Raw genomic sequence first — 144,179 nt, forward strand, 5'->3', positions numbered from 1 at the left:
TATCGTTGTTTGCGGATGATGTCCTGCTAACTCTGACCAGGCCCCATATTTCCCTCCCCAATCTTCATTCTTTTCTACAGGACTTTAGGAGGCTATTGGGATATAAAGTAAATAAACATAAGACAGAGACTGTCCCCCTTAATCTCCCTCAGGCAGGTTTCTGTTTATTACAGACTAATTACCTGTATAATTGGAAACCGGCTTCCCTCAGGTATTTGGGCATACCGGTCTAAATTTCCAGTTGCATATGGGGGGATCAGGGAGTTGCTTAACAAGTGGAATACGCTCCCTTTGTCACAAATGGGTAAAATGACAATCTTACCAAATTTGTACCTTTTTGAAACCTTCAGAGACCTTAAAATGATGCAGTCACACCTGCTTTGCATTATATGGTTGCATAAGCGGCATAGAATACCCCATATGGTGCTTCTAGCGGGTAAGTCCCAAGGTGGCTTCATTAAGTATTATCAGGGTTCTCAAATGCGTAGTGTGACGCAGTGGTCATCTCTAAATATTTATTCAATTTGAATGCAGATTGAGAGCACATATACATCCCAATTCCCTACTGTGGCTGAATAGTTATGAGCGGCAGTAGTCATATTCGAATTCACGATATTTCGCGAATATTTTGTAGAATATTCGTTATATTCTATGATTTTTTTTACTCGAAAAATCGACAAGGTAATGATTGTGTAATATGCGAATTTTCGTAATGCTAATTTTTTAATTGCCGAGCAAAAACATGATTCCTCCCTGCTTCTTGCTTGTGGGCCAATGATTCATAACACTATATCGAATATATTTGGTTTTTCAAATATTCGTAATATTCGAAAAGCCAATATTCGAAAAAAACAAATGTAGAGCATCTTAGCTAATATAGTGCTATAATCTTTTTTTTTATAGAATACAATCTGAACTTCGAAAAAAAACAAAAAACGAATATAGAGCAATTTAGCTAATATAGTGCTATAATCTTTTTTTCAATAGTTGTAATTTTTTTCCAATCTGAACTTCAGATGAGAAAAAAATTACAACTATTAGACAAAGAAGATTATAGCACTATATTAGCAAAATTGCTCTACATTCGTTTTTTTCGAATATTCGCTATATTGCTATATATTCTTGTTTTAGAATATTACGAATATTCGAAAAAAACAAATATATTCGATATAGTGCTATATATAAGTTTTTAGAACATTCATCATTTTTCCCATTTAAAGTCATGATTCCTTCTTGCTTGTGGGCCAATGAATCATTGGCCCACAAGCAAGAAGCAGGGAGGAATCATGTTTTTACTTGGCAATTGAAAAATTTGCGATAAAAATTCACATTACGAAAATTCGAGTACTCGAAATTACGAATATATATAACTATATTCAAAATATTCGCGAATTTTCGAATTACCTATATTCGCAATAAAAATTCTAAATTCGAATATTCGTGATCAACACTATGGCTGAACCCCTATACTCCATTGTCCCTGGGTGCTCTCCTTGGACCAATGGTACTTACTAGGTCTGTCTGGCGATCCTGCAGTAGTAAATATCCCCTCGCTTCACATCACTCTTCTGTGACGTCTATTCTATATCATCCACTGTTGCTAGACAGTCTTACTTCGCTGGCTACCAGGGTCTGGTTTCAAAAAGGGGTCTTACACTTTGCGGATGTAGTCGACCCGTTTTTCTTATGAGAGTTGCTATCTCTTACAGAGTTGCAAGCTAAATATGTTCTTCTCTCATCAATAACTTATTTCTATGTCCAATTCCGTAATTTTGCTCAATCAACTCTATCGGGCGAGGTTTGACTATATATGTAAGAGGGAAGCATCCACCAAGAGGCTTTTTTTGGATATTTATGTCATACTTTTAAACCATGACCAGAATCAGAGACCTGGACATTCATATATGGTAAAATGGGAGGAATATCTGGGAAGAATCCCTTCCGGACACTGTCTGGCAGCTCATATGGAGGAGTGAAGCAAACTCCTCATGGTCTGTTTTATTCAAAGAGAATCAGTTTAAGATACTTATATACTGGTATCATACTCCTGATCTTCTCTATGTGATGAATCCAGTTGTTTTGGGAGTCTGCTGAAGGTGTGGTACCACCTGAGGCATGCATCAGCATATATTTTTGGATTGCTCTCTTATTCATCCCTTTTGGATTAGTGTCAAGGTTCTTCTGTGTGATTTGTCAGGTTATGATATTCCCCTTAATCCTGTATCATATCTACTGAATGTGCTACCTACATCGATTAGGAAGCACTCACTTAAATTGGTGCTGCAAATATTGACTGCGTCCCGTTGCCTTATTGCCGGATTTTGAAAATTCCCTGTTCCCCCTGGGATCTCAGATTTGTATGCTAGAGTAGTGGAGGTATGAACTATGGAATACCTGACGGCTCGTTTACTAGATAAAGTAGACCTTTTCAGCATGATGTGGGATGCTTGGGATTATTATTGGCTCTCCCGACAAGTGTGATTTGGCAGGTAGGTGAGAAATAATAACATTCCTTCTTTCCCTAAAAACTATCCGTATTGTCTCTGTTATGTCCATTGCATTGTCTTGTTTATCCCATGTCTTTTTTACTACAAAGGGTATCTTTATTTTATGTTTTGCTGTTACATGGTGGTTAATTACTTTTTGTAGCAGTTTTCGCCTTATCACCAACACAGATTATTTCTGGATGCCTTTGATGCTTATTTACAAATGTTCGTCCATTTGTGGGAACTCCTACCATAGTTCTTGACTGCTTGCATTCTTTTTACTATGTTAAAAACTTTAATAAAAATACAATTATAAAAAGAAATAAGATTGGCACATTCTGTACAAGAACCCAAAATGTATGCTTTAACAGGAATGCCTGCCAGTATTTATACACACACACAAGTGTTAAAGGGTTTTCCAAGTGTTTTTTTTTTACTGATGACCTATCCTATGGGGCTAAGCTGCTCTTTGGTCATGTAACCTCGTGATGTCATGCGGCTTAGGAAAAACTGGAGAAAGCAGTGGTGGTCCTGGGAGCTCCATTGCCTTCTCAAACAGCTGATTGGTGGTGTTCCCGGGCTTTGGACCCTCACCGATTAGATCGGTGAGCTCATCATAAATTCTGCTAAATTCTACATTGTCAGTTCTCTCTTAAACTCGTTGAAATTTTTATTTAATTCTTTTTTTTTTATATTTAACAATTTTTATTGTTTTTGAGAACAATCACTAAAGAGATAAAATGCACATATCATCAGGTGTGTAGACATTGTGTATGCAAAATGAGACAACAATGTTAGATCAACATTGGTGATGTCTGGGTTACAAAAAAGGCAGCATAGAGAAAATATGCATATTGCGGGGCACAAAGGAGAAAAATAAATAAAACAAAACAAAACAATACAAAACAAAAGGGCATGATTAAGGAGAAGCGAGCTACGTTGCCACAGATAGGACATATTAAATTATTCAGTCAGTTTGAGACATGATGGTAAGCAAAGATACAGGAATGGGTCAGTTGAACCCTCTATATTGTTTCCAAGAGGACCAAATGGCCAGAAAAGAGGACCGGGAACGGAGCTCCCAGTGAGAGAGTTCTTCTAACCTATAGATCTGGTCCACTTTTTGGACCCACTTTGCCACATCTGGGACTTCAGGGGAGAGCCAAGAAGATGCTACCAGAAGTCTGGCTGCAGCTAAAAGAATAAGAAAGAGAGATCTTCACCATTTGTTCAAACCTCTAAGTCCCAGGCTGAGGAGAGTTAGGTCTGGGGTGCAAGTAAGGGTCGTCTGGCATATGTGGTTGCAAGTTTTTACTATTGTGCGCGACCAGTCATTAATGGATTGACACTTCCACCAAATATGGAAAAAGGAGCCTTTAGAAGTCTGACATCTCCAGCATAAGTTAGAGCTATTTGTAAAGTAGAGCGAGATTGACTCAGGAGTCTTGTACCATCTCTTCAAAATTTTGTAGCCATTCTCTTGGATACGTACACATCTAGATATTTTGTGTGGGTTCGAAAAGGCCATAGAAATCTCTGTGGGAGTCAAAGGACTCACTCCCAAATTCCAATTATTGCTGGTTTGATGGGAGATACAGGAGTTTTCAAGCGGCTATATAAAGCTGAGATGACTCTTTTGGGAGGGTGTTTTGCACCAAGTGTTATGTTAAACCAGGAGGACAGGGGCTGAAAAGGGGATGACAGAGGACCTTTCATCTGGCAAAAAATTGTGAACTAAGTGTCATGATCTGCCCAGGGATCTCACTACACTTACTATTATCCCTGGGCGCCGCTCCGTTCTCCTGCTATGCCCTCCGGTATGTTCGGTCACTTGGTTATAGTAGGAGGAGACTGTCCTTGTTCTCCTGGGTGTCTCCTTCTCCTAGGCTGTAGCGCTGGCCAATCACAGCACAGAGCTCACAGCCTGGGAGAAAAAATCCTTGGCCAGCGGTACAGCCTGGGAGAATGAGATGTCCAGGAGAACAAGGGTAGTCTCCGCCTACTATAACCAAGTGACCAAACATACCGGAGGGCATACCGGGAGAACGGAGCGGCGGCCAGGGATAATAGTAAGTGCAGTGAGATCCCTGGGTGCCGCTCTACAGATCATGACACTTAGTTCACAATTTTTTGCCAGATGAAAGGTCCTCTTTAAGGAGGGAGAGAATTTCTGAGTTAAGGAAACCCTGTAGAAAAGTGAGAGTTATGGGGTTTCCTGAACCGTCACTGAAATCTGACAGAGATCTAACACATCCTTCGTTATCTAATAACTCTTATAAGGGTGTAGATGAGAGTCTAATTGAGAGAGGGCAACTCTCCTTTAGAGCACTAGGGGCTAAATCAATAATATCTCTAAGAGTAAGAAGGGGTGTGGGCGTTGTGAACTGCTTATTGCGTGAGGAGAACCAATCCCAGACTGATAGCGTGCTCTGTATCAAAGGGTTCGGGATCTTCTGTGATAATGGGAGGGTCTTACCAGATAGAAGGAGAGCACGAGAGGAGGAAGGGAGAAAAGTATTCTCCATGTGGATCCATGCCTTGTGAGGGGGGAATCTGATCCAATCCACCACTCTGGCTAGATGTATGTGTCTTATGTACATTTCTGGGTCGGGTAAGCCAATTCCCCCCATTCATTTAGGCTTGGTCAAAGTGTCAAAAGAGGCCCTAGAATGTCTTCCCCTCCAAATAAATTTACAGATAATTCTATTAAAAGAAATGAAAAAGGATTTCGGAATATTAATTGGCAGAGATTGCATTAGGTAGGTCAGTCTGGGAAGTACCAGCGCAGATACCATATTTTTTTGCCGAACCAGGAGAGGTACGGGAGGTCCAACGAGTCCATCTGGGCAACAATAGAGTGTAAGAGTGGCAAGTAGTTAAGTTTATATAAGTCTGCAGTGTTAGGGGAGAGCTTCACGCCTAAGTATGTTAGCTGTTGGGTGGTCCAGTTGAACGGAGATTGAGATTGGAGGGACCTAAGGGCAGCCAGAGTAAAACCCCTATGAAGGAGTTGGGATTTAGCAGGATTGACTTTAAAATTAGAGAGTGAACCAAAGAGGTCCAAAAGGGAAAGGATAGCGGGCAGGGACTTTTTCGGGTTTGTCGTGAGGATCAGGAGGTCGTCGGCAAAGGCCGCCAGTTTAATCTCTCGATCCCCAACACAAAGAACTACAATTTATTTTTGTTGTCTTAAGGCTTGCAACAGCGTCTCCATGACCAATACGAAAATAAGGGGAGAGAGGGGACAGCCCAGTCTAGTGCCGTTCTTAATACGGAAGCAGGGAGATAAAATGCCATTCACTGACACAGACGCCGAGGAAGAATGATACATAGCCGAAACCGCATTTGAGAACTGCACTGGGTTATTAAACTTGGCTAAAGTAATATACGTCCAGTCAATTCTGTCAAAAGCTTTCTCTGCGTCTGTGCCAAGCATGACCAATGAAATCGCCTTGTGGGATGAAAAATGAAGGGCACCTGGTCCAGATGGATTAAAGAAGGGAGTAGTGGTTGCAGCCTATTAGCCAGCATTTTGGCCAACAGCTTGAGGTCGGTGTTTAGTAAAGAACAGGATGTTGGGTCTTTCCCGGGTTTAGGAATGATCGTTATGGTGGCTCTAGTCATGTCAGCTGAAGCAGGATTGTTTCGCAAAGCAAGGTTACAGACGGGGAGAAAATGAGGTAGGAGTATATCTGAAAAGGAGCGGTAATAAGGCAGTGGTAGACCATCCTGTCCTGGAGATTTCCCTGTAGGGGAGGATTTGAGTGAAGCTGCCAAGTCTGACAAGCTTGTTGAACTGGCGAAAGAGACGGGAGGTTTAATGTTTTGAGAAAGGAAGAAATGTTATGTTCTTTATCATAACGAGGGTCAGATAGGGGGGGAGGAGGAAGATTGTAGAGGTATTCATAATAGAGCTTAAATTGCTCTGCAACATCTTCTGATCTAAATAATGAGGAGCCCGAAGGAGCCGTGATGCTTTGGACATAGTTCACAAGTCTTCTACGCTTGATTCTCTGCATTTAAAATTTAGTGGCTTTGTCTCCGTGCGCGAAAAACTTTTGTTGGGAGAATAGATAGAACCTAGCAGAACGTTCATTAAGAAGGTTCTTCAGTTCCGATTTAAGGGATGTCAGTTCAGACAGATGGAGCTGAAGCAGAGAAACTTTGTGGGCTTTTTCTAAAGAGTTAATATGTGAGAGAAGGGAGGTTAGCTTTTTTTGGGATTCTCTCTTTAGAAAGGAGCAGAGACTGATAATTTGACCCCTGATATAAACTTTATGAGCATCCCAAAGTACATTGGGGGAAACAGAGGGGGACTGGTTAAGGGTGAAATATTATTTCAAGAGGGAAGATAATCGATTTTTGTGATGTTCATTACCCAGAATGGACTCGTTGAGCCTCCAGCAAGATGATTCCAGAGGGAGGACAAAGGGAGCAAAAGATAGGTGCATGGTTGGAAAGCAACATAACACCGATTCTGGCAGAGGAACAGAGTTGCAGATGCTCCTTCGACATCAGTATATAGTCAATTCTGCTGTAAGAGTTGTTAGCTGCGGAGTAAAAGGAATAGTCAATGACATTTGGATTCAAACATCTCCATACATCAATTAACCCAAGATTGAACAATTTAGCCAGAGTAGCTCGGATCGCCCTAGAAGATATGTCAGACTTCTTCGAGGAGGTGTCAATCAGAGGATTAAAAGCTAAATTCACCTGCTAAAATAAGGATACCTTCCTTATGTACCTCCACCAAGGAAAGAAGGTCAGCAATCCACCGGGGTTGATCAGTATTGGGTGCATAGACATTGACAAAGGTGCAAAGCGTCTGGCCTACACGGCCTTTTAGGATAATATAATGACCATCCGGGTCTTGAATATGGTTCAGATATGTGAAGGGAATGCCTCTACGAAACCCAATACTGACTTCCCGCGAAGCAGCGCCATTTGAACCGCAATGGTACCATGTCGGAAATTTAGAAAGGGAGAGGTTGAGGTAGTTGTTATGTTTTTAGTGGGTCTCTTGGAGGAACACCACCGAGATTTTTCCCTTCCACAGTAGGGAGAATATTTGGCATCGTTTAGAGGGAGACCTCAGACCTTTTACATCGTAAGAAACCACATTTAAATCAGCCATATCTCATCTGATCAAAGGCAATAATCAATGCTGAGTACATGTATCATGGCAAATATAGAAAGCCCAACACTCTAACTAAGAAAAAATCAACCCGAACTAATAACCATGATGAAAGGTTCAGTATCATGATAAGTAGTTGTACAAGAAGTAATGGAAGATTAGGGGGGGGGGGGTAAAAGGTAGTTCACATGAAACCTGCAGTAAGGTGGGGGATTATAAGCACAAGGGACAACAGATCACAGAGTGGGGGTTAGAAGAGGAAAGGTGGGTAATAAGAAACAAAAAGTGGACATAAGTGGAAAGAAGTGTTGAGGGGACAGAAAGAAGGAGAGGAGGAAAGGGACCATGGTGGACAGAGTATGTAGGGTAAGACAGATACACAGCCAGATGGTTACCCGGCACAAATAGTGAAAGGAGGCGAGCTGAGGTAGAATCGAATCAGAAACCCCTGAGGGGTTCAAACAGTGGTTTGGATGAAGTAATCACAGCTAAGACGATATCCCGTCAGAGGGAATGATAACCACAGGTGGTTTTTATCTCTAGTAAATGTAATCACAGGGAACAACCTGTTTAAAACGTAGCCTTTAATCTAATTTAAATATAAAATAACATACTCCCACAGACACACATAGAAAAGAACAAAAAAAGAAAAAGATATATTCTTGATGACATGGAATATAATACTGTAATCGTCCAATGACACGGGTCAGTGATAGACGGAGTGGACAGTAATGGAATCTAATCTGTCCCTATTCCTAGCCCTAGGCTAGGTTGCCTGCCTGAGAACGGAATAGCCGCCCTGATAAGGACGATCCCGAGTTCTGGAACCTCCTTTTGAAACCTAAATTGACCCTATAATCCCGGTGGATCCCTACTTCGGGGCCTGCTCTAGGTACACAAAACAAAACAACCAAGTATAGATATACAGTATAAGTAGCAATAGACCACCCGCACTCATGGATGCTGAGTATTGCGGGTCGAAAGTTGCTAACAAAAAATTATGTCATAGAGAATACACAAACAACCACAGATCTGGTTATCTATGAATATGTATCATCAAAATAAATGATATCAGTGTGCAGACATCACACACCAGAATTAATGCGCGACGTCAACACACCGAGAATCGCCGTACACATTTGTACATGCAAGTGTATAAAATGAGATGTATATACACACTAGGCACCAGAAGCACTGCATATATTAGTATGCAATCAGGTGCCAGTGTCAGGAGTCATCATGTGAATTAGGTGGCTTCTTAGGGGTCACAGAGTCCTTGCTTTTCTTGGTCCTTTGTTTCTTTGGGGTAACGGAGAGTTCCCAGGGTTAAAGAACTGGAAGAGATGGCAATGTGGTGATGTCTTGCACTTTGTCCCAGTCTATTAGATCCAGTGGAGCGACTTCCAGCGCGTTGTAGGCTTCTGGGAGATCCGAAAATGAAGAGATGTTAATCCTCTTACCGGAGACATTAAACAAAAGGCCGAATGGAAAGGTCCATCTATAAGGAATATGTCTCTCCGTGAGGAGGGAAGTAAGGGGTCGCAGGGCTCTTCTCTTTTGAAGAGTGGACTGAGATAGGTCCTGGTAGATCTGGATAGGGGTTTCGTCCAAGAGGATGGATGGCGCTGATCTAGCCACTTTGAGTATTGCCTCCTTGTCCTGGAAGTTCAGGAAGCGACAGATAATATCCCTTGGTGGATCAGTGTCCTTAGGGCGTGGGCGTAATGCTCGTTGACCCCTTTCTATGATTAGCATGGAGGGATCAAAATCCCCTAGTGAAGAGGCGACTATCTTCATGATCACTGACGGGATGTCTGCGGCTGAGACCAATTCGGGGACGCCTCTGAACCGGAGGTTGTTCCGCCTGGGATGTGTAAAACTGGTTAATATGCTCTTGGCACAGTGAAAGGGATTGCTTGACCGCTGCACTGTGGTCTATGGTAGCGGCTTATGCAGTTTCCAGCGAGTCTACCCTGTGGCCTATCTGCTGGATGTCGTGGGCCACCTCCTGTAGCTTGGAGTATATAGGGTTTAGAGCCTCTTCCAGGGCTTGTTTAACCACCTGAATTTTACCTCCTTTTCTTCTCACTAATAGAGCTTTCATTTGGTGGTATTTCATTGCTGCTGACATTTTTACTTTTTATGTTATTAATCGAAATTTAACGATTTTTTTGCAAAAAAATGACATTTTTCACTTTCAGTTGTAAAATTTTGCAAAAAAAACGAGATCCATATATAAATTTTGCTCTAAATTTATTGTTCTACATGTCTTTGATAAAAAAAAAATGTTTGGGTAAAAAAAAAATGGTTTGGGTAAAAGTTATAGCGTTTACAAACTATGGTAGAAAAATGTGAATTTCCGCTTTTTGAAGCAGCTCTGACTTTCTGAGCACCTGTCATGATTCCTGAGGTTCTACAATGGCCAGACAGTACAAACACCCCACAAATGACCCCATTTCGGAAAGTACACACCCTAAGGTATTCGCTGATGGGCATAGTGAGTTCATAGAACTTTTTATTTTTTGTCACAAGTTAGCGGAAAATAATGATTTTTTTTTTTTTCTTACAAAGTCTCATATTCCACTAACTTGTGACAAAAAACAAAAAGTTCTATGAACTCACTATGCCCATCACGAAATACCTTGGGGTCTCTTCTTTCCAAAATGGGGTCACTTGTGGGGTAGTTATACTGCCCTGGCATTCTAGGGGCCCAAATGTGTGGTAAGGAGTTTGAAATCAAATTCTGTAAAAAATGACCTGTGAAATCCGAAAGGTGCTCTTTGGAATATGGGCCCCTTTGCCCACCTAGGCTGCAAAAAAGTGTCACACATCTGGTATCTCTGTATTCAGGAGAAGTTGAGGAGTGTGTTTTGGGGTGTCTTTTTACATATACCCATGCTGGGTGAGATAAATATCTTGGTCAAATGCCAACTTTGTATAAAAAAATGGGAAAAGTTGTCTTTTGCCAAGATATTTCTCTCACCCAGCATGGGTATATGTAAAATGACACCCCAAAACACATTCCCCAACGTCTCCTGAGTACGGAGATACCAGATGTGTGACACTTTTTTGCAGCCTAGGTGGGCAAAGGGGCCCATATTCCAAAGAGCACCTTTTGGATTTCACAGGTCATTTACCTACTTACCACACATTAGGGCCCCTGGAAAATGCCAGGGCAGTAAAACTACCCCACAAGTGACCCCATTTTGGAAAGAAGACACCCCAAGGTATTCCGTGAGGGGCATGGCGAGTTCCTAGAATTTTTTATTTTTTGTCACAAGTTAGTGGAAAATTATGATTTTTTTTTTTTTTTTTTTCATACAAAGTCTCATATTCCACTAACTTGTGACAAAAAATAAAAACTTCTCTGAACTCACTATGCCCATCAGCAAATACCTTGGGGTCTCTTCTTTCCAAAATGGGGTCACTTGTGGGGTAGTTATACTGCCCTGGCATTCTAGGGGCCCAAATGTGTGGTAAGGAGTTTGAAATCAAATTCTGTAAAAAATGCCCTGTGAAATCCGAAAGGTGCTCTTTGGAATATGGGCCCCTTTGCCCACCTAGGCTGCAAAAAAGTGTCACACATCTGGTATCTCCGTACTCAGGAGAAGTTGGGCAATGTGTTTTGGGGTGTCATTTTACATATACCCATGCTGGGTGAGAGAAATATCTTGGCAAAAGACAACTTTTCCCATTTTTTTATACAAAGTTGGCATTTGACCAAGATATTTATCTCACCCAGCATGGGTATATGTAAAAAGACACCCCAAAACACATTGCTAAACTTCTACTGAATACGGAGATACCAGATGTGTGACACTTTTTTGCAGCCTAGGTGGGCAAAGGGGCCCATATTCCAAAGAGCACCTTTCGGATTTCACAGGTCATTTTTTACAGAATTTGATTTCAAACTCCTTACCACACATTTGGGCCCCTAGAATGCCAGGGCAGTATAACTACCCCACAAGTGACCCCATTTTGGAAAGAAGAGACCCCAAGGTATTCGCTGATGGGCATGGCGAGTTCATGGAAGTTTTTATTTTTTGTCACAAGTTAGTGGAATATGAGACTTTGTATGAAAAAAAAAATCAAAAAAAAAAATCATCATTTTCCACTAACTTGTGACAAAAAATAAAAAATTCTAGGAACTCGCCATGTCCCTCACGGAATACCTTGGGGTGTCTTCTTTCCAAAATGGGGTCACTTGTGGGGTAGTTATACTGCCCTGGCATTTTCCAGGGGCCCTAATGTGTGGTAAGTAGGTAAATGACCTGTGAAATCCGAAAGGTGCTCTTTGGAATGTGGGCCCCTTTGCCCACCTAGGCTGCAAAAAAGTGCCACACATGTGGTATCGCCGTACTCGGGAGAAGTTGGGGAATGTGTTTTGGGGTGTCATTTTACATATACCCATGCTGGGTGAGATAAATATCTTGGTCAAATGCCAACTTTATATAAAAAAATGGGAAAAGTTGTCTTTTGCCAAGATATTTCTCTCACCCAGCATGGGTATATGTAAAATGACACCCCAAAACACATTCCCCAACTTCTCCTGAGTACGGCGATACCACATGTGTGACACTTTTTTGCAGCCTAAATGCGCAAAGGGGCCCACATTCCTTTTATGAGGGCATTTTTAGACATTTGGATCCCAGACTTCTTCTCACGCTTTAGGACCCCTAGAATGCCAGGGCAGTATAAATACCCCACAAGTGACCCCATTTTGGAAAGAAGACACCCCAAGGTATTCAATGAGGGGCATGGCGAGTTCATAGAATTTTTTTTTTTTTGGCACAAGTTAGCGGAAATTGATTTTATTTATTTTTTTCTCACAAAGTCTCCCTTTCCGCTAACTTGGGACAAAAATTTCAATCTTTCATGGACTCAATATGCCCCTCACGGAATACCTGGGGTGTCTTCTTTCCGAAATGGGGTCACATGTGGGGTATTTATACTGCCCTGGCATTCTAGGGGCCCTAAAGCGTGAGAAGAAGTCTGGAATATAAATGTCTAAAAAATTTTACGCATTTGGATTCCGTGAGGGGTATGGTGAGTTCATGTGAGATTTTATTTTTTGACACAAGTTAGTGGAATATGAGACTTTGTAAGAAAAAAAAAAAATAATTCCGCTAACTTGGGCCAAAAAAATGTCTGAATGGAGCCTTACAGAGGGTGATCAATGACAGGGGGGTGATCAATGACAGGGGGGGTGATCAATGACAGGGGTGGTGATCAATGACAGGGGGGTGATCAGGGAGTCTATATGGGGTGATCACCCCCCTGTCATTGATCACCCCCCTGTAAGGCTCCATTCAGATGTCCGTATGTGTTTTGCGGATCCGATCCATGTATCTGTGGATCCGTAAAAATCATACGGACATCTGAATGCAGCATGACAGGGGGGGGGGGTGATCAATGACAGGGGGGGGGTGATCAATGACAGGGGGGTGATCAGGGAGTCTATATGGGGTGATCACCCCCCCTGGAAGGCTCCAGGGAGACGCCTGTATGTGTTTTGCGGATCCGATCCATCTATCAGTGGATCCGTAAAAATCATGCGGACATCTGAATGGAGCTTTACAGGGGTTGATCAATGACAGGGGTGTAATCAATGACAGGGGGGTGATCAGGGAGTCTATATGGGGTGATCACCACAGTCATTGATCACGCCCCTGTAAGGCTTCATTCAGACGTCCGTATGCGTTTTGCGGATCCGATCCATCTATCAATGGATCCGTAAAAATCATGCGGACATCTGAATGGAGCTTTACAGGGGGTTGATCAAGGACAGGGGTGTAATCAATGACAGGGGGGTGATCAGGGAGTCTATATGGGGTGATCACCACAGTCATTGATCACGCCCCTGTAAGGCTTCATTCAGATGTCCGTATGCGTTTTGCGGATCCGATCCATCTATCAGTGGATCCGTAAAAATCATGCGGACATCTGAATGGAGCTTTACAGGGGGGTGATCAATGACAGGGGGGTAATCAATGACAGGGGGGTGATCAGGGAGTCTATATGGGGTGATCACCACAGTCATTGATCACGCCCCTGTAAGGCTTCATTCAGACGTCCGTATGCGTTTTGCGGATCCGATCCATCTATCAGTGGATCCGTAAAAATCATGCGGACATCTGAATGGAGCTTTACAGGGGGGTAATCAATGACAGGGGGGTAATCAATGACAGGGGGGTGATCAGGGAGTCTATATGGGGTGATCACCACAGTCATTGATCACGCCCCTGTAAGGCTTCATTCAGACGTCCGTATGCGTTTTGCGGATCCGATCCATCTATCAGTGGATCCGTAAAAATCATGCGGACATCTGAATGGAGCTTTACAGGGGGTTGATCAATGACAGGGGTGTAATCAATGACAGGGGGGTGATCAGGGAGTCTATATGGGGTGATCAGGGGTGATCAAGGGTGAATAAGGGGTTAATAAGTGACGGGGGGGGTGTAGTGTAGTGTAGTGGTGCTTGGTGGGACTTTACTGAGCTATCTGTGTCCTCTGGTGGTCGATCCAAACAAAGGGGACCACCAGAGGACCAGGTAGCAGGTATATTAGATGCTGTTATCAAAACAGCGTCTAATATACCTGTTAGGGGTTAAAAAAAACACATCTCCAGCCTGCCAGCGAACGATCGCCGCTGGCAGGCTGGAGATCAACTCTCTTACCTTCCGTTCCTGTGAGCGCGCGCGCCTGTGTGCGCGCGTTCACAGGAAATCCCGGCTCACGCGAGATGACGCGTATATGCGTCGCTGAGCGCAGGGCTGCCACCTCCGGAACGCGAATCTGCGTACAGCGGTCCGGAGGTGGTTAATAAAGCGGCGGGAGATCGGGAGGTTTGTGACTCACCGGCCTCTCCGCAGTCGTCCTCGCAGTAAGATTGTCCCAAATCGTGGGAGCCCGCGATGCTGTTGAGAGTGGCGGCCATCTTGGGATCTTTAGTTGATCCGGCTGCATGTAGTTGTTTTTTTATATTTGGTCATGTCCGCCACAGCAGGGGTCACTTTGGCTTGAGGGGCAGGTTCCCCATGCTTGGGTCCACCGTACTTGACCATTCTGTGAACCGTCAGCTCATAAATGCCGTCCCCACAGCAGGTTGAAAGCAGGAGCTTCAGCCAGACGCAGCCATTCAGCACAGGCGCTAGCTCTGCCCCCCTCAATTTTTATTTAATTCTTATTCATGTTATGTCATCTTTCACATAAAATTTTGTTTTATTTATTTTTATATATTATGGTGTATTTTTTAAGTGTATTACTATTACTATTATACAAATTATTATTGTTGATTATTTTACCTGCTTCAATGGTACCAGGTCCGCCTCTTCCCTGTCGTTCATGTGTATATATACATCCATATTTAGACTTGGCTTTGTTAGCACCTGACGAAGCCAACAGTCAGTTTTTTTAATTAATATATTATTTTATAGTGGATTGACAGTGCCCCCCCCCCCCCAAATTATTTTTTTTGCTTTGTTGCACTTTTGCTGTGACCGCCACTCTTGCAAGGTTACTCAGAGGGAGCAGCAGCCATCCTCTACACTACACATGAGACTCCAACTACGGGAAAGATCTCTGTGAGTATTCTTATTGCCTGTTCATTCTTAAATTTGGTTAGCGCATACTGGTTCTCCTACGAGAGATCTAGCTAGTTACAGGAATAGCTTTCAGAGTTCCTCCTTGTGAGGGAAGGCTAATTGGTAAGTAAGCACTAACGCTTTCAATGGAATGAAAATCACTTTGTTGCCACACAGTTCATTAAATGGGTTTTCTGAGATTCTGATATTGATGACCTGTTCTCAGGATATGTCATCAATATCATATAGGTGGGGCTCCAACAATCCGGACCCCCTTATAAGCTGTTTGAGGAGGCTGTGGCGCACCAGTGAATGCCGCGGCCTTCTCACAGTTTAACAAGCACAGTACTCAATATTGAAAAGTAATTGTGCTTTGTATTGCAGCTCAGCCCCCTTCACTTGAATGGGACAGAGCTGCACCTAGGCCATGCGACCGATGAATGTGATGTCACTGACCTAGGAAGAAACTGCAGGGTTCACCAGATTTAAACAGCTGATCATTGGAGTTGTCTGGAGTCTGACCCCTGCCGATCTGTGAGTAAAGAGTCTGACATTCCATTATGTTTCCCTGAGTTAAGAGGGAAATGTAAAAGTATTGTTTCCTCATTTAGCCATTGGATACAAAACAAGTTACAACCCAAGGGTGGCCTAATCTAAGCGACCTAAAAAAGGTATTGATTGGTCATTCAAGAGTATGATTAGTTAATAAGGCTATGATTTGTGAATTAAACATGAGATGCAAGAAAAGGATCATCTGTATTAGCTATCATGAGAGGGACCAACCAGGAAATAATTTCTCCAGTGCTTACAACACTGGAAAAGGAAAAGATGTTAATGTAAGTTTGCATGCATATTTTGCCAAATTTATTAGAGTTCTGCTTGTGGCATAATATATTTGGCACAACTTGCTAAGCATGTAGAACATACTGTATCTATAGATTTCCATGTGACTGATAATTTTGGTGTCACTAGACCTTTCATTTGAGGTGGTTTTGTGAATGAGAAACCTGAAATTGTACAGAATAGAACCCTATTGTCTTTATCGATGAATCTAGGTTCTGTTTGGGATCCAATGGCGATCGAGTTTGAGTATGGGGGGTGAGTACTTTATTCCTGCCCCAACTGTTGTTGTGATGATCTAGGGAGACATTGCATTCGACAGTTCTTTACTCCTAGTAGTCATGCGAGGGACCCTAACAGATTACCAATATGTGCAGGACATCCTGCAGCCACATGTGTTACCTCTCATGGCAGGGCTTCCAACTAGCATTTTTAAGCAAGATAATGCTCACCCCCACAATCAAGGTCTTCCCAGAAATGTCTTCTCCAGATTGCAACACATCACTTGCCTGCCCGGTCGCTAGATTTATCGCTGGTTGAGTACTTATGGGACCAGCTGGGACACCAGGTTAGGCAACCTACAAATGTGTAGGATCTACAGGACCAGCTGCAACATCTGTGGGCAAATGTGCTGGAGGATACCATAAAGAACCTACATGCCTCCATGCAGCACAACAGAGTACTACAGTCTCCTTTCAATTATACAATTTCCCCAATAAATGTATCCTTTGTCTCTAATATTGTAATCACTTACATATATCATCATTGCATTCACACATAGAAAGTTTCAGTCAATTCTAAATACTCCTTCTTGGTGCATTATTTTTTAATCAATGAGTATAGTACATATACAACTAGCCTACATATAAACAGAATGTGACTACAACAAATCATAAGACAACTATATACAGTAGATCAAAACATTATGGATGTTTTCTTCATTGATTGAATAAAAAAAAAAATATATCTACTCTTTGGCTTAGGATGGAAAGACATCCTTGTCACCAACTTTCCTTTCTTCGTTTTTACTTTGCTTCTTTCTTTGCCTCTATTTTTCTCTATTTCTCTTTCCTTATTCTCGCTATACATTTTTGTTATATCAGTTTCAAAGCATCTCTTCGTAATGATCCATGAAACACAGTGTTCCATCTGTGATATTCACTGACCTATAGACTATAATGGGTGTGCTGGATCCATGAACACAGACAAAATAGAGCATGCAACCATGCTAAAAACATCGACCCACGGACCGTGGTAAAAACTGATGTGTAAATACATGCATTAAAATGAATCTGTACATGTGCTCTCTGTGGAGAACCCGTACAGCGCATTACATGGAACACTGACGTATAAGTGAGGCTTTATGAAAGCTCTCCAGAGAATATAATTTATTTCAGCACTTCTTCCTAATTGTGCATTTTAGGAAATTCAGGGTTACCAAAAAGGAACATTGATTGCTATTTCTTATTTTTTATAAGTTGTATTTTTGGTGTACAATGAAGAATTTTAATGTACCGTATTTTTCGCCCCATAAGACGGGTCTTATGGGGCGAATGCAGAATTTTTTACACCGCTAACACTGATACATAACCGGCAGCGATTTTTCAGCGGGGTGGGATGAGGGGCTGGAGGCGGGCAACTTGCGGCGAGGCACGATGCAGTCACTGTACTCTAATACACCGGACCCCGCACACACCAGTATTCATATGTAAACTGTAGGCAATCGATATGTAAACTGTAGGCAATCCATATGTAAACTGCAAGGTAGCGCAATCCACATAGTACTCACTATGAAACGCCCGTACTAGCAGGCAGGCTGGCCAGTCACTCAATTCCTCACGCACATGCTCCTCCCACTTTGGTAATGAAGCAGGCGGAGCAGGCGCGTGAGGAAGTGAGTGGCCGTCCAGCCTCCAGAGCCTATTAGTACGGGAGTTTCATAGCGAGTACTATGTGGATTGCACTACCTTGCAGTTTACATATGAATACTGGTGTGTGCGGGGCCCGAGGTAATAGAGTACAGTGACTGTACCGGGCCCCGCCGAGATTTCAACACCAGTTGCCAGCCTCCACCCCCTGTATTGGGGTCACTATTTACCGTACACAGGGACACTGTTATGGGGGATATCTATGGATGACACATATATAGAATAATATGCTATATATGGTATTTGTCATCTGCAGATTCCCCCATAACAGTGTCATCCACAGATGCCCTCATAACAGTGCCATCCACAGATGCCCTCATAACAGTGCCATCCACAGATCCCCCATCAAGGTGCCTTCCACAGATCCCCCCAACAGTGCCATCCACAGATCCCCCCCATAACAGTGCCATCCACAGATTCCCCCTATAACAGTGCCATCCAAAGATCCTCCCCCATAACAGTGCCATCCAAAGATCCCCATAACAGTGCGTCATCCACAGATCCCCATAACAGTGCATCATCCACAGATCCCCTATAATAGTGTCATCCACAGACCACCATTAGTTCAAAACCCACCAAAAGCACACCTTTTGGTGTAAAATATTGTTTTTCTTATTTTCCTCCTGAAAGGGATTCTGTTAGCTGGATTTTAGTGACAGAGCTTTTAACATCATCACATCAGTCTGCTCGTTTTGTATTAAAATATACTAGTATTACTACCCTAAGTGTTGTCCTTTGTCTAGAAAATCGCTTTTATTAATATGGTAATTACCTGAGTAAGGTGCCCAAGGAGCTGTCCCTCTGGCCGTTGGTGCCCAGCCACGCCCCTTCTCCTGGAGCCCAGCACCGCCCCACTGCTAATTTATTCACTCCTCATTGCCATCTGGCGCATGTGCAGTGCGTGATGTGAGGCCGATTCCAGGCACTGACATGTGTATCCATAAGCTCGTGCATGCGCCGTGGATACACGTCAGCGCCTGGAATCTGTCTCACCTGACGCACTGCACATGCGCCAGACGGCAATGAGGAGTGAATAAATTATTAGTGCGGCGGTGCTGGGCTACAGGAGAAGGGGCACCAACGGCCGGAGGGACAGCCCCTTGGCACCTTACTCAGGTAATTACCATATTAATAAAAGAGATTTTCTAGATAAAGGACAACACTTAGGGCAGTAACACTAGTATATTTTAATACAAAACGGGCAGACTGATGAGATGATGTTAAAAGCTCTGTCACTAAAATCCAGGTGACAGAATCCCTTTAAATACCTAAGTGCGTCTTATGGGGAGGTGCGTCTTAAAGGGCAAAAAATACGGTATTTTATACAAAATCTGTTAAGCTTTGGTAAAAAAAAAAAAAGATTAAACATGAAAACCTGTGTTTACAAGCTTAAAATTGCAAATACTTTAATTACTTAGTTTGCTCTAGTTGCCTGCCACTAGAACCAATAGAAGATGATGTTACTATGGACAGACCATCATCTCAACTGTAACTGGAGCACCAAGGGACTGGAATAAGGTAGACAAATGTAGTGAACAAGTCTAGTTTGCAATTTTGAGTCCATATGTACAGAAACTCTTCTACTATAATTAAAGAAATTATCAGAATAAAAAATAAATTTTGCATTATAACAAAAACACTATGCATTGCCATCTGTTGAAAAAAGTACACAAAATGCCATAACGAACAGTCCTTGAATTCATAGGGTTCATTGTTGATGAATTTTCCCATATCACAGAATAGTTTCCTCTATTATCTCGCTTCCAATCTCTTTTTTATCTAAAGTTTCTTTAACCAGGGATACCAACGTTGAGACTGCTGTTTTGGGATCAAGTAGTCTTAGCAGGGGTATCCTCATGTTCTTCTCTTTGAGGATTCGACTCTGTAATGTCATAGCTGACATTGAGTCAATCCCTAGAGAACTGAGAAGAGTACTCATAGTGATGTCACTTGGGCTGACTCCTGTGAGTTCAGTAACTACTAACAAAATATAATCTTCACATGTTTCATTGTTACTATTGGAAGAATGGTTTTCTTTTGTTGTTTGCTCCCAACTACTCATGTCTCCTATTATCACACTGTAGAATCGTTTTTTTAATGCTGGAATTTCAGACATCTGGTTTTCATACATGGTTTTAAAGTTAAATTTGGCTATTGCTTGACTTGAATTATTTAGTTGAAGACAATTCTTCAGATTCTCATGAATTTCCACAATGCTAAAAAGAAGTGCTCCCTTTGCTTCTAAGATTTTATGCACATGAAGCTGATTGGTTAGTACTCCAAGATTGAGGCCACCCCAACTGATCGATTGTCCACAAAGGCCCATATTCCTTCTATATTGGCAGAAGATATCTAGGAAGGAGTTGGCAGCAGCATAATTTGCTTGACCTGCATTTCCAACAAATGAAGCAGTAGACGAATAGCAAACAAAATAGTCAAGTTTCATGTTTAATGTGGCAAGGTGAAGATTCACAACTCCATTGACTTTTGGGCTAAGAACTTTCTCAAACAGGGACAAGTTTAGATTTTGCAAAATCCTATCATTATAAACAACAGCACTGTGAAAGATGCCTCTCACTGGGACATTTGGAAATATTGATTTTATGAAATCAATGGCTTTTTTTTACTTCTGAGTAATGGGAAATGTCACATTGTATATTGATTATCTTGGTACTTTCTGTTTGATTCTGAATTTCTGCTATCTGCTGTTCTGTTTCAGAGGGTGGTTTTCTTCTGGACAGGATCACTATGTGGCCCCCACCATTATTCCCAATAAATTTCACTGTTTCAAATCCAAGACCAGTCAGACCACCCGTGACAATGTAAACAGCTTCATCTTTGAAGAGCATTGGATTGGGTGCTGACATTGGTATCAATGAGACAGTACTATTGTCTAGCTCAATTATAGGTAAGGACTGGGTGGTAAAGTAGCTGGTTTCTCCACTAAAACAGCCAGATTCTTTCCTTGATGGTTGGATCAAATGTTTTGGAATGATAATGGTGTTTTTTGAAGTAATGGAATAAAGCCACTTATGCAGATTTTTTGCATGCTTTTGTAAATATGCCTTCTGGAAAATAGCAGAAATATCAAGCAAGTGGACATAAAAATCTTGACTGCTAAAGTTCTTAAAATTCTTATGATCAGTTATAAAAACCACATCTTTGAGGAGTGGTAGTGCATTAAGAACTTCTCTAGAGACATCTCCTACTGTCGGAAGAATAACCATTGAAGTGCACTGCTTATCAACCTCCCTACTTCCAACAGATATTACAGTTTCCCATCCACTCTGTTTTGCTGTCTTGGACAAAACTCTGCATAAGACTGACTTTACATCAGGCGTTAAAATAGCAAGTTTAGACTTATTCTTTGCACGTGGTAGTTGATTGTGCAAAATTTCCCAGGCTAAGACATAGAATGAGATGCAAGGAGCACTTTTTATCACTGGAGCTTTTTTGACTAAGTAGCAAACATTTTCTGAAAGAGTGACTTTAGAGGTTGCTGTTATTGGATAGCATGCGGCAACTCGATCACCAACTTGAATTTTTTTAACACATTTGCCAACGGCAGTCACAATACCAGCAAAATCCAGAGCAACAAGCTCATGCTTATCACTAGTCAAAGAGTTCCAGTACAAAGCATTCCCATATTTCCAACTTGAAAGGCTAATAGGAAAATAATCATCTGTGTGGATGCAAATTTCATCAACACAAATCTCCAAGTCTTTGCTTTTAAGGTCAGATAATTTGTGATTGGACTGTTCAGCAGAAATGTTAGTTACTGTATAAGGCTCTGAAGTGTAAAGGGTGAAATTATCAGATTTCTCTAAAGAATCTATCTTTCGTGTTCTCCTTTCAGTGTCAGTGAAAATTATTTCATTGTCATAAACAGAGCCTTCATTAATCCAGATCTCTGGATGGTCCTTTGGGTTATAATTATGAAGAACCTGGGCTAGTGCCTTAACATCTTGGGGACTTGTGGAGCTAATGTCAATCAGCTGAAATGTTATGTCAGGTATTTCAAAGAGACAAGCTCTTGTCATTCCGACAAATGCAAATCCAGGGTTAATATTATCTACTGTACTGTCTACTGTTCTGAATGTCACTGTCCGGATAGAAGGCATAGAGGACTTTTTTCTCACTGCTAAAATCAGCTGTCTATAGATGTCACAGCATTTTGCTAGATATTGTGTAAGGTTACTTGAAATATCATCAGATACCCTTTGGATTCCCCACATAAACACAACATCAGTGCAGTCACTATTGAGAAGCTTTTGTGCCTGAAAATCTGAATCCCAGCTGTTGAATATAATGTAGCTAGGTTCATTTGGCATGTACTTTGATAATTTTTCACCTATTCCAAGAGTGTCAGAAAAAATCAACATTTTTGGCTCATTTTCTGGTATATGACTGGGTTGTGAACATTGTGTCCATTTAACTTGGTAAAAAGTTTTCACTTGTTTGTTCTCTGTTTGTTTTAGAAATGACAACTTAGCACTTTTTATTTCTACTAAAATTGAACCAGTGTTGTCTGCAAAACATCCACATAACTCAATGTACTTCTCTGTTGTTTTTATTGTTTTCATGTAGATGATCATTTCTTCTTGAAGAGGCTGTAGAATCGTTAAACTTCCAATGGATGATGGGAAGATTGCTGAGTCTATTGTTCTCGATCCCGCACAAACTCCCATTTGAAGAAAGCAGTCTAAAATGAGTGGATGGATGTGGTACTCATACATTGTTTCTCTGACTTCTTCACTCACTTTCACTCTGGCTATCCCTTCTTTGAGATCATTTCCATAATGAACATCACCCAGATGCTTGTAACTTTTCCCATATTCAAATCCAAGTGTAGAGAGCTGCTCATAAATCCTTTCAGTTTTAAAAATAGAGGTACATCTACTGAATATCTGTTCAACTGAGATTCTTTTTACTGTGTTTGCTATAGAGTTATGCTTTAGGAGTTGCCCACTTGCAAAAATGTGTGATGTTAGAACTTCAAAATGAGTTACTTTGCCTTCTTGGTGTAGCTTGATTTTCAGGTCAACAGAGTCTTGGAGAAGAACACAAGGGTTGGAAAATGTTACACTGATTTCTAAAGAACTTAAAGGTGGTTTAGGTTTGAAGCTCATAGATGCAGCTGCTAATCCAAGTTCTACATAGAATGCACCTGGAATGAGGGCAGATCCCCAGTTTGTATGTTCATAGACATAGGAAGTAATGGTTTTAGATACTGTACATTGGAAGTCGGTGAAATCCTCACTCAAGCTACGAATTAATGGGTGGTTAGGACTGAATGCTGTTTGGTTCCCTTGTCTAATTTTTTCATATCTGATATCTTGTTTGATGTGATCAAATTGATATCTTGGAATTATAGATGGAGATGATTTATATGCGTCAAAAACATTACACCACTCAGGATTGTATCCTTGTGTAAAAAGGGCAATCAGCATGGAAAAGATGGTCTCATACTCTTTATTGGGCTGTAAGGCAGGTAATACTGTTGTGTTGGGGCCTAACGTTTCAATTATGTTCCTTTGTAGTGCTCTCCGAGGGCCTATTTCAATAAAAAGAGTGTTTTCTTTATCTCTTGCTGAAGCTTCTATAGCTTGTTGAAAGGCAACTGATTCACGAATATTTTTAGCCCAGTAATCACCAGTGGTGAAATCTCCTTTGGATGCAGGCTTTCCGGTCACTGTTGATATAATATCAACATGAAAATCTTTTCCCTGTAAATCTCTCAACATCTCTTTTATCTCATTCAATATAGGATCCATCATGTGGCTGTGGTATGCAGCAGGGACATCAAGTATATGCAGAAATATATTATTTTCATTGTATTTCTTGGTCAGTTCCCCTTGGAGGTGTTTTATTGAAAAAGTGTCACCTGACAATGTGCATGAAGTAGGACTGTTATAAGCAGCAATACATACTTTTCCCTTGTATAACTGAATTATTTTTGATATTTCCATCACGAGTATATTTCCAACTACCAGCATAAGTCCCCCAACAGCTTTGCATTGCAGTGTGCTCCTATAATATATAATTTTTACAGCATCTTCAAGTGAAATAAGTCCAGAACAATGTGCTGCCGCAACTTCTCCAACTGAATGGCCCACAGTGCAGTTTGGCCTTACCCCCCAGTGTTTTAGGAGAGCTACTAATGACACCTGAATTGTAAAGAGCAACAACTGTGCCACATCTGGTCTTGAGAAATCATCAAACTCTTCCTGCAACAACTGCAAAACAGAAATGGAGGTGTAAGACTGAATCAACCTATCAACTGCCATACATTTCGTCCTGAACACTGGCTCATGTTCAAGTAACATCTTACACATCCCTTTATAAAGGACTCCATTACCACAGAATACAAACACAATATGAGGGCTGGATGTAGCTATAAGGGGGTATTTGCTCACAGTTTGTAACTGTTGATGCAAATGAGTTAATGAAGAGGCCATAAATCCTATTCGGTGTTTGTAATTTAAATGACTTCTCCTGCAAGCTGCTGTGTAGACCAGGTTCTCCAGAGTTAAGGATGTTGTGCTGCCTAATGCTATTTTTGTGTCTTCGATACACAGTTGAAGGGATTTGCTTGAGGCTGCAGATAATATAAATATGTCAACTGATCGTTTTGAGTGATATTTGGGATATTCTTGCTTATTTTGTTTGATAACAACATGAACATTAGTTCCTCCAAACCCAAAACAATTTATTCCTGCCATTCTTCCAAATTTGATGTCCTCCTGCCACTTTTCAGTTCTGGTTGGAATTTCTAGTTTTGATTCACCAATCATTTTGATGCCATTTTCTTTAGAATAATGTAGAGATGGAGGGATTATTTCATGATGCATCATGAGAAGAACCTTTATTAAGCCAGCAACTCCAGCAGCAGATTCCGTATGACCTATGTTTCCTTTAACGGATCCAATCTTTAGGGGTTTCATTCCATTCCTTTTTTTCCCAATGATATTTCCTAAGCTGGCAGCTTCTGTTGGGTCACCAATTGTTGTCCCAGTACCATGAGCCTCAATGTATTGAACAGAACATGGATCTATCTTGCTATAGATGTGTTGCAATACATATTCCTGCTGATCTTGAGATGGCCTTGTGATGGGTGATACTGAGTGTCCATCTTGGTTTATTGCACTTGCACTTATAAGTCCCCAGACTTTACAGTATTCTTCTTTAGCCTATGAAATGTTAAAATGAAGGAGATGTTACCAAGTGTTAAACAAAATATTCACAGCCAAATAGAAATGCGGACACGGATAATAGAATGTGCACCAAATGTCCAGTGAACATGATGAAAACAGGTGTCAAACCAAAACATTGGTTACTGTAGGGAAAGCAGTCATGATAAAGCATTATTTCAAGTGTAACTGCCATTTCAGGTAGTTTTTCAGATATTTTTAGCATGATTTTCCTCTGGAATCTTCCTGTAATTGTCATCTTTTTCAGGGGTTGTGGGCCGAGACTAGCTGTTTTAATGTATGTCCAGACATAGGAGGTGCTGAAACAGGAAAATCTTTTCCCTTACACTCTGCAGCGCAACCTCAAAATCCGCAGCAGTAATGAAGGACAATACATACCAGAACTAGCAGTATAAATGTGAATGCAGCAGTTAAGACAGTAAATCACTTACAAACCAGCAATACTCTGCAGCATCCCCTCCCTTCTCTTCCCCCTCCTCCCTCCTTTCTCCATAGACGTCTATTTAATCTGATCTTCCAGTGAGCAGGCAGCCTTTCTTCACTGAAGATAGGTCTGAACAGTGAATTATAGAATTAGGAAAAGAGGAGGGAAGCAGGATAAGAGCCTGATAAGAGAAGGAAGTAACTTTTCTATGAAAAAATAAATTAATTAAAATTACTTAATTTAAAGTGACGCGTAGGTGAAACATTAAAGTCAGGAGTCAAGTGTTGGAGCTCAATAAAAGTGATGTTGCTGAAGACTTGTAGAAAATATTGAGTCAGCCAACAATCCATACCTTTTTGAAAGGTTTTATTAGAATAATGCCGCATCCTTCTCCTCTTCCGTATCCATCTGCTCTATTAGAGAAAGGTTTACTGGTTCCATCAGCGGATAGCATCTTTGCCTTACAAAGAGAAACGAAGATGCGAGGTTCGATGATACAGCTGACACCACCACATATCGCCATCTCACAATCACCTTTTAAATGTACAGAAAGAAATACATGTATGAATTAAATCCTGTTGAAAAATAAATATACATATGAACAATACTGTCCTTATTTGTCACACGGAAGTGTTTCTGATCTTTAAAGTAAACGACCACTGACTTTAGGTGGGGCTAGAAAGAATGTTTTATGAAATCCTGAATGAGTTGCTAAATGGTCATGTGAGGTAGTTAGGTACGTCACTAATGCAGCTATGATGTGCAGTAGCCTCTGCAAGAGCTAAGGAATCCCCTTGGTGCTTGAACTGCCTAATTTGCATAACTATAAATGTCCACATATTTCCACAGCAATTCAAGCTAAAATGAAAAGAAAGTTCTAATTCTAATCATGCTGCATCACATTGTGGCCCTATTGACTTCAGTGGGTCTGTGGTCTCCGCATGTTGCAGGGAAGTACAGGGTGGGCCATTTATATGGATACACCTTAATAGAATGGGAATGGTTGGTGATATTAACTTCCTGTTTGTGGCACATTAGTATATGTGAGGAGGGAAACTTTTCAAGATGGGTGGGGACCATGGCGGCCATTTTGAAGTCGGCCATTTTGAATCCAACTTTTGTTTTTTCAATAGGAAGAGGGTCATGTGACACATCAAACTTATTGGGAATTTCACAAGAAAAACCATGGTGTGCTTAGTTTTAATGTAACTTTATTCTTTCATGAGTTATTTACAAGTTTCTGACCACTTATAAAATTTGTTCAATGTGCTGCTAATTGTGTTGGATTGTCAATGCAACCCTCTTCTCCCACTCTTTACACACTGATAGCAACACCGCAGGATAAATGCTAGCACAGACTTCCAGTATCCGTAGTTTCAGGTGCTGCACATCTCGTATCTTCACAGCATAGACAATTGCCTTCAGATGACCCCAAAGATAAAAGTCTAAGGGGGTCAGATCGGGAGACCTTGGGGGCCATTCAACTGGCCCACGACGACCAATCCACTTTCCAGGAAACTGTTCATCTAGGAATGCTCGGACCTGACACCCATAATGTGGTGGTGGTGGGTGCACCATCTTGCTGGAAAAACTCAGGGAACGTGCCAGCTTCAGTGCATAAAGAGGGAAACACATCATCATGTAGCAATTTCGCATATCCAGTGACCCCCTTAGACTTTTATCTTTGGGGTCATCTGAAGGCAATTGTCTATGCTGTGAAGATACGAGATGTGCAGCACCTGAAACTACGGATACTGGAAGCCTGTGCTAGCATTTCTCCTGCGGTGTTGCTATCAGTGTGTGAAGAGTGGGAGAAGAGGGTTGCATTGACAATCCAACACAATGGGCAGCACATTGAACACATTTTATAAGTGGTCAGAAACTTGTAAATAACTCATGAAAGAATAAAGTTATGTTAAAACCAAGCACACCATTGTTTTTCTTGTGAAATTTCCAATAAGTTTGATGTGTCACATGACCCTCTTCCTATTGAAAAAACAAAAGTTGGATTCAAAATGTCCGACTTCAAAATGGCCGCCATGGTCACCACCCATCTTGAAAAGTTTCCCCCCTCACATATACTAATGTGCCACAAACAGGAAGTTAATATCACCAACCATTCCCATTTTATTAAGGTGTATCCATATAAATGGCCCACCCTGTATAATAAGTTCTATAACTTGAATCATGGCCATGTGGTTTGCCAACTGTGAAATATTAACAATTGTGAGAATGCCCCCGAATTGCCTCTTGCATTCTCTAAGTGCAAAAGTACGGTCCATACAAGGTGGAATTTTTACCTTACCCTAGCAATATTCATAGCCATGGAAAAATCTGCTTTTAACACACAGTCATCGTACACTGTGCTGTAGATCTGACATTGATTCCACCCTGACAACCCGCACTCCCACGATCATCTGTGTCAGTGTAGCTTCGACCAGGGGCAGACTGGCCATAAACCTTACAGGAAAATTTCCCTTTGGGCCAGTGCTTAGTGGGCCACCCGAGCCCTCCTCGTGGCTACAGCTGGTTACCTAACGATCTGATGCTCTCAGTAGTAATTAATGCTTGGGGCATCCGGTACTGTACTTATGAGCCTTGCTGGTAACTGCAGATACCCTCTTGAATTGAACTGTACTGCACTGAGACAGCATTATTTTGTGCTGCACTGTGGTATTTGATTCTGCTGGGGTGGCATTGTGTTCTGCACTACGGTATTGCTGGCCTCAACTACTTCTGTTGTCCCTGCCTACTTCTGTGGAATCTCTGTCAATTTGGTCATGCCTACAACAAAGATCCTCTTTTAGTGTTTTTTCTGTGGCCACTTTAAGCTTCCAATCCCCCATTGGCTCAAGTACAGGAAGTCAGTGCTGGAACTATAGTTCTGTCCACACTCCTCTGCATGGTGCTTGTAACTTCAGCTCTGCTCCTATTCACTTCAATGGGAGCAGGGCTACAGTAACCAGCTCTGCCCACTTTACAAAGGATGGAGCTGTGTAGTTCAGACTCCGGTGCTACTCTGAAATAGCTGATTGTCTTGGGTGTGTGGTGTTGGACCCCTGGTGATCTGATATTAAGGACCTATGCTGAGGATAGGCAATTAATAGTAAAGGAGTGGGCAAACCCCTTTAGACTTTGCAAAATATTCAGTGGCTCACCTCTGCTGGATAAATGGGGGGATGCACTGCTAACAGATCAACCAAATGTCTGGTATAAGTGGAAATTACATACAAAATAATAGCAGGCACTGCCCCACCTGAAATAACCCGGTGCAGTACAGGCAGTAAAAATCTCAATGATTTATTAGTAAAAAAATAAATGCAATATATAATGTCAGCAGGGCCCTTTCTGTTATTAATTAATAAAAATACATGAAACAATTAATCATTTGTTCATAAAACACTCATTGTGAGATATATCATATCAGAGGAACATTCAGTCCACTGTTCCCTAGGTAGTCAATGCTGGGTGAACTGATAGTTCACAGCTATTTAGACCAGCAGGCTGCTTTCATATAAATCACACAATGTTTCCACTTGATGAAGTAGTATATAATAAGTCATATAAGAGCAATTAACTTTTACCACTTTCCATACAGAAGACCGCTTTGAAGTAGATAAAGAATATCTTCTTTTATGACCGGCTGTTAGTCAATGGATACAAACTTGTGGCTGATACGTGTCTCCCCCCTCCAGGCACTCCACGTGTTTTCCTCACTTAGCTCAGCGACCTCCAAGGCCAGTTCACAGATGGAAGCACAGAGATATGCAAGTGCTGCTAACAGTTGGAAATGCACAGATATTTACGTGCAAGCCATGCTGATCAGATGCGGGTCACACTCAGTATTCAGTGGGTGCATTTGCACGGGTATATTTAATCTATTTCATTTAATGCTTGTGTGTGTTGTTAAAAGATATCGACAGTTTCCACTATAACAGTGACATCTACAGCACCCCACCCCTTAACACTGAGCCCCCCACAGTGCCCTTTCCCTTATAATGGGACCTCCACAGCAGCCCACCCCCTTAACAGTGACATCCACAGCCCCCCACCCCTTAACACTGAGGCCCCCACAGTGCCCTTTCCCTTAAAATGGGACCTCCACAGCAGCCCACCCTCTTAACTTTGACCTTTACAGCAGCCTGCCCCTTTAACAGGGAGTTACACAGCACCCCATCCCCTTGACAGTGATGTCCACAGGGGCCTGCCCCCATAACAGTGACCTCTACAGCACCCTCCCCTTAACACTGACCACAGACTTAGGCTACAGTCCCCTTAACTGACCACCATTCCCGGCCCCCTTAACAGAGACCTCCACAGCGACTGCCCCTTTAACAGTGACTGCCACAGTACCCCTTCCCCTTAACAGTGACCTACACTGTACCCTGCCCCTTTAACAGTGACCTCCACAGAGCTCTGTTCCCTTAAAATGTGACTTCCAAAACACCCCACCCCTTTAACTGTGACCTCTACAGCACCCCACCCCTTAATATACTGACGTCCATAGTGGACCGTCCCCTTAGCTGTGACCTCCACCATTCCCTGCCCCCTTAACAGAGATCCCCACAGTGCCTGCCCCTTTAACAGTGAACTCCACAGCATTCCGCCCCTTAACACTGACCTGCACAGTGGCCGCCCCTTTATTAGTGACCTCCACAGTACCCCATCTCCTTAACAGTGATTTCCACAACACCCCGCTCCCTTAACAGTGGCCTCTACAGCAATCTGCCCCTTAACACTGACCTCCATAGCGGACCGTCCCCTTAACTGTGACCTCCACAGCAGCCTGCCCCTAGGGTAGCAGTCCGGTTTTAGGCTGGACAGTCCGGCTTTCAGACTCTCTATCCTCCGTCCAGCGCAGGGCCTGGACAGACACAGGGATGTCCTTTTGAACAGCTCACTCTGAGACAGCAGCACTGTGCTGTCTGAGCGAGAGCTGCAGGGAGAAAGTCACCCTCCCTCCCACCCCTCCAGCTGACAGAAGTTGATTTTTACCTTCATTTTTTCAATCTGCATGGGCTGCTGAGTGGGAGGGGTGTGGTCTAACCGAATCAGAGGCGTGGCGTAGCAGGACCTGGGGGCGGGGTTTTTAAGTCCGTCTTTTGAGGGTGGCCTGATTTGCCACCTTACCTGCCCCCTGAACTGTGACCTCCAGAGCACGCCGCTTCCTTAACAGTGTCATCCACAGTGCCCTGCACCTTCAAAGCTGAACTACAGCAGTGGAGAAAAATGGCTGGGTTGTTATGGAAACCTGGTGTAAAACTGTGTGTATGTGGAGACTAAGGACCTGCGAGCTTCTATTGGCTGATAAGGCTCATGTGACTGTGTGTATGGCAGTTGGGATATGAGTGAAAGGCCTTCAGGCTTCTATTGGCTAATGTAGGTCATGTGATGTACCATATTTGCATTTTTTGGGAATATCTCAGGAACGGTACGTGCTAGAGAGCTGAGACCTGGTCTAAAACCTTCCTGGGCAACCTGATGTAAAATGTATCTTAACCACCTCCGGACCGCCTAACGCACGGATGCGTCCGGAAGGTGGTTGATTTATTCCTCCTGGACGCATCCGTGCGTCATCTCGCGAGACGCGAGATTTCGGTCAGAGCCAGCCCGCGCATGCGCATCGCGGGCCGGCAAAAGTTAAAGGAGTATTTCGTCAGCAACCTGCCAGCCAATGATCGTGGCTGGCAGGTTGCTGATTTTTTAAAAAATCGAATCACAAGCCATATAACAGATCATATTAGTAAATATGATCTGTTATATGGCTTCTCTGCTCCTCTGCTGGTCCTTTTCGTCGGTTGGATCCAGCAGAGGAGCAGGCTTCACAGTGAGTAGCACCAACACTACACTTTAGCCCCAGATCACCCCCTGCACCCCAATTAACCCTTTGATCACCCCTTTGATCGCCCCTGTCAATCACTAGTAAAAGGAAAAAAGTGATCAGTGTAAACTGTCATTTTTTTTTTTTTCACTAGTATTGGCTGTTAGGTTTTAGGATAGTTTAGGCCCCTTGGTTAGGTAGTTAGCGATCGGTTAGCGCCCAGCCCACCACACCGCAGTCCCTTATTCGCTGTTTAGCGTATCGCTAATCAGCATTTGTACTTTTATAGTATCTGTAAGTGATCAAAACTGATCACGGTCAGATCTATAATAGTATTAGTGTCACTTTAGTTCGCCCTCCACCCAAAACGCAGTGTTTGCCCGATCAGGCCTGATCAGTCGCCCACACGTGCGTTCACCCACACCCGCCCCACCGCAGTGAAAAAATTTTTTTTTGATCACTGCACATTCACTTTACACGCGCTGCGGCGATAAAAAAAATCTGTTTTGATATTTTTTATCAACCACAGCGGCCTCCGGTACTTCGCTAGCCTCCCATTTGTAAGACAGGCTTGCTTTTTTTCTTGGGTAGTCTCAGGGAATACCCCTAAATTTAGTTGCCCAAATGTCAAACAGGGGGTATTCTTCTGAAGAGGCCTACAGGATTCTGACCCAGTCGGATGAGGAATGGGAACCCTCATCTGACGAATCTAGCGGGTCAGAATATGAACCTGTAGAAAGCAGTGGCTCTCTGACCCAAAGTTCGGACGAGGAGGTGGAGGTCCCTGATAGAACCAGGCGTACCCGGCCCCATGTCGCTAGACCACAGGTTGTGCAGGATCCGTTTCAAGAGCAGCAGAGTGGGGCTGGCGCTGCCGGATCACGTGGTGAGGCATACACCAGCAGCGCAGCCCTTCCTGGACCAAGTACCAGCACTGCCGTACAACATGGTGAAGTAGCGAGCACCAGAAGGGCAGTTGAAGCTGGTACGGTGGCAGTAGTTACCCCGTCGCAGCCACCGCACAGACAGGCCCGTAGAGCCCCTAGAATCCCTGAGGTGCTGGCAAACCCTGATTGGCAGTCACCAACTTCAGCCGCACCTGTAGTTCCCCCTTTCACCGCCCAGTCTGGAGTTCGGGTTGAGACAGCTCAGATCGGTTCGGCCCTGGGATTTTTTGAGCTGTTCTTGACTGCGGAGCTCTTAGTTGTGGCAGAAACAAATCGGTATGCCACACAATTTATAACCGCCAACCCGGGAAGCTTTTATGCCCAGCCTTTCCGGTGGAAACCAGTCCAAGTTTCCGAATTTAAATTTTTTCTGGGCCTTCTCCTCAACATGGGTCTAACTAAAAAGCATGAATTGCGGTCATATTGGTCCACGAACCCGATTCATCACATGCCCATGTTCTCTGCTGCTATGTCCAGGACACGATTTGAGACCATCCTGCGTTTCCTGCACTTTAGCGACAACACCACCTCCCGTCCCAGAGGCCACCCAGCTTTTGACCGGCTCCACAAAATTCGGCCTCTCATAGACCATTTCAACCAGAAATTTGCAGATTTGTATACCCCAGAGCAAAACATCTGCATAGACGAGTCCCTAATACATTTTACCGGGCGCCTTGGCTTCAAACAATACATCCCAAGCAAGCGTGCCCGGTATGGGGTCAAATTGTATAAGCTCTGTGAAAGGGCCACAGGCTATACCCACAAATTTCGTGTCTATGAGGGAAAAGATCAGACCCTGGAGCCGGTCGGTTGCCCTGACTACCTGGGAAGCAGTGGGAAGACAGATTTGCGCCTGTGGCACCGTGCGACCTAGTCACCGGGGCTTCCCCCAACGGCTCGATACCACCCGTCTTGCAAAGGGGGAGAGGGCTGCCTTGTGTAACGAAGAACTGCTCGCGGTGAAATGGAGAGACAAGCGAGACGTTTACATGCTCTCCTCCATTCACGCAGACACGACAATCCAAATTGAGCGAGCAACCCGTGTCATTGAAAAGCCCCTCTCAGTCCACGACTATAATGCGCTCATGGGAGGGGTGGACTTCAATGACCAGATGTTGTCTCCGTATTTAGTTTCCCGGCGCACCAGACGCTGGTATAAGAAGGTGTCTGTATATTTGATTCAATTGGCTCTGTATAATAGTTTTGTTCTCTACAGTAAGGCTGGGAGAACACAATCCTTCCTCAAATTTCAGGAAGAGATCATCGAGAATCTCCTGTATCCAGAAGGTTCCGTGGCCCCATCCACCAGTGTAGTTAGCCGTCTACACGAGCGACATTTCCCCAATGTCGTTGCTGGTACCTCAACCCAACTGTCACCCCGAAAAAGATGTCGTGTCTGTAGCAGGAGTGGAATAAGGCGTGACACCCGCTATTTCTGTCATGACTGTCCTGACCACCCTGCCCTATGCTTAGGGGAGTGTTTCCGGAAGTACCACACACAGGTACACCTAGCATAGGGATCACATCTCACCAGGACAGGCACACAGGGCTATTAGGGCCCATTCACTCACAGCTGCTGCAAACATCTCCTTTCACCTGGGACAAAGTGCATAACGTACTTCGCCACATCTTTGGGCGATTTGCGCTTTGCACATTGACCCATGGGGAAGGAGAGGTTTGTTCTATAAAGGTAAAAAAAAAACAGGTAAGCAAAAAGGTTAATGTTCAGTTCAAAAAGTTAAAGTTTATATGTTCTGTTCCAAAGTTAATAAAATTATTGCTTTGCGGCCTGGTTTTTTCTTTTTTTTTTTTTTTTTTACCTTCCAGGTGGACCAACCGATCGACTAGCTGCAGCACTGATGTGCATTCTGACAGAAGCATTGCGCTGCTGTCAGATTACACGCAAGTCGGTGTATGCGGCGCTGCAAGACGATATTTCTCCTCTGCAGTAAAAGATACGTTTGCCAAGGCATATGAGCTGAGAAGGTGGCGGTGTTCATATACTCTGGCAAACACTTTGTATATAAAAATAAATAATTAAATCCCGGCAATGATTTATTCATCCACATCGATTGATGTGAATGGAGAAATCTGGTTTGCCAGGGCATACGAGCTAAGTGGGTATGGATGTTGGGCGGAGCTCCTATGTCCTGGCAGACGCCTTTCCCCTCCTTTTTTTTTGGGCAGAGATTTTTTTATCTACATTGATCGATGCGAATGAAGAAATCTGTGCCGTTCATTTTTTTCTTTCAGCCCAGAGGCTGAACGGAAAAAAAAAAATCTCATTACCTGTATGCTCAATATAAGGAGAATAGCAGAAACTCCTAATGCTGGCCATACATGTAATGATTGCGGAGACCCTCAAATGCCAGGGCAGTACAAGCACCCCACAACTGACCCCATTTTGGAAAGAAGACAACCCAAGGTATTCGCTGAGGGACATATTGAGTCCATGAAAGATTGAAATTTTTGTCCCAAGTTAGCGGAAAGTGAGACTTTGTGAGAAAAAAAAATAAAAATTTCCGCTAACTTATGCCAAAAAAAAATAATTCTATGAACTCGCCAGGCCCCTCATTGAATACCTTGGGGTGTCTTCTTTCCAAAATGGGGTCACATGTGGGGTATTTATACTGCCCTGGCTTTTTAGGGGCCCTAAAGCGTGAGAAGAAGTCTGGGATCCAAATGTCTAAAAATGCCCTCATAAAAGGAATTTGGGCACCTTTGCGCATCTAGGCTGCAAAAAAGTGTCACACAAATCATCATTTTCCGCTAACTTGTGACAAAAAATAAAAAGTTCTATGAACTCACTATGCCCATCTGCGAATACCTTAGGGTGTCTACTTTCCGAAATGGGGTCATTTGTGTGGTGTTTGTACTGTCTGGGCATTGTAGAACCTCAGGAAACATGACAGGTGCTCAGAAAGTCAGAGCTGCTTCAAAAAGCGGAAATTCACATTTTTGTACCATAGTTTGTAAACGTTATAACTTTTACCCAAACCATTTTTTTTTACCCAAACTTTTTTTTTTTATCAAAGACATGTAGAACAATAAATTTAGAGAAAAATTTATATATGGATTTCGTTTTTTTTGCTAAATTTTACAACTGAAAGTGAAAAATGTCATTTTTTTGCAAAAAAATCGTTAAATTTTGATTAATAACAAAAAAAGTAAAAATGTCAGCAGCAATGAAATACCACCAAATGAAAGCTCTATTAGTGAGAAGAAAAGGAGGTAAAATTAATTTGGGTGGTAAGTTGCATGACCGAGCAATAAACGGTCAAAATAGTGTAGGTCAGAAGTGTAAAAAGTGGCCTGGTCATTAAGGGTGTTTAAGCTATAGGGGCTGAGGTGGTTAAATGCGACAGTGTGGATTCCTTTAGCGGACATACACACACACACACACACACACACACACACACACTCAGCCTATATTAGATTCCAGCCAGATGTGTTTCGAATTGTAACTAGCTTCTTCCTTAGTGGCCATAGTATGGTTGTAATTTCCTAGTTGTCATTTATTTTATAGTATTTGTCCTCAGAATGTGGACTGGGTCCTTTTTGCAGAAAACTCAAAGATATGGGCTGGATTGCAGATTCAGCCAACAAAAAAGTATGATAGAAAACATTGTGATCAGAAAACGTAAATTGTATGGCAATACTAATCATAATAAATAATTTATGAACAAACTTCCATATATTAGCATGCTTTTTCATATGCATTTTCTATGTGTTATCTATGCTTTTTTTGTGCACAATGCGTAATTTCCTCTTATTGCATTTATTATGTATATGGGTTATTCTTGTAACCTTTACATTGTCTAACACTATTTTAAATTAATTATGTAAAATAAACTGAAATATATATATATATACACTGAAATAATAATAGAAATATAAGCTTTTTTTATCACCTACCACATATAAATTTATCCATGTAGAACTCCCTATTGCCTTATGGACCATCATATAATAATACTACAAACTAGTGAATTGTAGATATATTATTGTGCAATCATTGTACTTAATTCATTGTACACAATTATTGAGCATGGACAGGGAACAGCGGCAGTACAATAATGGGAGAAAATAGACAAATATTGAAAAAAAACAATACTTTTAATGGAGGGTATTATGTTTACCATATTTTTCGCCCTATAAGATGCACCGGCCCATAAGACGCACCTAGGTTTTTGAGGAGGAAAATCAGAAAAAAAATATGGGGATCTGTGTATGACAGTTATGGGGGGGATCTGTGGATGACACATATATAGCATCTTATGCTATGTGTCATCCACAGAACCCCTCCATAAGTGTCCCTGTAGTGAATGACCCTCAATACAGGGGGTGGGGGTCGCATCTGCTTTTATAATGACAGCGGGGCCCGTGCAGTGACTGTATTCTACTACACGGGCCCCGCTCACTGTATAATCATATCTCTAATAGTTAATTGTTATGTATATACCGTAATCGCATAATCAGTGCCTGTATACTTACAAGCGCTCGGTAGGTAGCAGAGAGGAGGGAGGAGGCAAGAGGCAGGCCGGGAGGACGGTCGCTGGCAGCGTGAGTCATACGTCATGCGCCCACGCCGCCTGCTTCATTCATAAAGTGGGCTGTGCAGGCGCGTGACCTAGTGACTCACGCTGCCAGCGCCCGTCCTCCCGGCCTGCCTCCTCCCTCCTCTCTGCTACCTACCGAGCGCTTGTAAGTATACAGGCGCTGATTATGCGATTACGGTATATACATAACAATTAACTATTAGAGATATGATTATACAGTGAGCGGGGCCCGTATAATCATGCACTGCACTGCCACCCACAGTCACTGCACGGGCCCCGCTGTCATTATAAAAGCAGATGCGACCCCCACCCCCTCCTCCCTCACAGATGATACCCCCGCCATGCGGCATCGCGGCGGGTGTATCATTAAAAATTCGGCAAAATCAGCAGCATTCGCCCCATAAGACGCACTGCTATTTTCCCCCACTTTGGGGGGGGGGGGAGTGCGTCTTATAGGGCGAAAAATACAGTATATAGACACATCATTTTAATTTACAAAAGAGGGGCACTGCCATATATACCAGGTTCTCCCTCAGTTATGCCAACTTATTTATGGTACAGTGAGAACAGAACAAGCAGTCATCACCTGGTACTCTGGTGACCTTATATAGACAATATATTTTTTATTTGGCATAAATCTGGAATATTTTTCCTGAAGGATTAAATGATAACGCCACGCAACAAAAAAAAAAAAAAAATGTATCTGCTACTGGCCAAAAACCATTTGTTCTATACTAAATCGAGTGTGCAAATTATAAATTCGAAGTCACAATTGTTGTAACACGTCATGAAATTTTGCTATGCATAAGTATACCTAAATGAATTAAGCACTTGGAAAGCATTGAATAATTTTGAACAGAACGAGTTTTACTCCAACAATTACCTGATCTACATCAAAGTTTGCGTAGTAAATAGTGTATGAAAATCTAATGGAATAACAAAATTACAAAAAGTCTTGTTTTTCTGTTTAAAAGTCTTACTTGAGCAAGGCCCAGTACTGTTAAAAGTGCTTCAGGCATCTGCTTTTGCATTTGTGAACGGTCATATTTTCCCGTTGCAAAAACCAGCAGTATTTCCCCATCATGTTGGGATTCCAGCGGCCTTGATATCTGTTCTCCATTGTAGAAATATCTTTATGGAACTGCTCTCCATGTTTGTCCCTTATGTGTCCCAAATTGGGTGGGAAAAAGTCAAGATCGGAATGTAAGAAATCCACTTTCAATGGCGTTCGGCAGCCAAGTTGTTCATATGCTGTAAGCATGTTGTCTACTAATTCAGCATAGTTTGCAGCTCGTCTGTTTCCAAGGAAGTTCTGCACTACTAGCACAAATGCATCCCAAGCTGCAAGATGCACTCACAGTGTCAGATTCTTGCGCTGATCACAAGTAGTGTATTTGCCACATATGTAGCAGAAATTGTCTGGATCGTTAACACATTTGCGTTTATCCATCTTAAGTTTCAAAACTGATAGCACTATAACACATCACTTTATCAAAATCTGTCCAGCTTGCCTTATATACTTACTGCTGACATCAGCCTGAGAGCGTCCGAACAGGTCTGGTCATGTCCATTGAAATATGTCCAATATAATGCATTAATATTATAACTGAATAGGCTTTGCATGTATAACTTAAAATCTAGACGTGTCAGGCAAATTCTGAGTTCATATTTGGAATCAGCGCGCTCATTTTAGTATAAATCACATGTTTTTCTCTCAGTAGCAAAATCATTGTTGCGCGGTGTAATGGACAAAATTTTAAGTTTACTCCACATATCAGTAGAACTCAAGTGGAATTCCTAGATCTCCTCATTTCAGTAAAAGAATCAAAAATCATCTGTAGTACGTATACAAAAACCTGTAGCTAGGAACAGCTGTATTCTTTACTCAAGCTGCCACCTTCCGAGGTGGTTAGTGAATATACCAACTAGCCAGTTCCAACAGTTAAAACGTAACTGTACAGTCAATTCTCAATTTAAGGAGGAAGTGAAAAAACGAACTAATCCATTTATTGATAAAAACTACCCTGTAGAGGTCATGAATTCAGTAATGGAGAAAGTACACTCAATGGATAGATCAACCTTCTTTGATAGTAAAAAGTTATGTGGGACCAATACAGCAAAATTGGGTACCAATAATTCTACCCTTCGACCCTAAACTTATAGAAAAGAATATAAAAAAATATTGGCATCATTTATGTAGGGATAAGATTATAGGACCTCTGTTACAGAAAATACTACGACTTACATAGACAAAAGCCTCCAGTTTAGGTCTGAAGGTTGCACCCTCTGTTAAAACTCTAGAAAAGTACAATAACACAATATCAACATGGTTAGGTCTTAAAGTTTATTTTCATTGTGGCAGTTGCAACAATTGTAAAATCACGAAGTTCCAAAAAAAAATATTTCTGGGAGGTTTAAATGCAAATATTGAATTATTTGGTTTCCTGTAGGTTGACTGGATGTGGGTGGATTCCCCTCACTGATGGAGAATGCTTACTCTCTTATTGGGTGGCTATCCCAGTGGGCTATCTCTAAGGGTTCATTGGTGATGGGTGAGCGCCTCACTCCGACGGAGCACCGAAGTCAGGCTATTACCCAGGACTCTGTTGCTCCCTTGGGGGATGGCCCCTACTCATCCGAAAATATTCATAATATAATCTATATTATCTAAAATTCACTAGTTTGTAGTATTATCATATGATCGACCATAAGGCAGTAATAATGAGGGAGTTCTAAATTGATAGATTGATATGGGGTGGGTTATAAAATAAGCTTAGATTTCTACAGTAGTATTATTTCAGTGTATTGTTTATTTTATATTAGTGTTAGGCAATGTGAAGGTTACAAGTATTGCTGAGCGAATCTAAGTATCCGAAGTGGACTTCGATCCAAATTTCGGGGAAGATTCGAATCACCATGAAGCAGAATTTCCTTGTGCTTGAGGAAATTCGGCTTTGAAGTAAATAGAATTTTTCCTGAAATTCGGATCAAAGTTCACTAAGGTAAGTAACATTTTTTTTAATGATTAACCCCTGAAAGACCTTAATATAAATCTCAGATGCAGTGATCAGAGATGAACGCGGCATCTGAGAGGTTGAATTATGAAGGGCGGCACAATCGCCGTTCCCCGTCATTGCGCCCGATACTTAGAAAGAAATGCGCTTAGTGACGAAGAAAATCATAACGAAGCAAATTTTTTTGTAAAATTCGGCTAATGGAATTTTAAGAACTTCGCTCATCTCTAGTTACAAGAATAACCTATAAGAAATATATGAGGAAATTATATAAAGAAAAAAATGCATAGAAAACAATCATGCTAATATATGCAAGTTTGTCCATAAATGATTTATTATGATGATTAGTATTGCCATTAAATTTATGTTTTTCTGATCACAATGTTTTCTGTAACGAGGCGCCGAAGGCGCACTCGGTCTCCCATCAGCCGCAGACCTGCTGCTTAGCTTCGGGAGCGAAGATCTGTGTTCGGCCTCGTTCCTAGGGCGACTTTGCTAGCTGGGAGGCTCCCTGCTCCTAGGTCTGCCTTGAGCGCCGAGCTGATCACTCGGTGCTCGTCTTGTAAGTCTGTCGGTCATGTGACGCTGGCCACGTCACATGACCCTCACTCCCCACTATAAATACAGGCAGGTTGCCTGTGATTTTGGTCCCTTAGGATGTGTATTATTATTGTTATTTAGCTTACCTTTGGATTTGACCCCGGATCTGCTTCCTGACACCTCTTCTGCCTGCTCCCTGAACCTTGACGCTACCTCTCGGATTTTGACCTTGGCTTGCTTTTGGATTTTGTCTTTGCCTCTTCTCTTGTACTGACGTAACCTCCTGGACTGACCCCGGCTAGTTGACCCGCCTCGCCCTTCTGTTTTTGGTGGTACCTTGCTTGTTCCACCTCTCTGTCCGCTCGAGTGCTACCTCTCATTGGCTGTCCGCTTCCCTGCTGTCTCTATCTCTCTGCTTGCACTTACTCAGGTCAGGGACTGTTGCCCAGTTGCGCCCCGTCACCTAGGGCGGGTGGTGCAAGTAGGCAGGGACAGGGGACCGCGTGGCAGCTCAGGGGGTGCACCTCCATTTTTATACCCGTGACGCTACCCCGTGACAGTTTTATATTATACTTTTTTGTTGGCTGAATCTGCAATCCAGCCCATATCTTTGAGTTTAAGGACAAACAGTCCAGAGTTTGAGGGCAAGTACTATACTACCTTAGATCTGGTAGCATTAGAGGCAGAGCTTGTTAAGAGCTCATTTGCATAACTACTTTCCAGAATTCCAAAGGAGCATGTATGGCCTATAAGTTTCCACACGCCGATTAAGGTGATCTCCCCTAGGAGAGACAGTTCCCCCGAAAATCCTGACTTTCACCCAGTTAAGACAGTACTCTTTGCTCTGTACTGATGAGGGGCAATCACCCCGAAACAGCCGTCTGTAGATGAGGTGCTGGCTTATTTAATATCTGAGTCATGTCTCAAGGCCTATTTAAAGGGCTGAACATTGACTTATAGGATAGCTGCCTTACATCTGGTGTCATTAGAGGCATAGCTTGTTAACAGATAATTTGCATCTGTTTCTGATATATCGCACAATCAGTGTTTTATGATCTAATTATGAATTGTTTTATGTATTTCTATTATTAATAACAGCAAGGGCCCTGCTGACATTATATATTGTATATATTTTTAGTAATAAATCATTGAGATTTTTACTACCCTGTACTGCACTAGGTTATTTCAGGGGGGAAAGTGACTCATATTGGAGTAAGGTTATATCCTGTTTACTGGCATTACTGTACAGAATGCCCATAGGTCAAGATTCAGTGGCTTCTCATGTCTCAGATCATTACTAGAGATGAGCGAATTTCTAAAAAATTCATTTCGGCCGGTTCGCCGAATGTTTCAAAAAAATTTGGTTCGATCAGAATTTATTTGTGGCGAATTGCATTAAAAAACTGGTATTTCCTGGCTGAGGAGAGCCTTTACAGTGGTGTAGAACACTGCCTTGCAGGGACTCTGCTGTGGTAGTGAAACAATACTGTGAGTCAGTATAACATGCAGATGACAGGCGTCACTCATAGAATCACTGCATACTTCACTTATTTGGGCAGTTACAGGCCAAAAAACTCACCAAATAACTCAAGTATGAACTCAACCTTGCAGGTCAATGTTAGCGTCAAGAAGAAGTGCACTCCTTTTACACCGTCGGCAGCTGTTTTCACATAGATGTCTATAGAACCTGTTCTATTAAACGTTTATACAAGTAGAACCCCCCGACAGAGTGGAGAGGGTGTCAGCACTAAGTTTGTGTTGACTTCGCTGATTATTTTGACCTTCCGCAGTTCCGTCAGAACAATAACCCCCCAAAAACGGATCCTGTCTGTGGAGCATCCGCCTTCATTTGGTCAGCATTTGGTCAGTAATCCATCAGTATTGCTAAAGCCCCAAAAAAAACAGGAGTGGATCCAAAACAGAGATGACACGTGAATGGAATATTTGCATGTCGTCTGTGTTTTGTACCCACTCCTGCTTTTGGCTACCATATTCATAAGCCAATTCTGATGCAAAATAGGGACCATGTCATGCAGGTCTTACAGCTGTTACATAGACAGGATCCGTTGTGCGTCTCATTTTTCCTTCCACCTGACAGATCAGAAGAAGGGTCAAATAAATGATGATGTCAGCCAGGCCGAAAGGCAAAATAGTGACCCAGTCATGAAGTGGGGAGGGTGGGAACAGCATGAGAAGTCCACAGAGTGGCCCTATGACATAGTGGTGAGGTGAAAGCAGCATGAGGAGGAGGAGGCCACAGGGTGGCACAATGACAGTGTGGAGGTGGCAGCAGCATCCAGAGGCCACAGAGTGGCACAATGACAGAGTGTGAAAGTGGCATCAGCATCAGGAGGAGGCCACAGGGTGGCACAATGACAGAGTGTGGAGGAGGCAGCAGCACAACATCAGGAGGAGGTCACAGGGTGGCACAATGACAGTGTGGAGGTGGCAGCAGCATCCAGAGGCCACAGAGTGGCACAATGACAGAGTGTGGAGGTGGCAGCAGCATCAGGAGGAGGCCACAGGGTGGCACAATGACAGAGTGTGGAGGTGGCAGCAGCAGCATCAGGAGGAGGCCACAGAGTACCAAGGTGACATAGTGTTGAGGTAGCAGCATCAGGAGTCCACAGAGTGGCAAGGTGACATAGTGTGGAGGTGTAAGCAGCATCAGGAGACCACAGAGTGGCAAGGTGACATAGTGTGGAGGTGGCAGCAGCAGCATCAGGAGACCACAGAGTGGCAAGGTGGCATAGTGTGGAGGTGGCAGCAGCATCAGGTGACCCGGTGACAGAGTGGGGAGGTGGGTGGCAATACCAGTACCAGCTGAAGATGGTGGGTGAAAGAAGGAGCACTTGGCATCAGATGTGTGGCATCAGGGGGGTGGCAGCATCAGAATAGTAGCTGAGACAGGTATCCAGAAGAAACCAGCCTCTTTTGTCAAAGTGTTGATCTAGTCTGATGCATCAGGCATTGGTGGGTGGAAATCCTGGCTGATCCACGACTGATTCGTATTGACAAAGGTCAGTCTCCCCACATTTTGGGTGGACAGGTGAGTTCTTCTTGGTGTAAGTATGGCCCCCGCCACACTAAACACCCTCTCTGATGCCACACTACTGTAGAAGGGCAAACTCGACCAGTTGCGGCCACAAATCCAGTTTTGCTGCCCTGTAGTCCAGCGTATCTTCAATGTGGGGTGGCAGAGTGCTTTCCAAGTACGCCACCACCTGCTGGTTAAGGTCCTGCTCCAGGTCTAGCTGCTGCTGCTGCCGGTGAGTAGTTTATTCACTAGGAAGGTGAAGAAAGCTGCTCATCAGCAACTCTAGACACAAGTTGCTGCTGATGGAGCTGGAACTGCTCCTCCCCCCCCCCCCCACTCTGCCAAAGCAGCCATGGCAGTGGAACGTGAGCACAGAGGGCCCCCCTAGTCATACCTGAAAGAGGATGGACGATGGCACAGATAGGCAGCGGACAACTGACTACATAGGATGTCTTTATAGTAGTTCAGTTTGTCCTCCCTCTCAGTGGGTGTGAATAAGGCCCTGATTTTGGACCGGTAGCAAGGGTCCAACAAGGTGGAGAACCAGAAGTCATCCCTCTGCCGAATGCTGACAATTCGGCTATCACTATGCAAGCAAGTGATCATGTATCGGGCCATTTGTGCAAGTGACTCGGATGGACTCCTTGCCTCCATCTCCACTGCATACTGCGACAGTGTGTCTGGGTCCTCTGCCTCATCTTCCTCATCGCCGTGTAGCTCCTCTGGCTGCTCCTGCTCTTCCTCTCCTGTCACCTGTGTAGAAAAACCACCTATTTTGCTATACATTGCTTGTGCTCCAATGTCCTCCTCCTCCAGATCAGCCCCCACAGGGCTCACGTGGCCGTGAGATGTAGGCGCCATGTCTCCAGTCCCCTGACTAGCCAAATTAACAAGCATCTGTTCCAGGACATAAAGCAGTGGAATGATGTTGTTCATCCCGTAGTCCTGGCGACTGACAAATAACGTGACCTCCTCAAAGGGCCTGAGCAAACAGCAGGTGTCACGCATGAACTGCCACTGGCTGACATCGAAGTTACACAGGGGAGTACTCCTGTCCGCTTGGATCATCAAGAAATCGGCCATTCTCTGTTCGTATAGTAGGTCTAACATATGGAGGGTGGAATTCCAACGGGTGGAAACAGTGCATATTAGCCTATGTTGGGGCATGACGTTCTGCCTCTGCAGCTTAAGGACGGTGTTATTTGCTTTGCAGTGTACGAGTGGCTGAAGTGCATGTAAGTTTTCATGGCCATTTTTAGGATGTGTTGCAGATGGGTGGAAGACTTCAGGAACAGCTTGACAACCAGATTGAACACTTGTGCCATGCAAGGCTCATGGCTCAGCTCTCCTTGACGCAGCGCCGACACCATGTTCTTTCTGTTGTCGGTCACCATGGTTCCGATTTTAAGTTGTCGCAGAGAAAGCCAGGATTCGATTTCTTGATGAAGGACACGGAGAAGTTCCTCCCCTGTGTGACTCCGTTCGCCCAGGCAAACGAGGTACAGAACAGCGTGATACCACAGTGCCATGCACATGTGGTATGCTGGAGGGGCACAGTGAGTTGTCCCTGCATTGCAGGCTGAAGACACGGTGGAGGATGAGGAGGCAGAGGCGGACATTGTCGCAGTACCAATGGCATGAGAATGTGAAGGCAGAAGCGGCGTCACCTGGCTAAGTTGGGCCGTAAAGGACATGTATTGTCCCTGACTGTAGTTATAGCTCCACACGTCGGCGCTGGCGTGCACTTTGGCAGCCACCAACAGGCTCAAGGACTGGCCCACCTTCTGTTCTACATATGTTTGCAGGGCTGGTACTGCCTTTTTAGCAAAGAAATGATGGTTTGGGAATCTCCACCTCGGCTTGGCACAAGCCATCAGTTCTCAGAACGGTGCAGAGTCCTCCACTTGGAAAGGGAGGGATTGCAGCACCAGCAGCTTGGCCAGGAGCATGTTCATCTTCTGCGCAGTTGAGTGATGAGTGCACGCATACTGTTGTCTCTTGGCAATCGCTTCGGTGATCGATTGCTGACTGAATGATTGACGAGGAGTAGGAGGACGAGGAACAGGAGCATCAGGACAATTAGATGATGGGAAGGACAGACAGCCCACTTCGCCTGAGGTGGTGGAGCCTTGACTGGCTGAAACCGGGTGCGTGCCACTGGGTGATGCAGTGGTTGCTGTCGCAGGCTGGTCCACCACATTGGAGCCACGGTTCTCTCAGGCCACTTTATGGTGAGACTGAATATGTTGACCCAGGGCTGTGGTGCCAACATTGGACCCTGGCCACGCTTCACCTTCTGCCCATAGATTCTACAAATGTTCACCTCTTCTAGCGGCTTAACAGAAAACTGCCACACCGCCGAGTAGGTGATTTTTCCCCCAACACTCTGCACTGACTGACTGCTACCGCCGCTGCCACCACTACTTTACGGGCAGGTAGGCTTCTACGAAGGGTGTGGTCTACCACGGGCACGTTTGGCTCCCAACCTCCCACTGCTGCCACCCTGCTGACTTCCGGCTATACTAGTTGACTGTCCTCTAGCAGCTCGTCCTCGCTGTATAATGGAGCTGAGCCCACAGCATATAATACTTCTCTGGCTGAGGGAACAGAAAAGGACAGAGGCAGGTTGAGGACAGGTGAGGGCACAGGGCCTGCTCCTGGGCCATGCCAACTAAGGTTTGTGTCTGACGAACCCACGACTCTTGGCTGGGGGTGACTGATGTCACTAGGCCCTTATTTTTTTCGACTTATACATGCCACAAAAGGCTTTAGAACATATAACTGCACTGCTGAACGGCAAATAGGCCCTTATTTTTTTCCACTTATACACGCCACAAAAGGCTTTAGAACATATAACTGCACCGCTGAATGGCAAATATATATTTTTTTGCCACTAATACACGCCAAAAAGGGCTTTAGAACATATAACTGCACCGCTGAATGGCAAATATATATAATTTTGCCGCTAACACACGCCAAAAGGGCTTTAGAAGATATAACTGCACCACTGAATGGCAAATATGCCTTTATTTTTTTTCACTCATACACACCACAAAAGGCTTTAGAACATATAACTGCACCGCTGAACAGCAAATATTCAGTATATATTTTTTCCACTAATACACGCCAAAAAGGGGTGCACCGATGAATGCAAATGTATTTTTTTGCCACTAATACACGCCAAAAAGGGCTTTAGAACATATAACTGCACCGCTGAACAGCAAATAGGCTCTTATTTTTTTCCACTTATACAGGCCACAAAAGGTTTTAGACCATATAAATGCACCGCTGAACGGCAAATATATATATTCTTTGCCACTAATACATGCCAAAAAGTGCTTTAGAACATATAACTTCACTGCTGAATGGTAAATATATATATTTTTGCCACTAATACACGCCAAAAGGGCTTTAAAACATAAAACTGCACCACTGAATGGCAAATATGCCCTTATTCTTTTCCACTTATACACACCACAAAAGGCTTTAGAACATATACCTGCACCGCTGAACGGCAAATATTCAGTATATATTTTTTCCACTTATACACACTAAAAAGGGGTGCACTGCTGAATAGCAAATATATTTTTTTTGCCACTAATAGACGTCCAAAAGCGCTTTAGAACATATAACTGCACCGCTGTACGGCAAATAGGCCCTTACTTTTTTTCCATTATACACTCTACAAAAGGCTTTAGAACATATAATTGCACCACTGAACGACAAATAATTATTTTTTTTGCCACTAATACAAATAATATATATTTTTAGCCACTAATACATACCAAAAAGATTTTTTGAACATATAACTGTGCCACTGATCAGCAAATATGCCCTTATTTTTTTTTCACTTATACATGCCACAAAAGGCTTTAGAACATACAGTATAACTACACTGCTGAATGGCAAATAATATATATATTTTTGGCACTAATACATGCCAAAAATGGCTTTAGAACATATAACTGCACCACTGAACGGCAAATAATATTTTTTTTTGCCACTAATACACGCCAAAAAGGGCTTTAGACAATATAACTGCACCGCTGAATAGCAAATATATATTTTTTGCTACTAGTACACTCCAAAAAGGGCTTTAGAACATATAACTGCACCGCAGAACAGCAAATAGGCTCTTATTTTTTTCCACTTATGCAGGCCACAATAGGCTTTAGACCGTATAACTGCACCACTTTACGGCAAATAATATATATTTTTTTTGCCACTAATACATGCCAAAAAGAGCTTTAGACCATATAACTGCACCGCTAAACGGCAAATATATATTTTTTTGCCACTAATACACGCCAAAAAGGGCTTTAGAAAATATAACTGCACCGCTGAACAGAAAATAGGCTCTTATTTTTTTCCACTTATAGAGGCCACAAAAGGCTTTAGACCATATAACTGCACTGCTGAATGGCAAACATATATATATTTTTGCCACTAAAACACGCCAAAAAGGGTTTCAGGACATATAACTGCACCGCTGAACAGCTAATAGGCTCTTATTTTTTTCCACTTATACAGGCCACAAAAGGATTTAGAACATATAACTGCACCGCTGAACGGCAAATAATATATATATTTTTGACACTAATAAATGCCAAAAAGGGCTTTAGAACATATAACTGCATCGCTGAACAGCAAATAATATATATATTTTTCCCACTTATACACGCCACAAAAGACTTTAGAACATATAACTACACTGCTGAACAGCAAATAATATATATTTTTTGCCACAAATACACACCAAAAAGGGCTTTAGAAAATATAATTGCACCACTGAATGGCAAATATATATTTTTTTTGCCACTAATACACGCCAAAAATGGCTGTAATTTTCTCAATTCACCACACAGCGGCTAATAAGCCCTTTTTTCCCCCACTTATACAAGCCAAAAAATGCTTTCAAACATATAACTGCACCGCACAAGGGCAAATAAGATGTAGAAATATTTCCTTGTAATAAACCCCATAAATGGCTGTATCAAAAAGCCCTTGCACCTCGATAACAAGAATGGTTTGCTGGAATTACAGAGCTGTATAATGGCAATTTGGATCCCCAGTCAGTGCAGCAAGGTGTAATAGGATTGTTCCTATTACCCAGGCTGTAAACTCCCCTACTGAACACTGTTCTGCTTCAATACTGTGGAATGATTCCTCCCAATCCTTTCCCTGAATGTCTATAGAGCAAAATAAAAGTTTTAAAGTCTTTTCTACCACTGTCCCTATCGCCTGGAAAATGGCAGAATCCAAGATGACTGAGGCTATTTATAGGGCTGTGACATCACAGGGCTGGCTGGCTGCTGATTGGCTGCATGCATGGCATTGTTGGTGATTCCTCGTTCCCAGAGTTCTTTGCTCCATGTCCAAACACGTGCAGCAGCCATTTTAGGAAAAAATGCATCTGATTCGGTGCAAATCAAATTATCGAATTCCACTTCGTCAACATCGATTCGCTCATCTCTAATCATTACATGAAGAAGAAGCTGCATGACTAGGGTGATCTATACTTATAAAAGACAAAGAAAGATCAGTCTAGTTTCACACTAATAATAGTTTTTACCTTGCCTGATAGCGTGACAAGCATAGTGTAAAGCAACCAAGGATGAAGAGCAGGCAGTGTCAATTGATAGGGAAGGTCCCGTCAGATTAAAGCAGTAGGATATCCTGTTGGCAGCTATGCTTGTTGCTGTCCCTGTGCCATTAAAATGATTGATGTTTTCTGGAGAATTATTATTAATATAGTCGGCATCTCTGTTCATGAGACCTGTAAATGTATAAAATAGAACATTTTATACATTATAATATAGAGAGGGAATTATTATTTTTTTATGTGAAATTCATAAAGAACATTAAAAAAATTCTAAATGCAGAATATTTTAATAATAGGCTAACTGCAGTGTAGTTAATAGAGGACAAAACAGTAATACTGATGGCATGTAAGATAGTGACATCATAGTTGGAAACAGTCTTGAATTTAAATTTTCAGAGTGGGCGGTCCTGGGTGGGTTTGGGGGCATTCCTGGGGTGGGCCTTACTGTTACCACCAGATCTTTGAGAAGTTCTGATAGACGTTCTTCAGTACCTCCTGCATGATCTTCTTTTGTTTTGCTTTAGTTTTGACATCTCTTCTCCCTCTCCCAGCTCTTATCTATTAGCAGTGATTGCCTCCCTATATATATCCTCCCCATACTGCCTCACCTTGCTGTTTATATTACATCCTGGATTGTGTTCTCTGCTAGAATTTGCTACAGCTGGGTTTTCAGATAAGTTTATTTCTGTATTTGTTGTTTTCCTGTTGGCTTGGTTCTAGGTGACCCTGACTCCCTCCGTATTAAGTGCAGGGAGCTGGTGGTCGTGTCCCCTCACTATTATAGGGTTTGCAGGTATCATTCAGTCTAGGTACGTGGACATGCAACCTTCTATCACTGAGATCTTTGCATGGGCTGAGAAGACAGGGAGAGCTTCAGGGCTTTAATAGGGGTCACCCTTTTGTTCCTTAGTTTTGGATCAAGCCAGTCGGATCCTTATTTGTAACTTCTTGTTTTCTGTTACACCATCCGTGACATTATAAACCGCCTAAACCGTCCTAAGCATGAATCCGGTTTCAACCTTGATTGACCGCATGCAGGGTCTTTCACTGGAGGTAGCAGATCTCGAGAAAACTGTCTCTCAGTTTGAGGTGACCGTTTCTGCTTGCTTTCATGCAATTTGTTCTGAGCCTAAAATCTCGCTTCCGGATACGTTCTCCGGGGTAGTGAGAATTTTGTTAGTTTTAGAGAGGCTTGCAAACTCCATCTTCACCTACTTCCCCATTCCTCTGGTGATGAGGAGCGGAGGGTGGGGATCATCATCTCGCTACTCAGGGATAACGCTCAGTCCTGGGCCTTTTCGCTGCCGGTGGGGGCACGGCCCCTCCGTTCAGTGGATTAATGTTTTTAAGCCCTGGGTCAGATATATGATGATCCGGATCGTATTTCTCTGGCGGAATCTAAACTGCGTTTTTTATGCCAGGGTAAACAGTCCGCAGAGATATACTGTTCAGAATTTCGGAGATGGGCAGCTGATACTGGTTGGAATGATGCTGCACTCCGAAGTCAATTTTGCCATGGCTTTTCAGAGGGATTGAAAGATGCATTTGCCTTTCATGAGAGACCTACCTCCTTGGAATCTGCCATGTCTCGGGCTGTTCGTATTGACAGGCGTCTTAGAGAGAGGAGAGATCACTCCTTCCTGTCATACTCAGTCCAAGGACAGTGGGGTGGTCTCATTCAGTGCGCAGTCTCTCAATCCTCTCTGAGCAGGAGCCCATGCAGCTAGGTTTTCTTGCCTCTGACAACAGAGGATTCAGCTCTCAGAGGAGGGTTTGTTTTTATTGTGGAGGTATAAATCATTTGGCAAATGTTTGTCCCTCTAGGAGATTCAGGCAGTTTTTTGAGAGTAATAAAGAACCAAAAAGAAAAAAAGTCCTCTAAAAACATTCCATCTGTTACTATTGGCAAGGTTGATGCGGAAATTGAAGGTTTTCCATTTGCTTGTAGTTCCCGTTTTGTCCTACCTGCCAGGGTGGCGCTAGAGAGCAAGAACATTCTTTGTGAGATTTTTGTAGATAGTGGAGCAGCTGTTAATCTCATTGATAATCAATTTGCTATAACACATGGTTTCCAGGTATGCACTTTGGGAAAGAACATACCTGTTTTTGCTATTGATTCCGCTCCACTTTCTCAGAAATCGCTAAAAGGCATAGTTCACAATATCTGTTTGATTGTGAGTGATGATCATGTTGAGGATGTGTCGTGTTTCGTCCTAAGCGGGTTACCTACTCCTCTAGTATTGGGGCTACCCTGGCTCACTAAACATAACCCCACCATTGATTGGCAGGCGAGGCAAATAAATGGTTGGAGTGACTTTTGCAGAGAGAATTGCCTCTCGACAACTGTTTCAGAGGTTTCTACTAAGACTGTACCATCTTTTCTCTCTGAATTTTCGGATGTGTTTTCTGAGAGTGGTGTTCAGGAGCTGCCCCCTCACAGGGAGTACGATTGCCCTATTAATCTCATCCCAGGCGCCAAGCTGCCTAAATCTCGTTTATACAATCTCTCCCAACCTTCAAGGGTCGCTATGCGTGCTTATATCTCTGAGAGCCTGAGAAAGGGACACATACGACCCTCGAAGTCACCTGTGGCCGCTGGTTTTTTCTTTGTTAAGAAAAAAGATGGTTCTTTAGGACCATATCTGGATTTCAGGGAGCTGAACAGTATCACAATTCGTGACCCTTATCCGCTTCCTCTGATCCTGGACTTGTTTAACCAGATTGTTGGGGCTAAAGTTTTTTCCAAGTTGGATTTAAGAGGGGCATACAACCTGGTCAGGGTCAGAGAAGGAGACAAATGGAAGACGGCCTTCAATACCCCTGAGCGCCATTTTGAGAATTTGGTTATACCTTTTGGTTTGATGAATGCTCCAGCCGTCTTTCAGCATTTTGTGAACAGCATTTTTTATCATTTAATGGGGAAATTTGTACTAGTGTATCTAGATGACATTCTGATTTCAAAACTCATAAGGACCACCTACGTCAAGTCTTGCTCATTCTGCGGGAGAATAAATTGTATGCTAAACTGGAAAAATGTGTGTTTGCGGTTCCAGAAATTCAATTTCTGGGGTTTCTTCTCTCCGCTTCTGGTTTCCGCATGGACCCCGAGAAGGTCCACTCTGGGCTTGAGTGGGAGTTTCCTGAGAATCAGAAGGCGCTGATGAGTTTTTTGGGTTTTGCCAATTATTACAGGAAGTTTATTTTGAATTATTCCTCTGTTGTTAAACCACTCACTGATATGACTAGAAAGGGGGTAGATTTTTCCTCCTGGTCGGTAGAGGCGCGTAAGGCCTTTTCTAGTATCAAGGACAGTTTTGCTTCCGCTCCCATCTTGGTACAACCTGATATCTCTCTGCCCTTCATAGTTGAGGTGGACGCTTCTGAGGTGGGTGTGGGTGCGGTCTTGTCTCAGGGTCCCTCTCCTGCCAAATGGCGACCGTGTGCCTTTTTCTCGAAGAAACTCTCCTCCGCAGAGAGAAATTACGATGTGTGAGATAGGGAGTTGTTGGCCATCAAGTTAGCTTTTGAGGAATGGCGCCATTGGCTAGAGGGAGCCAGACACCCTATTACCGTGTTTACCGACCATAAGAATCTGGCCTACTTGGAGTCAGCCAAGCGTCTGAACCCGAGACAGGCCAGATGGTCTTTGTTCTTTTCAAGGTTTAATTTTGTTGTCACGTTCCGCCCTGGGGTTAAGAATGTGAAGGCGGATGCCCTGTCACGCTGTTTTCCGGGAGGGGGGAACTTTGAAGACCCGGGTCCCATTTTGGCTGAAGGGGTGGTTGTGTCTGCTCTTTATCCTGAATTAAAGGCAGAGGTTCAGGCAGCCCAGGCAGAGGCTCCTGATCTTTGTCCTCCTGGGAAGTTGTTTGTGCCTCTCGCTTTACGACACAAGGTTTTTAATGAGCACCATAATACTGTCCTTGCTGGGCACCCGGGGGGTAGAGCCACAGTGGATCTCATTGCTCAGAGATTTTGGTGGTCGGCTCTTCGTAAATCGGTTGAGGGTTTTGTGGCAGCCTGCGAGACCTGCGCTCGTGCCAAAGTCCCTCATTCACGGCCATCGGGTCCTCTCCTTCTGTTACCCATTCCTTCCCGTCCTTGGACACATCTGTCCATGGATTTCATTACGGACCTGCCTCGTTCCTCGGGGAAGACAGGGATTCTGGTGGTGGTGGACCGTTTTAGCAAAATGGCGCATTTTGTTCCGTTTCCTGGGTTGCCCAATGCTAAAACACTGGCGCAGGCATTTATTGATCACATTGCCAAACTGCATGGTAGCCCTTCAGACATAGTCTCTGATAGGAGCACGCAGTTTGTTTCCAGATTCTGGAAGGCCTTCTGTTCTCGCTTGGGGGTTCGGTTGTCATTCTCTTCTGCTTTCCACCCGCAGTCGAATGGCCAGACAGAGCGCGTCAATCAGAATCTGGAGACATATCTGTGTTGTTTTGTGGCGGAGAATCAGGAGGATTGGTATTCTTTTCTCTCCCTTGCAGAGTTTGCTTTAAATAACCGTCGTCAGGAGTCCTCTGAAAAGTCACAATTTTTTGGTGCATATGGGTTTCATCCGCAGTTTGGGACCTTCTCTGGAGAGGGGGCTTCTGGTTTACCTGATGAGGAGAGATTCTCCTCGTCTTTGTCATCTATTTGGCAAAAGATTCAGGATAATCTAAAGAGCATGAGTGAGAGATATAAGCGTGTGGCGGATAAGAGACGTGTGCCTGGTCCGGACCTGAATGTTGGTGATCTGGTATGGTTGTCTACTAAGAATATCAAATTGAAGGTTCCCTCCTGGAAGTTGGGTCCTAAGTTTATTGGGCCTTACAAAATCTTGTCCGTCATCAATCCCGTTGCCTACCGTCTTGATCTTCCTCAGACTTGGAAGATCCATAATGTTTTTCACAAGTCCCTATTAAAACCTTATGTCCAACCCACTGTACCCTCCTCTTTGCCTCCTCCTCCGATTGTGGTTGATGGTAATCTTGAATTTCAGGTCTCTAGGATTGTGGACTCTCGTATTGTCCGCGGTTCTCTTCAGTACCTCGTTCATTGGGAGGGTTATCGTCCTGAGGAGAGGATGTGGGTTCCAGTGGCGGACATTAAGGCCACTCGTCTTCTCAGGGCATTCCATAGGTCCCATCCTGAGAAGGTGGGCTCTGAGTGTCTGGAGTCCACTCGTAGAGGGAGGGGTACTGTCACCACCAGATCTTTGAGAAGTTCTGATAGATGTTCTTCAGTACCTCCTGCATGATCTTCTTTTGTTTTGCTTTCGTTTTGACATCTCTTCTCCCTCTCCCAGCTCTCATCTATTAGCAGTGATTGCCTCCCTATATATCTCCTCCCCATACTACCTCACCTTGCGGTTTATATTACATCCTGGATTGTGTTCTCTGCTAGAAGTTGCTACAGCTGTGTTTTTAGATAAGTCTATTTCTGGATTTGTTGTTTTCCTGTTGGCTTGGTTCTAGGTGACCCTGACTCCCTCCGTATTAAGTGCAGGGAGCTGGTGGTTGTGTCCCCTCACTATTATAGGGTTTGCAGGTATCATTCAGTCTAGGTACGTGGACATGCAACCTTCTATCACTGAGATCTTTGCATGGGCTGAGAAGACAGGGAGAGCTTCAGGGCTTTAATAGGGGTCACCCTTTTGTTCCTTAGTTTTGGATCAAGCCAGTCGGATCCTTATTTGTAACTTCTTGTTTTCTGTTACACCATCCGTGACACTTACATGCCCTGAATTTTCCAACTGTAATGTTGATAAGTTTGAGTGACATAGGAGTGTGTAGATGATTTGGTATCACGATTTTAACAAGTGCCATTTGGTGAGAATATTCATCTGGGGCGGAAAGATACCCTTATCCCCTGAAAAAATTTAGATATTTATTAAATGAATGAATATACTGTATATTGAATATATATATATATATATATATACACACACACACAGTGATCCAAGAATAGTTGCCAGTTAGCAGCTATTCCTGACTGTTATATGTAAGGACTTGTTTTATCTGTCTTAGATATCTGCTATTTTTTTCTTAAAGGGAACCTGTCATCAGGATTTTGGGCATAGAGCTGAGGACATGGATTGCTAGATGGCCGCTAGCACATCCGCAATAGCTCTGTGTGCTTTTATTGTGTCAAAAAAACGATTTGATACATATGCAAATTAACATAAAAGAGTCATATTTTGCTTGTGTGACCAGAGAAGAGTCATATTTTCAAGCTCTGACTCATCTCAGCCTAATTTGCATATGTATCAAATCGGTTTTTATACACAATAAAAGCACACAGAGCTATGGGGACTGGGTATTGCGGATGTGCTAGTGGCCATCTAGCAACCCATGTCCTCAGCTCTATACACAAAATCCAGGTGACAGGTTTCCTTTAAATCTTAATTTTCTATTATTTTGGATGACATTTTGAGGCTTTGGAAACAATTACTCAACTTACAATGGTTTCAACATACAATGGTCATCCGGGAATCAATTAATATTGTAACTTGAGGGACCACTGTATATATATTGAATTGTATAGAAAATTAACGAATACACACTGAACAAAAATATAAATGCAATACTCGGTTTTGCTCCTATTTTGCATGAGCTGAACTCAAAGATCTGAAACATCTTCTACATACACAAAAGACCCATTACTCAAATATTGTTTACAAATCTGTCTAAGGCCTCATGCACACGACCGTTGTGTGCACCCGTGGCCGTTGTGCCGTTTTCCGTTTTTTTTCGCGGACCCATTGACTTTCAATGGGTCCGTGGAAAAATCGGAAAATGCACCGTTTTGCATCCGTGATCCGTGTTTCTTGGCCGTGAAAAAAATATGACCTGTCCTATTTTTTTCACGGCCAACGGTTCACGGACCCATTCAAGTCAATGGGTCCGTGAAAGAACACGGATGCACACAAGATTGGCATCCGTGTCCGTGATCCGTGGCCGTAGGTTAGTTTTTATACAGACGGATCCGAAGATCCATCTGCATAAAGCTTTTTCATAGCTGAGTTTTCACTTCGTGAAAACTCAGAACCGACAGTATATTCTAATACAGAGGCGTTCCCATGGTGATGGGGACGCTTCAGGTTAGAATATACTAACAGAACTGTGTACATGACTGCCCCCTGCTGCCTGGAAGGTGCTGCCAGGCAGCAGGGGGCAGCCCCCCCCTGTAGTTAACACATTGGTGGCCAGTGTGGCCGGCCCCCCCCTCCCTCCCCTGTAGTTAACTCATTGGTGGCCAGTGCGGCTGGCCCCCCCGTAGTTAACTCATTGGTGGCCAGTGGGCCCCCCCCTCCCCTGTAGTTAACTCATTGGTGGCCAGTGGGCCCCCCCTCCCCTGTAGTTAACTCGTTGGTGGCCAGTGGGCCCCCCCTCCCTCCCCTGTAGTTAACTCGTTGGTGGCCAGTGGGCCTTCTCCCCTCCCTCCCCCTCCTAATTAAAATCTCCCCCCTATCATTGGTGACAGCGGAGTGTACCGATCGGAGTCCCAGTTTAATCTCTGGGGCTTCGATCGGTAACCATGGCAACCAGGACGCTACTGCAAGCTGCGATGTCTGCGATGTCTGCATCCGGCCGGGAGCTCCTCCTACTGGTAAGTGACAGGTCCGGCCGGGAGCTCCTCCTACTGGTAAGTGACAGGTCATGTCACTTACCAGTAGGAGGAGCTCCCGGCCGGACCTGTCACTTACCAGTAGGAGGAGCTCCCGGCCGGACGCAGAGATCGCAGCTCGCAGGTAAGTATAATGGTTCTACAAATTGCTAAGTAACCATGCAGTAGCGTCCTGGTTGCCATGGTTACCGATCGGAGCCCCAGCGATTAAACTGGGACTCCGATCGGTACACTCCGCTGCCACCAATGATAGGGGGGAGATTTTAATTAGGAGGGGGAGGGAGGGGAGAGGGCCCACTGGCCACCAACGAGTTAACTACAGGGGAGGGAGGGGGGCCGGCCGCACTGGTCACCAATGAGTTAACTACAGGGGAGGGGGGGGCCCACTGGCCACCAATGAGTTAACTACAGGGGAGGGGGGGCGGCCGCACTGGCCACCAATGAGTTAACTACAGGGGAGGGGGGGGGCGGCCACACTGGCCACCAATGTGTTAACTACAGGGGGGGGGGCTGCCCCCTGCTGCCTGGCAGCACCTGCCAGGCAGCAGGGGGCAGTCATGTACACAGTTCTTTTAGTATATTCTAACCTGAAGCGTCCCCATCACCATGGGAACGCCTCTGTGTTAGAATATACTGTTGAATAGGAGTTTCACGATGTAACTCAAATCCGACAGTATATTCTAACATAGAGGCGTTCCCATGGTGATGGGGACGCTTCAAGTTAAAATATACCATCGGATTGGAGAAAACTCCGATCCGATGGTATACTAACTCCTGACTTTACATTGAAAGTCAATGGGGGACGGATCCGTTTGAAATTGCACCATATTGTGTCAACGTCAAACGGATCCGTCCCCATTGACTTGCATTGTAATTCAGGACGGATCCGTTTGGCTCCGCACGGCCAGGCGGACACCCAAACGACTTTTTTTTCATGTCCGTGGATCCTCCAAAAATCAAGGAAGACCCACGGACGAAAAAACGGTCACGGATCACGGAAAAACGGAACCCCGTTTTGCGGACCGCAAAAAAATACGGTCGTGTGCATGAGGCCTTAATCTGTGTTAGTGAGAACTTTGCCGAGATAATCCATCCCACCTCACAGGTGTGGCATATCAAGGTGCTGATTAGACAGCATGAATATTGCACACATGTGCCTTAGACTTCCCACAGTAAAAGAAAACTCTGAAATGTGCAGTTTGATCACACAGCACAATGCCACAGATGTTGCAACGTTTGAGGGAGCATGCAATTGGCATGCTGACTGCAGGAATGTCTACCAGAGCTGTAGCCCGGTAGCCTGTGCAATGAATGTTCATTTCTCTACCATAAGCCGTCTCCATAGTCGTTTCAGAGAATCTGGCAGTACATCCAACTGGCCTCACAACCCCAGACCACGTGTAACCACACCAGCCCAGGACCTCCACATCCAGCATGTTCACCTCCATGATAGTCTGAGACCAGCCACCCGGACAGCTGCAGCAACAATCGGTTTGCATAACCAAAGAATTTCTGCACAAACTGTCAAACCGTCTCAGGGAAGCTCAGCTGCATGCTCGTCGTCTTCATCGGGGCCTGCACCTGACTGCAGTTCGTCATCGTAACCGACTTGAGTGGGCAAATGCTCACATTCAATGGTGTCTGGCACATTGGAGAGGCGTTCTGTTGATGGATGAGTCCTGGTTTTCACTATTCAGGGCAGATGGCATGCAGCGTGTGTGGCGTTGTGTGGGTGAGCGGTTTGCTGACGTCAACGTTGTGGATCGAGTGGCCCATGGTGGCAGTGGGGTTATGGTATGGGCAGGCGTATGTTATGGACAACAAACACAGGTGCATTTTATTGATGGCATTTTGAATGCGCAGATACCGTGACGAGATCCTGAGGCCCATTGTTGTGCCATTTATCCACGACCATCACCTCATGTTTCAGCATGATAAAGCACGGCCCCATATTGCAAGGATCTGTACACAATTCCTGGAATCTAAAAACAACCCAGTTCTTGCATGGCCAGCATACTCACCGGACATGTCACCCATTGAGCTTGTTTGGGATGCTCTGGATCGGCGTATACGACAGCGTGTTCCAGTTCCTGCCAATATTCTGCGACTTCGCACAGCTATTGAAGAGGAGTGAACCAACATTCCACAGGCCACAATCAACAACCTGATCAACTCTATGCGACGGAGATGTGCTGCACTGCGTGAGGCAAATGGTGGCCACACCAGATACTGACTGGTTTTCTGCCCCCCCCCCACAGTAAGGCAAAACTGTGCATTAACATTTCAGAGTGGCCTTTTACTGTGGGCAGTCTAGGGCACACCTGTGCAATATTCATGCTGTCTAATCAGCACCTTGATATGCCACACCTATGAGGTGGGATGAATTATCGCGTCAAAATAGAAGTACTCACTAACACAGATTTAGACAGATTTGTGAACAATATTTGAGAGTAATGGGTCTTTTGTGTATGTAGAAAATGTTTCAGATCTTTGACTTCAGCATGCAAAATGGGAGCAAAAGCAAAAGCGTTTATATATTTGTTCAGTGTATATTGAGTAATGTATGTTGTAAATATGATAACAAAATGTCATCTATAGATTGATACTATTAACCATCTAACTGTTTTGCCCGAGTCCAGCTCAAGCAGTGGGAAAAGTAGCTAACTGGAGGAACAAGAGCTGCTTTAGATGCTGCTATCTCCTGATTGGTAGCAGCTAGAAACATGCAATTGGTCTTGTTTAAAAGCGTTCAGACAATACCAGAATGACAGCAATATGTTCATTGCAGGGGAAGATATCACTGATAGAAATCGGGATGCTGTGAATGCAGCTAAAAGTGAAATTAAAATCATGTTTTACCCGCGATTATTCACGACCCAATTTCTTACAGTGATTTCTCCTCTGTTGCTTGGACTTTAGCTGTTCCTATGAAAGGAGTATTATCTTTCAAACAAGACCAGTTGCATGTTTCTATCTTCTACCATCCAGGAGATAGCAGCATCTAAAGCAGCACTCCCCCCTCCAGTTAGCTACTTTTCCCACTGCACGAGCTGGACTCAGTCAAAACAATTAGGTGGTTAAGGAACCAATTTTAGTGAAGAACCACTCAAGCAATTTTGGCTTAGTGCATAGATACATAATACATGCAGGCAGGGCTTAATAGGTCCTTTACTATTGCAGGCCTGGGAGCCTAAACAAGGCCTAAGACTGCCATAGCAATCAATCAGCAACCCATTATTTTGACGAGGCGGTGCCGATCAGAATGCTTACGGAGCTCTCTTCCTCTGACTAACTCTCAGATGGAATAGTCTGCGTCTGAGGGGTTAAATAACTGGGATGCCTGATCTCAGTCATTGTGATGCATCTATCTAGACCATAATGCCCAATTCAGGGATGAATGAGTCTATCTGTGTGTTAGGGCACATGCACACGGCCGTAGTTTTGGTCCGCTTCTGATCCACATTTTTTATGGATCATGTGTGGACCCATTCATGTCAATAGGGGCCGCAAAATATGCGTCTGCGTCCTTATATTCGTTCTATGGCCCTGCAAAACAGACATTCCTGCAGGAGAAAAAAAATGACAGCGTGCACTCGGCCGGCATCCTTGTTTTGCGGATCCGCGAAACACTTGCAGCTGTGTGCATGAATCCTTATGTGCAGTCCCGAGGGGGAGACAAATTCATATGACATACAGTAGCTGTATTGTATAATGGTGCTCAATCAGTGCTCTACTCAACCATAATGAACTAAAAATATACTGTTTTCTGCTCTTCTTATGAAGGCACTGTGATATATTTCTTATCTGTAAATGTTGTATAATTTTATGTTTAGCAATGAACTGTTTGAACTCTTTTCTATATGACTGTAGTACCTTTCCTCCATATGTATATTGCCAAAACTAAGAATTCAGAAGATCTATTTTGAATTTTTTATTCCACTTATCCAATTTATAGTTAAAAAAAGAACAAAAACTGCGTTACTCTATAGTGTTCTGCTCCCCTGATCCCTGCCCATATACATTATAATATGGTTTGTTATATTGATTTTCTTACCTATGAACACTCCAATTTTCCTTCCACGAACATTTTCAGAGGAATAGCCTGCATCTTCCAGAGCTCTATATGTGCATTCAAGCAGTAATTTGTGTTGTGGATCCATATTGGCAGTTTCCGAATTATTCATTCCAAATACTTTAATGTCAAGTTCATTAATCCTTAAAAAAGAAAAAAGCTTTTTTTGTTTTGAATTTAGAGATGTGCATTCACTGGACCAACCTGGATAATGTAACCTAGCGGCCTATCCAAAAGACTTCCTATTTTGGGAAGGCCACCTCCTATAAAGAGCAGATTTCCCAAGAGACTTTGGATTCCCCATGCATTATGAATGTTGGCCATCTTCTTTAACCCCTTAAGGACCTGAACAATTTTTGTGTTGTCATTTTTTTCCTCCCTACCTTCCAAGTGCCGCAACTTTTTTAGTTTTCTGTTCACATAGGCCTTTGAGGGATTTTTTTTTGCAGGACAAGTTGTATTCTTTAATGGCAACATTTAATTTACCATGTTATATTGGACAACAGGAAGAAAAATCTTTCTGGGGTGAAATTGAGAAACCCACAATTCCGAAATGGCTTTTGGGTTTTGTTTTCACAGTGTTCACTGTGCGTTAAAAATGACACAACGACCTTATTCTGCTGGTCAGTACAATTATGGTGATACCCAAATTATGCACTATACTGTGTGTTTTTTTAACCCAAAAAAATAGAAACCTTTGCATCGCTATATACAGACACCCAGAGTTTTTTGAGGGCATGTTTTCTGCAGGACGAATTGTGTTTTATTTTTATTTTTTTTACATTTTGGGATACATTACTTTTTAATCACTTTTATCAATTTCCTTTTTTGGGAAGGAGGGCCTGGTGACAAAAAAAATCAGCCAATCGTGACTATAGATATTTTAATAGTTCAGACATTTTGGTAATACCTATTATGTTTTTTTTACTGTTAATTTATTTTTATATGCAAAGTTTAAACTAGGGACTGGGGGAGGGTAATTACGTTATAGGATGGGAAGATAGTGCAGATAGAGACCAGGGGCAAGGTAATGTGACTGGGGGAGGAATGGAAGGAGGAATTAGAACAGTTCAGAAGGAAAGGTGTAGAGTAAAAAATATACATAAACCTCTTAATTGTATGTATACTAATGCCAGAAGCCTGACTAATAACACTGGTGAACTGGAATTAGTGATGTGTGAGGAGGACTATGACATAGTGGGAATAACTGAGACATGGCTGGATGATAGCTATGACTGGGCGATTAACGTACAAGGTTACAGTCTGTTTAGAAAGGATTGCAAAAACCGGAGAGGGGGAGGGGTCTGCCTTTATGTAAAGTCCTGTCTAAAGCCCACAGTCTGAGAAGATATAAGTGAAGGAGATGAACATGTGGAGTCACTGTGGGTAGAAATACATGGAGGCAAAAACAATAATAAAATACTAATAGGAGTTTATTATAAACCACCTAATATACCAACAAAAAAAAAATATATGATTTATATAATTCTATTTTCATCCTCACAATGCTCCATTTTGTGTAGGATGCCTTTGTGGTGCATGTGGACCGCGCCGGCATCCTCCATTGTACGCATTTTTTTCTGGGGATGGTCATTTGCTGTGGTCCACATGCGTTGGGACTGCTCCCCCAATGAGAAACACGCCACAGTGTTTGGGGTTTGAGCAGTTCCCCCATATTTGCCACTATATTTTAGTGATTTTGTAATATACCAGAGTCCACAGAAAATCTGCTACTAAACGAGATAGACGAGGCGCAGATCATAATGAGGTAGTTCAACTACCCAGATATAGACTGGGAAACTGTAACCTGTATATCTCATAAAGGAAACAGGTTCTTGGCAATAACCAAAGGCAATTACCTTTCCCACTGTTTCAGGACACGACTAGAGGGACAGCTATACTGGACTTAGTATTAACCAATAGACCTGACAGAACAACAGATGTGCAGGTTGGGCGACACCTGGGAAATAGTGATCATAAAGTAATAACCTTCCAATTGTCATTCAAAAGACTGTTTCTTCAGGGAGGAATAAAAATACCAAACTTCAAAAAATCTAAATTTAGCCAACTAAGAGAGGCCATAGGCCTAACTAACTGGGACAAAGTCCTCAAAAATAAAAATACAGCCACAAAATGGGATATTTTTAAAAGCATCCTAAAATCTAATTGTGAGTGTTACATACCTTATGGGAATAAAAGCTTAAGGAACAAGAAGAAAACTATGTGGATAAATAGAACTGTAAAGAAAGCAATAAATGACAAAGCATTTAAATCACTAAAACAGGAGGATAGCGAGGAAGCACTGAAAAACTATAAGGAAAAAATAGAATATGTAAAAAACAAATAAAAGCAGACAAACTAGAGAGCGAGAGATTAATTGCCAAAGAGAGCAAAACTAACCCTAAAATGTTCTTCAATTATATAAATGGTAAAAAGTATAACTCTGAAGGTGTCGGCCCTCTACAGAGTAATGAGGGGGGAGTTGCAGACAGCGATGAGGAGAAAGCAAAGCTATTAAATATTTTTTTCTGCACTGTATTCACTGAGGAAAATAAACTGTCAGATGAAATGCAGAATGTAAAAGTAAATTCCCCATTTAAAGTGCCTCGTCTGACCCAGGCAGGAAGAAGTTCAGCGGCGTCTTAAAAAGATTAAAATAGACAAATCGCCAGGACAAGATGGCATACACCCCTGTATCCTAAGAGAATTAAGTAATGTCATAGCCAGACACTTATTTCTGATACTTAAGGACTCTATACTGACAGGGAGTGTTCCACAGGATTGGCACATAGCAAATGTGGTGCCAATATTCATAAAGGGTCCAAAAACAGAGCCCGGAAACTATAGGCCAGTAAGTTTAACGTGGGTAAACGGTTTGAAGGTTTTCTAACAGATGCTATCTTGGAGTACCTCAATGAAAATAAGCAAATAACGCCATATCAGCATGGCTTCATGAGGGATCGGTCATGTCATTAAATGGTACACACTCAAATTGGGTCACTGTCACTAGTGGAGTACCTCAGGGGTCAGTATTGGGCCCTATTCTCTTCAATATATTTATTAATGATCTTGTAGAAGGCTTGCACAGTAAAATATCAATTTTTGCAGATGACCTTAAACTGTGTAAAGTAATTAACACGGAAGAAGACAGTATACTGCTATAGAAGGATATGGATATATTGGAGTTTTTTTTTTGACGGACCCATTGACTTGAATGGGTCCGTTCTCCGTTTTCCACTGACAAGAATAATACAGGTTATATTTTTTGATGGACTGGAATGACGGATCACCGACGCGGAGAAAAAACGGAGGACTATCAGTTTTTTTTCACAGCTCCATAGAAATTAATGGGACCTCCGCTAAACTGTGAAAAATGACGGAACAGACGCGGATGCACACAACGGTCGTGTGCAGGAGGCCTTAAGGTGATGCCCACTTTGGTTACTGAGAATGAACTGATCACAGGGTGTTCCTCTGCTACAGTAGAAACCCAGAGATTGACTATAATCTATGGGAGAACCCAGCATAGCCGTTCCCCTGCAGTGCCACCACAGTGGATATGAAGCGTTTGTGCAAGCATTCTAAAAATGGCATATAATAAATAGGAGCTTTTCTTGAATTGCTGTGCAGAGTCAATCATAGTTCAGTCTCTGTGTCCAATCATAGAGCAAGTCAGGGTATTTAAATCAGCTGTTCCCAATCATCAGTGCCTGGTATTTTGTTTGTCTAGGCCAGTGATGGTGAACCTTTGAGAGACCGAGTGCCCAAACTGAAACCCAAAGCCCACTTATTTATCGCCAAGTGCCAAGCCAGCAATATAACCTGAATAGCAATATTTTCCATGTATCATTTAGCTATAATAGCCTGCCTACATTCAATGCACTGCCTGTGCCATTCATAGTACGCACTGCGCTGATGAAGGACAGGAAAAATCAAAGGCATATTAGTACACCAAAGACTTTTTTCAAGGGTGCGGGTGCCACAAAGAGGGCTCCGAGTGCCGCCTCTGGCACCCGTGCCATAGGTTCGCCAACACTGGTCTAGGCTCTATAATTTTTCATTACTATTGCTTTCTGGTTTTGACCTGCGCTTGTCTTTGGATTATCCCTTACTGCTGATTCAGCTCAAATTGACTCTCCTAGAAACAGAATTTTCTTTTGTTTGCTTACAGACAACTCTATGAATGTTCTTCAGTGGCCCAGCCAGGGCCCTGACTTGAACCCAAAAACAACTATGGAGAAAAGGAAGAAACCTAAAAATGGCCGTCCGCCAACCGTCCCCATCCTTGAGAGGAGCTGCATAGAAGAATGGCAGAAATTCCACAAACCAACAAATCTTGTGGCATCATACCTAAGAAGACTGGAGGTGGCAATCGCTGCCAAAGATGTTTCAACTAAGTACTGAGTAAAGGGTCTGAATGCTTATGTCAATGCAAGATTTTAGTTTCTCCTTTGTAATATATTGGCAAAGACTTCTAACATTCTGCTTTCACATTGTCATTATGAGGTATTGAGTGCAGATTTTTTTATTTATTTTTTATTTTAGCACAAGGCTGCAACATAAAATGTCAAAAGGGTCTGAAGACTTTCCAAATGCATTGTATATTAATTTTTTTTTATTTTTTACAAATTCATTAAAGGGGTTATCCGACTTAAATAAATCTATTCTAATTGCATTTATTGTAGACCAGTGAAAGATTCTTAAAATCGCTTTCATCACCTATCTATCACTATTTGGCCAGTTCAGTTCTGGGTCATGTGACCCCCGACGTCAGCAAGCCTGCTCTGCTGATGACGTTTCGTTTACAAGCTTCTCCCTGCTTGAGGGAGTGGCCAGGCTCTGTAAACGAAACGTCAGAGCCTCTGGTGCCCTCCCCTCTCCAGCTCTCCTCACACTGCCTCGGCTCTGCTCTGCTGATGATGTTTCGTTTACAGCCGTCTCCCTGCTTGAGGGAGTGGCCAGGCTCTGTAAACGAAACGTCAGAGCCTCTGGTGCCCTCCCCCCTCCAGCTCTTCTCACTGCCTCGGCTCTGGTATGCAATCGCTCATGTGCAGTACATACCAGAGCCGAGGCGATCTCTTCTCCGGCAGCAGGGTATGTTTGTCCCTCCTGCATTCACTGGGGCTAGAGGTGGCAGTTTGTAAACGTTCCCCTCTGCATCGGGGGATCGTTATTACAGCCCTGGTTCCCCCCCCCCCCCCTTCCCACTAGTACACATTGAACACCCCCTGGGAAATATAAATAAATTATTGGCCATCATTATTATCATCATCAACATCATTATTCAGCTATATAAAATCCTTATCTGCCACCAATATATGTATTTATCTAAGCAATATCCATATTGAATATATATTTGAATAATATAGATATTGCTTAGATACAGATAATGCTAATGATATTTTCACACTAGCGGCAGGACGTATCCGACAGGCTGTTCACCCTGTCGGATCTGCCCTGCCGCTATTTGCCCGTGCCGCTGGACGGATCCGTTATTGCAATTGATTTCTAGACGTATCCACACCTGGATCCGTCTACAAATGCTGTCAGTTGTCACACTGATCGGCGGATCCAGCAGGCACGCAGCTCTGACGACGGAGCTGCCTTGCGGATCCGGCGTTGCAAAACAACTGAAGGACGGATCCGTCCTTCCGGTCTGCGCGTGCACAGAACATGAAAACTGTGAAAAAGACTGAAAGAGGGATCCGTCCATACGCATGACAAGCGGATAGGTGGATCCGTTATTGCAATGCATTTCTAGACGGACCCGCACCTGGATCCGTCTACAAATGCTGTCAGTTGTCACACTGATCGGCGGATCCAGCAGGCACTCAGCTCCGACGACGGAGCTGCCTTGTGGATCCGTCCTTCCGGTCTGCACATGCACAAACCGGGAATACTGTGAAAAAGACTGACAGAGGGATCCGTCCATCCGCATGACAAGTGTGTGTGTATTTATTTATTTTTTTGCAAAGTGCAGAGCAGGGTGAAGGAAAGGTCAGGTTGTTCACGCCCAGAAATATTCATGAGGCAGAGCTCAGGCTTTGTTGTTACACGCCCCCTCAGCATGTACTTCAGCATGTAAACAAAGCAATGACAGAACCATAAAAAGGTGTAAATATGGGTTTTAACTTGATGAAATCTAGCTTAACCAAATTATATGTATATCCTGATGGATTTTAAGTGTTTTTTTTTTTTTTTTTTATTAACTCGAATAACCCCTTTAAACCTCAAAACAATCCTTGTTGTCTATCAAGTAATCATAGTGCAGTTTTCACGTTTCTAGAGCAGTTTTAAAAATGACAGCTAAGCTTGGATTGGTTGCTATGTGCAGCATTTTTTTTTTTCTTTTGATAGATGGTTTTGATAAGTGAAATCCACTTGCTTACAATTATTAAGCAGTGTAGAGAAAACATTCAACATTTTGGCAGTAAAATTTGTGAGAATAGCAATTGTGGTCATCAAAGAAAACAAGGCTACATCGAGGAAATGGCGCACATTTTGAGGCAAATCTACACTTGCTCACAAACAGGCATAAAATCGATGTGTGGAAGCAGTGGCGTAGGGATCGCCATAGCAACCATAGCAGTGGCTATGGGGCCCTACGCCACTGGGGGCCCGTCCGGGCCGCCTTCTGTTGATATTTTATTTTTTTTAATTTTATTTACACACACACACCACACACAGGCAGCCAGGCCCGAGCCACGGACCGCCTGCCCACTACACTAGACTAGTGTAGTGGGCGGGACGCGGGCGGACCGCAGCTCGCGCCTGGCTGCGGAGGAGTCAGGACTGGAGCAGGGCGCACGCAGGGCCGACACAGTGGCTGCGGAGGCTCCAGCCAGGCCACTGAGACTCAGAAGATCCGATGGTATATTCTAACCCCCAGGCGTTCCCATGGTGACGGGGACGCTTGCCTGGGGGTTAGAATATACAGGCCCACGCCGCTCACAGCAGTATATTTATAAACTAATCAGTAACTACTTTAACTTTAATCATTGCTCATTGCTGAGCTCTTTACTTGGATTATTTGGATATCTTACTCTGTCTTAGCTCCGGTAACAGCAGGCAGTGCGGGGGGCGGCGCTCACTCACTGACGTCAAGCGCCTGCTCCTCCCACTAGGCGGTGCAGTCGCGTGACGTCAGTGAGTGAGCGCCGCCCTCACTGCCTGCTGTTACCGGAGCTAAGACAGAGTAAGATATCCAAATAATCCAAGTAAAGAGTTCAGCAATGAGCAATGATTAAAGTTAAAGTAGTTACTGATTAGTTTATAAATATACTGCTGTGAGCGTCGGGGAGGGGGATCTGTGGATGGCACTGTTTAGGGGAGGGGGGGATCTGTGGATGGCACTGTTTAGGGGGTTTATCTGTGGATGGCACGGGGGGGCCCATAAATTTTTTTGCTATGGGGCCCATGCATTTCTAGCTACGCCCCTGTGTGGAAGTCTAATAATTTTATAGGTACTGTTTTAATGATTATTTTCCTTATATAACAGAAAGAAACATAGTTACTTACCCATCTACAAATGCTGCCCGACTGGTGTACATTTTGCCTGGTTTGGTATGATCAGAATCGTACCATTTTTTCAGGTCAAATCTTTCTTCTGGTATTTCTGTTGTACAATTTCTTCCGTCAAAAATAACTTTCCAGAAATTTTCTATGCCTTCACCTATTGAATGATCATTTCGTATGCAGATTACACAAAAATAAACTAGAACTCATACCATTCCTATATTTATAGTTACACTGACGAGCAAAAGGGTAACAATATTTTGATATTTTGACTTTCAGGCTCCATATCTCACCATACACTACAGCTTCGAACCATCATTGTATAGACAATCCTCTTGGCTATCTCATACATAAATTGGACTTACAACTATTTAGCATATGATTAGTTATGCAGAATCTTGTCTTGTAACTGCATTGTTACTGTTTTGCTCCTGGTGGTGGAACAATCTTTTTCTTCTTGTATGCTACAAATTACAACCTGTTCTCACATTCCCCTAATAGCTCAATGTGTTATTAGGTTGATTCCCAAGCAAAAGGAGACTGGTTGGAATCCATGAGCAGTCATGAAGAACAACATAATTATCCAGCTCATTGATAGCAGTATCTGGGCTAAGAAAATTGCCAAATTGCATCATGTGAGTGCCATGACAGTTGGCTGAATATGAAATTAAGCCTGTCCATCCATTCCAAAGCCAAGAGGAGGGCGCCCAGGCAAAATATCAGAGTCAACAAGTCAGCTCATCACAAGGTCTATCAGTTCTGGTGTGACAAAAGCTCATATGCTCGTAATGGTGAGATCACAGACACCCTTGCAAGAGACACGCATTACACAAGTCTGGAATGGTTGCCCAAAAAAGGGTGAAGAAGCCTTAACTTCACTATCGTCATAAGAAGCATCGGCTCCAGTTTGCAAAACAGTACAGTGGACAGTAGCAGATTGGAAATGTGTTATGCAGAGCGATAAGATGAAAAGATGAAAATCATTAGACAGGGCTCTGATTGGTGCAAATGCGTCTGGAAGAAACAAGGGAAAAGAGGGCTAACAGATTGAGAAATTGAAGAAACTGTCAAGTTCGGTGGAGGAAGCCTGATGATATGGGGTTTTTTCACAGCCAAGGTGTTGGATACTTGACCAGGCTTGATGGTGGTCTCAATGCTGAGCTATTTGTGAGTTACTTTGTACACTCTAGTACTATGGGTATGAAAAGGACGACATAGTGTTCCAGCAGGACAACGACCCAAAGTATACATCAAGATTGGTGAATAAATGGTTCAATGACAATGAAGTAGAGGTGCTGGATTGGCCCCCACAGTTCCCAGACCTCAACCCTATCGAAGACTTGTGGGTAGAGTTGAAGAAAAAGCTGTATTGGTACCCAAGTGAGTTGACCAGTATGCACCAAAGTTGGGAATGTGTAGAAGAGACCTGGGAACATGCTTGAATTAGATTGAGGGCATGCCCAGAAGGATTCAGGTAGTGTTGAAAGCCAAAATACTACCAAAATACTAAAAAATAAAATTTAGCATTTTAGGAGCAAAACAGTAGCAATGCAGTTACATGACAAGAATCTGCATAACTAATCATATGCTAAATAGTTGCAGGTCCAATTTATGTATGAGATAGCCAAGATGATTATCTATAAAATGATGGTAGTCTCACGTTCGAAGCTGTAGTGGATGGTGAGATACTGTATGGAGCCTGAAAGTCAAAGGTTCTATACATTGTTACCCCTTTTACTCGGCAATGTATAGTTCTCTGAAGTAATTTTATCTTAAAATTAATCAGTAGTACCCCACATTAACAAGATAAACAAACATGACAAAACATAAAAGTCACCTTTATTATAAAATGTCAGGAAACCCAGCATTCTTGCAACTTTCAATCATTCAAAGCTTTATTGTATATTCTTTCATTCCTGGTGTCTTTTGATGTCTTCCTCTGTTTCTTTGGAGCTGCTCTAGAAAATGGCTGTGAGAGCATCAGTGACTTCTCATGCTCTTAAAACGAACTGTAACTAACACCTCTGGTTCTTCAGGCAGGTTCCTTCTATTCAGTACAGTCAGCCCTGGGAAAAAGACCCCAGGGGTTGTCTTTTCAGGAATCCTGATGTTAGTGCACTCTAGTGTTGCTCTAACTGCAGCCTGTACCTTTAAGTTACAGAGCATAATGTATTTGCAAGAGTATGATAATACATTATGAGGATAAATAAAGTTACAAATAATTAGAATGATTTTAAAATGTAAGAAAAAGCTGTCCATAAAAAGTATTATTATGCCCAAATTATTTACACAAATCCTATATAGATTAGATGAACAGGACATTCGGTGTGAAATGGGAACAATACAAAAATAAAAACAAAACAATAAAATATGATGGCTGCTGAAATGTAGAGGTTTAAGAACAGGGGCATAGCTGTAGTGGATGCAGAGGAAGCTGCTAGATGGCCTGAACTCAGAAGGAGCCCACCCAAGAGGAGGACTAAAATATTTTATTGTCAGGGCCCCCTCAACAGTATTATACAATGACATTATATACAGTGACAATATATACAGTGACATGACATACAGTATATACGTGTAGGAAACAGACGGAGCGGCTGCTGGGCCTAGTCTGAGAGAGAGATCTTGGCTAGCCACAGGAGTGTGGGTTGCGAAGAAGTTGCTGGGGGGTGGGGGTCATTCCAAAATTTACTGTGAGACCCATTCATTTCTAGTTACACCTCGGTTTATGAACAAACTTGGTTCAAAATATGCAAGAGTTTGAGGTGTCTTGTAAACCTCATTTTAATGCTGGCAGCATGTTCTTAACAGTACACTTCCATAACTGTTTTATTACATACTGTTTTAAAGTCACTCCACAACTTAGTGACTCAGTTAGATCATCACACATTACACTGATAAGGATAATGGTCTTCTTCTTTTTTTTATTTTTTATCTACGACTGTCAAGACAACAATAGAGCTGTCATGTAGTTATCCCAATTTTACACGTACTATTATGATGAGGATTACCCTTCACATAACATTTTCTGACATCAGCAGTAAAATGATAATGAATAACCTATCTACATAGGAGGTTTTAGCATTTGTGTTGACTGCTACAGAAGGACAGTAATATGTACAGTGAGTATTTAATTTCCAATGGCATAGTACTACTGAAACAAAAAAGCAAAACCGCCAAAAATGTTAAAACATTTCTATGAATTTCTATGAATATTGAGTTTAGCCCCTTCCCAACCAGCACCGTGTACAGTGCAGCGGGATGTGACTAGCTTGATCAGTGGCAGGGGCACAGCTGTTGCTGATGTATTGTAATGAATTGTAGAGGAAATCAGACCCCCAAAAGTTGAAGTAAGAAAATAAAGTGTACATAGTAAAAAATTAAAGTTTCAATTAAGTCATATAAAATTGTATAAAATAGGGAAAAAAAAGAAAAATATACATATTAGCCGTCTGTAATGACTGGCTTTATAAAAATATCACATGATCTTTTCTGTCAATTGAATGCCGTAAAAAAAAAGTAAATAAAAACTATGCAATTTTTTGATCACCTTGCCTCACAAAAAGCGTAGTACCAAGCGATCAAAAAGTACCCCAATTTCCAATCAAACCATCTTCTCATCCTGCAAAAAAGAGCCCCTAGATAAGACAATTGCCTGAAAAAAAAATATATAATATATGGCTTTCAGAAAATGGCAACAAAAAACAAGATTTAAAAAAACAAAAACTTTTACTGTGTAAAATAAAATAAAATAAAATAAAAAAGACATATTAGGTATCACCACATCCATAACAACCTTCTCTAAAAAAATATCACATAATCTACCAAGCCAGGTGAAAGCTTTAAAAATAAATAATTAAAAACTTTGTAAGAACAGTCATTTTTTGTCACGTCACCTTACAAAATGCATAATATTGAGCGATCAAAAAGTCGTATGAACCCAAAAAAGGTGCCAATGAAAACGTCACCTCATCCTACAAAAAAATTAGCCCCTACATAAGACAATAAAAAAATAAAAATTATGGCTTTCAGAAAATGGCAATGCAAAAAGATGTGGTAAATGTAAAAGTGGTAAAAGGTAAAAAAAAAAATCTCTGTAATCGTACTGACCAGCGGAATAAAGATAACATTTTTCTTGTATGGTGTATGCCGCAATAACAAAACCCAAAAAGTAATTGTTGTATTTTGTTATCCTGCTTCCCAAAAAACTAAATAAAAAGTGATCAAACTGTTGCATATGCCCCAAAATAGAACCACAAAAAATAAGTCCTCACATGGAGAAAAACATATGTTTATCAAAAAAAGGTGTATTGGTACCTCAGACACTGTTCAATTACAACATGGTGCTCATAAACCAATCCTTCAAAATTAGAGTTGAGCAGACACCTGGATGTTCGGGTTCGACGGGTTCGGCCGAATTTCACAAAAAAGTTCTAGTTCGGGACCCGAACTTGACCCCGAACCCCATTGAAGTCAATGGTGACCCGAAGGTCCATATGGAGTAGGAGGTTGAGGAGGCGGTGAATGTGGCGGTGTAGGTGGAAGCGGCGGTGGAGGAGGAGGAGGAGGTAGCCTACACTGCTTTTTTGTTTTAAATTTATTTTTATTTTTTTAAATTAGGGTACACCCCAAAATAGTGGCAAACCTGTCATAACCCCCTCCAGTCGTGCTAAACACACGTTCAGACAATACACTGGCTGCAGGGCAGGCCAGCACCTCCAAGGCGTAAAGGGCAAGCTCAGGCCATGTGCCCAATTTGGAGACCCAGAAGTTGCAGGGGGCAGAACCATCAGTCAGTTTGTGTAGGCGTGTGCAAACATACTGCCCCACTATGTTGCACGTCCCTGTGATGTTCACAATCCAATTGGATATCTGCTCTATCAACTTTCGATGCTCTTTTCTGCGCCTACCATGTTGATCACGGATAGCGGCGAATCAGGGTTCCACCCCGGAGAGGGAGCGTGAGAAAGAGAAACCACATCCAAGGGAGATCAATGCATGAAATTTAATTAAGATTGAGCAAAAATGTGGGAAAAGCTATTAAAACGAAAGAATTGAAGGAAAGGAGGGGGCACGCGGCAATTACCCACTCCCGACTCGGGGAGGTAGTGACGATAAATAACAATACAGTACTCTTAAGATGCCCTGTTATTGGAATGATTAATAAAAAATTATAGGGAATGTCACTGTGGTATTTTGGATTTGGAAACGTTAGCCAGGAGAGGCCCTGCTGCCGCTTTGTTGACTCTAGATAACTTCTGCCTGATCGCATGTCCCTGTGGCGTCCACCATCCATTTGGATATCTTCTCTATCAACTTTCGATGTTCTTTTCTGAGCCTACAATGTTGATCATTGTTATCGGCGAATCAGGGTTCCACGCCGGAGAGGGAGCGTGAGAAAGAGACCACATCCAAGCGAGATAAATAGATTACATTTTTTGGGGGATCGGGAGGAAATATGGGAAAAATTATTGAAGTGCAAATATGGGAGAAATTATTGAAGCACAAATATGGGACAAATTATTAAAGCGCAAATGTGGGAAAAATTATTAAAGCGCAAATGTGGGACATCTTGTTCAAGTTTAAGCATTGAATGAAAGGAGGTGGGGTGCATCAATTAAAGAAGAATTTCTGAAATTTTATTCCCTGTCACCTATGCAGAGCAGGGGTTTATTCACGTCCAAAATGGTAAAATGTCAACCCATGAATGTAACAGAAAATTTTTTGAAATGTATCAACCTGTCTACTTGGTAGAGCAGGGGTCTATGACAGAAAAAACATTGTTTAATGTCACCCGAAAATGTAAAAGAAAAATTTGTGAAATTTTTTAAGCTGTCAACTAGGTAGCGGAGGGGTATATTACACCCAAAAATTTGTGAATTTCACCTGAAAATGTAACAGACAAATTAGTGATTTTTTTTTACCCGTCTACTAGGTATAGCAGTGGTACATCACACCCAAAAATTTTTGTGAATTTCACCCGAAAATGTAACAGACAAATTTGTGAATTTTTTTAACCTGTCTACTAGGTATGGTAGTGGTACATCACACCCCAAAATTTGTGAATTTCACGGAAAATGTAAAATAAATTAGTGATTTTTTTTTACCTGTCTACTAGGTATAGCAGTGGTATATCACACCCAAAAAATTGTGAATCTCACCTGAAAATGTAACAGACAAATTAGTGAATTTTTTTACCTGTCTACTAGGTATAGCAGTAGTATATCACAGCACAAAATTAGTGAATCTCACCCGAAAATGTAATAGACAAAGTAGTGAAATGACATAAAATAAAATACAATACATACAAATAAATAAAAAAAAATTAGTTATGAGGTGGAGGTCCATATGGAGTGTGTGTTTGAGGAGGCGGTGGACGTAGTAATGTAGGTGGAAGCAGTGGTGGAGGAGGACGAGCTAACCAACACTAGTTTTTGGTTTTAATTTTTATTTTATTTTATTAGGGTACACTCCAAAAGAGTGTGAAATATCCAAAATACAAGAATGAGCAATTGCGCTGTAGTATAACAATGGCTGGTTAAGGCCGGTATACATGTCTATTCTGCACAAGGTGCCGACAAGTCCTGTGGGATCCATGCCTGGTTCATTTTAATGAACGTGAGCTTGGCTGTGGACAGGCGGCTGCGCTTGTCTGTGATAACGCCCCCTGCTGTGCTAAACACACGTTCAGATAATACACTGGCTGCAGGGCAGGCCAGCACCTCCAAAGCGTAAAGGGCAAGCTCAGGCCATGTGCCCAATTTGGAGACCCAGAAATTGAAGGGGGCAGACCCGTCATTAAGTACATGTAGGCGTGTGCACACATACTGCTCTACCATGTTGGTGAAATGCTGTCTCCTGCTAAAACGTTCCATATCAGCTGGTGGTGCTGGTTGTTGTGGAGTGCTGACAAAGCTTTTTCACATTTTGGCCATGCTAACCCTGCCTTCTGAGGAGCCGCGCGTCTACCAGCATGATGCGCTTGTACTCGCGCATCTTACGATCACCCCCCAGCGAGGGAATTAAGGACGGTATGTTGTCCTTGTAACGGGGATCCAGCAGCGTGGCCACCCAGTAATCAGCACAAGTTAAAATGTGGGCAACTCAGCGGTCGTTGCGGAGACACTGCAGCATGTAATTGCTCATGTGTGCCAGGCTGCCCAGAGGCAACGAAAAGCTGTCCTCTGTGGGAGGTCTATCGTCTGTGTCCTCTGTATCCCCCCAGCCACGCACCAGTGATGGCCATGAGCTGGTCTGGGTGCCACCATGCTGTGAACAAGGTTCCTTCTCCTCCATCTCCTCCTCCTCATCCTACACCTCGTCATCCTCCAGAACTGTGTCCTGGATGGACAATTGTGTACCTGGCGTTTGTGGGTGTAGGAACCCACCCTCAGAGCCACTTGTGAATGACTGTCCGGAAACCCTACGAAATGATCCCTCTTCCTCATCATCCTCCTGTGCCACATCCTCTTACATCATCGCCAGGAGCGTGTTTTCAAGAAGGCATAGAAGTGGGATAGTAACGCTGAGAACAGCGTTATTGGCACTGGCCATGTTGGTGGAGTACTCAAAACAGCGCAACAAGGAACACAGGTCTCGCTTGGAGGCCCAATCATTGGTGGTGAAGTGGTGCTGTTCCGCAGAGCGACTCACCCGTGTGTGCTGCAGCTGAAACTCCACTATCGCCTGCTGCTGCTCGCACATTCTGGCCAGCATGTGCAAGGTGGAGTTCCACCTTGTGGGCACGTTGCATATGAGGCGGTGAGCGGGAAGGCCGAAGTTACGCTGCAACGCTGACAGGCGAGCAGCAACAGGGTGAAAACGCTGAAAGCGCGCACAGACGGCCTACACTTTATGCAGCAGCTCTGACATAACGGGGTAATTTTTAAGGAATCTCTGCACCACCAAATTCAGCACATGCACCAGGCAAGGGATGTGCGTCAAACTGGCTAGTCCCAAAGCTGCTACGAGATTTCGCCCATTATAGCACACTACCAGGCCGCCAAACAGATTAGTTTTAAAACTGCCGCTGTCGTTTACCCCTGGCTGTGCTGAAGTTGGTGGTGAAGGTGTTACGCTGACCGGATGAGGAGCCGGTAGAGGAGGAGGAAGTGGAGTAGGAGGAGAAAGCAACAGGAGGCAAACTGAAGCGCCCTGCAATACTCGGTGGTGGAAGGACATGCGCCAAACTGCTATCCACCTCAGGCCCAGCCGCCACTGCATTTACCCAGTGTGCTGTTATGGGCTTACTGGTCCACGTATCCGTAGTGAGGTGCACCTTGCCACAGATGGCGTTGCGCAGTGCACACCTGATTTTGTCCCCCACTTGGTTGTGCAGGGAAGGGATGGCTCGCCTGGAAAAGTAGTGGCGGCTAAGCACAACGTACTGTGGGACAGCCACCGCCATAAGGACTTTAAAAGTCTCCGTCTCCACCAGACAGAATGACAGCATTTCAAAGGCTAGTAATTTTTAAATGCTGGCATTCAGGGCCAGGGATCGCGGGTGGGTAGGGGGGTACTTCTTCTTTGCGGGGTGGCAGGTGGCACTGTCACTCCAGAGGTGGATGAAGAGGCCGAGACTGCAGCAGAAGAGCAAGCAGGAGGAGCCAGAGACCTTTCTTGGTTTTTGAGGTGTCTACCCCACTGCAGCTCGTGCTTTGCACTTTAATGCCTGGTCATGCAGGTTGTGCTCAGGTTGAGAAAATGTATGCCTCACTTCAGGCTCTGATTGCACAGCGTGCAAACCACTCGTGTCTTGTCGTCAGCACATTGTCTGACTGGCTTAGGTGTGCTCGGTCCCTTGCTGCGGTGGGCAGTAGCAGGCGTACTGTCTAGGGGACGGCCGCTCCGCTTTTGCACCCTGCTCCCTCTTCTGCTGTGCTGGTGGCTCTGTGCGACCACGCTTTTCCTCTGAACTACATAGGTTACTCGCAGATCCTTGATTCCAAGTGGGGTCGAGGACCTCATCGTCCTCCACATCATCTTCCACCCAGTCTTCACCCCTGCCCTCCTTGTCAGTCTGAACACTTTCGAAAGCCCCAGCAGTTGGCACCTGTGTTTTGTCATCATCTGAGACGTGCTGCGATGGTCCTCCCATGTACTCATCTTGAAACATAAGTGGTTATGCATCGGTGCACTCAATCTCTTCCACTTCTAACAGAGTCATCAAAAAGAAGAATAGACTGCTGCATGACTCAGACTGCTTGGCTGATTTGCAAGGGGGTGAGGTAAAAGACTGATGGACATCGGCTGCAGGTGCGAACTCTGATCTTTCAGCAGCAGACTGGGTGGGAGACAATGTGAAGGAACTGGGGGCACTGTCAGCAACCCAATCTACTATCGCCTGTACTTGTTCTGGCCTCACCATTCGTAGAGCCGCATTTGGCCCGACCAAATACCGCGCATGTTCTGTTGCCTACTCTCACCTGAGGAAGGGGTTTCACTTGTGCGTGTAGCTGGCACAGATCGACCACGTCCTCTCCCTGCAACAGGAGCTCCACCAGCAGCACCACGACCTGGGCCACATCCCTTATTTGAAGCTCTCCTCATATTTCTCAAATTTAGGATCTTGCCTTAAATGGGTGTTTAATTAATAGCAGAATAGAACGACAGTATGTAAAGGTTGTATCTCACACGTACAGATGCAGACTAGGCCACAATTAAAGTTTTTTGTCCAAAATGGCTGTTTTACAAATAACTGAATAGAACCACAGTATCTAAAGTGTGTATCTCACAATGACATATGCAGTAAAGGCTGAAAAATTAAGTTTTTTGCCCAAAATGGGTTTTTGTTTAATAACTGAATATGACAGCAGTATATAACCCTTGAATTTCACACGTGCTGATGCAGCAAGGGCTGTAAAATTGTGTATTTTGCCCAAAAAGGGTGTTTTATTAATAGAAGAATATAACCACAGTATCTAAAGTGTGTATCTTACACGTACAGACCCAGACTAGGCCGCAATTTAATTTTTTTGCCCAAAATGGCTGTTTTTCAAATAACTGAAAAGAACCACAGTATCTAAAGTGTGTATCTCACAATGACATGCAGCAGAGGCTGCAAAATTTAGTTTTTTGCCCAAAATGGGTATTTCTAGCTTAAATTGCACACTGACTAATCCTGCAAAGGTACCAGATGTTGGATATTGCCAAAAATGGGTGTTTTTTCAAAGCCAGAAAATTATTGAAGTTTTTAAAACTTGTTTTTAACAATCACAGATGCAGCAAGGGCTGCAATATTAAGTATTTTGCCAAAAAAGAGTGTTTTTTTACTAACAGAATATGAAAGCTATATATAACGCCTGAATTTCACACGTGCAGATGCTGCAAGGGCTGTAAAATAGTGTATTTTGCCCAAAAAGGGTGTTTTTAAAAACCCAGAAAATTATAGCTGTATTTCTAGCTTAAATTGTACACTAACTAATCCTGCAAAGGCACCAGATGTTGGATATTGCCAAAAATGGGTGTTTTTTTTTTAAAGCCAGATTATTGCAGTATTTCAAGCTTGGATTTGAATGTCACTAAAGAACAGATGCAGTGCTTGTGCACTGAGCTTGCATAAAATGGCCGCCGCCGCCCACCTAACTAACAGACGGATAAAAGTTGTTTTTCTCTGGCACTGGGCTCAGGGCAGGGTAAAAAGATTGTGCACTGCACCCACACAACTATATCTATGTAGATCGCTGAGTTCAATTGGAGTTCTGATAACAGATTCTGTCCTATTCTCTCCCTCACAGCAGCAGCAGCATCTTCTCCCTACACTAAGAACAGCAGAGTGACCTGCAGCGCTACGTGACTCCAGCTTATATAGAGGCTGGGTCACATGCTGCACTGGCGAATCACAGCCATGCCATTAGTAGGCATGGCTGTGATGGCTTCTAAGGTCAGACAGTTAAACGCTTGTTGATTGGCTGCTCTGCAGCCTTTCAAAAAGCGCTAAGAAATCGCTGAAAGCCGAACCCAAACTTTTACTGAAATGTTCGGGTTCTGGTCTGGGGTCCAAAAATCCTAAAGTTCGGTACGAACCCGAACTTTACAGTTCGGGTTCGCTCAACCCTATTCAAAATATGTACTGCAAAAGCCATATGGCGCTCCTTACCTTCTGAGTTCTGCAGTGTGCCCCTTTAACAGTTTACAATCACATATTGCTGTATTCAGGAGCAAATGGGTTACAAACTATGGGGTGCTTTTTCTCCTATTACCCCTTGTGAAAATGAAGAATTTGGGGCTGTTTTCTATTTTCACAGCCAAGTGTTTCTAAATTCTGTAAAATGCTTATTAACCGCCTCCGGACCGCCTAACGCAGGATCGCGTTCCGGAGGCGGCAGCTGCAGGCAGAGTCACGCATATACGCGTCATCTCGCGAGACGCGAGATTTCCTGTGAACGCGCGCACACAGGCGCGCGCGTTCACAGGATCGGAAAGTAAGCGAGTGGATCTACAGCCTGCCAGCGGCGATCGTTCGCTGGCAGGCTGTAGATGCGATTTTTTTAACCCCTAAAAGGTATATTAGACGCCGTTTTGATAACAGCGTCTAATATACCTGCTACCTGGTCCTCTGGTGGTCCCTTTTGCTTGGATCGACCACCAGAGGACACAGGCAGCTCTGTAATAAGTAGCACCAAACACCACTACACTACACTCCCCTCTGTCACTTATTAACCCCTTATTAACCCCTGATCACCCCATATAGACTCCCTGATCACCCCCCTGTCATTGATCACCCCCTTGTAAGACTGGCTCCATTCAGAGGTCCGTATGTGTTTTACGGATCCATGGATCGGATCCGCAAAACACATACGGACGTCTGAATGGAGCCTTACAGGGGGGTGATCAATGACAGGGGGTTGATCACCCCATATAGACTCCCTGATCACCCCCTGTCATTGATCACCCCCCTGTCATTGATCACCCCCCTGTAAGGCTCCATTCAGACGTCCATATGTTTTTTACGGATCCACGGATACATGGATCGGATCCGCAAAACACATACGGACGTCTGAATGGAGCCTTACAGGGGGGTGATCTCCCCATATAGACTCCCTGATCACCCCCTTGTCATTGATCACCCCCTTGTAAGGCTGGCTCCATTCAGAGGTCCGTATGTGTTTTGCGGATCCACAGATCCATGGATCGGATCCGCAAAACACATACGGACGTCTGAATGGAGCCTTACAGGGGGGTGATCAATGACAGGGGGGTGATCAATGACAGGGAGTCTATATGGGGTGATCACCCCCCTGTCATTGAACACCCCCCTGTAAGGCTCCATTCAGACGTCCGTATGTGTTTTGCGGATCCGATCCATGTATCCATGGATCCGTAAAAAACATATGGACGTTTGAATGGAGCCTTTCAGGGGGGTGATCAATGACAGGGGGGTGATCAATGACAGAGGGGTGATCACCCCATATACACTCCCTGATCACCCCCCTGTCATTGATCACCCCCTTGTAAGGCTCCATTCAGACATTTTTTTGGCCCAAGTTAGCAGAAATTGTTTTTTTCTTTTTTTTTTCTTAAAAAGTCTGTAAACTTGTGTCAAAAAATAAAATCTCACATGAACTCACCATACCCCTCACGGAATCCAAATGCGTAAATTTTTTTTGACATTTATATTCCAGACTTCTTCTCACGCTTTAGGGCTCCTAAAATGCCAGTCATAAAAGATTGAAATTTTTGTCCCAAGTTAGCGGAAAGGGAGACTTTGTGAGAAAAAATTTAAAAAAAAATCAATTTCCGCTAACTTGTGCCAAAATTTCGATGAACTCGCCATGCCCCTCATTGAATACCTTGGGGTGTCTTCTTTCCAAAATGGGGTCACATGTTGGGTATTTATACTGCCCTGGCATTTTAGGGGCCCTAAAGCGTGAGAAGAAGTCTGGGATCCAAATGTCTAAAAATGCCCTCCTAAAAGGAATTTTGGCCCCTTTGCGCATCTAGGCTGCAAAAAAGTGTCACACATGTGGTATCTCCGTACTCAGGAGAAGTTGGGCAATGTGTTTTGGGGTGTCATTTTACATATACCCATGCTGGGTGAGATAAATATCTTGGTCAAATGCCAACTTTGTATGAAAAAATGGGAAAAGTTGTCTTTTGCCGAGATATTTCTCTCACCCAGCATGGGTATATGTAAAATGACACCCCAAAACACATTGCCCTCCTTCTTCTGAGTACGGCGACACCACATGTGTGACACTTTTTTGCAGCCTAGGTGGGCAAAGGGGCCCACATTCCAAAGAGCACCTTTAGGATTTCACAGGTCATTTTTTACACATTTTGATTTCAAACTACTTCGCACGCATTTGGGCCCCTAAAATGCCAGGGCAGTTTAAGTACCGCACAAGTGACCCCATTTTGGAAAGAAGACACCCCAAGGTATTTCATGATGGGCATAGTGAGTTCATGGAAGTTTTTATTTTTTGTCACAAGTTAGTGGAATATGAGACTTTGTAAGTGAAAAAAAATTAATTCATCATTTTCCGCTAACTTGTGACAAAAAATAAAAAGTTCTATGAACTCACTATGCCCATCAGCGAATACCTTAGGGTGTCTACTTTCCGAAATGGGGTCATTTGTGGGTTTTTTCTACTGTCTGGGCATTGTAGAACCTCAGGAAACATGACAGGTTCTCAGAAAGTCAGAGCTGCTTCAAAAAGCGGAAATTCACATTTTTGTACCATAGTTTGTAAACGCTATAACTTTTACCCGAACCATTTTTTTTTTTTTACCCAAACATTTTTTTTTAATCAAAGACATGTAGAACAATAAATTTAGAGAAAAATTTATATATGGATGTCGTTTTTTAAAAAAAAAATTACAACTGAAAGTGAAATGTCATTTTTTTGCCAAAAAATCGGTAAATTTCGATTAATAACAAAAAAAGTAAAAATGTCAGCAGCAATGAAATACCACCAAATGAAAGCTCTATTAGTGAGAAGAAAAGGAGGTAAAATTCATTTGGGTGGTAAGTTGCATGACCGAGCAATAAACAGTGAAAGTAGTGTAGTGCAGAAGTGTAAAAAGTGGCCTGGTCATTAAGGGTGTTTGAGCTAGGAGGGCTGAAGTGGTTAAATTCCTTGGGGGTTTTCACTGTATTGGTAGCTCAGGGTTTCTTCAAATACTTACTGTTCATATAGGTGGGACATAGGTCCAGTGGGTCCACACTACCGCCTTGGTTGCGGGTTGTTGTGTGTGGAATACCTCCTGGTCACTACCCACCATACTTATGTCACTCTAGTAATTGCCATGCTTTATATTGGGACTCATGCTAATTGTATTAACCCCTTAGTGACCACCCATACGTGTTTTTACGGCGGTCACTAAGGGGCCTTAGGCTGGGCCGCCGCATTTTTACGGCGGCCCAGTTTAAGCGCTGCACGGCTCCCCCGTGCAGCGGGGAGCGCGGACCTGGCTCTCACATGAGAGCCGGGTCCCTGCTCTAACAGCCCAGAACGGCAGGAGTGCCGATCCGGGCTGTTTAACCCTTTACATGCCGGGCGCAATGGCGCCCGCTGCATGTGAAGTGGTGACAGAGGGAGCGGACTCCCTCTGTCTCCCATCAGCACCCCGAAAATGTGATCGCGGGGTGCTGATGTGCTGGGAAGCTTACCTTGCTTCCGATCAGGGCCCGAGCCTGTCTTCAGTTACTTCCAGCAGGCTGTGCCTCTCTGGCGCAGCCTGCTGGTCAATGTTCGAATAGCATTGCTATTGAAATGCAATGCATTATAGAGATAATGCATTACATTTTAAAAGCAATCAAAATACTGTATATTATAGTCCCCTTGTGGGACTATTAAGTAGTAAAAAAAATAGAAAAAAAATACACATTTATTAAATAAAAAAATTCCATAAAATAAAAAAATATGCCTTTTTTTCCATTGAAAATACGCTTTTCAATGAAAAAAATTGCAAAAAGAAAATATCCCCCATATGTTTGGTATTGCCGCGTCCGTAATGACTGGGACTACATAAATATTACATAAATTATCCCCTATGGTGAACGCCGTAAAAAATAAAAAATAAAAAAAGACAGAATTTCGAATTTATTCTTAGTTTCCACCGAAATTTTTTTTAATAACAAGCGATCAAAAAGCGGCATTTACTCCAAAATCATACCCATGAAAAATACAAGTCGTCTTTCAAAAATCAAGCCCTCACACAATTCCATATAAAAAAATAAAAAAAAGTTATGGGTCTTGTGAAGTGGCAATGCAAAATAATTTTTTGGGTTAATAAAAGGTGTTTTATTGCAAAAAAAGTAGTAAAACGTAAACAAAATTATAAGTATTTAGTATCACTGTAATCGTACTGACCCAGAGAATAAAGATATTATGTTATTTGTACCGAAAAATGAACGCCAAAAAATGTATAATGTAAAAACGCAGTGGCAGTATTGCTATTTTTCCCCATCTCCATCCCAGAATGAGTTAATAAAAGTTAATCAGAAAGTTATGTGTACCCCAAAATGGCGCCATTAAAAACTACAACTTGTCCCGTAAAAAACAAGCCCTCATAAAGCTATATAGATGAAAAAATAAAAAAGTTATAGCTCTTGGAACGAGACCATAAAAAAAGGAAGAAAAACGCTTGGTCATGAAGGCCCAAACAGGCTTGGTCACTAAGGGGTTAATGTTCATTCATTGCTGTGATTCTTTTTGCTGACTCTCTAGAGCTGGGATGGCGTCTGTGCTCCCTACTTCCCTTGTTTTATGGTATTTTATCATCCACTGATTGTGTAATTAATAAAGTATATTATTTTTCACTATTAGACGTTTATGAGCTTCAGTTTTTGTTTTTTCCTTGTATATTAAAAGCTTGTCCAGTTACATTGGAATATTGGGAAGTCTATTCTCCATATAAGCCGCACCTTTGTGTGCATACCTAATTGGCTATTGACACCCATGGTTGTGTTTTGTTTTCTCTTCAAATACTGCATAGTGCCCAAAAACTATTTAAAAAAAATCTGCCCTCCAAAAACCATATGGCGCTGCTTCCTTTTTGACCACTGCCATGTGCCCATAGAGCAGTTTATGACCACATATAAGGCCTCATGCACACGACAGTTTTTTTTTACGGTCCGCAAAAACAGGGTCCGTTGGTCCGTGATCCGTGACCGTTTTTTCGTCCGTGGGTCTTCCTTGATTTTTGGAGGATCCACGGACATGAAAAAAAAGTCGTTTTGGTGTCCGCCTGGCCGTGCGGAGCCAAACGGATCCATCCTGAATTACAATGCAAGTCAATGGGGACGGATCCGTTTGACGTTGACACAATATGGTGCAATTTCAAACGGATCCGTCCCCCATTGACTTTCAATGTAAAGTCAGGAGTTAATATACCATAGGATCGGAGTTTTCTCCAATCCGATGGTATATTTTAACTTGAAGCGTCCCCATCACCATGGGAACGCCTCTATGTTAGAATATACCGTCGGATTTGAGTTACATCGTGAAACTCAAATCCGACAGTATATTCTAACACAGATGTGTTCCCATGGTGATGGGGACGCTTCAGGTTAGAATATACTAAAATAACTGTAGTTAATACATTGGTGGCCAGTGGCCCCCCCCCCCCCTGTAGTTAACACATTGGTGGCCAGTGCGGCCGCCCCCCCCTCCCCCTGTAGTTAACACATTGATGGCCAGTGGGCCCCCCCCCCTGTAGTTAACACATTGGTGGCCAGTGCGGCCGGCCCCCCTCCCTCCCCTGTAGTTAACTCGTTGGTGGCCAGTGGGCCCTCTCCCCTCCCTCCCCCTCCTAATTAAAATCTCCCCCCCTATCATTGGTGGCAGCGGAGATTACCGATTGGAGTCCCAGTTTAATCACTGGGGTTCCGATCGGTAACCATGGCAACCAGGACGCTACTGCTGTCCCCGTTGCCATGGTTACTTAGCAATTCGTAGAACCATTATACTTACCTGCGAGCTGCGATCTCTGCGTCCGGCCGGGAGCTCCTCCTACTGGTAAGTGACAGGTCATGTCACTTACCAGTAGGAGGAGCTCCCGGCCGGACGCAGAGATCGCAGCTCGCAGGTAAGTATAATGGTTCTACAAATTGCTAAGTAACCATGGCAACCGGGACAGCAGTAGCGTCCTAGTTGCCATGGTTACCGATCGGAGCCCCAGCGATTAAACTGGGACTCCGATCGGTACTCTCCGCTGCCACCAATGATAGGGGGGGAGATTTTAATTAGGAGGGGGAGGGAGAGGAGAGGACCCACTGGCCACCAACGAGTTAACTACAGGGGAGGGAGGGGGGCCGGCCGCACTGGCCACCAATGTGTTAACTACAGGGAAGGGGCCCCACTGGCCATCAATGTGTTAACTACAGGGGGGGGAGGGGGGGGCGGCCGCACTGGCCACCAATGTGTTAACTACAGGGGGGGCCCACAGGCCACCAATGTGTTAACTACAGGGAGGGGGCTGCCCCCTGCTGCCTGACAGCACCGGCCAGGCAGCAGGGGGCAGTCATGTACACAGTTCTTTTAGTATATTCTAACCTGAAGCGTCCCCATCACCATGGGGACGCCTCTGTGTTAGAATATACTGTCGGTTCTGAGTTTTCACGAAGTGAAAACTCAGCTATGAAACAGCTTTTATGCAGACGGATCTTCGGATCCGTCTGTATAAAAAGTAACCTACGGCCACGGATCACGGACACGGATGCCAATCTTGTGTGCATCCGTGTTCTTTCACGGACCTATTGACTTGAATGGGTCCGTGAACCGTTGGCCGTGAAAAAAATAGAACAGGTCATATTTTTTTCACGGCCAGGAAACACGGATCACGGATGTGGCTGCAAAACGGTGCTTTTTCCGATTTTTCCACGGACCCATTGAAAGTCAATGGGTCCGCGAAAAAAAACGGAAAACGGCACAACGGCCACGGGTGCACACAACGGTCGTGTGCATGAGGCCTAAGGGTGTTTCTGTAAACTGCAGAATCAGGGTAATAAATATTGAGGTTTATTTTGCTTTTAACCCTTGGTGTGTTGCAGGAAAATGGATTAACATGAAAAAACATAGAAAATCTGCAAAAAAGTGAAGAAAAAAAAAACTACTTTTGAGATGTCACTTTTAATTTCCTTTAGCTGTTCTGAAACAACTCAAGAGTTAACAAAGTTTGTAACATCAGTTTTGAATAATTTGAGGGTTGTAGTTTCTAAAATGGGATAATTTATGGGTGGTTACTATTACGTAAGCCCCTCAAAATCACTTTAGAACTGAATTGGTGCTTTAAAAAAAAAAGGTTTGGGAAATTTTCTTACAAATATGAAAAATTGCTTAGAAAATTCTAAGCCTTCTAATGTAATTAAAAAAATGTAATGACATTTTAAAAATGATACCAACATAAAGTAGACATATGGGGAATGTTGACTGATAACTTTTTAATGAGGTATTACTATCTGTCTTAAAAGTAGAGAAATTCAAATTTAGAAAATTGTGAATTGTTCAAAATTTTTGGTAAATTTTGAATTTTATTTATAAATAAAGGAAAATAAATATTCACTCAAATTTGCTGTTAACATGAAGTACAATGTGTCACTAGAAAAACTGTCTCAGAATATGTTAGATAAGTAAAACCAAGCATATACAATAAAACTTTACATTTTAAAGTGAAGGAGTGCTGGCTTTTCTCACATTTTGGATTTGTTTTACTTTGCAGGCCCATCAGATGTCTGTACACCAAGAAAAATGTATTGACGTAACTGATAATAATTCAAAAGGATCAGGAAACACATAAGGGGTTTTGCGTTTTTATTATCTATTGAATATATTCTATTACACCGATGGATTAATTTATTTTTAATGCTGAAATATAAAATAAGTGAGTATTCTAATCTTAAAACGACCCTGTGGTTCAAGAAAAAAAATTCACATGAACTAGAGAGTGAACAGTGTACTTTCATGGTGGCTTTTCATCTTTTCAACTACAGATACGCCAATTCCCAGGCTTCTCTTCTGTTATCCCAGATAACCACACATCATCTTACGCTACCTGATGCACACTGTGCATTTGGTCATCCAAGACACTTCCTTATTGTCCAGCGCTGCTTTCGAATTGGCCAGCTCTGCTCACGTGAGCAGTTCTGGCCAATCTGAGGGCAGCAGGAAGCGTCTTGGATTACAGGTAGTCTGTGAAGCATTTTAGCCATCTTGAATGACAGAAGATGAGGCTGGAAATTGGTGAATCTGCAGCTAAAAGATGAAAAGGAGCTCACCAGATTAAGTATTCAGTTTGGTATGTATTAGTGTTGGTAGATTCAGATTCATCCTTTTCATTTTGGTGCTTACACTAAACAATATAATTTCCTGATTGCCGTACCTTCATTACACAGTATTGGCTCCGCTGTGGTCAAATGAAGATGGCCGCCAGTTACGCAAGGCTATGTGGGTCTCGCCCATGAGCTGTTACTGTAAGTAGCAGTGCATGCCGAACAGTCAAAGAATCCAGGTTCAGATTCATTCTGCAATACAGTTTGGCATGTACTTACAGTAACAGTGCATGTGCAAGACTCACATAGTCTCTTTTTACTGGTGGCCATCTTCATTCGGCCGCAGTGGAGCCAATGCTGTATAATGAAGGTACAGCGATCAGGAACTCATAATGTTTAGTGAAAGCACCAACAACATTCTGATTCGTCCAAAGCAGGTTGAACTAGAATCTACTAACACTAGTATGTACACATGCATACCATTATGACAGGTTTGATGAGTGCATTAATTTGTCTCTAATATGTGCTCAAAGAAAGGTGTCATAGTAATAAAACCCATGAGCCCACAAAGATTGTGAATACAGCATCCTAAAAGAGAGTCATAAAATGTGATTCACCAAGATCGTGGCATCTAAGATCAATATTTTAGAGTTTGATCATATATTTAAAAAAATATATAAATTGTACTTGCCTCATCCATTTGAGCGTGAAGAGTCCGCCATGGTCATCTTGCTTGAAGATACAGCGCGGAATCTTGTGCGGCGCATGATGACATCATCACGTCGGCTGGCATGGTGACGTCATATGTCATTGCACACAAGATTTCACGCTGGCTCTTCAAGCAAGATGGCCAGGGCATTGCAGCAAATCGAAATTTTCCTGAAATTTCAATCGAAGTCAGTTTGTTAACTTCAATTAGCTCAACCCTATTTATAAAGAATAAATAAGTGTTGCTAGGGGTAATTTCTTTGGGGATAAATCAAACTGAGGACTTGCCCTGGTTTCTTTCTTTATCAGGTACCAGATACGATACCAAAATGCCTGAGTGCTAGGCTTCTAGTTTATCGAGAAATTGTTCTGCATTATAGTACTATATGTCATTTGGTGTCTTTTTTCTATTATTCAAGCATTCTGCCATTTTTGTTATACTAAACTATGTTTAATAAGTTCTGTCTTGTGTCCTTAAACTAATTAATGTGTCAAACTTGGCACATATAATGCTACTGTTAGGGCAGATAATTGTCCACAGAACATTATTCAATTAAAGGGGTTATCCTATAATTAATGTAAAAAGTGAAAATCAGACATCATATAGTACATGAGAACCTCTTTATAACAAAGCTAGAGCCAGCCCTGTACCTCACATGGATCCAGAGATCTCTGCATTAATTTTACCAGTTGTGCTGCTAGATGTACATCATGCTGGCAGGTTAGGGGCATGCCCTTTCTGCTGCCATCATAGGGTGTGGCCTTTCTGCTGCAGCTCTCTCCCTATTACAGCTCAAGAGGCAGTTGAAGGACGGAACTTAGCATGTGCTTCCACCACAGCGAGAACGACACTACATTTTTAATTACATACAATTACAAAAGTATTCAGATCCAGGTGCTAGTTTGAAAACAGCAGAATAGTTTTCATTGGACAACACCTTTAATGGAAAATCTTGTACGTGAAGATTAGTGAGAGAGTAACTGAAGTTTGTTTTCTTTATTAATACGTGCACCATGGTTATAACACTCACCTCCAGGAAAATTACATCCTATGCCAACTATGGCTATATGATCTTCTTCCATCCTGACAATCCTTTACCTCTGAAAGATAAATAAGTAGTTGGTGGGCATGTACTATGATGAAAAATTTAATTTAACATCTTTTTAAGGTTGAACATTCTGTGCTTATTCATATCATTCAGAGCTCAGTTTTTTGGATACAAAGCATAAAATCTGGTCACAAACATGCACTTTCTAGATAAAATAGATTGCCATCTAAGTAGAAAGTAGTGACCTGTCTCTTGTCAAAAGATAAAACTTTATAATTTATCGTGAAAGATATGTGTCACAAACATTTTGGTTGATTTAGGTTTGATCTTCTACTGGGTTATTCAATATGGCATCAAAATGTGCACATTTATCTAGTTCACCTGCTGCGCCATTTATACTTAATCTGTTCTGTTATACAAACACTTACTGTCCATCAGACTTAGCATCAACAGGCAGTATAATATATATAAACACTGATATGGTGGCTCACTCTGGACGGAATTACAGAACAGGTGCTGCTAACCCAAATAAGAGGGACACCCACCCTCTTAATGGTAGGTAATTGTGAAGCTAAAGTGATGAGCGAGCACACTTCATTTGGATCATAAAGTACACTGCTCAAAAAAATAAAGGGAACACTTAACCACCTCCGGACCGCCTAACGCAGGATCGCGTTCCGGAGGTGGCAGCCCTGCGCAGAGTCACGCATATATGCGTCATCTCGCGATGGCCGAGATTTCCTGTGAACGCGCGCACACAGGCGCGCGCGCTCACAGGAACGGAAGGTAAGAGAGTTGATCTCCAGCCTGCCAGCGGCGATCGTTCGCTGGCAGGCTAGAGATGTGTTTTTTTTAACCCCTAACAGGTATATTAGACGCTGTTTTGATAACAGCGTCTAATATACCTGCTACCTGGTCCTCTGGTGGTCCCCTTTGTTTGGATCGACCACCAGAGGACACAGGTAGCTCAGTAAAGTAGCACCAAGCACCACTACACTACACTACACCCCCCCCGTCACTTATTAACCCCTTATTAGCCCCTGATCACCCCATATAGACTCCCTGATCACCCCCCTGTCATTGATTACCCCCCTGTAATTGATCAACCCCCTGTAAAGCTCCATTCAGACGTCCGCATGATTTTTACGGATCCACTGATAGATGGATCGGATCCGCAAAACGCATCCGGACGTCTGAATGAAGCCTTACAGGGGCGTGATCAATGACTGTGGTGATTACCCCATATAGACTCCCTGATCACCCCCCTGTAAAGCTCCATTCAGATGTCCGCATGATTTTTACGGATGCACTGATAGATGGATCCGATCCGCAAAACGCATCCGGACGTCTGAATGAAGCCTTACAGGGGCATGATCAATGACTGTGGTGATCACCCCATATAGACTCCCTGATCACCCCCCTGTAAAGCTCCATTCAGATGTCCGCATGATTTTTACGGATGCACTGATAGATGGATCCGATCCGCAAAACGCATCCGGACGTCTGAATGAAGCCTTACAGGGGCATGATCAATGACTGTGGTGATCACCCCATATAGACTCCCTGATCACCCCCCTGTCATTGATCACCCCCCCTGTCATTGATCACCCCCCCTGTCATTGATCACCCCCCCTGTCATTAATCACCACCCCTGTCATTGATCACCCCCCTGTCATTGATCACCCTCTGTAAGGCTCCATTCAGACATTTTTTTGGCCCAAGTTAGCGGAATTTATTTTTTTTTTTCTTACAAAGTCTCATATTCCACTTGTGTCAAAAAATAAAATCTCACATGAACTCACCATACCCCTCACGGAATCCAAATGCGTAACATTTTTTAGACATTTATATTCCAGACTTCTTCTCACGCTTTAGGGCCCCTAGAATGCCAGGGCAGTATAAATACCCCACATGTGACCCCATTTCGGAAAGAAGACACCCCCAGGTATTCCGTGAGGGGCATATTGAGTCCATGAAAGATTGAAATTTTTGTCCCAAGTTAGCGGAACGGGAGACTTTGTGAGAAAAAAATTAAAAATATCAATTTCCGCTAACTTGTGCCAAAAAAAAAAAATTTCTATGAACTCGCCATGCCCCTCATTGAATACCTTGGGGTGTCTTATTTCCAAAATGGGGTCACATGTGGGGTATTTATACTGCCCTGGCATTCTAGGGGCCCCAAAGCGTGAGAAGAAGTCTGGTATCCAAATGTCTAAAAATGGACCCCACAAGTGACCCCATTTTGGAAAGAAGAGACCCCAAGGTATTCGCTGATGGGCATAGTGAGTTCATGGAAGTTTTTATTTTTTGTCACAAGTTAGTGGAATATGAGACTTTGTATGAAAAAAAAAAAAAAAAAAAAAATCATCATTTTCCACTAACTTGTGACAAAAAATAAAAAATTCTAGGAACTTGCCATGCCCCTCACGGAATACCTTGGGGTGTCTTCTTTCCAAAATGGGGTCACTTGTGCGGTAGTTATACTGCCCTGGCATTCTAGGGGCCCAAATGTGTGGTAAGGAGTTTGAAATCAAATTCTGTAAAAAATGACCTGTGAAATCCGAAAGGTGCTCTTTGGAATATGGGCCCCTTTGCCCACCTAGGCTGAAAAAAAGTGTCACACATCTGGTATCTCCGTACTCAGGAGAAGGTGGGGAATGTGTTTTGGGGTGTCATTTTACATATACCCATGCTGGGTGAGAGAAATATCTTGGCAAAAGACAACTTTTCCCATTTTTTTATACAAAGTTGGCATTTGACCAAGATATTTATCTCACCCAGCATGGGTATATGTAAAAAGACACCCCAAAACACATTCCCCACCTTCTCCTGAGTACGGAGATACCAGATGTGTGACACTTTTTTGCAGCCTAGGTGGGCAAAGGGGCCCATATTCCAAAGAGCACCTTTCGGATTTCACAGGTCATTTTTTACAGAATTTGATTTCAAACTCCTTACCACACATTTGGGCCCCTAGAATGCCAGGGCAGTATAACTACCCCACAAGTGACCCCATTTTGGAAAGAAGAGACCCCAAGGTATTTCGTGATGGGCATAGTGAGTTCATAGAAGTTTTTATTTTTTGTCACAAGTTAGTGGAATATGAGACTTTGTAAGAAAAAAATAAATAAAAATCATCATTTTCCGCTAACTTGTGACAAAAAATAAAAAGTTCTATGAACTCACTATGCCCATCAGCGAATACCTTAGGGTGTCTACTTTCCGAAATGGGGTCATTTGTGGGGTGTTTGTACTGTCTGGCCATTGTAGAACCTCAGGAAACATGACAGGTGCTCAGAAAGTCAGAGCTGCTTCAAAAAGCGGAAATTCACATTTTTGTACCATAGTTTGTAAAAGCTATAACTTTTACCCAAACCATTTTTTTTTTACCCAAACATTTTTTTTTTATCAAAGACATGTAGAACTATAAATTTAGAGCAAAATTTCTATATGGATCTCGTTTTTTTTGCAAACTTTTTCAACTGAAAGTGAAAAATGTCATTTTTTTTACAAAAAAATCGTTAAATTTCGATTAATAACAAAAAAAGTAAAAATGTCAGCAGCAATGAAATACCACCAAATGAAAGCTCTATTAGTGAGAAGAAAAGGAGGTAAAATTCATTTGGGTGGTAAGTTGCATGACCGAGCAATAAACGGTGAAAGTAGTGTAGGTCAGAAGTGTAAAAAGTGGCCTGGTCTTTCAGGGTGTTTAAGCACTGGGGGCTGAAGTGGTTAAACAACACAATGTAACTCCAAGTCAATCACACTTCTGTGAAATCAAACTGTCCACTTAGGAAGCAACACTGAGTGACAATCAATTTCACATGCTGTTGTGCAAATGGGATAGACAACAGGTGGAAATTATAGGCAATTAGCAAGACACCCCCAATAAAGGAGTGGTTCTGCAGGTGGTGACCTGACCACTTCTCAGTTCCTATGCTTCCTGGCTGTTGTTTTGGTCACTTTTGACTGCTGCCGGTGCTTTCACTCTAGTGGTAGCATGAGACGGAGTCTACAACCCACACAAGTGGCTCAGGTAGTGCAGCTTATCCAGGATGGCACATCAATGCGAGCTGTGGCAAGAAGGTTTGCTGTGTCTGTCAGCGTAGTGTCCAGAGCATGGAGGCGCTACCAGGAGACAGGCCAGTACATCAGGAGACATGGAGGAGGCCGTAGGAGGGCAACAACCCAGCAGCAGGACCGCTACCTCCGCCTTTGTGCAAGGAGGAACAGGAGGAGCACTGCCAGAACCCTGCAAAATGACCTCCAGCAGGCCACAAATGTGCATGTGTCTGCTCAAACGGTCAGAAACAGACTCCATGAGGGTGATATGAGGGCCCGACGTCCACAGGTGGGGGTTGTGCTTACAGCCCAACACCGTGCAGGACGTTTGGCATTTGCCAGAAAACACCAAGATTGGCAAATTCGCCACTGGCGCCCTGTGCTCTTCACAGATGAAAGCAGGTTCACACTGAGCACATGTGACAGACGTGACAGAGTCTGGAGACGCCGTGGAGAACGTTCTGCTGGCTGCAACATCCTCCAGCATGACCGGTTTGGCATTAGGTCAGTAATGGTGTGGGGTGGCATTTCTTTGGAGGGCCTCACAGCCCTCCATGTGCTCGCCAGAGGTAGCCGGACTGCCATTAGGTACCGAGATGAGATCCTCAGACCCCTTGTGAGACCATATGCTGGTGTGGTTGGCCCTGGGTTCCTCCTAATGCAAGACAATACTAGACCTCATGTGGCTGGAGTGTGTCAGCAGTTCCTGCAAGACGAAGGCATTGATGCTATGGACTGGCCCGCCCGTTCCCCAGACCTGAATCCAATTGAGCACATCTGGGACATCACGTCTTGCTCTATCCACCAATGTCACGTTGCCACACAGACTGTCCAGGAGTTGGCAGATGCTTTAGTCCAGGTCTGGGAGGAGATCCCTCAGGAGACCATCCGCCACCTCATCAGGAGCATGCACAGGCGTTGTAGGGAGGTCATACAGGCACGTGGAGGCCACACACACTACTGAGCCTCATTTTGACTTGTTTGCACAATTGAAGCAGTGGGAGATCTGCAGCCAAATGTGCCTGGGGTAGGCCGCCTACAACTAAGGTGCCTACCTGTCAGGAAACAACTATCCGTAAATGGGTTCGAAAAGGCAGTCAGCATGTTTGTTGGGGTAAAATACCATACTCTGCAATGTGGGATTTTTTTATCAAGTCGCTGGAGGACGTTAGCGTGGCAGTATGCAGGATATATGGGCAAAAGGTGAAGCTCGGTCAGGGTGCTAATGTTGGCACATTAGCCCTGTGCAGCAACCGCTGTGTTTACCAGTGGCCTGCACCCCTTCTCCAGCAGTCAGGGCTCCTCAACCTCAGCAGAATTAAGCAGTCGTTTCTTTCCTTTTGTCTATTGGTCCTGATTAGAGTTGAGCTAATTTTTCAAAAGTCTGAACGGGCCGGTTCACCAAATTTTTTGAAAAAATTTGGTTCAATGTGAATTTATTTGCGACGAATCACATAAAAAAACTGCTATTTCCTGGGTGCAGAGAGCCTTTATAGTGGTGTAGAACACTGTGAGTTGCAGTAACACGCATAGGGAGTCTGCTTTGGTAGTGAAATAATACTGTGAGTCAGTATGACATGTAGATGACAGGCGTTGCTCTTAGAATCCTTGCACACTTCACTTATTCGGGCAGTCATGGGGCCAAAACTGACCAAATAAGCGTAGTAGGAAGTATAAACTCAGCCTTACAATTCCATGTTAGCGCCAAGAAGAAGCACACTCCTTTTATACCGTCGTCAGCTGAATCCACATAGATGTCTACAGAACCTGTTCTATTAAACTCTTATACAAGTCGAGACCCCCCAACAGAGTGGAGAGGGTGTCAGCAGTAAGTTTGTGTTGACGTCACTGATTATTTTGCCCTTCCTCTGATCTGTCAGAACAATAACCCACAAAAAACGGATACTGTCTGTGGAGCATCCGCCTTCACTCGGTCAGCATTTGGTCAGTAATCCATCAGTATTGCTAATGCCAAACAAAACAGGAGTGGATCCAAAACAGAGATGACACGTGAATGAAATATTTGCATGTCTTCTATGTTTTATACCCACTCCTGCTTTTGGCTACCTAATCACAAGCCAATTCTGATGGGGCCATACAGGCCTTACAGCTGCTACACAGACAGGATCCGTTGTGCGTCTCATTTTTCCTTCCTTCTGACAGATCCGAAGAAGGGTCAAATAAATGATGATGTCAGCCAGGCCGAAAGGCAAAATAGTGGACCAGTCATGAAGTGGAGAGGGTGGGAACAGCATGAGAAGTCTGCTTTTAACCCCGTCCGGTGCCATTACAGCTTTCATCGGATCTAGGGATGCAAGTACCAACATGCACGCTGAGCCCACCATATACTTCTCCTGGAGCCAAATGGCTACTGGTAGGTTCTATATAAGCAGACTCAGTTTTATACTGACTTTAAAACCAGCCTCCAGGACAGATTAACTGGTCAGGTGTGCATGACTCCAAGGAGATCGCCACGCCTCCAATATATACTACAAAGAAAAAATGTGGGGGATTGAGTCAGCACAACCTGTATGTAGGTGCACATCACTATGGCGAAATACATATACAAACGGAAAATACAAATGTGATAGCACTCTGCATCCAGCATTCTGTCCTGCCTAATTGTGATCAAACAATTCAATTTTTGTTTCATCTAACCATAACACAGAAGACCAGAAGTCTTCTTCTTTGTCCAGATGAGCTTTTGCAAAGGACAAGCAAGCTTTTGTGTGCCTTATCTGGAGAAGTGGCGTCCTCCTTGTGGCGTCCTCCTTGGTCTGCATCCGTGGAACCCAGCAGTGTGCAGTGTCCCAGCAGAGCCCAGATTCACCAGGATGGCCTTGGTGGTGATCCTTGGATTCTTTTTCACCTCTCTAACTATCCTCCTGGCCAGCACAGGTGTCACTTTTGACTTCTGACCATGTCCTCTGAGATTTTCCACAGTGTGGAACATCTTGTATTTTTTAATAATACTTTGCACTGTAGCCACTGGAACTTGAAAACATTTAGAAATGGCCTTGTAGCCCTTTCCTGACTTAGGAGCAGCCACAATGCGCAGCCGCAGGTCCTCACTAAGCTCCTTTGTCTTAGCCATGGCTGTCCACAAAGCAACTGCACAGAGCTGCTGTTTTTCATCTGTTGAGTTGATTAAAACAGCTGTTCCCAATTAATCAGGGTAATTAGGATGCTTTAGAACAGCTTGAACTATTTGGAATGGTATAGAAATTTTGATTTTCCCACAGACTGTGACAGTTTGTGAAGGGTATGAATAATTTTGGACTGGACACTTTTTGCTCAAATGTAAATAAAAGCTGAGAAATGTTTTTTTTTCCCACAATGATGCCTCTTGTACATCGTCTTATTATCTTTTGGGAGACACCTATGTCATTTTTCTTTTAAAAAATTACTTGCTGGTTGAATAAAAGTAACTTTAAGTCAAAATTTGTCTGGGGTATGAATAATTATGGGCAGCACTCTATATACATATATATATATATATATGTACAGCAGGCTGGATTTCCAGCCTGCATTTGTGGGAGGGGCATAGGGTACTTATCCTGCCGCACAGCCTCTCCAAGTGTTCGGCATCGCGTGGTGCCACTCGTATTGAGATGACGTCATCCGAGTGCGACTTCCGGTTCCGGCCTTCCCTGTATCGGCGAGCAGCGGCGGCAGTACTCCTCTCCTGCGCGGCGAATTTGTGGTAAGCCAAAATCGGTCCTGGTTCGCTCTGCCAGCCTCACGGTCCCCCAGTTCATCCCCACTCACTGCGCTCCCTCCACACGCCACGTGCATAGCGGCCCCTGCGGTTCTCCGTTCCGTCCCATACACACACGGCAATGGCCAGCAGCTGGGCATCCGGGGGCCGTGGGCAGCAGCAGGGTCCCTGCCAACAGCACAGGCCGCTTCACCCAGCCCGACGCTACTACTGGGGGGCGCTGCGCGGTATCCTCCTCCCTCCCGCAGTTCTCATTGCCGGTGTCAGAGGCAGACGGCAGCGGACGGGGACACGGAGAACTGCGCTTCCTCCTGGGGATGGATCGGGACACTGCCTTAGCTGGGCACGGCTCCTCAATATGACAAGCAGTCTCCTGCAGGGTCAGTGCCTGCTCGCGCACGCCTTTACTCTGCAGAGGAGCGGTCCCTTAACCGCCTCTGGGGGCTAAACTCAGACGCAGCACGCATAAGAGTGGGGTGCCGGGGTCCGCTGCTCGGGGTGGGTCCGCTCCGCCGCAGCTCCCCCAGGTTTGGTGCTTTTCCAATCATTTGGCCGATCCTGGGTCGGGGCTGTGGTGGGGGGGGGCTCGTCCAGGGCAGATCATGAGGCGGGTCAAGGCCCATTTTCTGGCTTCTGGCCCGCTGCATGACGCGGGCTGGTCATCCACTCTTCACCAGTCCCCCCCCCTCGCCTGTTCTTGCTCCCAGTTTTTCGGAATGCCATGCATTTGGGTCCGCCATTCAGGGTCACATTCAGAGGTCACATGCCACCATGAGTCACAGCATCCTCAACGCCGGGTTCCCTTTTCCACGCCAGGCCCCCCCCCCCCCCCCACGTTTACCATGCTGCATCTCATCAAGCAAACACTTGCACTGCAAAAAAAATAATAATAATCCTTTCCGTCCAGCTCTGTCCGCTTAGATATTTCTTAGTATTCTATTGCCTGGCCCGTCATGGTTTTCTCCTTCCGGGTACGTTCAGGTTGTCTTCATTTCCTGTTTTGCACTGATACGTTCAGGTTCTCTTCGTGTCCTGTCGCCTCATACGTTCAGGGTCTCTTCGTGTCCTGTCGCCTGATACGTTCAGGTTCTCTTCGTGTCCTGTCGCCTGATACGTTCAGGTTCTCTTCGTGTCCTGTCGCCTGATACGTTCAGGTTCTCTTCGTGTCCTGTCGCCTGATACGTTCAGGTTCTCTTCGTGTCCTGTTGCCTGATACGTTCAGGTTTTCTTCGTTTCTGTTGCCTGATACGTTCAGGTTTTTCTTCATGTCCGGTCACCTGATACGTTCAGGGTTTTCTTCGTGTCCTCCTGCCTGATACGTTCAGGTTTTCGTCGTGTCCTCTTGCTTATGTTCAGTCTTCTTCATGTCCTCCCTCCTGATACGTTCGGTTTTTCGTGTCCCGTTTGCCTGATCTGCTTGTTTTTCGTTCATCTTTACAAATCTTTTTCCTTTGTCTACTCACGCCACTCACGTCGAACTCCTCTCCTACTGTCCTGTCACACTTCTTGTCTTCTGCCTCATAAGTGTACCTATCACGGTCAGTTCATGCTTCTTTACCTGTCACGCTCGGGTCCTGTTGCTCTCCGTTGCCATCACGCGCGGGTCATGTCACCTCACTGCCTGCCACACTGGTAAATTCCACGCTGGCATCCAGTTGGGGCTTCGTCACCAGAGGCGTCTCGGCCCTCGGTCTTGTTTACAGGGCCCAACGTTTCTGAATCACCTGTCACGCCAGGTCATGTTTTATTCACTACCTGATATGCTCAGGCCACTTTGTTTTTCATGATTCCTTCAGGTCTTGTCCTTCCATCGCCTGGAACCGTTCAGGTTATTTCCACGTTTCTTCTGCCTGACACGTTCAGGTCAGTTTCGTTGGCCCTGGGCATGCTTTCTGTCCACTCATCACGGCACATGGCATGTGCCACTCGTCTACACAGCACCATCTTTTCATCTCCTTCAGAACCAACTCCTGGTGTACCCTGGGTCTCCAATCCGATCATTCTGCACCGTCTATTGTTTTTCGTAAATTCCTGACACGCTCAGGTTGTCATTTCTTTTCTCCTTATTCAGGTTTCGTTCTTCCTGATTGTCATCTACGTAAGTTCAGTTTCAGAATATTTTTGGTGTACCTCTTCACGCAGGTACCAGTTAGTTTTCTTCCTCACTTACCGATCCCAGGTTCACGGGGTGTGAAGTTTTTCACCCTCTTCGCGGACATACCCGGCCTTTTCGATTGCGCCCAGTATTCCAGTTAAATTCCATCCTAACCCTTCTTGGCTCCAGGTAAGTTACAAAAAAAAAAAATAAAAAAAATCTTGGTATTGCATGGGGTTTGTCAGTTCACTTCAGATCCTCCCAACAGGGTCCGGCTCGAACGGTGTGCCCATATTCAGTGGTATCATGTCCCACGTGTCCGACATTGAAGACTCGATGTCTATCCCAGAGTCAGCGATCTCCGAAGCAGCCAGCCGCGCTTCTTACAGACATTGGACTATACCTAGGTTGATCAATGAACTCAAAAAGAAGGGGATCCGCCACTCTGCATCAGCACGAAAGGCCGAGCTGTACCGTCTGCTCTTTCCCGAATCACCCAGGGCTCCCGAACCACCCGGAGCCTCCGAAGACCTGGTCTCCATGTCTACCATTCAACTATCCCTGGTCCAACTCCACGCAACCATCAATAACTTAGCGTCTTCAATGTCGCACATCGATTCCAGGCTCCAGGCCGTCGAGAACAAGATTTCCACGTCTCCTCCTCCTCCAGTACCCGAAGCCGTTCCTTCCACTTCCCGGTCCAACACCCCAGGTACAAGTCATGGCACTCCCGACATCGCCCCCGCTTTCTTCATGCCAGAAAATATCAGGCGTGATATTCTGGCAGGAAAGGACATCAACTTAGCCGCCATCCTGATCTCCACCCACGACACAGTCGAAAACCGGACAATTGCCTGCGGTGATGTATCGGTGGTGCTCAGGTCTAAAGACGTCCGCCTCAATAAGAAGCTTACCATTCCCGAATTCATGCTGACCTTCAGCCTGTATCGTGACATCGTGTGCTCCATGCATCCCCACCGCAGGGAGGAACTAGACACGTACCTGTACAGGATCACCGAGTTAGGGTACAAATACGGAGGCTCCGCCTTCTACGAATACCATCGGTCATTTTCCGCAAAGGCAGCAGCTGCGTTCCTCCAATACCAGCACGTCACCAACTAGGCTGTCTTGGACATGGAGCTTTTTTGCAGGCATTTTGCCGGCCAGAAAGCCCCAGCTTGCTCCGGCTGCCAATCAGTCCTCCATTCTTCCGATTGGTGCCCCCATGTCTCCAACCCACCCCCTGCCAGGCCAATAATCAACACCGGAGCGCAAAAATCCAACCCTTTCACGGACAAACTCGGCCGTCCCATCACCTTCTTAGGGAAGAATCAAATATGTAACAATTTCAACTTATTTTTCTGCAGTTATGACAAGTGCAAAGCATTACACATTTGCTCTATCTGTTTTAGGGCCCACCCTCAGTCCTCCTGTTCCCAACGAACGGCCAAACGCTCCTGACTAGGTGGGGTCAACATTGACCTGTTACTTTCCCTCCTCCAACAGCACCATGACCCCAGTTTCGTCCTGTTTCTCAAACAGGGTTTTTCCGAGGGTTTCCATACAGGGTTAGTCACCCTTCCACAGGTCACTCATGAATGCCCCAACCTTCTCTCATCTCTGGCGGACCCCGTGGCAGTGGACGAATTGTTGGAGGCTGAATTGCAGAAAGGATTCATGATTGGTCCATTTGCCTAATCTCCTTTCCTTGTTTACCGAGTCAGCCCCATAGGCCTAGTTGTCAAGAAATCCTCAAATAAAAAAAGATTAATCTACGACCTGTCTGCTCCTCATGCATCCAGCACCCCCAGCCTAAATTCTCTGGTCCCGTCGGACGAATTCTCAATGCAGTATTCTTCTCTGGACGAGGCCATAGAGCTCATTCTACAGGTCGGGGCAGGAGCTTGGTTATCGAAGGCTGACATTTCTGATGCCTTCAAGTTGCTGCCAATTCTGACTCACCTGTGGAAGTTCTATGGCGTCAAATGGAGGGAAAAGTATTATTTTGCCACCCGCTTGACGTTCGGGTCGAAGAGCAGCCCCTGGCTCTTTGATCAGTTCGCCCAAGCACTTCACTGGATTCTGGTCAACCATGCTCATTGTCCAAGGGTGATCCATTACTTGGACAACTTCTTGCTCATCGAGCAGGCCGAACACTTCCTGGACAGGCTGGACAGCCTCCTCAGCCTGTTCAGTCGCCTGAACTTCCCAGTGGCCCCATCAAAGGTTGAGGGCCCCTCCAGGGTAATCACCTTTTTAGGTATCACCCTGGACACCGTCAAGATGGAAGCCAGCCTTCTCCTGGACAAGTTAACTAGGCTAAAGGACTCAGTGGCCAGGCTCGTGGGTACCCGCACGGTGTCAAGGAACTCCAATTGTTGTTGGGGTCTTTGAACTTTGCCGCCAGGATCATGCCCCAGGGCAGATCGTTCACCTCCGGCCTACTCAGACTCCTCCCAACAGCCTCAGATCAGCATGCCCTCATCCACCTCGGACGCGATGCGTTGGCGGATCTGGCCATGTGGTCAGTTTTTTTGTCCAGCTGGAACGGCATCTCCCTCTTTGTTCCCCAGTGGAACGATGCCTCCCCCCTGGTGTTTTCTGATGCTGCCGCATCCCTCGGTTTCAGGGCCATCTGCGGGGAACAATGGTTTGCGGGCCCTTGGCCCGCGCAGGTCTCTTCAGACCAGGAGGCCGCCAAGTCCTCTCCTCTGCTCGAAGTATACCCCATTGTAGCAGCAGCTCTCGTCTGGGGGCAGTCATGGAGTAACAGGCCAGTATGCTTCATGACGAACAACCAAGCGGTTGTCGACATCCTCGCCAGGGGTAGGTCCAGCTCCCCCAAGGTCATGCGTCTAGTTCGCAAACTCATCTGGCTATCTTTGCAACACAACTTCCATGTCATCTGCAGGCACATAGAGGGCAAAAAGAACACCGCAGCCGATGCCCTGTCCCGATTAAACTTTAATTTATTTTTTCAGGTCATGCCAGGAGCGCGGAGAGTCGGAATCAACCCTCCAGGGTTCGAAGCCCTGATCATGGACTAGATGAGTACATTTCCGCAGCCCACGGTCTCATCCGCAAGTTGCTCTCTGCTAATTCTGCCCGGAACTATCTAACGGGGTGGAACTCCTTCAGACAGTTTTCACGCCTTCATCCTAGGGGGGACAGGGACAAAGTCTCCTTCGTCCTGGCTTTTTTGGCATACTGCCACAAGGAGCTCCGGTTATCCCACAACACCATCAGACTTTACTTAGCGGGCATCCAGCATAACCACATGATCAATCATCCCAGTCAAATCTCCCTCTTTTCTTCCCAGGCGGTTAAGGCAGTCTTGAGAGGCATCCAGAAACTCTCCTCTCCGTCCACTCCCACCAGACAACCGGTCACAGGGGATTTATTTCAAAAAATTTCTGCCGCCCTAGATGGTAGTCCTTTTGGCCCTTTCAAAAGTTTGATCCTCAAAGCTGCCCTCTACCTCAGCTTCTATGGGTTCCTTAGGCCTGGGGAGTTCTGCTGCACCTCAGCCCAAAACTTAGGGCCAGCAATTAGTCAGCTTCACCGTAGTGCCGACCATTTCATTTTTCTCCTAACCTCCTCTAAAACCTCCCAAGTCGGTCCACCGGTTCAGATTGAGTACTTCAATTCCTTCAACCCTTGGTGCCCAGTGGCAGTGTTCAACCAACTGCTCTCCACTCTCCGTGACAGAAATCCCGACAGTCCCTTACTGCCATTTCCCGTACGCTCACTGTCTTCTGCGCAGTTCATCGGACACATTCGCACTTCGGGTCTACGGTTTCACGCTGCCTCCATATCCGGGCATTCTTTCCGAATCGGGGCCGCGTCCGCAGCTTCCAAACACGGCGTCCCAGCTCACATCATACGGAAGATGGGACGGTGGCAATCTTCATGTTTTTCCCGTTACATCCCACATCCACGGGTCGAGATCGCCAAAGCTTTTTCCAGTCTGGTTCTGTAAAATTCTCAATCAATAAACTGCCTAAATTCATGTTTTGCCCCCATTTCTGGCTTACCCGCGTACATGGCTAAAGGCACACCACTAGCCAAGTTAGGTTCAACCGTGTCCAGTTTCTCTTACCTTCATCCAGCACTCTCCCCGGAGCCTTGACCACAAGTACAGCAGGCTGGATTTCCAGCCTGCATTTGTGGGAGGGGCATAAGGTACTTATCCTGCCGCACGGCCTCTCCAATTATCCTGCCGCACGGCCTCTCCAAGTTGTCGGCATCGCGTGGTGCCCCACCCTACCCTCCCTCATTTCTAGTCTCACTCCAAGCTCAGACTCCTTGGGTTTGCCCCCTTTTCTGGCTTACCCGCGTTAATGGCTAAAGGTTCAACCGTGTCCAGTTTCTCTTACTTCATCCAGCACTCTCCCCGAGCCTTGACCACAAATATATATATATATATATATATATATATATATATATACACACACACTATAATCTATATGGCATCTACAGCCAAAAACCTGAAAGCGCACACTTGCCAGGCAGGAACGCCTCCCCCAGGCTGAGATTGGGGAAGGCATTCCATTGAAGTAATAAGCAAGAGCCTGTACTAGGCTTCTAGGCCTATTACTGATATATTCCAATTCAGGCCTGCAGGTGGCAGCTCTGTATTGGTATATAATGATTAGTGATGAGTGAAGTTATCAAAAATTTGATTCGGCTGCTTCGCCAAATTTCATATAGAAATTCGATTAATAACGAGTTAGTTTGTCACAAATCGCATTCAACTGTGTGTATACATACTCACCTCATCCATTTGCTTGTGAAGAGACCGTCGCGGCCATCTTGATTGAAGAAACCACTCAAAACCGCGGTGACGTCATTTTTTTACCCCATTTCAAGAAAGATTGATTTATTATCATGAAGAGCGCGGAAATTCTGCTTCGTTTCAGAACAAATTTTTCCAGAAATTTGGATCAAAGTCATTTCGTTTTACTTCGATTTGCTCAACACTAATACAGATTTTTGTGTATGGTAAATTTCCATTAGGGCTCATGCACACGACCGTTGGTGTCCCGTGCCCGTGCTGTGGACCGCAACATGCGGTCCGCAATGCACAGGCACCTTCTGTGGGGCAGGCGCATGGGGATCGCAGACCTATTCACTTGAATGGGTCCACAATCCCTCCGTTACGCAAAAAGATAGAGCACGTTCTATCTTTTTGCAGGGCGGAGGCACGGAACAGAACCCCAGAAAGCACCACTCCGTAGTGTTCTGTTCCGTGCTTCCGTTCCACACCGTTCCGCATCTCCGGATTTGCGGACCCATTGAAATGAATGGGTCTGCATCCATGATGCGGAATGACAACGAAACGGTGCCCGTGTATTGCGGATCCGCAAATGCGGTCCGCAATACGGGCACAGGACACCAACGGTCGTGTGCATGAGCCCTTACTTAATCAAAAATATATAAAAATTCTAATCACCCCCTTTCCCCAAAATAAAAATAAAAACAAATAAACATTATAAGCATCACAGTGTCCGAAAAGGCCCCTACTATTAAATTATTTTTTTAAATTACTCCATACGGTGAATGACGTAACGGAAAAAAATATCAAAATGGTTGATTCACCATTTTTGCATCACTTCTCCTCCCACAAAAAAAATAATAAAAAGTGATCAAAAACACCCCAAAATGTTTTATCAATAAAAGGTACAGATCATCTTGAAAAAAATGAGCCTTGAGAGGACTGCTGACTCAGAGAATGAAAGGAACAGTTTTACTGCATAGTGAATGCCATAAAAACAAAACCCATAAAACTGTGGCGGAACTGCTTTTTATTTTCCATTTCCACCACATTTGGAATTTTTTTACAGCTTCCCACTACATCTTATGCAATATTAAATATAGGCTTTAGAAAGTACAACTTGTCCTGTTAAAAAAAAAGTCCTCATGTGAACGGAAAAATAAAAAAGTTATGGCTCTAGGAGAGAGGGAATAAAAAACGGAAACGCAGGGTTAAAATATAAAAATATTCATATCAAATGGTGAACAGCATAATGGAAAAAAATCAAAATGGCCAATTTGCCATTTTTTCCTTACTTTACCTTCCCCAAAAATTGAATAAAAAGTGATCAAAAAGTCATACACACTCCAAAATGGTATCAATAAAGTACAGATCACCTCGCAAAAATGAGCCTTTACACAGTTATATAGACACAACTTAACAAAAAAGTTAAGGGGTCAGAATATGGCGATAAAAAATATATCATTTTTTCCAAAGCTATTTTGTTCAGTATTGAAACACCAAAAAAACTATAAAATTGTGGTATCTCCAGTGGCGTAGCTATCGGGGAAGCAGGGGAAGCGACTGCTTCAGGGCCCGAGCTCAGTAGGTGCCCAGGAGCAGTAGCAGGGGTGTGGGTAGCAGGGCCATATTTCTAATAATTACATTTTTTTTTCATATATTTTTTCCTGTCTCTCCCTGGCTGGGGAAGGGGCGTCGTGAGGCTGCACAATGAAACAAGAGGAGAGGAGATAGAGGGATTCTCCTACCTCTGCGCTGCTGCACTGTGTCATCCAATTGCTAGCAGTGAGCGGAAGCTGCTGCTCCACCAATCGTTTCAAGTAATACTTCAGTCACAATCAGGGCTCGTTCCCAGACTCCTAGAAGCTCCATGTGGACCCTGGATGTGACCGTCCGCGCGCCTGCCCGCCTGACAGGCTGTCTCTCTTACCTGCCCACCCGCCTCACTTGTAGTGCCAGCTGACCTCCTGCTCAGCCCTCTGAGCATTGCTGCAGCCTGCCTGCTGGCCAATGCTGCCGACCTTCAGACTCACTGCCAGCCTGACCAACAATGGTTAGTCTGTGCCCCCTGCTCTGTACTATGCCCCCTATGCTGTATTCTGCATCCTGCCCTGTACTATGTCCCCTATGCTGTATTCTGTCCCCTATGCTGCACTGTGCCCCCTATGCTGTATTCTGCATCCTGCCCTGTACTATGTCCCCTATGCTGTATTCTGTCCCCTATGCTGCACTGTGCCCCCTATGCTACAATGTGGGTGCCCCCTGCCCTGTACCGTACCCCCTATGCTATATTGTTTCCTCTGCCCTGTACTGTACCCCCTATGCAGTATTGTGCCCCCTGCCCTATACTGTGCCCCCTACGCTGCACTGTGTGCGCCCCCTGCCCTGTACTGTGCCTGCTATGCAATACTGTGCCCCCTACTTTGTACTGTGTCCCCCTATGCTGCATTGTGTCACCCCCTGCCCTGTACTGTATCCCCTATGCTATATTGTGCCCCCCTGTCCTATACTGTACCTCCTATGCTGTATTGTGCCCCCTGCCCTATACTGTACCACCTATGCTGTATTGTGCCCCCTGCCCTATACTGTACCACCTATGCTGTATTGTCCCCGCTGCCCTGTACTATGCCACCTGCCTTATAATGTACCAACTATGCTGTGCCCCTTATAATGTACTGTGCCACCTGCCCTGTACTGTGCCCTATACCCTGCTCTATGCCCCATTATCATACCCTGTAGGAGGCACATTACAGGAGCATAAGGGGATACCCCTGTACTATGCCTCCTAACATCTACTATGCCCTCTTATACCCTGTACTGTGCTTACTAATCTGTACTATGCCCTCATACCCTGCATTGTGCCCCCTTACCATAGCCTGTACAGTGCCCCTAATCATACCATGTACTGTGCGCTCTTATACTCTATACTGTGCTCCTGGTCACATACTGTACAGTGTCCCCTTATACCCTGTTATCCAGTCACTATATGGCGGTGCTATCCAGTCACTGTATGGCGGCATTATCCAGTCATTGTATGGCGGCGTTATCCAGTCATTGTATGGCAGTGTTATCCAGTCACTGTATGACAGTCTTATCCAGTCACTGTACTGCGGGGTTATTCAGTCATTGTATGGCGGTGTTATTCAGTCACTGTACAGCGGTGTTATCCAGTCACTATATGACATTGTTATCCAGTCACTGTATGACATTGTTATCCAGTCACTGTATGACATTGTTATCCAGTCACTGTATGGCAGTGTTATCCAGTCACTGTATGGCAGTGTTATCCAGTCACTGTATGGCAGTGTTATCCAGTCACGGTATGGCGGTGTTAGCCAGTCATTGTATGGCGGTGTTGTCCAGTCATTGTGTGGTGGTGTTATCCAGTCACTATATGACGGTGTTATCCAGTCACTGTACGGCGGTGTTATTCAGTCATTGTATGGCGGTTATCAAGTCACTGTTTGGCGGTTATTCAGTCGCTTTATGGTGGTGTTATGCAGTCATGATATGGAGCTATAATGTTACAGTGTTTTGTTATCCAGTCATGGTATGAGCTATTTTCCAATATGGTGGCATTATTTAGTCTCTATACGGTATGTTGGTGATTATATAGTCACTAAATCTATTAATATTCGGGGGTAGGGCTAATATCTTTACAGTATTTACTGTAGATTCCAGTACATGATACTGTGGAGTGAGCCTTGTAGAATACAGTCCACACCACTAATCACCAGGACCAGGCGCTCTGCCAGCCTTCTGTACTATAGCATGCAGTACATTGCAGCCTCCCTTCTCTGCCTCTAGTGCTTGGTACTTGGCACTATCATGGCACACTAAGGCCGGTTTCACATCACGTTTTGCCTTTCGTCTAATGTATACATATAATGTATATGTTAACAAATGCCTCAGACTGACACCATACAGTGGCATCCGTCACCATAGAGTCCCATTGTAAAAAATAAAATAAAAAATTCTACGTTAACGTATAAGTTTTTTCTAAAACAGACTTTGCAGGATACAAAGGCAAAGTGTGCTGCGCTTTTGTATCCCTTTTTTCCAATGTATACATCAAACGGAAGGCAAAAATCTGATGTGAACCCTCCCTTATATATGCACACATACGATGCCAGGATAGTCATGGAGGGGGGGGGGGGGGGGGCATGCAAAAATCTGATGTGAATCCTCCATTACATATGCACACATACGATGCCAGGATAGTCATGGAGGGGGCATGCAAAATTTTGCTGTGGGGCCCAGTCGGTTCTAGCTATGCCCCTTAGTATCTCTGTAGTTGTGTTGACCCAGAGAATGAAGGTACCAGTTCACTTAAGTGGTCATTCACACGACCATGTGCCTCGTGCAAGCATTGCTGACCGCAAAGAGTGGGTCCACAATATACAGGCACCAGCTGTGTGCACTTTGTATCACGGATGCAGACCCATTGACTTGAATGGGTTCGCAATTTCTAAGATATGGAGAGGAGGCATGCATTAGAAGCCCACGGAAGCACTATAAAGCTCTATTGTGGGATTTCGGTCCATGCATCCACACCGCAAAAATGTTATCTATTTTTTTTTTCCGCGATGGGGAACATATCTTGCAAATCACTGACCCATTTAGGGGAATGGGTCCAAAGCCGCAAATGGCATGCACTTAGCCAGTGCCCATTCATAGCAGACTGCTATTTGCAGTCTGCAGCACATGAGCCCTAACCGTTAGCAAAAAAAACAATGCCAGAACTAGCTACAAATAATTGAGATTAAAAAAATGAAAGCATAGTAAAATTCCCAAATATTAAATTGAAAATAAATTCATCTTCACAAAAATGATGTGGTCTTTTCTAGAAATAGATGAGAGTGAAGTCTAAAAGCAGCAGGGAAAAAATTAAAAAATTAAAATATCTATTCATAATGGACAATAAAATACAGTACCAGATAAACCAGTACTTTCAGTACTTACATGTCGGGTATATGGAATGAATGCTAATAACCCCTTAGCATTCACTCATTTTGTAGTGTTGGTCTGCATGCCCATCCCTATTTTTGCACAAGAACAATGTACAGTATTAGCAAACATTAGGTTCAGTGATTTTCACTTCCTTGTTGGAATAGAAATTGATTTCTCTAAAGTCACGTTGATTGTCTTTCATTTTGGCATTCACTCCTTCAAATATTGAAAGTTCATGGTTATTTAGACTAATCTCTCTTCCTCATAGAATCCACCTAATTTTTAAAAATAGTTTAGACCAAAAGAAAAAACTTTTCTTAAAGGGGTTTTCCCATCATGAGTTTTCATACTGACCTTCGTCCAGCGCGACGTTCACTTCCTGGATTCGGCTGGGCTTGATTGACGTCTTCTCCCGGCCGGGCCAGAAGACTGAAGTTTTTCTCCCGGCCGAGCCGTGCAATGTCCTGAACGCGCACGCCGCCGCGCATGCGCCATGGTGACTTATTCCTGGCCTGTATAGTACAGAGCCAGCGTGCGCGTTTAGTCTTCTGCACAAGCGCGGCCCGGCCGAATTCGACAGCGAGAGGTGGCCGTAACCAGGGGAGACGAAAGACAACAATCAGTTAAGAGGGGACTTATTTTCTCAAAAAGGGTGGGAATTGGGTAATAAAATGTATTTACAAAAATGATCACTGACAAATCATTAACAGATTTAACAGTGATCATTGTGATGTGAATACCCCTTTAATCCTTCTGACACGCACAGGACAGCTTCCTTGCTGTATTCGCATCAATTGCAAGTTATGTCAAAAGACACTAATAACTTTTTGGAGTACAATAATCCCTGGCAAAGTCCAAATATTCTTATAAATGTAAAAACATCATCAATATAAGTGGACATCAGTGCCGGACTGGGGTGCCTAGGGCCCACCAGGGGAACTGATTTTGGGGGGCCACCCTACATACATGGAAATATTAGGATACATCATGTCACATAGGACATACATGCTGTAGATTTGCTGCACACAAACATGTGGCTGCAAATCTACAGTGTTTACAGGCCAGTGGATGCGAATTTTAAACCAACGGTATGATATGCTGTGGATTTTGCTGCTACAAATTTACAAAAGGACGGAACCTCACCTGTTCTTTTTTCAGGACAGTATTGTGCACTGCCATACAGTACACCATTATTGTACGGTGGGGATCAGCACTCCAACTTTTCTATTTATTTTGAATTTTTTTAAAATAAATTTTAAAATAATAAAAGTACAAACAACAGGTACCAATGCATTTAAAATTCTGCATAGAATACATTTAAATAAGGCCATAATAGACATCAGCACAAGATGAAATACAAAATAAAAACATCTAGTGCTAGGCAAAGGCTTCAAACCACAGCAAAGTCAGAGAAAAAAAGATGGGGGGAAAAAGGAAATTGACAAATCAAAGTCAAGGGAATGAAAACCTTGGAAAGATTTCCACAGCTTCCAGATTTTAGCAAACTTAGAAGGTGTGTGGAGTTCCCATTGAGCCAGCTGTTCCAGATGGTAAAGCTGATTACCTATATTTAGCCAGAATTAGATTGCTGGAGGATCAGTGTCGGGTATTTATTTCATATAAGATATGAAATCATAAAAATTATGATTTCATATTTTTATGAAATATGAAAAATTAAAAATTAAAAATTTAATTGGCGGACATATAAATGCCAGTTCTTTTATTGACGAGATCTAAAGTTAATTTGTGCAGATAATGAAACAGGGTGCAATTAATTATATAAAATATAATTTATTACAAATAAATACATGCAGTAAAAATGGCATACAAATGAATACAAGGATAATATCCAAATTGACCACAAGATGATGCTCCACCGTTTACGCCGGGCTTACTTAATTTAGTATACCAAGTACAATACAATACTACTCTTTTCTTTTATCAAATTATTACCGATTAGTGTACTGATTATTAAAATATTATAATGTAACAACAACAACAAAAACAATAGAAATGAATCTGTGGAAAATCCCTTATGCTCAATCAAAGAATATGGCAGTAAGAGACACCTTATAAATATGCCCGTTGATAAAATCCGATCAGAGATTCCACTCTGATAGCAATATTACAGGAATTCTAATGATGTGCACATACATTAAAATTTTCCATAAAATTATTGTTTTAACACTATTGACCCACTAATAATGGGGTCTCAACTATATGCCAATTGGAGCGATTTATAATTACTGCAAACGAAATAGATTATACATTACCCCTGGCTTTGGGATAAAGAGCTTTTAGAATGGACCCAGCTTTCCAAGATTTAGATATGTCCCGTCCTCTGGTACGTTCCTGACGTGTAAAGTGATGCTGATGAATGAATCTTTGTGAAGTGATCCTTTGAGAAGTCCCCCTTTGTGAATAGTTTGTGAAGTGTCCTGATCTCCCCAAAACTGGATCAGATATTCCAATCCTTATCTATGCCCATCCCCTCCTGGATTAGGGATTTCCAATTAGATAAGGTGGGTGTGACGTATGTTAAACATGGGGATGATGTCATTTAATTGACATTCCTTAGAAACTTCTGCCCCTCTACCACTTGATGGCACTGTTGTATCATATAACAATTTTAAATATTTTAAGAATTAACACATATATATATTGTTTTATTACCACTTAAACTCTGATCTCTTCCACCTTAAATAAATTAGGAGGGACTCTTTCTGACACTTTGCTCAGACTGACTGGCGGTATCAGAAGCTTCCCTAATCCCTGAATTTATGGGGCAGATAAGGGTATAATGGTTCTTCTGGTTTGTGTATCTTAACTGTCTCAGCTATTGAGTAATGATGTTTTAAATAACATCAGCTCCTCTAAAATAAACCCTATTTAAGAAATTTCAACTTAAACACTCTCCATATCCCCTAGAATATATCCTCTCAGTGAGATACAGACACATAAAGATACATTAATAATATTTGGTTATAATACATCAATATTGCATAGTATATATGAATCATTAACAAGTTCAAACGCTAAATGAATGCACACAGGAATATATATATCTATATGTGAATATATGAATAGATATCTGTTCCACACCAGATGTGTTTTATAGACGTCTCTTATCAGATGATGGTTTAGCCATGAAACACCCATTGTTCCTCAGACAGACAAGTTCAGAGAAACCAGTGTAGATAAATCCATGTCTCTAAACAATAATAAAAGTATAGTCTTCTCTATATATTCACTTTTAACACATTGAACTTGCCATGAACCCATCTTGGTTTTTTCCAGGTTCACGCTGATCACATGTTGTTAAAGGCAATGATCATCCATATTGAATATAGTATCATCAGATACATTGTACACTTATGAAAATGCACAACATCAGACTGTTTCCAACAGGTAGCTATTAACAATCGAGCTGCAGCAATCAATATCTGGCATAGGGTGCGGACATGTGAGGGGTCTTTAATATCCAAAGTTATACCTAGAGGAAATAATTTTGGGGTCACTGAGACTTTGCAGGCCTAAGACAATAAATCGCATACTTCTCTTCAGAATGGAGTAATACAAGGACACTGCCACCATTTATGTAAGTAAGTACCCACCATCCTCCCAGACCTCCAACATAAAGGACTGGGAAAAGACGGTGAAGATGCTGTGGCATGTAATGCCAGCAGGTTAGCACTTTAGGCTAGGTCTACATGACGACATTTGTCGCGCGACTTATTGACAGATAGGGCGCAACATTTTTTGGGCAACATTTTGTTGCACTAATGTCGCGCGACAATTTTTATAATGGCAGTCTATGGTGTCGCACTGCAACATGCGACATGCTGCGAATGCGACGCAACAGTCGCAGAAAAATCCATCTTGAATGGATTTTCTGCGACTGTTGCGTCGCAGTCGCAGCATGTTGCATGTTACAGGGCGACACCATAGACTGCCATTATAAAAATTGTCGCGCGACATTAGTGCAACAAAATGTCGCGCGACAAATGTCGTCATGTAGACCTAGCATTATAGCTGGTTTCTTGCAGTTTGACACATCTGGACTAGAACTACATAACAGAAACTTAACTTCTTGATCTAAAAAGATAAACCCCGTTCCCGTTCCGATAGAGAAATAAAATAATATTTGGACAGGCAAGTCTGGTTCAGTATATTGTACAATATAGACACCTTTCTTTTTAGTTCCATCTTCCGCGATATTAAGGTTTCAAAAGCAGAGAGTGTTGTAGAGGTGGAGTTTAAAACATTATAAGATCTAAAATGATGCAAATTAAAAGTGGATAAGCATGATAAGGATGGATGACTAGAAAGATCTGCAAAGGAATCCTCACCATCCTGACAAAGGGATAGGAGTACAGTATTCAGTTTTTGAGCCCTTGCTGACAATATCAGCCATAAGGCAGGAGAGGAGGCACAAAAGACATCTCAAAAGTTGCAGAAGGACAATGTAATTTGGGGTCAAGTTAGTGACATATTTAGAGTCTAGCCAAGTATTAATTGCATATTTGATCAATGAATTTTTAGTAAGATGTAATTTATGAACTTGACCCTGTCTAAAAGTAAAAGAGAGCATAAAGGAACATTAGACAAAGACTTAGAGTTAAGTCAAACCTAACGGGTGGAGAATAAAGCCTATCCAGACAACGTGCACATATAATTGCTCTGTGATAAATATAGAGGTCTGGCAGGCAAATACCCCCACGTTTGGTATGTTAAACCAAATAATTATGAGAGAGTCTGAGTCTACTTCTTCTCCACTGGAAGTCTAAGAAAATAGATTGCGGGCGTGTAAAAAATGTTTGAGGAATGGTTATGGGCAGAGCTTATAAATAATACAGCACCATGGGAAGTAAAACAGACTTTAGTAAACTCTTACGTCCAAACCACAAGGTATATGGCAAATCCCAAGAAGACAGTAAATCCTCCAAAGTCTTCAGCAAAGCCCAGAAATTTGCTGAGTATAAAGAAGGAGAGAGACTAATGCCTACGTGATCGACTTGTAGTCCACTGAAAAGGGATTGATTGTTGGAGGGAAGCATGGCATTGGGAATCTACTGAAACATTAAGAACCTGGGATTTTGCATAATTTACCTCAAAGTTGGACTGGGTAGTCCACTGAAAAGGGGTTGATTGTTGGAGGGAAGCTTGGCGTTGGGAATCTATTGAAACATTAAGAACCTGGGATTTTGCATAATTTACCTCAAAGTTGGAAAAAGATCAGAAGACCTGGAGAACGTCCATAACTGCTGGGAAAGCCGTAGCCAAGTTAACAATAAACAATAAAACATTGTCTGCAAAGGCTGCCAACTGATGTAATGTGGTCCCTATACTAATCCCTTCCAACCTCCAACCTATCATCTTAGCAGAAAGCCTGCAGTAAAGTTTAAATAGGATGAAAAGCAAGGGAGTGCCATTCATTATGGGAAAGGGTGGCTAAAGGGCAGGCTTGGACTGGCCCACAGGAGTACAGGTGAATCCCCTGGTGGACCCCTGAGCAAGGTGGGTCCCTTGTCTTCTACCCCCTGCACAAGTGGCACATAACACAGTAGACTTACTGCACTACATACAGTCGTGGCCAAAAGTTTTGAGAATAACATAAATATTGGAAATTGGAAAAGTTGCTGCTTAAGTTTTTATAATAGCAATTTGCATATACTCCAGAATGTTATGAAGAGTGATCAGATGAATTGCATAGTCCTTCTTTGTCATGAAAATTAACATAATCCCCCAAAAAAACTTTCCACTGCATTTCATTGCTGTCATTAAAGGACCTGCTGTCCGGAGAAGAAAAGGTGAGCGCTACCATCAGTCCTGTGTCATGCCAACAGTAAAGCATCCTGAGACCATTTATGTTTGGGGTGTATCATCAGCCTCTGTTACCGCCAGAATCTTTAGCCACCATCTTTTGGCTATGGGAATATAAAGTCCCCTGACGAACCAAGTTCTTTTACTTGGGGAAACGCATCGGGACATTTCACCATCAATTATAGGACAATCGTGCCCCGATCATCCGGGCCTCTGCGTTATCGATTGCTTCAGGGAGTATCACACTTCCATGGAGTACAAAATTTTTATAATCCCCAACAGTCCACTAGAGAACATAATAAACTATGGCTCTCAGACTTTGGAGACACGGAAACAATTTTTCCTTCCCCAAAAAATATTAGTTTTAGTGCAGGCATCCTCAAACTGCGGCCCTCCAGATTTTATAAAACTATAACTCCCAGCGTGCCCAGACAACCTACAGAACATCAGCAGGGCATGGTGGGAATTGTAGTTTTACAACATCTGGAGGGCCGCAGTTTTAGGATGCCTGCTTAGTGTCTCCAAAGTCTGAGAGCCATACATATTGGGCATTGTCGCGTGCGTAAAAGTCGTCGCTATAAAAATAATTTTTGACCAAACGCCTCGGATGAACGGTGTTAAAAATATAAAATAAAAACGGTGCCAAAACACCCATTTTTGGGAAAAATTTCAATTTGAATCCATTTTGCCGGTAATAAAGCAAAGGTTAACAGCCAAACAAAACTAAATATTTATTGCCCCGATTCTGTAGTTTGCAGAAACACCCCATATGTGGTCGTAAATGGCTATATAGCCGCACGGCAGGGCATAGAACGAAGGGAACTCCATACGGTTTCTGGAAGGCAGATTTTGATGGACAGTTTTTTTTTTGACACCATGTCCCATTAGAAGCCCCCCCCTGATGTAGCCTAGACTAGAAACTCCAAAAAAGTGACCCCATCTAAGAAACTACACCCCTCAAGGTATTCAAAAGTTACTTTACAAACTATGTTAACCCTTTAGGTGTTCCACAAAACTAAACAAATTTCAAAATTGTTTCTCCATCTGCCATTAACTCTTGTGGAACACCTAAAGGGTTAACAAAGTTTGTAAACCCAGTTTTGAATACCTTGAGGGATGTACTTTCTTAGATGGAGTCACTTTTTTGAAATTTCTATTCTAGGGGTGCAACAGGGGGCTTCAAATGGGACATGGTATAAACAAACCAGTCCTGCAAAATCTGCCTTCCAAAACCCATATGGCGTTCCCCTCCTACTATGTGCTCCCGTTCGGCCAAACAGTAGTTTACGACCACATATGGGGTGTTTTTGCAAACTACAGAATCAGGGCAACCCATATTGAGTTTTGTTTGGCAGTTAACCCTTGTTTTACTCCTAGAAAAAATTGATTATATTGGAAAATTTTCCAAAAAATAGAAATTTCAAAATTGTTTCTCCATCTGCCATTAACTCTTGTGGAACACCTAAAGGGTTAACAAAGTTTGTAAACCCAGTTTTGAATACCTTGATGGGTGTACTTTCTTAGATGGAGTCACTTTTTTGAAATTTCTCTTCTAGGGGTACAACAGGGGGCTTCAAATTGGACATGGTATAAACAAAACCAGTCCTGCAAAATCTGCCTTCCAAAACCCATATGGTGTTCCCCTCCTTCTATGTGCTCCCGTTCGGCCAAACAGTAGTTTACGACCACATATGAAAAAACAGTTTTGAATACCTTGAGTGGTGTAGTTTATAGAATGGGGTCATTTTTGGGAGGTTTCTATTATCTAAGCCTCACAATATGACGTCAAACCTGAACTGGTCCATAAAAAGTGGGATTTTGAAGATTTCTGAAAAATTTCAAAATTTGCTTCTAAACTTCTAAGCCTTGTAACATCCCCAAAAAATAAAAGATCATTCCCAAAATGCTACAAACATGAAGTAGACATATGGGGAATGTAAAGTCATCACAATTTTTGGGGGTATTACTATGTATTACAGAAGTAGAGAAACTGAAACTTTGAAATTTGCTAATTTTTCAAAATTTTTGGTAAAATTTTTATTTTTTTATGTAAAAAAATTTACTTTTTTTACCCAATTTTAGCAGTGTCATGAAGTACAATATGTGACGAAAAAACAATCTCAGAACGGCCTGGATAAGTCAAAGCGTTTTAAAGTTATCAGCACTTAAAGTGACACTGGTCAGATTTGAAAAAAATGGCCTGGTCCTTAAGGTGAAATAGGGCTGTGTCCTTAAGGGGTTAAGTTATAAAAAATTGAAAAAAATAAGGAAAATAAAGTATGCATATTAAGTATTGCCGAGTCCATATCGACCGGCTCTATAAAAATATCACATGATCCAGGTCAGGTGAATGCCGTAAAAAAATAAAAATAAAAAGAGTGCCAAAACAGCCATTTTCTCATCATCTTGCCTCACAAAAAGTGTAATACCAAGCAATGAAAAAGTAGTATGTACCCCAAAATGGTACCAATCAAACCATCATCTCATCCTGAAGAAAATGAGACCCTACAAAGGACAATCTCTCAAAAAGATGTTTTTCTTTTCAAAAATGCTTTTACTGTGTAAAACGTAACAAAAATAAGAATCATATACATATTAGGTATTACCACATCTATAACCACCTGCTCTACAAAAAAATCACATTATGTACCCCCTCAGGTGAATGCTATATAAAAAAAAACTGTGCCAAAACAGCCATTTTTTGTTACCCTGCCTCATAAAATGTGTAACACCAAGTAATCAAAAAGTCCTATGTAACCCTAAATGGTACCAATCAAACTATCATCTCATCCAGCAAAAAATGAGACCCTTCCTTACACAATCAGAAAAATAAAAACAATATGGCTCTCAGAAAATGCCAAAACAAAAACAAGATATTTTTCTTGTCAAAAATGCTTTTACTGTGTAAAACTTAACAAAAATAAGAATAATAAACATATTATGTATCGCCGCATCTGTAACAACCTGCTCTATTAATAATATCACATGATATGCCCTGTCAGGTGAACGCTGTAAAAATAAATAAGTAAAAACTGTGCCAGAGCAGATTTTTTTGTTACCTTGCATTACAAAATGCGCAATATTGAGTGATCAAAAAGTCTTATGTACCCCAAAATGATACCAATGAAAACATCACCTCATTCCGAAAAAAATAAACTTCCACATAAGACAATCGCTCCAAAAATAAAAACCAATGCTGCCTGTAAACCAATCTATTAAAATCTGCGCTGCAAAAGTCATATGACGCTCCTTCCCTGCTGAGTTCTACTATGTGCCCCACCACATATGGAGTATTGCCATATTCAGGAGAAAATGGATAACAAATTATGGGGTGCTTTTTCTCCTGATACCCCTTGTAAAAATGAAATCATTTGGGGTTAAAGCAACATTGTTAAAGCAAGTGAATTCCGTAAAACGCTTATGGGGTCAAAGTGCTCAGTACCCCCCTTAATAAATTCTTTGAGGGGTGTAGTTTCAAAAATGGGGGTCACTTTTTGAGGGTTTCCACTGTAGAGGTACATCAAGGTCTCTTCAAATACAAAATAGTGCCCAAAAACCGTTCTAGCAAAATCTGCCTCCAAACACCACATGGCGCTCCTTTTCTTCTGACCACTACCATGTGCCCCTACAGCAGTTTACCACAACATATGGGTTATTTCTGTAAACTACAGAATCAGAGTAATGCATATTTAGGTTTATTTTGTTGTTAACCATTCCTGTGCTGCAAGAAAAAATTGAATAACTATGAAAAAAAAAAAAATGACATTTTTAAATTTCACCTCTATTTTTCTTTAATTCTTGTGGAACACCTAAGGCCCCTTTAACACGAGCGAGTTTTCTGCGTGGGTGCAATGCGTGACATGAACGCATAGCACCCGCACTGAATCCTGAGCCATTCATTTCAATAGGGCTGTGTACATGAGCGTTGTTTTTCACGCATCAGTTCTGCGTTGCGTGAAAATCGCAGCATGTTCTATATTCTGCATTTTTCACGCAGCCCTGGCCCCATAGAAGTGAATGGGGCTGCGTGAAAAACGCATTGCATCCGCAAACAAGTGCGGGTGCGATGCGTTTTTCACTGATGGTTGCTAAGAGATGTTGTTTGTAAACCTTCCGTTTTTTATCACGCGTGTGAAAAATGCATCAAAACGCTCATCATTGCACCCGCGCGGAAAAAACTGAACAACTGCATGCAATCGCAGACAAAACTGACTGAACTTGCTTGGAAAATAGTGCGAGTTTCACTGAACGCACCCTGAACGCATCCGGACCTAATCCATCACTCTCGTGTGAAAGAGGCCTAAAGGGTTTAAAAAGTTTGTAATATCAGTTTTGAATAATTTGAGGGGTGTAGTTTCTTAAATGGGGTCATTTATGGGTGGTTTCCATTATGTAACCAACTCAAAATCACTTTATAAGGGCGAGTTCACACAACCGTGTGTCATCTGTGTCCGTATTGCAGCCCGCAAATTGCGGGCCGCAATACACGGCCACAGTTCCGTGTGCATTCTGCATCATGGATGCGGACCCATTTACTTCGATGGGTCTGCAAATCTGGAATTGCGGAACGGCCGCACGGAACGGGACCCTTGGAAGCACGTGGGGTTTCGTCCCTTACTTCCGTTCCGCAAAAAGATAGAACATGTCCTATCTTTTTGCGGAACGGGCGGATTGCGGACCTATTAAATTGAATGGGTCCGCAATCCGATGCGGCTGACCTACGGCTGGCGATCGTGCATTTGCGGGCCGCAGCACGGGCATGGGTCACACATGTTCGTGTGAACTCGCCCTAACTGAATTAGTGCTTAAAAAAATTGGAAATTTGGTGCTTAAAAGGGTTTGGGAAATTTTCTTGAAAATTAGAAAAATTGCTTCTAAAATTCTAATGTCCTAAAAAAATTAAATGACATTTACAAAATGATGCCAACATAAATTATACATATGGGAAAAGATGACTGATAACTATTTTATGAGGCATTATTATCTGTCCTATAAGTAGACAAATTCAAAGTTAGAAAAGTGTGAATTACTCCAAATTTTTGGTAAATTTGGGATTTTTTTTGTACATAAATATATATAGGTGAATAGGTATATACATTTATACATAGGTAAAATATATTGACTCAAATTTACCACTGTCCTGAAGTACATGTGTCACGAGAAAACAGTCTCAGAATGGCTTGTAATAAAAACATTCCAAAGTTATTACCACATAAAGTGACACATGTCAGATTTGCAAAAAATGGCCTGGGCAGGAAGGTGAAAACTGGCCCTGGGTAGAAGGGGCTAACCAAAACAAACAACTGTCTGTGTATACCAGGTTTATACCTTTCAGCTACTCCTCTAGTGTGTAGCACACATGTCTCTGAGGAAAGCACTCAGGAACATGACCTCAGCACAATGAAGATTGGGTATGCTATCTATCTCACACGAACAAGATACTATATTGTACGTTCACTAAATATATAAATATCACTGCCTGAAGAACTTATTAAAAGAAAATAATAAAGTATTTATTAAACTCTGGTAAAAAAAACGGGAAAGACTGTATATCACTTTCCGTGACTATCAGGCTTCCAGACTCATGTGATGTAGTGTAGGAGTTTGATTGGATCCACCACACAGCCTAAAGTCTGGACTAGATCTCTATCCAGCTAGCACATTGGTGCCAATAAATACTGGGGAGGGAATCAGGACACGCTTCTTATATTTGAACCAGGCACAGGTGCGTTATTTGAGCAGTCCTACCTAGCATGAATTGTAGAACAGCTTCGAGTGAATATTAAGCTGGTTGCCGAGGCAATCCAGCATACAGCATCCACAAAGTGCTAATATATATGTGGACGCTCACTCAGCTGCATACACCAGCCTACCCATTCATGCAGTCACACACTGGGTCTCGGTATCAGACCGCATACACACTGGCAAGTCAGCTGTTGTGCTGCTTGACACTTAGTCTGCACCCTGCCTGGAGAGCCGTGTCCTAATTAAAGATCACTGGCTCAACGCGCTTCACTATGGCACTGTAAGCCACCAATCATCAGGAGTGAGAATCTCTTATTAAATAAGGTAGCCTGTGGAGCAGAACCAGCCTCACACTTTTGCGTGTCAAGGCTCCGGCGCTATGATGGCCGTACGCGGCCGCTAAGACGCCGAGGAGATATCAGATAAGCCCCACCTATGATGGGGGCGTGTGCTAGCACTCCGCGAATCAGCCAGAGGCGTGTCATCTGACGTTCGCCCCTGATCCGCCCAGTACCCACGTCACAGCACACGTCTCCTTACCAGCGCAATAAGCGCTCATGTATAGGGGGAATCGAAGATCGCGGCTCAATACATGTCACCTAAACGCCTCGCTCTGGTGTCGGTATAACAGAGAATCCTAGCAGGTGACAGAACAGTATATATGTGCATCAATTGTAAAACCATACTAAGGAAAACACAAACCAAAATTAATTAACACTGTGTTGCCCTTGTTCTCCCCGCTTGTCACTCACCATATCTGTACACTGTAGCTACAACTACTCACAGTGAACACGGTAAAAATTTAAGGGAAAGACAAGCAACAAAGAACTGCCGCACAATTCAGAGTAAGTATGAGCGCAAACATCCGTGGACATATCCATGGTGAGTAATACATCTGGCTCAAATGAAGCAAGCATAGGAAATCGCTTTATTCAGGCCTCTAGGCTGGATAGTTTGTAGCTTAAAAATCCACATTGCTTCTTTGCGGAGTAGTGGTGTATCCACATCTCCGCCACGTGTGGATCTATTATGCATAACAATCCCCTGAACCCGCAGCACATCTGGATTACCAAGTAGATGAACTTCAGGTTGTCAACTTGTCCAAATGTGACCTCTCTCCATCACAATTAGAGGTTCTTCAAAAAGGCTTGTCCTTTGTACCTCTTCAAAAGTTCAATCTGTTTTACTGGATTAAAGATCTACAATTGTATGTACGCAAACTTAAGTGGAAGAAATTTTTCTCCATGCATAATAAACGACAGTGCCATGAGCTGGGGATTGATGTGGAGGATCTTCAGGATCTGAACCTTTTGGTGGGTCTATCGGAGGAGGGGGATAGGAACATAGGTGAGCCACGAGGAAAGGGCCGCTTTGGAGCAGTTGGAGAGTGACACCAATATTGTCATTAAGCCCTCGGATAAGGGCGGCAATATTGTTGTCATGGACCATGATAAATATCAAATGATGTGTCTCAGACTCCTGGAGGATAAAAAGACCTACCATATCCTGGGTTCTGATCCTACATCTACTTTTAAGGCCCAACTCGTGACAATTCTTAGTGATGCAATGGAGGAGAGACTGATTAGCAAGGCAGAGTATGAATTTCTATTACCTAAATTCCCTGTCCTTGCTACATTCTATAGTCTGCCCAAGTTACACAAACATGGCCCCCTCTTGAAGGGCAGACCCATTGTCCTCGGCATTGGCAGCCTCACTGCAAATATTAGCACGTATGTGGACATCATTTTGCGTCCATTTGTAGTGGGCCTGCCATCTTATGCCCGTGACACCATGGATGTGTTACAGCGGCTGGATGGTATCTATTGTGATGAGGGAATATGGCTGGCGAGTTTGGACGTCGAAGCCCTATATACCTCCATACCCCATGATTTGAGATGTGAGGCTGTGGGGACCTTCCTCCAACAGAGGGGTGATCAGTGTCGCCGCCACAATGCCTTCATTATGCAACTCTTGAATTTTATTCTGACACGAAACATCTTCCTCTTTGACCAACATATCTACCACCAGCTCAGGTTGGGTTGCGATGGGCAGCCCTTGTGCCCCAACCTTCGCAAACCTCTTCCTGGGCTGGTGGGAGAAGGAGGTGGTGTTTACGGACTTTTGCGTGTCAAGGCTCCGGCGCTATGATGGCCGTACGCGGCCGCTCAGACGTACGCGGCCGCTCAGACGCCGAGGAGATATCAGATAAGCCCCACCTATGAGGCGTGTCATCTGACGTTCGCCCCTGATCCGCCCAGTACCCACGTCACAGCACACGCCTCCTTACCAGAGCAATAAGCGCTCATGTATAGGGGGAATCGAAGATCGCGGCTCAATACATGTAACCTAAACGCCTCGGACACGGACACTCCTTCCCTGCTGAGTCCTGCCATTTGCCCCTACAGCCATTTACCACCACATATGGGGTGTTGCCTTTTTCAGGAGAAATGGGTAACAAATATGGGGTGCTTTTTCTGCTGTTACACCTTGTGAAAATGAAATCATTTGGGGCTAAAGCAATATTTTATTGGAAGAAATTAAACTTTTCATTTTTACAGCCAAGTGAATTCCGTAAGTCGCTTATGGGTCAAAGTGCTCAGTACTCCCCTTTATAAATTCTTTGAGGGGTGTAGTTTTCAAAACGGGGTCACTTTTTGAGGGTTTTCACTTTAGGGGTACGTCAGGCTCTCTTCAAATACAAAATAGTGCCCAAAAACCATTCTAGCAAAATCTACCTCCAAAAACCATATGGCGCTCCTTTCCTTCTGACCACTACCATGTACCCCTACAGCAGTTTACCACCACATATGGGGTATTTCTGTAAACTGCAGAATCAGAGTAATGCATTTTGAGGTTTAATTTGCTGTTAACCCTTGCTGTGTTGCAAGAAAACAACATTGCTTACCGGTAATCGTTTTTCTCGCTACCCATGATGGCACCCCATGCGACCAGGGACCTCCCATCCAGGAAAGGAAACCTGAGAAGATAAAAGGTTCACACCCCCACCAAGCACCAGTGATAGTAATAAACAGTACTCCGGAGGTGAACACACTTAAGAAAAGAGAGAGCGATCCAATACGGTAAATTATATCTCTTCTGATTTAGACTGTTCATCAGGGAAATTCCCGAAGAACTTTACCGAGGAGTAGAAGACTACTCCGTATTAAACCTATTAAGGTAAATCTAAATATATATATATATATATATATATATATAAATATATAAAAAACTACTGGCAGCACCACCCAAGACGGTATAAATAGAAAAAATGGGTGCAATGTCCAAGTATGGTAACTGGTGTTTACCCACTTATACGGAGCAAAAAAATTTAACTGCACTGCAGATGAATCTTCAGTAAAACAGTGTGTGTTTATTCACCTATATGGTGGCAAAAGCGACGTTTCGGCTCGTACATGAGACTTTCTCAAGCGTGAATGCAGTTTGATTTTTTTGCTCTATATATGTATATATACACTCACCTAAAGAATTATTAGGAACACCTGTTCTATTTCTCATTAATGCAATTATCTAGTCAACCAATCACATGGCAGTTGCTTCAATGCATTTAGGGGGGTGGTCCTGGTCAAGACAATCTCCTGAACTCCAAACTGAATGTCATAATGGGAAAGAAAGGTGATTTAAGCAATTTTGAGCGTGGCATGGTTGTTGGTGCCAGACGGGCCGGTCTGAGTATTTCACAATCTGCTCAGTTACTGGGATTTTCACGCACAACCATTTCTAGGGTTTACAAAGAATGGTGTGAAAAGGGAAAAACATCCAGTATGCGGCAGTCCTGTGGGCAAAAATGCCTTGTGGATGCTAGAGGTCAGAGAAAAATGGGCCGACTGATTCAAGCTGATAGAAGAGCAACGTTGACTGAAATAACCACTCGTTACAACCGAGGTATGCAGCAAAGCATTTGTGAAGCCACAACACGCACAACCTTGAGGCGGATGGGCTACAACAGCAGAAGACCCCACCGGGTACCACTCATCTCCACTACAAATAGGAAAAAGAGGCTACAATTTGCACAAGCTCACCAAAATTGGACTGTTGAAGACTGGAAAAATGTTGCCTGGTCTGATGAGTCTCGATTTCTGTTGAGACATTCAAATGGTAGAGTCCGAATTTGGCGTAAACAGAATGAGAACATGTATCCATCGTGCCTTGTTACCACTGTGCAGGCTGGTGGTGGTGGTGTAATGGTGTTGGGGATGTTTTCTGGGCACACTTTAGGCCCCTTAGTGCCAATTGGGCATCGTTTAAATGCCACGGGCTACCTGAGCATTGTTTCTGACCATATCCATCCCTTAATGACCACCATGTACCCATCCTCTGATGGCTACTTCCAGCAGGATAATGCACCATGTCACAAAGCTCAAATCATTTCAAATTGGTTTCTTGAACATGACAATGAGTTCACTGTACTAAAATCGCCCCACAGTCACCAGATCTCAACCCAATAGAGTATCTTTGGGATGTGGTGGAACGGGAGCTTCGTGCCCTGGATGTGCATCCCTCAAATCTCCATCAACTGCAAGATGAATATCCTATCAATATGGGCCAACATTTCTAAAGAATGCTATCAGCACCTTGTGGAATCAATGCCACGTAGAATTAAGGCAGTTTTGAAGGCAAAAGGGGGTCCAACACCGTATTAGTATGGTGTTCCTAATAATTCTTTAGGTGAGTGTATATATATATATATATATATATACACACACACACACAGACTTTTTTTTATTTGGGGGTAGGGAAAAAATTTGGCGCTGCCGTCATGGGTATCGAGAAAAACGATTGTAAGCAATGTTGTTTTCCCCTCACCCATGACGGCACCCCATGCGAGATAGATAGACTATTAATGAGGAAATTAGGGGGGACCACCGCCTGAAGCACCTTTCTACCAAAGGCGGTATCCACATGAAGTTGGAGCCTGTAATGCTTTAAGAAAGTATGTGGGGAACTCCACGTTGCTGCTCTACAAATTTGAGCCAGAGAGGCATCCGCCTTCTCGACCCAGGACGTAGCCACCGATCGGGTGGAGTGAGCTCCAAACCCTGAAGGGGGAGAGAGACCCTGTGCTAGGTAGGCCTTGGAAATGGCCCTTTTGACCCATCTAGCAATTGCTGCCGTGGACACTTTTTGCCCCTTATTCTTACCCCAAAACTGAATAAGGAGCTTTTCTTCTAACCTCCAGGCCGAAGGAGACTCCAGATAAGTTAGCAAACATCTTTTAACGTCAAGGCCTCTTCAATCTTCCCAGGAACCTCCTATCCGGAGAACAGGAAACCTGAACTGGTGCTTGGTGGGGGTGTAAACCTTTTATCTTCTCAGGTTTCCTGTCCCGGATGGGAGGTCCCTGGTCGCATGGGGTGCCATCATGGGTGAGGGGAAAAACTGATTAACATGAAAAATCTACAAATAAAATATGACATTTTGAAATTTCACCTCCATTTTTCTTTAATTCTTCTGTTAGCAAGTTTGTAACATCAGTTTTGAATAAATTGAGGCGTGTAGTTCATTAAATTGGATCATTTATGGGTAGTTTCCATTACGTAACCAACTGAAAATCACTTTATAACTGAATTACTGCAAAAAAAAAAATGGTTTTTGAAATGTTCTTGAAAATTGCTTCTAAAATTCTAAGCCTTCTAATGTCCTAAAAAAATAAAATTACATTTACAAAATGTTGCCAACATAAAGTATACCTATAGGATATGATGACTGATAATTATTTTATGAGGCATTATTATCTGTAGAAAATCACAGAAATAAGATAATAATATATTTTGATCAAAACACATCTGAGCTCGCCTACCAAGCGCCAAGGTGGTCTCAGGTCAGGCGGGTCCTACGCTAAACCTACCTAAGCCATTGGGCTTCTATGTTCAGGACGCAGACGCTGCACATATGGTGTGCTGCTCCTAGTCACCTCCATGTGCATCAAGCAACCAATGGGAGGAGGAGCAAGCACACCTATATGTACCACCTAATCAAGTTGCTCTATTGGATAGGAAGGGCGAAAGTGCAGAGGAATGCTACTCCCAAGATAAAATAGGTGCGCTTTCACACTTGAAGGTGCCACTCCCTCAAGCAAATACTACATAGACAAAAAAATCACAGAAAAAACTAAGATAAAAACATCCTGCACGGTATGATATAGAAATGTGCTGATGTCCCTGGCCATATTATTGAAGAAAATCACAGAAATAAGATAATAATGCACATAGTAAAGTAGATGCAAGCGTTATATATGGACAAAGTCCTCACTCTGATATGATAATATCTGAGACACTTAGCCAATATATTTTGATGAAAACACATCTGAGCCAGCCTACCAAGCGCCAAGGTGGTCTCAGGTCAGGCGGGTCCTACGCTAAACCTACCTAAGCCATTGGGCTTCTATGTTCAGGAGCGCAGACGCCGCACATATGGTGTGCTGCTCCTAGTCACCTCCATGTGCATCAAGCAACCAATGGGAGGAGGAGGCTTTAATCAAAATATATTGGCTAAGTGTCTCAGATATTATCATATCAGAGTGAGGACTTTGTCCATATATAATGCTTGCATCTACTTTACTAAGTGCATTATTATCTTATTTCTGTGATTTTCTTCAATAATATGGCCAGGGACATCCGCACATTTCTATATCATACCGTGCAGGATGTTTTGATTTTTTTGCATTATTATCTGTCTTAAAAGTAGATAAATTCAAAGTGTTAAATATTTTTTTAAAAATGGGTAAATTTGGGATTTTTTATATAGAAATATGAATAGGTAAATAGGTGTATACATTTATACATACTGTAGGTGAAATATATTGACTCAAATTTACCAGTGCCATGAAGTACAATGTGCCACGAGAAAACAATCCCAGAATGGGTTGGATAAGTAAAAGCGTTCCAAAGTTATTACCACATAAAGTGTCAGATTTGCAAAAAATGGCCTAAGCAGTAGGGCAAAAACTGGCCCAGGTTAGAAGGGGTTAACAAAAAACAAACAACTGTCTGTGTATACCAGGTTTATACGTTTCAGCCCCTCCTTTAGTGCGCAGCACACATGTCTATGAGGAAAGCCTTCAGGAACGTGACCTCAGCACAGTGAGGATTGGGTATGCTATCTAACTATCCCTAACTCACTAGATTACAAGGAATATCATCTACTATTCTTGTCTATTTTCTATAAATTTTCAAATGAATGGATCCAAAGAAAAAGAATGACATACAGATGACATACAGATATCCAGATATGTCTGTGTTTTGCTGACAGAAATTGGAACAGCATCATAGATCATGCCATATAGTAAAAAGAATTTAAAAAAAAGGTTAGTTTATAACTTTTGCAAATTCTGCAGAGTTAATGACAGTATGTTATTTTTTTTTATTCCTCAGTTTCCTATTCACAAAGATTGTATTATTGTTGTTTTCAGATCAGTAATAGGGATGAGCGAAGTCGATTAGCATAAAACTTCGTTCTAATACTGTATGGAGCAGGAGCTCTGTACAGTATTAGAATGTATTGGCTCCGATGAGCCGAAGTCATTGCTTCACAAAGTCTAGCGAGACTTCACGTAATAACTTCTTAAATTAATTTGTACTGTAAAAAAACATTTCCCGAACTCGGGTTTGGTTCCAAGGTACCACTTGGAACCGAACCCGAGTTCGGGAAATGGTTTTCTACAGTACAAATTAATTTATGAAGTTATTACGCGAAGTCTTGCGAGACTTAGCAAAGCAATAACTTCGGCTCATCGGAGCCAATACATTCTAATACTGTACGGAGCTCCTGTTCCGTACACCATTAGGGCTCATGCACATGAATATATTTTCAGTCCGTGCACATTTTTTGGGGGGACCATATGCGGAACTATTCATTTCAATGGGTCCGCAAAAAAAACGGAAGGTACTCCGTGTGCATTCCATTTCCGTATTTCCATTCCGCAAAAAATAGAACATGTCCTATTATTGTCCGCATTACGGAAAAGGATAGTACTGTTCTATTAGGGGCCAGCTGTTCCAATCGACAAAATATGGAATGCACACAGACGTCTTCCGTATTTTTTTCGACCACAAAATACATACAGTCATGTGCATGAGGCCTTAGAACAAAGTTTTATGTGGATGCTGCTTGCAGTAATGACATCACACACTATTCCACATCATGTCTATAGCACCTGATGCAAAGTCTGCCGGAAACACTGGAACAGCAGGGGATTTTCTGCTGTATAACATTCCTGGTCTGTAGCCCAATTTCTTTTGTTCTGGGAAAATCCCTCATTAAACCTGTCACCTCATTTTTCTGATATAAACTGACCACACTACCTCCCAAGGTGCCTCTTGTTCCCTTTTTCCAACTGGTAAATTTGCCAAAAAAATCTTTTATCTAGACTTGTGTTGTGTTGCAATGCCATTTCACTTGTGCCATTGTTTCATGCACGCAGGCACCTGCTTTATGTGGGTTTGAATTTGTAACATTGTATTAAAGAGTGGTTCATGTTACATTGTTCCGTGTGCTCTTGCCTCAGTTACTTGTGGTGTGAATTAATACCAATGTGCTTATATCTCTTCTCAAGTCTGCATTGCAAGGGTTAATCATACCCTGACTGTATTTCAGTACATTCAGTGGCATAGCTATAGGGGTCGCAGTGGATGCAACTGTAACCAGGCCCTTAAGCTAGTGGTGCAGCTCCGATTATGTATCGCTGTCCTCTTACGGAAATACAGTTACATACTGTGGCGGAGCACAGGAGTGATGTCTCCCTGCCCCACAGGCAGTGTAATAACGTAATCATCATTGTGCCGCCTGAGCCAGGCCGCATACAGCTCAGTAAACAGGCCTGAAGAGACCTGCGCCGCATTGCTGCCTGCCCCACTGAGATTCATTTGGCACCATGCTTTTGGGCGACTATGGGGGGAGGGGTGACACTGTGGGGACATTGGCTTTACTGGGAGCACTGAGAGAGGTTATTTTTTGTACTGGCACACAGAAGGGGGTATTTTTCTGCATCGGCACACATTATAAGGGGCTATTTTTTGTGCTCTATTGGTGGGACTTTGGAGAGCACTATTACTGTGAAGGACTCACTGGCACAGTATCAGCTTAGCACAATTTTTTTTTAGGTGACATTATGTTTACACTATTAGTGTTATGGACACTATTTGCTTGGTGCAGTAATTTTTTAGGGCACTATATGCCAATCATTATTGAAGTGGGCACTATCTGTTTGTTACTAGTATTTTCAGGGGGACTGTTTCTGCATTCTCGTATTGAGGAGCACAGTGGACACAGTATGGGGTGTTCAGAGGATGATGGAAACGTAGGAAACTCATATGTCTGCTTGTCAAACTCTGCAGAGAGAAGAGATAGCGGAAATAAATCATCATGGCGGTCTGGTCTGAAGGTCTGAATAGAGAAGTTGAGGAAAGAGAACATCTACATCATGTCACGGGGCGCAAAAAGGCGCACTCAGTCTCCCATCAGCCGCAGACCTGCTGCTTAGCTTCAGAAGCGAGGATCTGTGTTTGGCCTCGTTCCCAGGGCGGCTTTGCTAGCTGGGAGGCTCCCTGCTCCTAGGTCTGCCTTGAGCGCCGAGCTCATCGCTCGGTGCTCAACTTGTCTGTCTGTCGGTCATGTGACGCTGGTCACGTCACATGACCCTCAGATCCCACTATAAATACAGGTAGCCTGCTGGCCACAGGTTGCCTGTTAATTCTAGGTTCCTGGCTATTTGTTGGACTACTGAATACTACCTGATCCTGTTCCCTGACGATCCTTTGCCTGCTCCTCCTCTCCTGCGCAGCTCTCCTGGTATCCTGACCCCGTCTTCCACCTGACGATTCTTTTCAGACTCCTGTTGTACTTCGTTTCTCTCCCGGTATTTGACCTCGGCTTTTCCTGACTATTCTCTGCTCATTCCTTAGTACTGCGTAGCTCTCTAGGTATTGACCCGGTCCGTTCACGTTCCGTTATTTGTCTTGTCTGTCTTCCCAGCACGTATCCTAAGTTAGGGACTGCCGTCTAGTTGTCCCCTGTCTTTAGAACTTGCAAAGCAAGTAGGCAGGGCCAGGGGTGAGGGTGGAGCGCAGTGGTCACTATCCTTCCCCCTGTGTGTAGTGTACGTGACCGTCACACATCAGAGGAGACGTCACTGGATTTAAGAGGTATGCTGCACTGTATTACCCTGTACACTGAGAAGCAAAAAGGTAAATTCATACCGATAGTACTTAAGAGTATGAAGTACCTCATCTTGTAGGATATTCACATATAGATCAGCATTGAGACCACCATCTATCCTGGTCAAGTATCCAACACCTTTGGCTGTAAAACAACCCCATATCATCAGGCTTCCTCCACCGAACTTAACAGATCCTTCAATTTCCCGATCCGAACACCCGTCAGAGCCCAGTCTATTACTTTCGTCTCATTGTTCCAAATTACCTGTTTCCAATCTTCTACTGCCCAATGTTTGTACATTTTTGCAAACTCGAGCTGGCACTTTTTATGATGATATTGAAATTGAGGCTTCTTTACCTTTTTTTGGGCCACCTTTCCAGTCCCACAAGATGGACAGTGACATACCAGCGGGGGATCATTGGCAAAAATTTCCACAAAAAATATGTATTTTAATCAGGGGCCATTTTTATGCATCTTAAAGGGAAAATGTGCTCTGCTGGAAATTTTTTATTTTAGGCCACGGGAGTACAGGCCCCCAAAAATAGGCATTCACCTGACAGAAAATAACTTGTGATTATGTGGCTGGAGGTACATTAGGCTGTTACTGGCTAAAACTGTAGGCCAGTACAGAACTTGTGTGTCACAATGCGGTTCGCTGTGACATGGTTTGTGCCCTCTCTCAGGCGGTATCGTCTCCCTGTGGGTGTTCAGATCTGTTTTGCCCTTACGTTCTGGTTGTGGCGTTCCGTGCTTGCTGGTTGCTAGGGGCAACGTACTGTATCACAGCTTCTTTGCTGCGGTTTCTTGTTTACCCCTGACTTGATTAATTACCTCTCTGCTTGGTTCTGATGGGGTTAATCTCCCTCTTCGGTTCCTGGGTGTGTCCTTTCAGGTGTGCTCGTTAGGCTTCTACTTCTGTCTTTGGGCGTGGAGGTTCAGGACTTAGTCTGCATAGCTTGTGGTCAGTTCTGTTAATTCAGTCTGTTCCTGGTCTTGTGTGCATTCTGGGGATCAGTACTGTTAATTCAGGCTGTCCAGTACCCTGCTATGTTTCTGCTCTTCCTGTCCATGCCATGCCATGCCTTGAGGGTGCCTGTACCCTGCTATGTCTTTGTTCATGTCTGTCCTTGTTCATGCCCGGTGGGTGTCATGCCCTTTTGTCTCTGTCATGTCTGTCTATGTTTTGCTTTGCCAGGTTTTGCCTTTGTCCTGTCATCTACGTCTCAGCATGGGCCGCCTGGTTCTGCATTGTTATCTTCTGTTCCGTTCCATGTCTTGTACCTCGCTTTGCCTGTTCATGTTTCTATGCAATGCTCATGTCATGATGGTTGCGCTCCTAGTCGGCTCCAGTTGGCTCCAGGTTCACCTTTGAAAGAGGGTTCCTTGTGTTTCCCGGAGGGCGAATGCCCTTTCTTTGCGATGCCTTGTCCACGCCTTGCTCGAAATGATTCCTGGAGGTACCCCCGGGACCTCCGGTATGTGTGCAGTATGCCGCCCTGCAGGGTATTGCGATGTGAGGTCGCGGTTAATGGGCAAACGAGGGTTACTCACAGTTTGTATGGAGTCCCTGGGCAAGCGTACAGCAGTGACAGAGAGGCTGGCACAGGGGTCCTCTGGGGCACACTCTGTATTTAGGGACCAGGCCTGATGGTGGATGAGGTGCCCTGGATGTTGCAGGTATTTAATGTGCCTAGGGCAAGGTCCCTTTAAATTTCGTGACGCCAGTGCCTGTAACAGTGGCACACCGGTTTATAGTTGTAATAAGTGAGGAACACAGATTGTGGTGAACCAAACTTTTCTTTACTGGGAAACAGTCCAACTTTATACAGTTTGTTGTAAGCACAGTTCCATATAGCAGGTTCACATCACAAGCAGGCTTTCATATCAACGGCAGGTAATAATGTTCCTTGCAAGATACTCAGAGGGTAACGACAACACTCACAGACCAGGCTGTACCTTCTCCTCAGAAATAATGTACACTGTTCCTAGAAACTCCTGTCTGTTCTTATCCCAAGGCCCGGACGCCCTAATGCTGGCTTTTATCCTTGGTAACAATCTTTCTCCGGTATATATCCCTTGCTTTAAGTTCAGCTTACTTGCATAGCTGGAACACTGGCTCTGCTCTGCTTGTGGGATCTGCAGGTTTCTCCCAGGAGGCAAACTCTTCTCTTGGGGTGAATCTTCTGAGCTAACTGAGGCTCAGGAACTTCAGGCAGGCTATACTCCTTATAACAAAACAATAAACACAGGTGCACTCTGCAGTATTACTAAATCCTCAAACTGTTTTTAAAATTGAGAGATTAGTCAACATGTCCTACGGTGTAGAACATGTCTAAGCCCGGACACCGCGACAAGGTTTCTCAAGTACCCCGGGACCCTACACTCTCCTACCTGAGCCATATGGGCCATACCAGGAGCCAGTGGGCAAATTACAGGAGCATAAGGCCGACTCACAAACAACTCACCAGTTACCTCCAGCATGTGGCCATGCTTGCAATGGGAGGAGGGAGGAGTCTGTGAGTCCCACTCAAGACTTGCTGATATGTCCCAGGCCTCACAGGTGCACCTTAATGTGACCTGTAGATGGAAAACAGGCACATTTAAATAGGAGTTTATACACCTCCAGAAATCTATATATACAAACTAAGAAGACAGGTTGGCATTAGCAGGAGGTGCTTCAAACCCACATGCAGTTGTGCATATATATAGGGGAGCAGATCCTGCACTTGTGGCCCGTTGCTAATGGCAATCCCCAGCAAAATGCATACAATGGGATTGCCATTAGCAACGGGCCACATGTGAGGCCTGAGACATATCAGCAAGTCTTGAGTGGGACTCACAGACTCCTCCCTCCTCCCATTGCAAGCATGGCCACATGCTGGAGGTAACTGGTGAGTTGTTTGTGAGTCGGCCTTATGCTCCTTTAATTTGCCCACTGGCTCCTGGTATCGCCCATATGGCTCAGGTAGGAGAGTGTAGGGTCCCGGGCTACTTGAGAAACCTTGTCGCGGTGTCCGGGCTTAGACATGTTCTACACCGTAGGACATGTTGACTAATCTCTCAATTTTAAAAACAGTTTGAGGATTTAGTAATACTGCAGAGTGCACCTGTGTTTATTGTTTTGTTATATTGTTATATTAATTATTACATCCGCACTTGTTACCTTGTGTAGGATGTCTATTGTGGTACTTGTGGTTCGCTGCGGGCATCCTCCATTGTATGCATTTTGCTGGGGATTTCCATTAGCAACGGGCCACAAGTGCAGGATCTGCTCCCCTATATATATGCACAACTGCATGTGGGTTTGAAGCACCTCCTGCTAATGCCAACCTGTCTTCTTAGTTTGTATATACAGGCTATACTCCTTCACTAGCCTCCTGGTGGCAACTAGAAGCCTCGGCTGTCTAGCTGCATGTCAGGAGGAGGCCCTCAGTTTGTCTCTGGCTGGTGCCCTCTCACTACTGTCTTCACAGACTCCTGACTACAGACCAACCCCTCCCTGTCTGGGCCTGAATATATATACTAGGGGCTCCCTATCTCCCTCTAGTGTCTAGGATGATAACTACACCCTAATAGGCCTGCTGCAGAGCTAACAGGGGAGAATACACATAAATACATATGAAAATGCATTAAAATGGACCAAGAAATACACTGCCACTGTCCCTTAGGAGGAGGAGGACAACGCGGCCCAATTGACCCTTGTGTAGTGCCCACATTTACCTAGTGGGACACTACACGTGACATTGTGATTTTTTGCCTGGAGGTACATTAGGCGGTCACTGGATAAAAAAGTTACTGTAGGCTATTGGAGTACAGCCCCCAAAAGTTAGGCATTCATCTGACAGAAAAGAACTTGTGATAATGTGGCTGGAAGTACATTAGGTGATCACTGGATAACAATTTTACAGTAGGCCAATACAGGCCCCAAAAATTAAGCATTCACCTGACTGAAAAGAACTTGTGATGAGGTGGCTGGAGGTACATTAGGCTGCCACTGGATAAAATTTTTACTGTAGGCCAGTACAGGCCCCAAAAATTAGGCATTCACCTGAGAGAAAAGAACTTGTCATTAGGTGGCTGGAGGTACATTAGGCGGTCAATGGAAGAAAATTTTACTGTGGGACATTATAGGCCCCAAAAATTAGGCATTCACCTGACAGAAAAGAACTTGTGATGAGGTGGTTGAAGGTACATTTGGCGGTCACTGGATAAAATTTTTACTGTAAGCCAGTACAGGCCCCAAAAATTAGGCATTTACCTGACAGAAAAGAACTTGTGATGATGTGACTGGAGGTACATTAGGCGGTCACTGTATAAAAATTTTACTGTGGGCCAGTACAGGCCCCAAAAATGAATCATTCAACGGATAGAAAAGAACTTCTGATGATGTGGCTGGAGGTGCATTAGGTCGTAACCGGATAAATTTTTTACTGTAGGCCACTGGAGTACAGGCCCCAAAAATTAGGCATTCACCCGACAGAAAAGAACTTGTGATGAGGTGGCTGAAGGTACATTAGGCGGTCACTGGATAAAAATGTTACTGTAGGCCAATATAGGCCCCAAAAATTAGGCATTCATCTGACAAAAAAGAACTTGTGATTAGATGGCTGGAGGTACATTAGGTGGTCACTGGATAAAAATTTTACTGTAGGCCACTGGAGTACAGGCCCCAAAAATTAGGCATTCACCTGACAGAAAAGTACTTGTGATGAGGGGGCTGAATGCACACTAGGCGGTCACTGGATAAAAATGTTGGTGTAGGCCAGTACAGGCCCCAAAAATTAGGCATTCACCTGACAGAAAAGAACTTGTGATGATGTGGCTGAATGTACATTAGGCGGTCACTGAAGAAAAAGTGAATTTTGTCCAGCTTGTATTTGTGGCAATCCGAAGGCTTTTATTCAATAATCAGTAAAATCCAGGTACAGAAAGCAGAGTCTACATGTTTCGGGCACAATGCAATTTCAGCCCTTACTCATGACAATTTCAAATACACTGTGAGTTGTTCTTATAGAGGAGAGGGGAAGAGCTATTCAGCTGAAGTAATCAGATTGAGAGTCAACCCCTCCCTACTACAGGTGTGCACATAGGTAAAAACATACCAAAGTTACCTTTTCATATAGTTCATTAAAACAATACATTCAAAAAGATATAGAGGAAAAAAGTGGGGAGGAGAAAGAAAGGAGAAATAAATGGAAAATGAATTTATAGTTAATACTGTAAAATAAGGTCCAGTCTTTTATTTAAACCAAGAGGCTGGCGGCTTTCCAAACGGAAGATCCAATAGGATTCTCTGTTTAAAAGTTTCCGTTTTCTGTCACCACCTCTTATTGGTTTTTTAACTTTTTCAATACCTTGTACTGACATATGAGAGACATCACCACCATGTACCATGGCAAAGTGAAGACTTGCCGCAGATATGTTGCGGTTCGCATGGTGCGGTATGTCTGATATATGTTTTCTGATGCGTGTTTTAATTGCGTTGGTTGTGCATCCTACATATTGCAACCTACACTTTATGCATGTTATACAGTAGATTGCATGTGTGGTATTGCAATTAAGGAAGGAATTTATTTTAAAAACCTGGCCATTAACAGTAGATTCAAAACTTTGACAGATTTTCATGTATTTGCAACAAGTGCAAACGGAGTGACCACACTTATAATTCCCTTTTGTAGACAACCAGGTACTCTGGGTTATACGGGATTTATCATTTTTGAAAAGGGATGGACTCACTGAGCTTGCTATAGTAGGTGCTTTTTTGGCTGCACATTTAATGCCTTTTTGTGCCATTGCTGCCCATTTTTTGTCGCACGCTAGGACTGGAAAGTGCTTTTTCACGATGTTGCAAATTTGAAAATATTCCTTACTATATTGTGTAACGAAAATATTTTTTCTGTCATGATTAGGTGTCCCTCTAGTGTTATCACCCTTTGTTTTTGCGTTTGTGGTTAACAATAGATTTCTATTCATGTTTAATACGTCTCTATTGCATTTTTCCATCATTTTTTGCGAATATGCTCTATGTGTCAATCTATGTGTCAATTAGGCGGTCACTGGATAAAAATTTTACTGTAGGCCAGTGCAGGCCCCAAAAATTAGGCGATCACCTGACAGAAAATAACTTGTGATTATTTGACTGGAGGTACATTAGGCGGTCACTGGATAAAATTTTTACTGTAGGCCACTACAGGCCCCAAAAAGGAATCATTCACCGGACAGAAAAGATCTTGTGATGAGGTGGCTGAAGGTACATTAGGCGGTCACTGGATAAAAATGTTACTGTAGGCCAGTACAGGCCCCAAAAATTAGGCACCTGACAGAAAAGAACTTGTGATTATGTGACTGGAGGTACATTAGGCGGTCACTGGATAAAAATTTTACTGTAGGCCAGTACAGGCCCCAAAAATTAGGCATTCACCTGACAGAAAAGATCTTGTGATGAGGTGGCTGAAGGTACATTAGGCGGTCACTGGATAAAAATGTTACTGTAGGCCACTACAGGCCCCAAAAATTAGACATTCACCTGACAGAAAAGAACTTGTGATTAGGTGGCTGGAGGTACATTAGGTGGTCACTGGATAAAAATTTTACTGTAGGCCACTGGAGTACAGGCCCCAAAAATTAGGCATTCACCTGACAGAAAAGAACTTGTGATTAAGTGGCTGGAGGTAAGGTACAGTTGGCGGTCACTGGATAAAAATGTTACTGTAGGCCAGTACAGGCCCCAAAAATTAGGCATTCACTTGACAGAAAAGAACTTGTGATTAGGTGGCTGGAGGTACATTAGGCGGTCACTGGATAAAAATTTTACTGTGGGCCAGTACATGCCCCAAAAATGAATCATTCACCGGACAGAAAAGAACTTGTGATGATGTGGCTGGAGGTGCATTAGGTGGTCACTGGAAGAAAATTTTACTGTGGGCCATTATAGGCCCCAAAAATTAGGCATTCACCTGACAGAAAAGAACTTGTGATGATGTGGTTGAAGGTACATTTGGCGGTCACTGGATACAATTTTTACTGTAGGCCAGGTGGTCACTGGATAAAATTTTTATTGTAGGCCACTGGAGTACAGGCCCCAAAAATTAGGCATTCACCTGACAGAAAAGAACTTGTGATGATGTGGTTGAAGGTACATTTGGCGGTCACTGGATAAAAAATTTACTGTAGGCCAGTACAGGCCCCAAAAATTAGGCATTCACCTGACAGAAAAGAACTTGTGATTAGGTGGCTGAATGTACATTAGGCGGTCACTGGATAAAAATTTTACTGTGGGCCAGTACAGGCCCCAAAAATGAATCATTCACCGGACAGAAAAGAACTTGTGATGATGTGGCTGGAGTGCATCAGGTGGTCACTGGATAAACATTTTACTGTAGGCCACTGGAGTACAGGCCCCAAAATTTAGGCATTCACCTGACAGAAAAGAACTTGTGATGATGTGGCTGGAGGTGCATTAGGTGGTCACTGGAAGAAAATTTTACTGTGGGCCATTATAGGCCCCAAAAATTAGGCATTCACCTGACAGAAAAGAACTTGTGATGATGTGGTTGAAGGTACATTTGGCGGTCACTGGATACAATTTTTACTGTAGGCCAGTACAGGCCCCAAAAATTAGGCATTCACCTGACAGAAAAGAACTTGTGATTAGGTGGCTAAAGGTACATTAGGTGGTCACTGGATAAAAATTTTACTGTAGGCCACTGGAGTACATGCCCCAAAAATTAGGCATTCACTTGATAGAAAAGAACTTGTGATGATGTGGCTGGAGGTGCATTAGGTGGTTACTGGATAAAAATGTTACTGTAGGCCAGTACAGGCCCCAAAAATTAGGCATTCACCGGACAGAAAAGAACTTGTGATGATGTGGCTGGAGGTGCATTAGGTGGTCACTGGATAAAAATTTTACTGTAGGCCACTGGAGTACATGCCACAAAAATTAGGCATTCACCTGACAGAAAAGAACTTGTGATTTAGGTGGCTGGAGGTACGGTACATTAGGCGGTCACTGGATAAAAATGTTACTGTAGGCCAGTACAGGCCCCAAAAATTAGGCATTCACCTGACAGAAAAGAACTTGTGATTAGGTGGCTGGAGGTACATTAGGTGGTCACTGGATAAAATTTTTATTGTAGGCCACTGGAGTACAGGCCCCAAAAATTAGGCATTCACCTGACAGAAAAGAACTTGTGATGATGTGGTTGAAGGTACATTTGGCGGTCACTGGATAAAAAATTTACTGTAGGCCAGTACAGGCCCCAAAAATTAGGCATTCACCTGACAGAAAAGAACTTGTGATTAGGTGGCTGAATGTACATTAGGCGGTCACTGGATAAAAATTTTACTGTGGGCCAGTACAGGCCCCAAAAATGAATCATTCACCGGACAGAAAAGAACTTGTGATGATGTGGCTGGAGTGCATCAGGTGGTCACTGGATAAACATTTTACTGTAGGCCACTGGAGTACAGGCCCCAAAATTTAGGCATTCACCTGACAGAAAAGAACTTGTGATGAGGTGGCTGAAGGTGCATTAGGCGGTCACTGGATAAAAATGTTACTGTAGTTCAGTACAGGCCCCAAAAATTAGGCATTCACCTGACAGAAAAGAACTTGTGATTAGGTGGCTGGAGGTACATTAGGTGGTCGCTGGATAAAATTTTTACTGTAGGCCACTGGAGTACAGGCCCCAAAAATTAGGCATTCACCTGACAGAAAAGAACTTGTGATGAGGTGGCTGAAGGTACATTAGGCGGTCACTGGATAAAAATGTTACTGTAGGCCAGTACAGGCCCCAAAAATTAGGCATTCACCTGACAGAAAAGAACTTGTACCGTACATTCAGCCACCTAATTACAAGTTCTTTTCTGTCAGGTGAATGCCTAATTTTTGTGGCCTGTACTGGCCTACAGTAACATTTTTATCCTGTGACCGCCTAATGTACCTTCAGCCACCTAATCACAAGTTCTTTTATGTCAGGTGAATGCCTAATTTTTGGGGCCTGTATTGGCCTACAGTAACATTTTTATCCTGTGACCGCCTAATGTACCTTCAGCCACCTCATCACAAGTTCTTTTCTGTCACTTGAATGCCTAATTTTTGGGGCCTGTACTGGCCTACAGTAACATTTTTATCCAGTGACCGCCTAATGTACCGTACATTCAGCCACCTAATTACATTAGGCGGTCACTGGATAAAAATTTTACTGTAGGCCAGTACAGGCCCCAAAAATTAGACATTCACCTGACAGAAAAGAACTTGTGATGATGTGGTTGAAGGTACATTTGGCGGTCACTGGATAAAAAAATTTAAATCTAGGCCAGTACAGGCCCCAAACATTAGGCATTCACCTGACAGAAAAGAACTTGTGATTATGTGGCTGGAGGTATGGTACATTAGGCTGTCACTGGATAAAATTTTTACTGTAGGCCAGTACAGGCCCCAAAAATTAGGCATTCACCTGACAGAAAAGAACTTGTGATGATGTGGCTGAATGTACATTAGGCGGTCACTGGATAAAAATTTTACTGTGGGCCACTACAGGCCCCAAAAAGGAATCATTCACCGGACAGAAAAGAACTTGTGATGATGTGGCTGGAGGTGCATTAGTTGGTCTCTGGATAAAAAATTTACTGTAGGCAAGTACAGGCCCCAAAAATTAGGCATTCACCTGACAGAAAAGAACTTGTAATTAGGTGGCTGGAGGTACGGTACATTAGGCGGTCACTGGATAAAAATGTTACTGTAGGCCAGTACAGGCCCCAAAAATTAGGCATTCACTTGACAGAAAAGAACTTGTGATTAGGTGGCTGTAGGTACATTAGGTGGTCACTGGATAAAAATTTTACTGTAGGCCAGTACAGGCCCCAAAAATTAGGCATTCACCTGACAGAAAAGAACTTGTAATTAGGTGGCTGGAGGTACGGTACATTAGGCGGTCACTGGATAAAAATTTTACTGTAGGCCAGTACAGGCCCCAAAAATTAGGCATTCACCTGACAAAAAAGAACTTGTGATTAGGTGGCTGGAGGTACGGTACATTAGGCGGTCACTGGATAAAAATTTTACTGTAGGCCAGTACAGGCCATAAAAATTTGGCATTCAACTGACAGAAAAGAACTTGTAATTAGGTGGCTGGAGGTACGGTACATTAGCCGGTCACTGGATAAAAATGTTACTGTAGTCCAGTACAGGCCCCAAAAATTGGGCATTCACCTGACAGAAAAGAACTTGTGATGAGGTGGCTGGAGGTACATTAGGCGGTCACTGGATAAAAATTTAACTGTGGGCCATTACAGGCCCCAAAAATTAGGCATTCACCTGACAGAAAAGAACTTGTGATTAGGTGGCTGGAGGTACATTAGGCGGTCAATGAATAAAAATTTAACTGTGGGCCATTACAGGCCCCAAAAATTAGGCATTTACCTGACAGAAAAGAACTTGTGATTAGGTGGCTGGAGGTACATTAGGTGGTCACTGGATAAAATTTTTACTGTAGGCCACTGGAGTACAGGCCCCAAAAATTAGGCATTCACCTGACAGAAAAGAACTTGTGATGAGGTGGCTGAAGGTACATTAGGCGGTCACTGGATAAAAATGTTACTGTAGGCCAGTACAGGCCCCAAAAATTAGGCATTCACCTAACAGAAAAGAACTTGTAATGAGGTGGCTGAAGGTACATTAGGCGGTCACTGGATAAAAATGTTACTTTATGCCAGTACAGGCCCCAAAAATTAGGCATTCACCTGACAGAAAAGATCTTAGTCAAATCTGTTTTTATTGTTAGATAAAAGTTCAGCTTACACAAAATAAATGCAGGTCATGTACAATCATCATAAATCAAATGACAGATTACAGATATTCACATTATTATATTCTAAGTCATTTTAAGCTTCCAGGGTATCAACCCAACAATACAGGTAGATGAACAATTGCAATCATGCAGAACATATTTGCTATTCACTAGATGTATACATAAGTGCTTGAAGAGAACAAAAGTAAGAAGAGAAAAGAATAAATAAAAACACACGAAAACAAATGAGAATCCTGTCTATGACTTTTTCAAATTCACAGCTATTCGTCACCTATTCGAATAAAGGGGTAGTCAATAGGCTAATCTAACATAGTATATCTTGTCAAGTACAGATTTACTGGTCCCTCATGGTGTCCAGCACCTTTAATTGTGTCTCCAAGATGTTCTGGCTCACTCAGTATTCCTGGTTTTATATAAATTGTCCCCTTTCCTCTCTTTTATATATTTTATCCATGGTTCCCATACTCGCAAATATCTTTCTCTAGTATGATATGTCCAACCCACTAATTCCTCCATTCTGCATATGTCTGCCATTTTTTCCTGCCACATCTTTAGGGACGGTGGCTCTTTATTAGTGTTGAGCGAACAGTTCGAGCATAGTTCGGGTCCGTACCGAATTTTGGGGTGTTCGTGACACGGACCCGAACCCGAACTTTTTCGTAAAAGTTCGGGTTCGGGTTCGTCGTTCGGCATGTATTTTGGCGCATTTTGAAAGGCTGCCAAGCAGCCAATCAACATGCATCATACTACTTGCCCTAAGATGCCATCGCAGCCATGCCTACTATTGGCAAGGCTGTGATTGGCCAAGTGCAGCATGTGACTCAGCCTCTTTATAAGCTTGTGCGCACGTCGGGACGTGCTCACTCCCGATGTGAATAGAACAGGGATAGTCGCAGCTGATGCTAGGGCGAGAATAGGCAGGGATAATTGAATAACTGGAAGCAAATTTCTCTCCTCCACCTGTGATTCATCTGAACAACTGCAGCTGAGCTGCTTTTTTGATAGGGATTGGCTATTTTTAGAGTGGCCAGAGTGATTTTTCCATCCACATGTACCTGGGCTGACCGCCGGCCGCCATTTTGCGACTTGTAGTGCTGCAGCAGAAGCTGCCACAGTGTGCATTCCAAAGCTCCAAACAAGTCAGACATCTACACCTGGGATTCAGACCAATAGCGATTTAGCAGCACAGTCCAAGGCTATTTTTTTTAAAGGTTGTGCAGACCATTTTGTGGCACATGTTACTGGGCTGATAGGCGGCGGCCATCTTGGGACTAGTGCTGCAGCACAATCTCTCCCAACGTCCATTAATCACTTGTAATAGTGGTCTGTGCCATAGAAATCCTACATCAGGGACTTGGGTGTGCTTGTGTCACCCCTACTAATACCAGTCCACCTGTAATCCATACAGTGAAAAGCCATAAAGTATTCCAGTGAGGGAATTTTTTTTTTATTTAAAAAAGGCCAAGTTAGTTTATCTGGCGTTCAATATACTAGATACAGTTAGGCCTGCGTTTCATACATCTGGAATTAGCAAACTAATGTGCTGGGGTTGGGAAAACATATATGTACCCATACTAGAATCTGTCAAAGAAAGCGGTACTCACATATAACAGTCATTCCATCTGTAATCCATACAGTCAAAAGACTGAAAGTATTCCAGTGAGGGAATTTTTTTTATTTAAAAAAGGCCAAGTTAGTTTATCTGGCGTTCAATATACTAGATACAGTTAGGCCTGCGTTTCATACATCTGGAATTAGCAAACTAATGTGCTGGGGTTGGGAAAACATATATGTACCCATACTAGAATCTGTCAAAGAAAGCGGTACTCACATATAACAGTCATTCCATCTGTAATCCATACAGTCAAAAGACTGAAAGTATTCCAGTAAGGGAATTTTTTTTATTTAAAAAAGGCCAAGTTAGTTTATCTGGCGTTCAATATACTAGATACAGTTAGGCCTGCGTTTCATACATCTGGAATTAGCAAACTAATGTGCTGGGGTTGGGAAAACATATATGTACCCATACTAGAATCTGTCAAAGAAAGCGGTACTCACATATAACAGTCATTCCATCTGTAATCCATACAGTCAAAAGAATGAAAGTATTCCAGTGAGGGAATTTTTTTTATTTAAAAAAGGCCAAGTTAGTTTATCTGGCGTTCAATATACTAGATACAGTTAGGCCTGCGTTTCATACATCTGGAATTAGCAAACTAATGTGCTGGGGTTGGGAAAACATATATGTACCCATACTAGAATCTGTCAAAGAAAGCGGTACTCACATATAACAGTCATTCCATCTGTAATCCATACAGTCAAAAGACTGAAAGTATTCCAGTGAGGGGATTTTTTTTATTTAAAAAAGGCCAAGTTAGTTTATCTGGCGTTCAATATACTAGATACAGTTAGGCCTGCGTTTCATACATCTGGAATTAGCAAACTAATGTGCTGGGGTTGGGAAAACATATATGTACCCATACTAGAATCTGTCAAAGAAAGCGGTACTCACATATAACAGTCATTCCATCTGTAATCCATACAGTCAAAAGACTGAAAGTATTCCAGTGAGGGAATTTTTTATTTATTTAAAAAAGGCCAAGTTAGTTTATCTGGCGTTCAATATACTAGATACAGTTAGGCCTGCGTTTCATACATCTGGAATTAGCAAACTAATGTGCTGGGGTTGGGAAAACATATATGTACCCATACTAGAATCTGT

General features: G+C 43.3%; 1 protein-coding gene across 1 annotated transcript; it reads right to left on the reverse strand.

Moving 5' to 3' along the window:
• Positions 1 to 18,099: 18,099 nt before the first annotated feature.
• LOC121002804 (highly reducing polyketide synthase PKS6-like) lies at positions 18,100 to 89,358 on the reverse strand. The gene is given in 8 exon segments (XM_040434355.1): positions 18,100 to 18,110; positions 19,411 to 20,609; positions 20,611 to 25,161; positions 25,959 to 26,140; positions 49,097 to 49,300; positions 60,801 to 60,961; positions 68,337 to 68,490; positions 89,286 to 89,358. Coding segments are annotated over 7 exon segments (6,210 nt in total). The 5' UTR covers positions 89,338 to 89,358; the 3' UTR covers positions 18,100 to 18,110; positions 19,411 to 19,703.
• Between the last annotated feature and the right edge of the window lie 54,821 nt (positions 89,359 to 144,179).

The sequence above is a fragment of the Bufo bufo genome, chromosome 5, assembly GCF_905171765.1.
Source record: "Bufo bufo chromosome 5, aBufBuf1.1, whole genome shotgun sequence".
Taxonomy (NCBI): Eukaryota; Metazoa; Chordata; class Amphibia; order Anura; family Bufonidae; genus Bufo; species Bufo bufo.